Source organism: Anomaloglossus baeobatrachus, chromosome 8 (genome assembly GCF_048569485.1).
Source record: "Anomaloglossus baeobatrachus isolate aAnoBae1 chromosome 8, aAnoBae1.hap1, whole genome shotgun sequence".
Taxonomy (NCBI): domain Eukaryota; kingdom Metazoa; phylum Chordata; class Amphibia; order Anura; family Aromobatidae; genus Anomaloglossus; species Anomaloglossus baeobatrachus.
The window spans coordinates 229212422-229337909 of NC_134360.1; the positions used below are offsets into that span (position 1 = coordinate 229212422).

The 125488-nt window shown below is 52.2% G+C and overlaps 1 protein-coding gene across 1 annotated transcript; it reads right to left on the reverse strand.

Annotated features, from left to right (window-relative positions):
- Positions 1 to 2536: 2536 nt before the first annotated feature.
- Positions 2537 to 121373, reverse strand: SRSF11 (serine and arginine rich splicing factor 11). Its single transcript, XM_075320315.1, has 12 exons — positions 121042 to 121373; positions 116458 to 116591; positions 108321 to 108430; positions 50503 to 50595; positions 50262 to 50311; positions 50047 to 50174; positions 49860 to 49944; positions 48100 to 48225; positions 47921 to 48010; positions 47689 to 47784; positions 4009 to 4153; positions 2537 to 3915 (listed from the first exon to the last, which is right to left on the reverse strand). The coding sequence occupies exons 1-12, from the start codon at positions 121161 to 121163 to the stop codon at positions 3718 to 3720; spliced, it is 1377 nt and encodes a 458-aa protein (XP_075176430.1). The 5' UTR covers positions 121164 to 121373; the 3' UTR covers positions 2537 to 3717.
- Between the last annotated feature and the right edge of the window lie 4115 nt (positions 121374 to 125488).

Consider the following 125488-nt stretch of genomic DNA (forward strand, 5'->3'; position numbering starts at 1 on the left):
TGGCGGATGCTACCGCTGTACGGCTCGCAGAGTCCAGGACGGCGTTCATGGCGTAGGACGAAAAAGCCGACGCCTGAAAGGTTAAGGACACAACCTGCGGAGTAGAGGCACGTGTGACTGCATTAATCTCAGACAGACAAGCTGAGATAGCTTGGAGTGCCCATACGGCTGCGAATGCCGGAGCAAAAGATGCGCCTATGGCTTCATAGATGGATTTCATCAGGAGCTCTATTTGCCTGTCAGTGGCATCCTTGAGCGATGAACCATTTGCCACTGCTACTATGGATCTAGCCGCCAGTCTGGAGACTGGAGGATCCACCTTGGGACACTGAGCCCAACCCTTAACTACGTCAGTGGGGAAGGGGTAACGTGTGTCATTAAGGTGCTTAGTAAAGCGCTTGTCCGGAAATGCTCGGTGTTTCTGGACTGTATCTCTGAAGTTGGAGTGATCGAAAAACGCACTCCGTGTACGTTTGGGAAACCTAAATTGGAATTTCTCCTGCTGAGAAGCTGACTCCTCAATCGGTGGAGTTGGAGGAGAAAGTTCTAGCACCTGGTTGATGGACGCTATAAGGTCATTTACTATGGCGTCCCCTTCAGGTGTATCAAGATTGAGAGCAGCGTCAGGATCAGAGCCCTGATCTGCCACCTCCGCTTCATCCTCCAGAGAGTCCTCATGCTGAGACCCTGAGCAGTGTGATGAAGTCGAGGGAAGCTCCCAGCGAGCCCGCTTAGCCGGTCTGGGACTGCGGTCCGTGTCGGAGTCCTCACCGTGGGACCTAGGAGTCACCCCAGGAGCACTTTGCTGCGCCGACCGAGGGGGGCCTGGGGGCAATGATTCAACAGTGCCCGGGGCCTGTGTTACCGGTCTGGACTGCAAAGCTTCTAGTATCTTAGCAGACCATTTATCCATAGACTGAGCCATGGATTGTGAAAGTGACTCAGAAAGTTTCTCAGCCAACACTGCAAACTCTGTCCCTGCCACCTGGACAGTGGTAGCCGGTGGTTCTACCTGGGCCGAGGGTCCCACCAGTGGCTGAGGCTCCGGCTGAGTGAGTGTCACAGTGGCCGAGCATTGCACACAATGAGGGTAGGTGGAACCTGCAGGTAGCATAGCCGCACAAGAGGTACAGGTTGCAAAATAAGCCTGTGCCTTGGCACCCTTGCTTTTTGCGGACGACATGCTGTTGTCTCCTCTTAGAGCAATCAGTGAGGGTATATAGCCAAAAGCAAATAATGCGGCCGAACAGAGCAAATGTACACAATATACGGATATATATATACACTTCGGCACCCGGGGGGGGGGGGAAGCACCTGGTAACAGGTGCGGCTTACCGACCGCCCTCAGCGGTTGTGTGTCCACCAGATTCCCTGCCTGGGCCTCCCAGAGCTGTGGAGCTCGTCTGAAGTTCTCCACCGGCAGAAGTGATGATAGCAATGGCTGCCAGCGTTCTCAGAGGAGGGGGGGGCCGTGGGCGTGCCTCAGAAAGTGCGGGAATCTGGTGCCCCACAGTGCTCAGTGAGGGGGGAGGAGGATACCTAAGTATGCTCCAGCCCTCACCGCTGACGTCCAGTCTAGCGTCCCGCCCTTACCCCTGACTGGCAGGCCCGGGGGCAGGAGTATGCGGTACTAGGCCGCAGAAGCCGGGGACTAAAGTTAGTAACGCGGCCGGGAAACAGTCGGTCGGCGCGGTAGCCCCGGCGATACCAAACACACAGCAGCCGCTGCACACAGGCGCTCTATGCGCCGTCCCCAAGGGGACAGAGTACCTCAGAGAAGCAGGGCCTGTCCCTGATGATACCCGGTCTCCTGTCCGTCAGATTCCCCCAGGGGCTGCGGAGGGAGCCCGGTCCCAGTGCATGGTGACCGGTTAGGATCCCACTTCTCCCAGAGCCCCTAAGGGATGGGGAAGGATAACGGCATGTGGCTCCAGCCTTTGTACCCGCAATGGGTACCTCAACCTTAACAGCACCGCCGACCAGAGTGGGGTGAGAAGGGAGCATGCCGGGAGCCCTGTTAGGGGCCCTCTTTTCTTCCATCCGATAAAGTCAGCAGCTGCTGCTGACTAAAATGTGGAGCTTGCGTGAATGTGTGCCTCCTTCAACACAAAGCGAAAAACTGATGGGCCCGTGATGCACGGGGGGGTGTATAGGCAGAGGGGAGGGGTTACACTTTTTAAAGTGTAATACTTTGTGTGGCCTCCGGAGGCAGAAGCTATACACCCAATTGTCTGGGTCTCCCAATGGAGCGACAAAGAAAGTGCTCATTAAAAAAAAAAAAAAAAAAAACACAAGCAACTTTGCAATTTACCCCATGTTAAAAATTATCTGTTCCCAAACAGAAAGGGAGGAGACTTTATTCTATTATTTATTGCTTAGGTCACCGGCCACTTTTGCAGTTTATCAGCGGTGGCTGGTTTCCTAGGCAATAAGCGCCCAGACCTAAACAATCAATCTTCAGGAGCGGCCGCCAGCAGGGAGGCGGAGGAGCACTGAAGAGCCCACTCCCTCCAGTGACCAGATCAGGGACAAATACTTTCATTTATATATTTTATTATCAAAGTTTCTCATAAAACAAAATGTCATTAACTGTACATGGAGATGGCACAGAGTGGAACCTACGACTGCTGCTGATAATGAAGTGAAGCCTGGTCAAAAAAAAATAAAATGCACCAACTACTCAGCATATAATAGAATGGACTCACAGCACCAGGGAACGGGAGTGGGAACACAAAAATATATATATATGTGGGTTAGGAAGGTGGTCTGATGGGGAGGGGGGGGGGGAAGAAAAGTGCACATACTTCCAATTAAAATGCACAGACATCTCTCCACTCATTTACAAAAAGCAAAAACTAATTCATGTGAACATTGTAGAGCATACAATGCGACCGGAAACCTCCATTACAGAGTATGGAAACTATGGCTCCCAGCATGTCCTGACAGCTCGTGGGATGCTGGGAGTGGTGCTTTTTACAACAGCTAGTGAATGCCGCCCTATAGGAAGATCATCTAAAAAGAAAAAAACAAAACGCTGTACTGGATCAGTAAAAGTTTTTCCCATCCCAGACTATTGGTAGATTAAGTGTGAGACTGCTGGGAATTAGCCGCAGTATGTTGCACATGGACGCTGAGCACCATGAACCCGGCCAACAATGACCGGCCCGTGCATTCGATAGAACGGCAAACACTATAGTGGGAAACCTGTAACTGGTTACCACAGTCTTAAGTAAAAGTAGCAACTTCTAACTAAAGCATGAAGGCGCACAGACTGGCGCTGGAGGACGGCGAGCGAGCTAGCTACGTTAGGAGGAAGCGTTGACCTTCCCGCCGGAGGGAACAGAAGACCATTGGTTGGGAGCAGCCATGTCTCTGGGATACTGAACTATTTGCGGTCTAGCACACGAGGGAACTGGGCATCTAAACAGCAGAAAGGTACAACACATGCGAGGTGGGAGACGCATGCAACGTATTAGTTAAGTTGCGTCACGTTAAAGAACTGGGGGGGGAGGGTTTTTATTTATTTTTCTTTTTTACAGTTTTTCTTTAAAACCACACAAGACAGGTTATCCACTGTCAGACAAACCCTCCGATACAAATCTAATGACTTCTGTAGTTTTACATTCACCAATAAGCTCTGTGCTGCAGACGACCAAATCTTAAATAAAAAAAATGAAAATCACATAGTAAGGAGCAGGGGTGGGGGAGGGGAGCAGCTCAATCGCTCATATCCATGTCTTCCTCGTGGTGGTCGTCTCCGTTCACTTTGGAGTCCTTTACCGATTCTGCAACCGACCTCTCAATTACGTCCTCGTTCTCTAGCGGGGGGCTGGCTTCTGTCACCATATATTCTTCTCTCTTGTCCTTCTCGCTGTCGTAGCCCTGCTCCTCCTCATCGTAGTCCCGCGTCACCTGCTGTGAATAGAAAGAGCCGGCGAGGTAAAGCTAGTGGCCGGAGACAACAGGGCGAAGCAAATCAGTCACCAAGGTTGGCGTCAGTAAACTTACTTTCACGTCTTTTTCGCTTTCGGATCTTCGCTCTCGTTCCTTCTCCTTCTCCTTGTCTTTGCTTTTCTTCTTCTTGCTGGATGACCTTTCCCTTTCATCTCGGGCCTTCTCTCGGTCTTTATCCTTCTTCTTTTCTTTTTTATGCCTGAAATGCAAATTTACCAGTCAGTCCAGAGATTATACAGTGTGTCCACCCATATCCTGTCCACCGTCATTAACTTGAGAACTGCGGCAGCTATAGGCATAGAAGTGGTGTCTAGGTATAGTAAAGTAGCCATGCGCTACGCAATGAAACCACCTATAGCGCCACCTGGCGAAAACAAGTTAGCATTTTTATCTCAAAAACGGAACGAGATAGAAAAAAAAAAAGTGAATTAAAAAAGTTGTAGGGCATCATCAATTCAATACGAATCGACACCTTGCATACAGAAATGCTATGATATGAAACCCATGACACCCCCCCACCAAAACATTGAATGCTGGTCACGCATATGGCGCTCATTTAACTTTGATGCTCAAAGTGGCCCCCGTCAGCTGCAATGCACATCTGGACTCTGCACAGCATACTGTATCTTGCTGCACGTTGTGCAATATGGTAGGCGACACGTTTGCACAAGCATCTGTGATACGCCGTGGTAGGTACTGCAGTGTTGGTGGAGGGGTCGCATACACCTGCTGTTTGATGTGTCCTCACAGAAAGAAATCCAATGGGGTCAGGTCAGGTGAGCGTGGAGGCCTCTCCACACATCCACCATACCCAATGACTTGTAGGAAGGTCTCCATGAGGTATCGCTTCATGTCCGCAGCCTTGTGAGTTTTACACGTTCTAATCATAGCATTTCTGTATGCAAGGTGTCGATTCGTATTGAATCGATGATTCCCTACAACTAATTCACTTTTTTTCTCTATCTCGTTCCGTTTGAGATAAAAGAAGGGAATTTTGTTTACTTACCGTAAATTCCTTTTCTTCTAGCTCCAATTGGGAGACCCAGACAATTGGGTGTATAGGCTATGCCTCCGGAGGCTGCACAAAGTATTACACTAAAAGTGTAAAGCCCCTCCCCTTCTGCCTATACACCCCCCGTGCTCCCACGGGCTCCTCAGTTTTGGTGCAAAAGCAAGAAGGAGGAAAAAAATTATAAACTGGTTTAAAGTAAATTCAATCCGAAGGAATATCGGAGAACTGAAACCATTCAACATGAACAACATGTGTACACAAAAAAACAGGGGCGGGTGCTGGGTCTCCCAATTGGAGCTAGAAGAAGAAGGGAATTTTGTTACTTACCGTAAATTCCTTTTCTTCTAGCTCTTATTGGGAGACCCAGACGATTGGGTATAGCTACTGCCTCCGGAGGCCACACAAAGCACTACACTAAAAAGTGCAAGGCCCCTCCCCTTCTGGCTATACCCCCCCCGTGGTATCACGGGTTCTCCAGTTTTAGTGCCAAAGCAAGAAGGAGGAAAGCCAATAACTGGTTTAAACAAATTAACTCCGAGTAACATCGGAGAACTGAAAAACCGTTCAACATGAACAACATGTGTACCCGCAAACAACAAAAACATCCCGAAGGACAACAGGGCGGGTGCTGGGTCTCCCAATAAGAGCTAGAAGAAAAGGAATTTACGGTAAGTAACAAAATTCCCTTCTTCTTCAGCGCTCTATTGGGAGACCCAGACGATTGGGACGTCCAAAAGCTGTCCCTGGGTGGGTAAAGAAATACCTCATGTTAGGGCTGCAAAACAGCCCTCCCCTACGGGGGTGTCACTGCCGCCTGCAGGACTCTTCTACCTAAGCTGGCATCCGCCGAAGCATAGGTATGCACCTGATAATGCTTGGTGAAAGTGTGCAGACTGGACCAGGTAGCTGCCTGGTACACTTGTTGAGCCGAAGCCTGGTGTCGTAATGCCCAGGACGCACCCACGGCTCTGGTTGAGTGGGCTTTTAGCCCTGAAGGAACCGGAAGCCCCGCAGAACGGTAGGCCTCTAGAATTGGTTCTTTGATCCATCGAGCCAGGGTGGCTTTAGAAGCCTGCAACCCCTTGCGCGGACCAGCGACAAGGACAAAAAGTGCATCGGAACGGCGCATGGGCGCCGTGCGGGAAATGTAGAGTCTGAGTGCTCTCACCAGATCTAACAAACGTAAGTCCTTTTCATACCGGTGAACCGGATGAGGACAAAAGGAAGGCAAGGATATATCCTGATTAAGATGAAATGAGGATACGACCTTAGGGAGAAACTCCGGAATGGGGCGCAGCACTACCTTGTCCTGGTGGAACACCAGGAAGGGAGCCTTGGATGACAGAGCTGCCAGCTCAGACACTCGCCGAAGCGATGTGATCGCAACGAGAAACGCCACCTTCTGTGACAGGCGAGAAAGGAAACTTCCTTCAGAGGCTCGAAAGGCGGCTTCTGGAGAGCAACTAATACCCTGTTGAGATCCCATGGATCTAACGGCCGCTTGTACGGGGGTACGATATGACAGACCCCCTGTAGGAACGTGCGCACCTTAGAAAGACGTGCTAGACGCTTCTGAAAAAAACACGGATAGTGCCGAGACTTCCCCCTTAAGGAAGCCGAGCGACAAGCCCTTTTCTAACCCCGATTGCAGGAAGGAAAGAAAAGTAGGCAATGCAAATGGCCAGGGAGACACTCCCTGAGCCGAGCACCAGGTTAAGAAAATCTTCCACGTTCTGTGGTAGATCTTAGCAGAGGTGGACTTCCTAGCCTGTTTCATGGTGGCAACGACCCCTTGGGATAATCCTGAAGACGCTAGGATCCAGGACTCAATGGCCACACAGTCAGGTTCAGGGCCGCAGAATTCCGATGGAAAAACGGCCCTTGGGACAGTAAGTCTGGCCAGCCTGGTAGTGACCACGATCGGCCGACCGTGAGATGCCACAGATCCGGGTACCACGATCTCCTCGGCCAGTCTGGGGCGACGAGTATGACGCGGCTGCAATCGGATCTGATTTTTTGCGCAGTACTCTGGGCAAGAGTGCCAGAGGTGGAAACACATATGTGAGCCGGAACTGCGACCAATCTTGCACTAAGGCGTCTGCCGCCAGAGCTCTGTGATCGCGCGATCGTGCCATAAATGCCGGGACCTTGTTGTTGTGTCGAGACGCCATTAGGTCGACGTCCGGCACCCCCCAGCGGCGACAGATTTCCTGAAACACGTCCGGGTGAAGGGACCATTCCCCTGCGTCCATACCCTGGCGACTGAGGAAGTCTGCTTCCCAGTTTTCTACGCCCGGGATGTGAACTGCGGATATGGTGGATGCTGTGTCCTCCACCCACATGAGGATTCGCCGGACTTCCTGGAAGGCTTGCCGACTGCGCGTCCCTCCTTGGTGGTTGATGTATGCCACCGCTGTGGAGTTGTCCGACTGGATTCGGATCTGCTCTCTTTCTAGCCACTGCTGGAAAGCTAGTAGGGTAAGATACCCTGCCCCGATTTCCAGAACATTGATCTGAAGGGTGGACTCCTGCTGAGTCCACGTCCCCTGAGCCCTGTGGCGGAGACAAACTGCTCCCCACCCTGACAGACTCGTATCTGTCGTGACCACTGCCCAGGATGGGGGTAGGAAGGATCTTCACTGTGACAATGAGGTGGGAATAAGCCACCATTGCAGAGAGTCCTTGGCCGTCTGGGAAAGGGAGACTTTCCTGTCCAGGGAGGTTGACTGCCCGTCCCATTGGCAGAGAATGTCCCCTTGCAGTTGGCGCAGATGAAACTGCGCAAAGGGAACTGCCTCCATGGCTGCCACCATCTTCCCTAGGAAGTGCATGAGGCGCCTTAAGAGGTGCGACTGGCCTTGAAGGAGAGACTGCACCTCTGTTTGCAGTGAACGCTGCTTGTTCAGCGGAAGCTTCACTATCGCTGATAGAGTGTGAACTCCATGCCGAGATACGTTAGTGATTGAGTCGGTGACCGATTTGACCTTGCCAAATTGATGATCCACCCGAAAGTCTGGAGAGTCTCCAGCGTAACATTCAGGCTGCGTTGTCATGCCTCGAGGGAGGGTGCTTTGACGAGTAGATCGTCCAAGTAAGGGATCACCGGGTGTCCCTGAGAGTGCAAGACTGCTACCACTGCTGCCATGACCTTGGTGAACACCCGTGGGGCTGTCGCCAGACCGAATGGCAGAGCTACGAACTGAAGATGGTCGTCTCCTATCACAAAACGTAGAAAACGTTGGTGCTCCTTAGCAATTGGCACGTGGAGATAGGCATCTTTGATGTCTGTTGAGGCAAGGAAGTCTCCTCGAGACATTGAGGTAATGACGGATCGGAGGGATTCCATCCGGAACCGCCTGGCGTTCGCATGCTTATTGAGCAGTTTTAGGTCCAGAACAGGACGGAAGGAGCCGTCCTTTTTTTTGGAGCCACAAAGAGATTGGAGTACAAAGCCTCGCCCTCGTTCCTGAGGGGGGACAGGGATCACCACTCCTTCTGCTCTTAGAGCGTCCACCGCCTGCAGCAGGGCATCTGCTCGGTGGGGAGGTGGGGCCGTTCTGAAGAATGGAGTCGGAGGACGAGAACAGAACACTGTCCTGTGCACGTGTGCACAATGTCCGTCACCCACCGGTCTGTGACCTGTGGCAGCTAAATGTCGCCAAAGGCGGGGGAGTCTGCCATCAACCGCGGATGCGGAGAGAGAGAGAGAGCTGAGAGTCATGAGGAGACCGCCTTGGTAGCGGTTCCTCCGGCTGCCTTCCTTGGGCGTGATTGAGCCCGGCCGGAATCTGAGCCCGTCTGAGGTTTTGTAGCCCTTTTGCACGAGGACAATTGGGACCTGCCCGAGCTTGGGAAGGACCGAAACCTCGACTGTACTTTTAGGACAGCATTAATAGGGTAAGTCGCAGTGCAGACATTGCGGAGTTACGGACGCCTCTGCGGTACAGATGTACATGTGCTCAAGGCCAGCTGCGCAAGAACAGCTGAAAAGGTTAGGTTGCCTATACGGCTGTGAATGCCGGAGCAACCGACACGCCGATAGCCTCCTAGACAGATTTCAACCAGAGTCCATCTGTCTGTGAATGGCATCTTTAAGTGAAGCCCCATCTCCAGTGCAACTATGGCTCTAGACGCAAGCCTGGAGATTGGAGAATCCACCTTTGGACCCTGGGTCCAGCGCTTGACCACGTCAGGGGAAAAGGGATAACGTGTATCTTAAAAACGTTTTGAGAAGACGCTTATCTGGTAAGCGTGGTGTTTCTGGACTGCTTCTCTGAAGTCAGCGTGGCCAGAAAAATACTCAATATCCGTTTGAGATACTGAAAAGGGACTTCTCCTGCTGTGAAGCTGACTCCTCCACTGGGGGAGCTGAGGGAGAAAGATCCAACCTTCCATTGATGGACGCTATAGGATCATTCCGTATGGCGTTACCATCCGGTGTATCCGGATTGATATCGATGTCAGGATCAAAGTCCTGGAGAGCTGCCTTATCATACAGAGAGTCCTCCTGGGACCCCCCCGTTCCAAATGAGGTTGGTCAGGAAGATTGCCCATGGCCTGTCTGGACTGCAAGTCTCTATCTTATGACAATATATCTGTCGAAACTGCAACTCCGTCCCTGTCCTTGGACAGGGATGACAGGTGGTTTCTTTGGCCACGACTAGTAGAGACCCCGGCAGACGAAGTGCTAGAGACCCCGGCAGACGAAGTGCTACAGGGGAGCATGCACACAATGGGACGGTGTCATGAACAGCATCCCATGTAGTAAAAACAGCACTGAAAATCTGTGTTGCTTTTTTGCCGCTGCCGACTAGCCATCTAGAAGTATATAGCCAAGATTGGTGACCGTACAGTGCAATGTATAGCATACAAGCATAAAGTACAAATGAACACTGCAGCACAAGCAATACAAGCAGCATAGAAGCCTGTGCCCTGGCACCTCTGCTCTTCTGCTGCTGTAGACTAGTCATCTAGGGGAATATAGCCCAGAAGAGTGACCATACAGTGCGATGCATAGCATACAAGCACAAGTACAAATGCACACTGCAGCCCATGCAAAACAAGCAGCATAGAAAAAAAAAAAAAAAAGAAGGGAATTTTGTTACTTACCGTAAATTCCTTTTCTTCTAGCTCTTATTGGGAGACCCAGACGATTGGGGTATAGCTACTGCCCTCCGGAGGCCACACAAAGCACTACACTAAAAAGTGCAAGGCCCCTCCCCCTCTGGCTATACCCCCCCGTGGTATCACGGGTTCTCCAGTTTTAGTGCCAAAGCAAGAAGGAGGAAGCCAATTAATGGTTTAAACAAATTAACTCCGAATAACGTCGGAGAACTGAAAAACCGTTCAACATGAACAACATGTGTACCCGCAAACAACCAAGAAATCCCGAAGGACAACAGGGCGGGTGCTGGGTCTCCCAATAAGAGCTAGAAGAAAAGGAATTTACGGTAAGTAACAAAATTCCCTTCTTCTTCAGCGCTCTATTGGGAGACCCAGACGATTGGGACGTCCAAAAGCTGTCCCTGGGTGGGTAAAGAGATACCTCATGTTAGAGCTGCAAAACAGCCCTCCCCTACGGGGATGTCACTGCCGCCTGCAGGACTCTTCTACCTAAGCTGGCATCCGCCGAAGCATAGGTATGCACCTGATAATGTTTGGTGAAAGTGTGCAGACTCGACCAGGTAACTGCCTGGCACACCTGTTGAGCCGAAGCCTGGTGTCGTAGCGCCCAGGACGCACTCACGGCTCTGGTTGAATGGGCTTTCAGCCCTGAAAGAACCGGAAGCCCTGCAAAACGGTAGGCTTCCAGAATTGGTTCTTTGATCCATCGAGCCAGGGTGGCTTTAGAAGCCTGCAACCTCTTGCGCGTACCAGCGACAAGAGCATCGGAACGGCGTACGGGCGCCGTGCTTGAAATGTAGATTCTGAGTGCTCTCACCAGATCTAGCAAACGTAAATCATTCTCATACCGGTGAACCGGATGAGTGCAAAAGGACGGTAAGGAGATATCCTGATTAAGATGAAACGAGGATACTACCTTAGGGAGAAACTCCGGAATGATGCGCAGCACTACCTTGTCCTGGTGAAACACCAGGAAGGGAGCCTTGGATGACAGAGCTGCCAGCTCAGACACTCGCCGAAGCGATGTGATCGCAACGAGAAACGCCACCTTCTGTGACAGGCGAGAAAAGGAAACTTCCTTCAGAGGCTCGAAAGGCGGCTTCTGGAGAGCAACTAGAACCCTGTTCAGATCCCATGGATCCAACGGCCGCTTGTACGGGGGTACGATATGACAAACCCCCTGCGGGAACGTGCGCACCTTAGAAAGACGTGCTAGACGCTTCTGAAAAAACACGGATAGTGCTGAGACTTGCCCTTTGAGGGAGTCTAGCGACAAGCCCTTTTCTAACTCCTATTGTAGGAAGGAAAGAAAGATAGGCAATGCAAATGGCCAGGGAGACACTCCCTGAGTAGAGCACCAGATTAAGAAAACCTTCCACGTTCTGTGGTAGATCTTAGCAGACGTGGGCTTCCTAGCCTGTCTCATGGTGGCAACGACCCCTTGGGATAATCCTGAAGACGCTAGGATCCAGGACACACAAGCCACACAGTCAGGTTCAGGGCCGCAGAATTCCGATGGAGAAAACGGCCCTTGAGACAGTAAGTCTGGTCGGTCTGGTAGTGACCCCGGTCGGCCGACCGTGAGATGCCACAGATCCGGGTACCACGATCTCCTCGGCCAGTCTGGTGCGACGAGTATGACGCGGCTGCAATCGGATCTGATTTTTGCGCAGTACTCTGGGCAAGAGTGCCAGAGGTGGAAACACATATGTGAGCCGGAACTGCGACCAATCTTGCACTAAGGCGTCTGCCGCCAGAGCTCTGTGATCGCGCGATCGTGCCATAAATGCCGGGACCTTGTTGGTGTGCCGAGACGCCATTAGGTCGACGTCCGGCCCCCCCCCCCAGCGGCAACAGATTTCCTGAAACACGTCCGGGTGAAGGGACCATTCCCCCGCGTCCATGCCCTGGCGACTGAGGAAGCCTGCTTCCCAGTTTTCTACGCCCGGGATGTGAACTGCGGATATGGTGGATGCTGTGTCCTCCACCCACATGAGGATTCGCCGGACTTCCTGGAAGGCTGCTGACTGCGTGTCCCTCCTTGGTGGTTGATGTATGCCACCGCTGTGGAGATGTCCGACTGGATTCGGATCTGCTCCCTTCTAGCCACTTTTGGAAAGCTAATAGGGTAAGATACCCTGCCCCGATTTCCATGAAGGGTGGACTCCTGCTGAGTCCACGTCCCCTGAGCCATGTGGCGGAGACAAACTGCTCCCCACCCTGACAGACTCGTATCTGTCGTGACCACTGCCCAGGATGGGGGCTATGGCAATGAGGTGGGAATAAGCCACTATTGCAGAGAGTCCTCGGCCGTCAGGGAAAGGGAGACTTCCCGTCCAGGGAGGTTGACTGCCCATCCAATTGGCGGAGAATGTCCCATTGCCGTTGGCGCAGATGAAACTGCGCAAAGAGAACTGCCTCGATGGCTGCCACCATCTTCCTTAGGAAGTGCATGAGGCGCCTTAAGGGGTGCGACTGGCCTTGAAGGAGAGACTGCACCTCTGTCCGCAGTGAACGCTGCTGGTTCAGCGGAAGCTTCACTATGGCTGATAGAGTATGAAACTCCATGCCGAGATACGTTAGTGATTGAGTCGGAGACAGATTTGACCTTGCCAAATTGATGATCCACCCGAAAGTCTGGAGAGTCTCCAGCGTAACATTCAGGCTGCGTTGGCATGCCTCGAGGGAGGTTGCTTTGACGAGTAGATCGTCCAAGTACGGAATCACCGGGTGTCCGTGAGAGTGCAAGACTGCTACCACTGCTGCCATGACCTTGGTGCCCACCCGTGGGGCTGTCGCCAGACTGAATGGCAGAGCTACGAACAGAAGATGTTCGTCTCCTATCACAAAACGTAGAAAACGTTGGTGCTCCGTAGCAATTGGCACGTGGAGATAGGCATCTTTGATGTCTGTTGAGGCAAGGAAGTCTCCTCGAGACATTGAGGCAATGACGGATCGGAGGGATCCCATCCGGAACCGCCTGGCGTTCGCATGCTCGTTGAGCAGTTTCAGAACCAGAACAGGACGGAAGGAACCGTCCATTTTTGGAGCCACAAAGAGATTGGAGTACAAACCCTCGCCCTCGTTCCTGAGGGGGGACAGGGATCACCACTCCTTATGCTCTTAGAGCGTCCACCGCCTGCAGCAGGGCATCTGCTCGGTGGAGAGGTGGGCCCGTTCTGAAGAATGGAGTCGGAGGACGAGAACAGAACACTGTCCTGTGCACGTGAGCACAATGTCCGTCACCCACCGGTCTGTGACCTGTGGCAGCTAAATGTCGCCAAAGGCGGGGGAGTCTGCCATCAACCGCGGATGCGGAGAGAGAGAGAGAGAGCTGAGAGTCCTGAGGAGACCGCCTTGGTAGCGGTTCCTCCGACCGCCTTCCTTGGGCGAGATTGATCCCGGCCGGAATCTGAGCCCGTCTGAGGTTTTGTAGCCCTTTTGCACGAGGACAATTGGGACCTGCCGGAGCTTGGGAAGGACCGAAACCTCGACTGTACTTTTAGGACAGCATTAACAGGGTAAGTCGCAGTGCAGACATTGCGGGGTTACGGACGCCTCTGCGGTACAGATGTCCCTGCTCAAGGTCAGCTGCGCAAGAACAGCAGAAAAGGTTAGGTTGCCAATACGGCTGTGGATGCCGGAGCAACCGACACGCCGATAGCCTCCTAGACAGATTTCAACCAGAGTCCATCTGTCTGTGAATGGCATCTTGAAGTGAAGCCCCATCTCCAGTGCAACTATGGCTCTATATGCAAGCCTGGAGATTGGAGAATCCACCTTTGGACCCTGGGTCCAGCGCTGACCACGTCAGGGGAAAAAAGGGATAACGTGTATCCTAGAAACGTTTGGAGAAGACGCTTATCTGGTAAGCGTGGTGTTCCTGGACTGCTTCTCTGAAGTCAGCGTGGCCAGAAAAATACTCAATATCTGCGTGAGACACTGAAAAGGAACTTCTCCTGTTCGTCTCCTATCTCCACTGGGGGAGCTGAGGGAGAAAGATCCAACCTTCCGTTGGTGGACGGTATAGGATCATTCCGTATGGCGTTACCACCCGGTGTATCCGGATTGAGAGCGATGTCAGTATCAAAGCCCTGAAGAGCTGCCTTTTGTTCAAGTAGATTACCCATGGGTGCAAGTCTCTATATTATGACTACTCCGTCCCTGTCCATGGACAGGGTTGACAGGAGGTTTCTTTGGCCACAACTAGTAGAGCCCCGGCAGACGAAGTGCTAGAGACCCCGGCAGACGACGTGCTACAGGGGAGCATGCACACAATGGGACGGTGTCATGAACAGCATCCCATGTAGTAAAAACAGCACTGAAAACTGTGTTGCTTTTTTGCCGCTGCCGACTAGCTATCTAGAAGTATATAGCCAAGATTGGTGACCGTACATTGCAATGTATAGCATACAGGCATAAAGTACAAATGACCACTGCAGCACAAGCAATACAAGCAGCATAGAAGCCTGTGCCCTGGCACCCCTGCTCTTCTGCTGCTGTATACTAGTCATCTAGGGGAATATAGCCCAGAAGAGTGACCCTACAGTGCAATGTATAGCATACAAGCACAAGTACAAATGAACACTGCAGCACATGCAATCCAAACAGCATAGAAGCCTGTGCCCTGGCACCTCTGCTCTTCTGCTGCTGTAGACTGGTCATCTAGGGGAATATAGCCCAGAAGAGTGACCATACAGTGCAATGTATAGCATACAAGCACAAGTACAAATGCACACTGCAGCCCATGCAAAACAAGCAGCATAGAAAAAAACCTGTGCCCCAGCACCCTTGGTTTTCTGCTGCTGTAGTCTAGCCATTCCAGGAGAATATAGCTAAGACTAGCGACTGTACAGTGCAATGTATAGCATATCAGCATAAACACAACTGAACACCTCAGTCGTGCAAAACAAGCAGCCTAGAAAGCCTGTGCTCTAGCACACCTGCTTTCCTGCTGCTGATGTGTCGCTCCCCAAGCGGGCATATAGCGACCTATGTAGTTAAAAACAACACATGTATACACTGCAGTTATATCGTGGTCAGCACTATGTGTGCCTCTTACCGCCCGCCTATAAGCGGGTGTATGATCGCCACTGTCCTGCCTTGGTGCCCCGAGCTCTGCAGTAATGGCTGCCGGCTTCTTCCCCAGCTCGTGTGAGTAGGGGCGGGCCGTGGGCGTGCCCCCAAGGCAGAGCGGGAATCCGGCGTCCGACAGTGTGCAGTGAGAGGGCTGGAGCATGTAAAAAGGCTCCAGCCCTCGGCGCTGCTGATTGCTCAGCGCCTGTCCCCTTCCCTGAGTGACAGGGAGGGGGCGGGAACGAAGCGGCACTAGGCCGCAGAAGCCGGGGACTGGAGTTATAAGCGCCGCCGCCGTAAAAGCGCGGTCGGCGCCCAGTCCCCGGCGAACTACAAGTCCCAGCCGCGCCGCCGCTCCCGGAGCGTCCGGCGCGGTAGTTCCCAAAACACAAAGTCACTCAGCAAAGCTGCAGTGACTGTAACCCTTTACTGTCCCCGGCGCACTAGCACACCCAGCAAGTCTGGAGTGTGCTGTGCCTGTGTGTACGGGGACACAGAGTACCTGTAATGGTGCAGGGCCATGTCCCTGAACGGTACTCCAGCTCCACATCCAGCAGGTTCAAATGGGTCTGTGGATGGAGCCCGGCGTCAGAGCTTTGAGGCCGGCAGGATCCCACTTCCTCAGAGCCCCTCAGGGGGATGTGGAAGGAAAGCAGCATGTGGGCTCCAGCCTCCGTACCAGCAATAGGTACCTCAACCTTACAACACCATCCAGGGGTGAGAAGGGAGCATGCTGGGGACACTATATGTGTCCTCTTTTCTTCCATCCGAAATAGTCAGCAGCTACTGCTGACTAAAATCTGTGGAGCTATGCATGGATGTCTGACCTCCTTCGCACACAAAGCTAAAACTGGAGAACCCGTGATACCACGGGGGGGTATAGCCAGAGGGGGAGGGGCCTTGCACTTTTTAGTGTAGTGCTTTGTGTGGCCTCCGGAGGGCAGTAGCTATACCCCAATCGTCTGGGTCTCCCAATAGAGCGCTGAAGAAAAAACCTGTGCCCCAGCACCCTTGGTTTTCTGCTGCTGTAGTCTAGCCATTCCAGGAGAATATAGCTAAGACTAGCGACTGTACAGTGCAGTGTATAGCATACAAGCATAAACACAAATGAACACTTCAGTACGTGCAATACAAGCAGCCTAGAAAGCCTGTGCCTTAGCACACCTGCTTTCCTGCTGCTGATGTGTCGCTCTCCAAGCGGGCATATAGCGACCTATGCAGTTAAAATACACATGTACACACTGCAGTATATATTGGGGTCAGCACTATGTGTGCCGCTTACCGCCCGCCTATAAGCGGGTGTATGGTCGCCACCGTCCTGCCTGGTTGCCGAAAGTCCGAGCTCGGACTGCAGTAATGGCTGCCGGCGTCTTCCCCAGCTCGTGTGAGGAGGGGCGGGCCGTGGGCGTGCCCCAAGTCAGAGCGGGAATCCGGCGTCCGACAGTGTGCAGTGAGAGGGCTGGAGCATGTAAATAAGGCTCCAGCCCTCGGCGCTGCTGATTGCTCAGCGTCTGTCCCCTTCCCTGAGTGACAGGGAGGGGGCGGGAACGAAGCGGCACTAGGCCGCAGAAGCCGGGGACTGGATTTATAAGCGCCGCCGCCGTAAAAGCGCGGTCGGCGCCCAGTCCCCGGCGAACTACAAGTCCCAGCCGCGCCGCCGCTCCCGGAGCGTCCGGCGCGGTAGTTCCCAATACACAAAGTCACTCAGCAAAGCTGCAGTGACTGTAACCCTTTACTGTCCCCGGCGCACTAGCACACCCAGCAAGTCTGGAGTGTGCTGTGCCTGTGTGTACGGGGACACAGAGTACCTGTATGATGCAGGGCCATGTCCCTGAACGGTACTCCAGCTCCGTATCCAGCAGGTTCAAATGGGTCTGTGGATGGAGCCCGGCGTCAGAGCTTTGAGGCCGGCAGGATCCCACTTCCTCAGAGCCCCTCAGGGGGATGTGGAAGGAAAGCAGCATGTGGGCTCCAGCCTCCGTACCAGCAATAGGTACCTCAACCTTACAACACCATCCAGGGGTGAGAAGGGAGCATGCTGGGGACACTATATGTGTCCTCTTTTCTTCCATCCGAAATAGTCAGCAGCTACTGCTGACTAAAATCTGTGGAGCTATGCGTGGATGTCTGACCTCCTTCGCACACAAAGCTAAAACTGGAGAACCCGTGATACCACGGGGGGGTATAGCCAGAGGGGGAGGGGCCTTGCACTTTTAATGTAGTGCTTTGTGTGGCCTCCAGAGGGCAGTAGCTATACCCCAATCGTCTGGGTCTCCCAATAGAGCGCTGAAGAAAGTCTGCTTCCCAGTTTTCCACGCCTGGGATGTGAACTGCGGATATGGTGGATGCTGTGTTTTCCACCCACGTCAGAATCCGCCGGACTTCTTGAAAGGCTTGCCGACTGCGTGTTCCCCCTTGGTGGTTGATGTACGCCACCGCTGTGGAATTGTCCGACTGAATCCGGATCTGCTTGCCCTCCAGCCACTGTTGGAAGGCTCGCAGAGCCAGATAGACTGCTCTGATTTCCAGAACATTGATCTGAAGGGTGGACTCTCTCTGAGTCCACGTACCCTGAGCCCTGTGGTGAAGAAACACTGCTCCCCACCCTGATAGGCTCGCATCTGTCGTGACCACCGCCCAGGATGGGGGTAGGAACGACTTTCCTTTTGACAATGAGGTGGGAAGAAGCCACCATCGGAGAGAGTCCTTGGCTGCCTGAGAGAGGGAGACATCCCTGTCGAGGGACGTCGACTTCCCGTCCCATTGGCGGAGAATGTCCCATTGTAGAGGGCGCAGATGAAACTGCGCGAAAGGGACTGCTTCCATTGCTGCCACCATCTTCCCTAGGAAATGCATGAGGCGCCTCAAGGAGTGGGACTGGTTCTGCAGGAGAGATTGCACCCCTGTCTGCAGAGAGCACTGCTTGTCCAGTGGAAGCTTCACTATCGCTGAGAGAGTATGAAACTCCATGCCAAGATATGTTAGTGATTGGGTCGGGGTTAGATTTGACTTTGAAAAGTTGATAATCCACCCGAAACTCTGGAGAGTCTTCAGTGCCACGTCCAGACTGTGTTGGCATGCCTCTTGAGAGGGTGCCTTTATAAGTAGATCGTCCAAATACGGGATCACGGAGTGACCCTGCGAGTGCAGGACAGCTACTACTGCTGCCATGACCTTGGTGAAGACCCGAGGGGCTGTTGCCAGCCCGAAAGGTAACGCTACGAACTGCAGGTGTTCGCTTTCTATAACGAAGCGTAGAAAACGCTGATGCTCTGGCGCAATCAGCACGTGAAGATAAGCATCTTTGATGTCTATTGATGCTAAGAAATCTCCTTGAGACATTGAGGCTATGACGGAGCGTAGAGATTCCATCCGGAACCTCCTGGTTTTTACGTGTTTGTTGAGCAACTTTAGATCCAGGACGGGCCGAAAGGACCCGTCCTTCTTTGGCACCACAAACAGATTGGAGTAAAAACCGTGACCTTGTTCCTGAAGAGGAACGGAAGTCACCACTCCTTCCGCCTTTAGAGCGGCCACCGCCTGCAGCAGAGCATCGGCTCGGTCGGGCGGTGGGGAAGTTCTGAAGAAACGAGTTGGAGGACGAGAGCTGAACTCTATCCTGTACCCGTGAGACAGAATGTCCTTCACCCAACGGTCTTTGACCTGTGACAGCCAAATGTCGCCAAAGCGGGAGAGCCTGCCACCGACCGAGGATGCGGAGAGAGGAGGCTGAAAGTCATGAGGAAGCCGTCTTGGTAACGGTTCTTCCTGCTGTCTTTTTTGGGCGTGACTGAGTCCGCCAAGAATCTGAGCCTCTCTGATCCTTTTGAGTCCTTTTGGACGAGGAGAATTGGGACCTGCCTGAGCCTCGAAAGGACCGAAAACCAGACTGACCCCTCCTTTGTTGGGGCTTGTTTTGTCTGTGTTGAGGTAAGGATGAGTCCTTACCCTTGGAGTGTTTAATGATTTCATCCAAACGCTCCCCAAACAATCGGTCGCGAGAAAAAGGCAAACTGGTTAAGCACTTCTTGGAAGCAGAATCTGCCTTCCATTCTCTCAACCACAGGGCTCTGCGCAAAACCACGGAGTTGGCTGACGCCACCGCCGTACGGCTCGTAGAGTCCAGGACAGTATTAATCGCGCAAGACGCGAATGCAGACATTTGAGAGGTCAATGGTGCCACCTGCGGGGCAGATGTACGTGTGACCGAGTCGACTTGTATAAGCCCAGCTGAAATGGCTTGGAGTGCCCATACGGCTGCAAAAGCTGGCGCCAACGACGCTCCAATAGCTTCATAGATGGATTTCAGCCAGAGCTCCATCTGCCTGTCAGTGGCATCTTTAAGTGCCGCTCCATCTTCTACTGCAACTAAAGATCTAGCTGCAAGCCTGGAGATTGGAGGGTCCACCTTGGGACACTGGGTCCAACCCTTGACCACGTCAGGGGGAAAGAAGGGAATTTTGTTACTTACCGTAAATTCCTTTTCTTCTAGCTCCAATTGGGAGACCCAGACGATTGGGTGTATAGCTACTGCCTCCGGAGGCCACACAAAGTATTACACTAAAAAGTGTAAGGCCCCTCCCCTTCTGCATATACACCCCCCGTGGGATCACGGGCTGCTTCAGTTTTATGCTTTGTGCGAAGGAGGTCAGACATCCACGCATAGCTCCACTGTTTTAGTCAGCAGCAGCTGCTATGTCGGATGGAAGAAAAGAGGGCCCATACTAGGGCCCCCAGCATGCTCCCTTCTCACCCCACTTTTGTCGGGTGTTTGTTAAGGTTGAGGTACCCATTGCGGGTACGGAGGCTGGAGCCCACATGCTGTTTTCCTTCCCCATCCCCCCTCAGGGCTCTGGGTGAAGTGGGATCTTACCGGTCTCCAGGCACTGAGACCGGGCTCCATCCACAGACCCGGAGACCCTGCTGGATATGGAGCTGGGTATCGTCAGGGACAGGGCCCTGCTACATTAAGGTACTCTGTGTCCCCGTACACATCGCGCACACACACACCAGCATTGCTGGGAGTGCTAGTGCGCCGGGGACAACAGCGCGGAGCGCTTGTGCTATTATTCACTGCAGCTTAGCTGAGTGAATTTATGTGTTAGAAACTGCCGCGCCGGCCGTTGCGGGGTGTTTTACACTGTGGCGCGGCTGGGACTTGTGGTGCGCCGGGGACTTCCGCGCTGGCCGTGCACAAGGACGGCCGCGCTTATTACTCGAGTCCCCGGCTTTGCGGCCTAGTTTTCGCTTCGTTCCCGCCCCCAGCCCTGTCAGTCAGGGGAGGGGCGGGACGCTGTACAGAAAGTCAGCGCCGAGAGCTGGAGTCTGCTTTGCATTCTCCAGCCCCCTTCACTGGACACAGTGGGACGCCAGTTTCCCGCTCTTGTCTGAGGCACGCCCACGGCCCGCCCCTCTTCACAAGACGCCGGCAGCCATTCCTGCACGCAGTCTGGGCTGGAGAAGGGAGACAAGCTCTGGGCAACCAGTCACAGGATTCGGGCGACCACACACCCGCTTTTGTGCGGGCGGTAAGCGGCACCTGAAGTGCTGACCCCACTAATACCATTTGTACTTTATGCCTAGATGGCTAGACTACAGCAGCAAAAAGCAAGGGTGCTAGGGCACAGGCTTTCTAGGCTGCTTGTATTGCATGTGCTGAAGTGTTCATTTGTACTTCATGCTGGTATGCTATACACTGCACTGTACGGTCGCTATTCTTGGCTATATACTCCTAGATGGCTAGACAACAGCAGCAAAAAAGCAAGGGTGCTAAGGCACAGGTTTTCTATGCTGCTTGTACTGCATGTGCTGAAGTGTTCATTTGTACTTTCTGCTTGTATGCTATACATTGCACTGTACGGTCGCTATTCTTGGCTATATACTTCTAGATGGCTAGACAACAGCAGCAAAAAAGCAAGGGTGCCAAGGTACAGGCTTTCTATGCTGCTTGTACTGCACGTGATACTGTTCCACACGGCAGGTTCCACTGTCCCCATGGTGTGCAATGCTTCCCTGTATCACTTGGTCAGCCAGGGTCTCTGCTAGAGGTGGCCAAAGAAACCACCGGTGAACCCTGTCCAGGGACAGGGACGGAGTAGCAGTTTCGGCTGATAGATTGTCTGTGACTGTGCCTAACATCTTAGAGACTTTGCAGTCCAGACGGACCATGGGCAATGTTGATACAATGCTCCCTGGCCACCCTCATTTGGAACAAATCAGTGCTCCGGGGGGGTCCCATGCATCCCAGGGCGCAGGCTCTGACACGGACGACAGTCCCAGACAGCCTAAGCGAGCTCGCTGGGAGCGGCACTCGGCTTCATCACTGGTTAGGGTCCCAGCAGGACTCTCTGTATGATGAGGCAGACGTAGCTGATCAGGACTCTGATCCTGAGACCGCTCTCAATCCGGATACACCGGATGGTGACGCCATAGTGAATGATCTTCTAGCGTCCATCAATGGAATGTTGGATATTTCTCCCTCAGCTCCTCCGGTGGAGGAGTCAGCTTCACAGCAGGAGAAATCCCTTTTCAGTATCTCAAGCGTATATTGAGTACTTTTCTGGCCACTCTGTCTTCAGAGAAGCAATCCGGAAACACCACACTTATCCAGATAAGCGTGCTCCAATCGTATTAAGGATACACGTTATCCTTTTTCCCCCTGACGTGGTCAAGCGCTGGACCCAGTGTCAAAAGGTGGAACCCCCAATCTCCAGGCTTGCGGCTAGATCCATAGTTGCAGTGGAAGATGGGACTTCACTTAAAGATGCCATTGACAGACAGATGGTCCTCTGGTTGAATTCTGTCTATGAAGCTATCGGCGTGTCGGTTGCTCCAGCATTCGCAGCCGTATGGGCATTCCAAGCTATTTCAGCTGGTCTTGCGCACGTGGACACTGTCACATGTACATCTGTGCCGCAGATGGCGTCCTTAACCTCGCAATGTCTGCATTGCGACTTCCGCTATTTATGCTGTCCTGCACTCTACGAGCCGTACGTCAGTGGCGTCCGCCAACTCCGTGGTTTGTACGCAGAGCCTTGTGGTTGAGGGAATGGAATGCAGATTCTGCTTCCAAAAAAGTGCTTAACCAGTTTGCCATTATCTGGTGACAGACTGTTTGGTGAGCGATTGGATGAAATCATTAAACAGTCCAAGGGTAAGGACCCTTCCTTACACCAGCCCAGATCAAACAACACCCAACAGAGGAAGGGACAGTCGAGGTTTCGGTCCTTCCCAGGCTCGGGCAGGTCCCAATTGTCCTCGTCCAAAAGGACTCAAAAGGCTCAGAGAGGCGCAGATTCCTGGCGGGCTCAATCACGCCCAAGGAAGGCAGCCGGAGGAACCGCTACCAAGGCGGTTTCCTCATGACGTTCAGCCCTCTCTCTCCGCATCCGCGGTCGGTGGCAGACTCGCCCGCTTTGGCGACATTTAGCTGCCACAGGTCAAAGACCGGTGGGTGAGAGACATTTTGTCTCACGTGTACAGGATAGAGTTCTGTTCTCGTCCTCCGGCTAGATCTTCAGAAATTCCTCACCTCCCGACCGAGCCGATGCTCTTCCGCAGGCACAAGGAGTGGTAATCCCTGTTCCTCCTCAGGAACAAGATACGGTTTTTACTCCAATCTGGTTGTGGTACCAAAAAAGGACGGCTCTTTCCGTTCCGTTTTGGACCTAAAACTGCTCAACAACCACGTGAAAACCAGGCGGTTCCGGATGGAATCCCTCCGCTCCGTCATTGCCTCAATGTTTCCTAGCGTCAATGGACATCAGGATGCTTATCTCCACGTGCCGATTGCTCCAGAGCACCGGTGTTGGCTGCGATTCGTTATTGAAGACGAGCATCTTCAGTTCGTAGCCCTGCCCTTCGGTCTGGCGACAGCCCCACGGATTTTCACCAAGTTCATGGCAGCAGTGGGAGCAGTCCTGCACTCTCAGGGTCACTCTGTGATCCCTTACTTGGACGATCTACTTGTCAAGGCACCCTCTCAAGAGGCATGCCAACACAGCCTGAACGTGGCGCTGGAGACTCTCCAGAGTTTCGGGTGGATCATAAACTTTTCAAAGTTAAATCTGACACCGACCCAATCGCTGACATATCTTGGCATGGAGCTTCACACTCTCTCAGCGATAGTGCAGCTCCCGCTGGACATACGGCGTTCACTACAGACGGGGGTGCAGTCTCTCCTTCAAGGCCAGTCACACCCCTTAAGACGCCTCATGCAGAGGCAGTCCCTTTCGCGCAGTTTTCATCTGCGTCCACTTCTATAGGACATTCTTCGCCAATGGGATGGGAAGTCGACGTCCCTAGACAGGAACGTACCCCTTTCTCAGACGGGCAAGGACTCTCTTCAGAGGAGTCCACCCTTCAGATCAATGTTCAATCAATGATGAAAGGAAGATACCACCTTGGGAAGAAATTCTGGAATTGGACGCAGAACTACCTTGTCCTGGTGAAACACCAGGAATGGTGATCTGCATGATAACGCCGCCAGCTCGGACACTCTCCGAAGAGACGTGACCGCCACTAGAAAGGCCACTTTCTGTGAAAGACGAGAAAGGGAAACCTCCTTCATAGGCTCGAAAGGCGGCTTTTGGAGAGCAATTAGAACCTTGTTCAGTTCCCAGGGCTCCAATGGCCGCTTGTAAGGGGGGACGATATGACAAACCCCTTGCAGGAACGTGCGTACCTGAGGAAGTCGCGCCAGGCGTTTCTGAAAAAATACGGATAGCGCGGAGACTTGACCCTTAAGGGAGCCAAGCGACAAACCTTTTTCCAACCCAGACTGCAGGAAGGAAAGAAAAGTAGGCAATGCAAAAGGCCAGGGAGAAACTCCCTGAGCCGAGCACCAAGATAGGAATATCCTCCATGTCCTGTGGTAGATCTTGGCGGAGGATGGTTTCCTAGCCTGTCTCATGGTGGCAACCACTTCATGAGATAAACCTGAGGCCGCTAGGATCCAGGACTCAATGGCCACACAGTCAGGTTCAGGGCCGCAGAATTCAGATGGAAAAACGGCCCTTGAGACAGCAAGTCTGGACGGTCTGGTAGTGCCCACGGATGGCCTACCGTGAGGTGCCACAGATCCGGGTACCACGACCTCCTTGGCCAGTCTGGAGCGACGAGAATGGCGCGGCGGCAGTCGGACCTGATTTTGCGGAGCACTCTGGGCAACAATGCCAGAGGTGGGAACACATACGGTAGCCGGAACTGCGACCAATCTTGAACTAAGGCGTCTGCCGCCAGAGCTCGGTGATCGTGAGACCGTGCCATGAAAACCGGGACCTTGTTGTTGTGCCGTGACGCCATCAGGTCGACGTCCGGCATCCCCCAGCGGCGACAGATCTCCTGAAACACGTCCGGGTGAAGGGACCATTCCCCTGCGTCCATGCCCTGGCGACTGAGAAAGTCTGCTTCCCAGTTTTCTACGCCTGGGATGTGAACGGCGGATATAGTGGATGCCGTGTCTTCCACCCACGTCAGAATCCGCCGGACTTCCTGGAAGGCTTGCCGACTGCGTGTTCCCCCTTGGTGGTTGATGTATGCCACCGCTGTGGAGTTGTCCGACTGAATTCGGCTCTGCTTGCCTTCCAGCCACTGTTGGAAGGCTTGTAGGGCAAGATAGACTGCTCTGATCTCCAGAACATTGATCTGAAGGGTGGACTCTTTCCGAGTCCACGTACCCTGAGCCCTGTGGTGGAGAAACACTGCTCCCCACCCTGATAGGCTCGCATCTGTCGTGACCACCGCCCAGGATGGGGGTAGGAACGACTTTCCTTTTGACAATGAGGTGGGAAGAAGCCACCACCGGAGAGATTCCTTGGCTGCCTGAGAGAGGGAGACCTCCCTGTCGAGGGACGTCGACTTCCCGTCCCATTGGCGGAGAATGTCCCATTGTAGTGGACGCAGATGAAACTGCGCAAAAGGAACTGCTTCCATTGCTGCTACCATCTTCCCTAGGAAGTGCATGAGGCGCCTCAAGGGGTGCGACTGGCCCTGAAGGAGAGATTGCACCCCTATCTGTAGCGAGCACTGTTTGTCCAGTGGAAGTTTCACTATCGCTGAGAGAGTATGAAACTCCATGCCAAGATATGTTAGTGATTGGGTCGGGGTTAGATTTGACTTTGAAAAGTTGATAATCCACCCGAAACTCTGGAGAGTCTTCAGTGCCACGTTCAGGCTGTGTTGGCATGCCTCTTGAGAGGGCGCCTTGATAAGTAGATCGTCCAAATACGGGATCACGGAGTGACCTTGCGAGTGCAGGACTGCTACTACTGCTGCCATGACCTTGGTGAAGACCCGAGGGGCTGTCGCCAGCCCGAAAGGTAGAGCTACGAACTGCAGGTGTTCGCTTCCTATAACGAAGCGTAGAAAACGCTGATGCTCTGGCGCAATTGGCACGTGGAGATAAGCATCCTTGATGTCTATTGATGCTAGGAAATCTCCTTGAGACATTGAGGCGATAACGGAGCGGAGAGATTCCATCCTGAACCTCCTGGTTTTTACGTGTTTGTTGAGCAGCTTTAGATCCAGGACGGGACGGAACGACCCGTCTTTCTTTGGCACCACAAACAAATTGGAGTAAAAACCGTGACCTTGTTCCTGAAGAGGAACAGAAGTCACCACTCCTTCCGCCTTTAGAGCGGACACCGCTTGCAGCAGAGCATCGGCTCGGTCGGGCGGTGGGGAAGTTCTGAAGAAGCGAGTTGGAGGACGAGAGCAGAACTCTATCCTGTACCCGTGAGACAGAATGTCTCTCACCCAACGGTCTTTGACCTGTGACAACCAAATGTCGCCAAAGCGGGAGAGCCTGCCACCGACCGAGGATGCGGAGAGAGGAGGCTGAGAGTCATGAGGAAGCCGTCTTGGTAACGGTTCTTCCGGCTGGCTTTTTTGGGCGTGATTGAGTCCGCCACGAATCTGAGCCCCTCTGATCCTTTTGAGTCCTTTTGGACGAGTAGAATTGGGACCTGCCTGAGCCTCGAAAGGACCGAAAACCAGACTGTCCCCTCCTCTGTTGAGGTTTGTTTTGTCTGGGCTGAGGTAAGGATGAATCCTTACCCTTGGAGTGTTTAATGATTTCATCCAAACGCTCACCAAACAATCGGTCACGAGAAAAAGGCAAACTGGTTAAGCACTTCTTGGAAGAAGAATCTGCCTTCCATTCTCTCAACCACAGGGCTCTGCGTAAAACCACAGAGTTGGCTGACGCCACCGCCGTACGGCTCGTAGAGTCTAGGACAGCATTAATCGCGTAAGACGCGAATGCAGACATTTGAGAGGTCAAGGGTGCCACCTGCGGAGCAGATGTACGTGTGACCGTGTCGACCTGTGTAAGCCCAGCTGAGATAGCTTGGAGTGCCCATACGGCTGCGAATGCTGGCGCCAACGACGCTCCAATAGCTTCATAGATGGATTTTAACCAGAGCTCCATCTGTCTGTCAGTGGCATCTTTAAGTGCCGCCCCATCTTCCACTGCAACTAGAGATCTGGCTGCAAGCCTGGAGATTGGAGGGTCCACCTTGGGACACTGTGTCCAGCCCTTGACCACGTCAGGGGGAAAAGGATAGCGTGTATCTTTAAGCCGTTTGGAAAAACGCTTATCTGGATAAGCGTGGTGTTTCTGGATTGCGTCTCTAAAGTCAGAGTGGTCCAGAAACGTGCTTAATTTACGCTTGGGATACCTGAAATGGAATTTCTCCTGCTGTGAAGCTGCCTCCTCCGCAAGAGGAGCTGGTGGAGAAATGTCTAACATCCTATTGATGGACGCTATAAGATCATTCACTATGGCGTCACCATCCGGGGTATCTAGATTGAGAGCGGCCCCAGCCTCAGATTCCTGATCAGTTACATCCGCCTCATCACACAGAGTCGTCCCGCTGGGACCCTGACCAGTGTGATGAAGTTGAGGGTCGCTCATAGCGAGCCCGCTTAGGTTGTCTGGGACTGTCGTCCGAGTCAGAGCCGTCACCCTGGGGTGCATATGACACCCCCGGAGCTAGGAAGTGGTCCAGCTGAGGGGGACCAGGGGGCAATGGATCAACAGTGCCCATGGTCTGAGTTACTGGTCTAGACTGCAATGTTTCAAGAATTTTAGACATAGTCATAGACAATCTGTCAGCAAAAGCTGCAAACTCCGTCCCTGTCACCTGGACAGCATTTACAGGTGGTTCTCCCTGGGTCACCTCTAGCAGCGGCCCCGGCTGAGCAATTGCCACAGGGGCCGAGCACTGCACACAATGGGGGTCAGTGGAACCTGCCGGTAGAGTAGCCCCACATGCGGTACAAGCAGCATATAAAGTCCGTGCCTTGGCACTTTTGCTTTTTGCGGACGACATGCTGTTATCTCCTTGAGAAATCTAAGGAGGGTATATAGCAGAAAACCACCAGCGACTGTACAGTGCAAAGTATTGCCAGCACAAAATACAAAGTACACTATGGCACAAGTGGGGGAGAGCCCTTGAGGGCTGCTTACCGCCCGCTGAAAAGCGGGTGTGAGGTCGTAGAATCCCTTGTCTGGGTCTCCCAGCCTCCCCTCCGCAGTTCAGCGTGCAGGCAGGAATGGCTGCCGGCGTCCTGTGAAGAGGGGCGGACCGTGGGCGTCCCAAACAAAAGAGCGGGAAACTGCGTCCCCCTGTGCCTAGTGTGAGGGCTGGAGTATGTAAAACAGACTCCAGCTCTTAACGCTGCTGGACTGTACAGCGTCCCGCCCTCCTCCTGACTGGTAGGTCCGGGGGCGGGAACGATACGAACTAGGCCGCAAAAGCCGGGGACTGTAGTAATCTAGCGCGGCCGTCATATATGCACGGCCAGCGCGGAAGTCCCCGGCGCACCACAAATCCCAGCCGCGACCAGTAAACACTGACCCCAGCGGCCGGATCGGCCGATCGTACAAAGTCACCTCACTCAGCAGAGCTGTAGTGAGTAACGGCACCAGCGCAGCAGCGCTGTTGACCCCGGCGCACTAACACACCCAGCAATGCTGCAGTGTGCGTGCGATAAGCACGGGGACACGGAGTACCTTGATGGAGCAGGGTCCTGTCCCTGAGAAAACTCCGCTCCGTATCCAGCAGATCCTCCAGGGGCTGTGGATGGAGCACGGCCTCAGTGCCCGGTAAAGTCCCACTTCACCCAGAGCCCTAATGGGGATGGGGAAGGAATCAGCATGTGGGCTCCAGCCTCCGTACCCGCAATGGGTACCTCAACCTTAACAAACACCGCCGACAGAAAGTGGGGTGAGAAGGGAGCATGCTGGGGGCCCTAGTAAGGGCCCTCTTTTCTTCCATCCGACATAGTCAGCAGCTGCTGCTGACTAAACAGTGGAGCTATGCGTGGATGTCTGGCCTCCTTCGCACAAAGCATAAAACAACTGAGGAGCCCGTGATCCCACGGGGGGGTGTATAGCCAGAAGGGGAGGGGCCTTACACTTTCTTCAGCGCTCTATTGGGAGACCCAGACGATTGGGGTATAGCTACTGCCCTCCGGAGGCCACACAAAGCACTACACTAAAAAGTGCAAGGCCCCTCCCCTTCTGGCTATACCCCCCCGTGATATCACGGGTTCTCCAGTTTTAGCTTTGTGTGCGAAGGAGGTCAGACATCCATGCATAGCTCCACAGATTTTGGTCAGCAGCAGCTGCTGACTATGTCGGATGGAAGAAAAGAGGGCCCATATAGGGCCCCCAGCATGCTCCCTTCTCACCCGTGGATGGTGTTGTAAGGTTGAGGTACTTATTGCTAGTACAGAGGCCGGAGCCCACATGCTGTTTTCCTTCCCCATCCCCATGAGGGGCTCTGGGTGAAGTGGGATCTTACCGGTCTCCAGGCACAGAGACCGAGCTCCATCCACAGACCCAAAAGAACCTGCTGGATATGGAGCTGAGTATCGTCAGGGACAGGGCCCTGCTACATCAAGGTACTCTGTGTTCCCATGCACATCGCGCCCACACACACCAGCATTGCTGGGAGTGTTAGTGCGCCGGGGACAACAGCGCGGAGCGCTGGTGCTATTATTCACTGCAGCTTTGCTGAGTGAATTTATGTATTGAAAACGGCCGCGCCGGCCGCTGCTGGTTGTTTTTTACATTGTGGCGCGGCTGGGACTTGTGGTGCGCCGGGGGACTTCGGCGTCGGCCGTGCACATGGGACGGCCGCGCTTATTACTAGAGTCCCCGGCTTTGCGGCCTAGTTTTCGTTTCGTTCCCGCCCCAGCCCTGCCAGTCAGAGGAGGGGCGGGACGCTGTACAGAAGCTCAGCGCAGGGAGCTGGAGTCTGCTTTGCATTCTCCAGCCCCCTCTCACTGAACACAGTGAGACGCCGGGTTCCCGCTCTTGGCTGGGGCTCGCCCACGGCCCGCCCCTCTGCACAGGACGGGGAAGAGAAGCCGGCAGCCATTATGGTTTCCACTCTGGGAGAACGGAACCAGTCACAGGTTTTTGGGCGACCTCGCACCCGCTCTTGTGCGGGCGGTAAGCAACTGACACCACTAATGCTGAAGTGGGCTTTTGGGCTGTGTGCTGATATGCTATGCACTGTACTGTACTGTCGCTATTCTGGGCAACAGCAGCAAATAAGCAATGCTGCTGAGGCACAAGCTTTCAATGCTTCGTCGTTTGCATGTGCTGCAGTGTTTACTGTCAGATTGGGCAACAGCAGCAGTAGAGCAATTTGTGCTAAGGCACAAGCTTTCAATGCTGCTTCGCTTGCATGTGCTGCACGGTTTATTGTTATGATATACATTCACTGTATGTCGCTATTCTTGGCTAATGCGCCCAGATAAACAGACAAAAGCAGCAGTAGAGCAATGGTGCTACGGCACAAGTTTTCAATGCTGCTTGACTTGCATTGGCTGCAGTGTTTACTGTCATGCTTGTATGCTATACATTCACTGTATGTCGCTATCCTTGGCTAATGTTCCTGGATAAATAGACAACAGCAGCAGAAAGGCTAGGGTGCTAACGCGCAAGCTTTCAATGCTGCTTGGATTGCATGGGCTGCAGTGTTTACTGTCATGCTGTATGCTATACATTCACTGTATGTCGCTATCCTTGTCTCATGCTCCTAGATAAATAGACAACAGCAGCAGAAGAGCAAATGTGCCAAGCCACAAGTTTTCAATGCTGCGTGTACTACATGTGCTGAAGTGTTTATTTGTACTTCATGCTTGTATGACTATTCACTGTACGGTCGCTATCCTCGGCTAGGCTCTTAGATAGCTAGACAACAACAGCAGAAAAAGACAAGTTGCCAATGCACGGGCTTTCTATGCTGCTTGTACTGCATGTCATACGGTTTCAGGACCCCCAGTGCGTGCAATTGCTCAACCGGGGTCTCTGCTATATGTGGCCAAAGGAACCACCTGTGATCTCTGTCCAGAGACAGGGACGAAGTTGCAGTTTTTCCGCTGATATATTGTCTGTGACTATGACTGACATCTTACAGACTTTGCACCCCAAGCAGACCGTGGGCAATATGGTTGCAATGACCCTGGCCGCCCTGATCTGGAGCATCTCAAGGCGCCAGAGTGATTCCAGGCATCCCAGAGAGCAGGCATCCGACACGGTCGACAGTCCCAGATGGCCTCAGCGGGCTCGCTGGCATTAGCCCTCGACTACATCACTGGGCAAGGTCCCAGCTGGAGTACTCTCTGTACGATGAGGCAGAAGTAGCTGTTCAGGACTCTGTTCCTGACACCGCTCTCAATCCGGATACACCGGATGGTGACGCTATAGTGAATAATCTTATTGCGTCCATCAACGAAAGGTTGGGTATTTCTCCCTCAACTCCTCCAGTGGAGGGGTCAGCTTCACAGCAAGAGAAATCTCTATATATTGAGTACTTGTTTAGCACTCTGACTCCAGAGACGCAGTCCAGAAACGACACGCTTATCACGATAAGCGTTTCTCCGACCGTATTAATGAGACACGTGTCGCTCCCCCTGACGTGGTCAAGCGCTAGACCCAGTATCCAAATGTGGATCCCCCAATCTCCATGCTTGCAGCTAGATCTATAGTTGTAGTGGTGGATAGGACTTCACTTCAAAAGGCCATTGACAGGCAGATTGGCCTCTGGTTGCAATCTGTCTATGAAGCTATCGGCAGGTCGGCTGCTCCGGCAGTCGCAGCCGTGAAGGCACTCCAAGCTATTTCAGCTAGTATTGCGCAGAGGGTCGCTGTCACAGGTACTCTCGGTCCCAGCAGCGTCTTTAACTCGCAATGTCGGCATGGCGAATCATGCTGTTATTGCTGTCCGAGACTCTACGAGCCGGACGTCAGTGGCATCCGCCAACTCCGTGTTTTTACGCAGAGGCTAGTAGTTGAGAGATTGGAACAGAGGCTGCTTCCAACGAAGTGCTTAACCAGGTTGCCTTTATCTAGTGATAGTCTGTTGGTAAGGGTTGAATGAAATCATTCAACTATCCAAGACGACTCAAAAAGCCCAGAAGGGCATAGATTCCTAGCGGGCTCAATTCACGCCCGGGGAAGGCAGCCGGAGGATCCGCTACCAAAGCGTTTTCCTCATAATTTTCAGCCCTCTCACTCCGCAACCGCGGGGGGGCAGACTCCCCCGCTTTAGCGGCATTTACCTACCGCAGGTTGAGGGCCTGTGAGTGAGAGTCAGTTTGTTTTCAAACTACCGCACCGACCGAGCCGAGGCTCTTCTGCAGGCGGAAAGAGCCGTAATCCCTGTTCCTCTTCAGGAACCAGATACGCATTTTGCCCCGACCTGGTCGTGGTGCCAAAATAGGACGGCTCCTTCCGTCCCGTTCGGGACTTTATACTGCTTAACGAGCACGTGAAAACCAGGCGGTTCCGGATGGCATCACTCCGCTCCGTCATTGCCTCTCTGTCTCAAGGAGTTTTCCTAGCTTCAATAGACATCAGGATGCTTATCTACACGTGCCGATTGCTCCGAGGCACCGGCGTTGGCTACGATTCGTTATTAAAGACGAGAATATTTCGTTTCGTAGCCATACCCTTTGGCTGGCGACAGCCCCACGGGTGTTCACCAAGTTCGTGGCAGCAGAGGGAGCAGTCCCGCGCTCTCACGGTCACTCTGTGATCCTTTACTTGGGCAATCTACTGGTCAAGGCACTCTCCTTTACAAGCATGCCAACACAACCTGAACATGGCGCTGGACCCTTCCCAGAGTTTCGGGTGGGTCTTCAACTTGTCAAGGTTGAACCCAATCGCTGGCATCTCCTGGAGAGTTTTCACACTCTCTCAGCGATAGTGAAGCTTCCGCTGGACAAACAGCGTTCACTACAGACGAGGGGACAGTCTCTCCTTCAAGGAGGCGCCTCATCCAGAGGCGAGTTTTAGCTTTTCCAGACGGTCAAAGACCATCTTCAGAGGAGTCCACTCTTCAACTCAGTGGTCTGGAGCTCTGGGCAGTGTATCTTGCACTGCAAGCCTTCCTGCAGTGGCTGGAATGCAAATAGATCCGAATTCAGTCGGACTATCCACAGCGGTGGCATACACCAACCACCAAGGCGGACTACGCAGTCGACAAGACTCCCAAGAGGTCCGGCGGATTCTGCTATGGGTAGAAGACAGAGCATACACCATATCAGCTGTTCACATCCCGGGCGTACGACACTAGGAAGCAGACTTCCTCAGTCGCCAGGGCGTGGACGCAGGGGAATGGGCTCTGCACCCGTTTGTTTGCAAGAATTCTGTAGACGCAGGATGAAGACGGACGTCGACGTCATGGCTTCTCGGCAACAACAAGGTCCCGATTTTCATGACGCGGTCTTACGATCAAAGAGCTCTGGCGACAGGCGCCTTGGCTCAGGATTGGTCACAGTTCCAGCTACCGATTGCTGCCACACCATCCTCGTCGTCCCAGACTGGCCGGGGAGGTCGTGGTACCGTGATCTGTGGCATCTCACCGTCGGTCGACCGTGAGCACGGCGTCATTGCCACCATGAGACGGGCTAGCCAGCCGCGGTCTGCCAAGATCTACCACAACTCGTGGAAGATATTCTTATCTTAGTGTTCTGCTCAGGGAGGGTCTCCCTGGCCATCGGCATTGCCTACTTTGCCTTCCCTCCTGCAATCTGGTTGGGAAAGAGGTTGGTCGCTCGGCTCCCTTTAAGGGCAAGTCTCGGCACTATCCGTGTTCTTTTCAGAAGCGTCTAGCACGTCTTCCTAAGGTGCGCACGTTACTACAGGGGGTTTGTCATATTGTGCCCCCGTACAAGCGGCCGTTAGATCCATGGGATCTGAACAGGGTACTAGTTGCTCTCCAGAAGCCGCATTTCGAGCCTCTGAGGGAAGTTTCCCTTTCGCGCCTGTCACAGAAAGTGGCCTTTCTGGTTGCGATCACGTCGCTTCGGCGAGTGTCTAAGCTGGCGGCTCTGTCATTCAAGGCTCCCTTCCTAGTGTTCCACCAGGACAAGGTAGTGCTGCGCCCTATTCAGGAGTTTCTCCCTAAGGTTGTATCCGCGTTTCTTCTTAATCGGGATATACCCTTTCCTTCCTTTTGTTCTCATCCGGTTCTCCGGTATGAAAAGGATTTACAGTTGTTAGTTCTGGTGAGAGCACTCAGAATCTACATTTCCCGCACGGCGCCCATGCGCCGCTCTGATGCATTTTTTTGTCCTTGTCGCTGGTACGCGCAAGGGGTTGCAGGTTTCTAAAGCCACCATGGCTCGATGGATCAAAGAACCAATTCTTGAAGACTACCGTTCTGCGGGGCTTCCGGTTCCTTCAGGGCTGAAGGTCCATTCTACCAGAGCCGTAGGTGCGTTTTGGGCATTACGACACCAGGCTACGGCTCAACAGGTGTGCCAGGCAGCTACCTGGTCGAGCCTGCACATTTTTTCACCAAACATTATCAGGTGCATACCTATGCTTCGGCGGACGCCAGCCTAGGTAGAAGAGCCCTGCAGGTGGCAGTGGCTTCCCCATAGGGGAGGGCTGTCTTGCAGCTCTAACATGAGGTATTTCTTTACCCACCCAGGGACAGCTTTTGGACGTCCCAATCGTCTGGGTCTCCCAATAGAGCGCTGAAGAAGAAGGGAATTTTGTTACTTACTGTAAATTCCTTTTCTTCTAGCTCTTATTGGGAGACCCAGCACCCGCCCTGTTGTCCTTCGGGATTTTTTTGTTGTTTGCGGGTACACATGTTGTTCATGTTGAACGGTTTTTCAGTTCTCCGATGTTACTCGGAGTTAATTTGTTTAAACCAGTTATTGGCTTTCCTCCTTCTTGCTTTGGCACTAAAACTGGAGAACCCGTGATATCACGGGGGGGTATAGCCAGAAGGGGAGGGGCCTTGCACTTTTTAGTGTAGTGCTTTGTGTGGCCTCCGGAGGGCAGTAGCTATACCCCAATCGTCTGGGTCTCCCAATAAGAGCTAGAAGAAAAGGAATTTACGGTAAGTAACAAAATTCCCTTCTTTAAGTGTAGTACTTTGTGTGGCCTCCGGAGGCAGTAGCTATACACCCAATTGTCTGGGTCTCCCAATTAGGAGCGACAAAGAAAATGGCCCTTGAGAAAGCAAGTCTGGTCGGTCTGGGAGCGCCCACGGTTGCCCCACCGTGAGATGCCACAGATCGGGGTACCACGACCGCCTCGGCCAATGTGGAGCGACGAGAATGGCGCAGCGGCAGTCGGACCTGATCTTGCTCAACACTCTGGGCAGCATTGCCAGAGGAGGGAAAACATAAGGCAGTTGAAACTGCGACCAATCCTGAACTAAGGCGTCCGCCGCCAGAGCTCCGTGGTCCTGAGACCGTGCCATGAATGCCGGGACCTTGCTGTTGTGCCGAGACGCCATGAGATCGACGTCCGGCGTTCCCCAGCGGCAACAGATCTCTTGAAACACGTCCGGGTGGAGAGACCATTCCCCCGCGTCCATGCCCTGGCGACTGAGGAAGTCTGCTTCCCAGTTTTCTACGCCCGGAATGTGAACCGCGGAGATGGTGGAGGCTGTGGCCTCCGCCCACAGCAGAATCCGCCGGACTTCTTGGAAGGCTTGACGACTGCGAGTGCCGCCCTGGTGGTTGATGTACGCAACCGCCGTGGCGTTGTCCGACTGTATGCGGATCTGCCTGCCCTCGAGCCACCGATGGAACGCCTTGAGGGCTAGATACACTGCCCTTATCTCCAGAACATTGATCTGAAGGGAGGACTCTGTCAGAGTCCAGGTTCCCTGAGCCTTGTGGTGGAGAAAAACCGTTCCCCATCCTGACCGGCTCGCGTCCGTCGTGACCACAGCCCAGGATGGGGGCAGAAAGGATTTTCCTTTCGACAGAGAAGTGGGGAGAAGCCACCACTGAAGTGAGGTCTCGGCTTCCAGAGACAGAGAGACGTTCCTGTCTAAGGACGTCGGCGTCTTGTCTCATTTGCTGAGAATGTCCCATTGGAGAGGATGCGCAAATGGAACTGCCTCCATTGCTGCCACCATCTTCTCCAGGAAGTGCATGAGGCGCCTCAAGGGGTGCGACTGGGCCCGAAGAAGGGATTGCACCCCTGTCTGCAGCGACCGCTGTTTGTCCAGCGGTAGCTTGACCATCGCTGAGAGAGTATGAACCTCCATCCCGAGGTACGTCAGTGACTGGGTCGGAGACAATTTTTACTTTGGAAAATTGATGATCCACCCGAAACCTCTGGAGAGTCTCCAGAGCAACGGTCAGACTGTGTTAACAAGCCACCCAAGAGGGTGCCTTGACTAGGAGATCGTCTGGGTAAGGGATCACCGAGTGGCCCTGAGAGTGAAGGATCGCTACGACGGATGCCATGACCTTGGTGAAGACCCGTGGGGCTGTCGCCAGGCCGAAAGGCAGTGCCACAAACTGAAGGTGTTCGTCCCCGATGGCGAAACGCAGGAAGCGTTGATGCTCTCGAGCGATCGGCACATGGAGATAGGCATCTTTGATGTCGATTGATGCTAGGAAGTCTCCTTGGGACATCGAAGCGATGACAGATCGGAGGGATTCCATGCGAAACCGCCTGGTTGTCACATGTTTGTTGAGCAATTTGAGGTCCAAAACGGAACGGAATGAGCCGTCCTTTTTTGGCACCACGAACAGATTGGAGTAAAAACCGCGACCGCGTTCCTGAGGGGAACGGGGATCACTACTCCTTCTGTTGTCAGAGTGTCCACCGCCTGAAAAGCGCAACGGTCCGTTCGGGGGGCGGAGATGTTCTGAAAAAAACGGAGGACGAGAGCTGAACTCTATCCTGAAACCGTGAGACAGAATGTCTCTCACCCATCGGTCTTGGACATGTGGCCACCAGGTGTCGCAAAAGCGGGAGAGCCTGCCACCGACCGAGGATGCGGTTTGGGGCGGCCGAAAGTCATGAGGAGGCCGCCTTGGAGACGGTGCCTCCGGTGGTCTTTGGAGGACGTGACTTAGACCGCCGTGGAGAAGAGTTCCTCTGGCTCTTCTGTGGCCTGTTGGATGAGGAGGGCTGGGACGCTTGAGAAGCCAAGGACACAACCTGCGGGGCAGAGATACGTGCGACCGCATTAATCTCAGCCAGAGAAGCTGAGATAGCTTGGAGAGCCCTCGCGGCTGCGAAGGCCGGAGCAAAAGATGCGCCTATGGCTTCAAAGATGGATTTCATCATAAGCTTTATTTGCCTGTCAGTGGCATCCATGAGAGATGAACCATCTGCCACTAATACTACGGATCTAGCCGCCAGTCTGGAGACTGGAGGATCCACCCTGTGACACTGAGCCCAACCCTTAACTACGTCAGGGGGGAAAAGGGTAACGTGTGTCATTAAGGCGCTTAGTAAAGCGCTTGTCCGGAAAGTTCTGTGCTTCTGGACAGCCTCTCTGAAGTTAGAGTGATCGAAAAAAACGCACTCCTTGTACATTTGGGAAACCTAAACTGGTGTTTCTCCCGCTGTGAAGCCGACTCCTCCATAGGAGAAGATGGGGAAGAGAGGTCTAGCACCTGGTTGACGGACGCTATAAGGTCATTTACTATGGCGTCCTCTTCAGGTGTATCCAGATTGAGCGCAACGTTAGGTTCAGAGCCCTGAGCTGCGACCTCCGCTTCATCCTTAACTACGACAGTGAAGTCGTGGAAGGTTCCCAGCGAGCCCGGTTAGCCGCGGTCTGTGTCGGAGTTCTCACCGTGGGATCTGGGTGTTACCCCAGGAGCCCCTTGTTGTACCGACCCAGAGGGGCCTGGGGGCGATGAACTCACAGCACCCTGGCCCTGTGTTACCGGTCTGGACTGCAAAGCTTCCAGCTTAGCAGCCCCTCTGTTCATAGACTGGGCCATGGAATGACTCAGAGTTGCTCAGTCAAACGTGCAAACTCTGTCCCTGCCATCTGTGCCGTGGAAACCGGTGGTACCACCTGAGCCGAGGGTCCCACCCGTGCCAGAGGCTCCGGCTGAGTGAGTGCCCCAGGGGCCAAGCATTTGCAATGATAGGTGGAACCTGCCGGCAATATAGCCGCACAAGAGGTACAGGTTGCAAAGAAAGCCTGTGCCCTGGCACCATTACTGTTTGCGGACGACCTGCTGATGTCACCTCTAAGTAATCAGCGAGGGTATATAGCCAAAAACAAATAGTGCTGCCGAACAGTGAAATCATATACCATATAAATATATATTATATATATTATATATATATACACACATATACACACATATATATATACATATACATACATATATATACATATATATACACATACATACATATATATATACATACATATATACATATATACATATACACATACATACATATACATACATACATATATATATACACATACATATATATACATATATATATATATATATACACATACATACATACACACACATTATATATATACACATACATACATACACACACATATTATATATATATATATATATATATATATATACACATACATACATACATACATACATACATACATACATACATACACACACACACACACACTTCGGCACCCAAGGGGGGCCAGCACCCGATTGGGAAACTGGTGCCCCACAGTGCACAGTGAGGGGGGAGGAGGATACCAAGTATGCTCCAGCCCTCACTGCCGACGTCCCGTCGGCCGTCCCGTCGTTACCCCTGACTGGCAGGCCCGGGAACGGGAGTATATGGTACTAGGCCGCAAGAGCCGGGGACTAAAGTTAAAAACGCGGCCGGCAAACAGGCGCGGTCGGCGCGGTAGTCCCGGTCTCACAAACCACACAGCAACCGCTGCGGCGTTTGTAACCCAGGTGCTGTATGCAGCGTCCCCCCAAAGGGGACACAGAGTACCTTATGGATGCAGGGCTCTGTCCCTGATGATGTCCTGTCTCCTGTCCATCAGAATCCCCCAGGGGCTGCGGATGGAGCCCGGTCCCAGTGCATGGCGACCGGTTAGGAACCCCCTCTCCCAGAGCTGCAGTGCTGCCGAACAGTGAGCACAATCTGAGATCTCCACCGGCAGAATCATCCCATATAACAATGGCTGCCGGCGTTCCGAGGGGAGGAGGGAGCCGAGGGCAGAACCACAAAAGTGCGGGAATCTGCGCCCCATAGTGAACAGTGAGGGGGGAGGAGGACAGCGAAGTGTGCTCCAGCCCTCACCGTCGGCGTCATACCGACAGTCCCGCCCTTCCCCCTGACTGGCAGGCCCAGGGGCGGGAGTTTAACACACTAGGCCGCAAAAGCCGGGGACTAAAGTAAAAACCGCGGCCGGCAAACAGGCACGGTCGGCGCGGTAGTCCCAGTCAAAAAAAATCACACCGCAGTCGCTGCAGCGTCTGAGGCCAAGGTGCTTCATGCACCGTCCCAAGGGGGACACAGAGTACCTGTAGATGCAGGGCCATGTCCCTGACGATACTCAATCTCCTGTCCGGCAGATACCACCAGGGGCTGCGGAGGGAGCCCGGTCCCAGTGCCTGGATGACCGGTTAGGATCCCACTTCACCCAGAGCCCCTAAGGGATGGGGAAGGAAAACGGCATGTGGCTCCAGCCTGTGTACCCGCAATGGGTACCTCAACCTTAACAGCACCGCCGACTCAGTGGGGTGAGAAGGGAGCATGCCGGGGGCCCTGTTAGGGGCCCTCTTTTCTTCCATCCGATATAATCAGCAGCTGCTGCTGACTAAAATGTGGAGCATTGTGTGAGTGTCAGCCTCCTTCAACACAAAGCATAAAACTGATGGGCCCGTGATGCACGGGAGGGTGTATAGGCAGAGGGGAGGGGTTACACTTTTTAAAGTGTAATACTTTGTGTGGCCTCCGGAGGCAGTAGCTATACACCCAATTGTCTGGGTCTCCCAATGGAGCGACAAAGAAATATTCCCTAATCACTTCTAAAAGCACTGATTTTCTTACAAACTCATTGATTTGGATGGTTTAATTACTGTCTGGCGATAACCGAGAAACGCTGGAGCCTAAAGGGCCCCGAGCTTCTGTCCCGTATAGGTGTTTTCGCCTCATCAGAAATATGTACATTTGCTAAATAATTGTATAAAACACGCAACTCTGCAATTGACTTTGTATTATATCTCACCAAGAATGGAGGGATTTAATTCAGCAGATTGCAGAGGAGGCCAGGAGCCTTAGGTAACGAGCAGTAAAACGTTAAGTGGCTAATCTAGTCGTGTAGAGCAGCACAAACAGGCTCGTCTGTAAGGCTATGTGCCCACGGAAGCTTGCACCTGCATATATATCTGCAGGAATGTCCGCAGGTTTCCCACAGCTGATCCCCAGAACCTGCAGCTATTTTTAGCTGCGGGATTCCAGCGGAATAGCTGCGGTAAACCTGCGGACATTCCTGCAGATTACATGCGGAAGTCCCAGCCTCAATCTCCATAGTGGAGCGCCGGGATTTCCGCAGGTAAATCCGCAGGAATAATTGACATGCAGTTATGTGCGGCTGAGGGACATCCGCAGCATGTTCTGCAGCCACACATATCCGCAGCATGGACATAGCACTCCCCATGTCCCATAGGATAACATGGGGAGTGTCTGTACATGCTGAAACCTGCGGATTTATCTGGAAAATCCAGATAAATCCGCAGGTTTTCCGCAGCAAAATCTGCAGGAGCAAGCTCCCGTGGGCACATAGCATAACAGCTTGTAAGCGCTGCTCTGAAGTTGGCCAGATTTCCAGATGCAGCCAGTGGCAGTGCCCTCCTGTTCCTCTAGCCCTTATATAGGGGGCAGCACATTGACTCAGTTTTTAGCGCTGTTGCTTTACAGAAACCACCCACCAGCAAGTAAGAGGCAGGGGACTTCAGAGAACGCCTTTAAGGCCCTGTGCGCACTAGAAAAACAATTTTTCCTAAGAAATTTCTTGAGTCTGAAAGATTACTGCACTTGCGTTCAAAAAACGCACCAATAACGAACCGAAAAACGCATGTGTTTTTAACGCATTTTTTCCGCAGGTTGGTCCCTGCGTTTTTTTTTTACCATTATCTAATGGCAAAGAAGGGAATTTTGTTACTTACCGTAAATTCCTTTTCTTCTAGCTCTTATTGGGAGACCCAGACAATTGGGTGTATAGCTACTGCCTCCGGAGGCCACACAAAGTATTACACTAAAAAGTGTAAGGCCCCTCCCCTTCTGGCTATACACCCCCCGTGGAATCACGGGTTCTCCAGTTTTAGTGCCAAAGCAAGAAGGAGGAAAGCCAATAACTGGTTTAAACAAATTAACTCCGAATAACATCGGAGAACTGACAAACCGTTCAACATGAACAACATGTGTACCCGCAAACAAAACCAAAAATCCCGAAGGACAACAGGGCGGGTGCTGGGTCTCCCAATAAGAGCTAGAAGAAAAGGAATTTACGGTAAGTAACAAAATTCCCTTCTTCTTCAGCGCTCTATTGGGAGACCCAGACAATTGGGACGTTCAAAAGCTGTCCCTGGGTGGGTAAAGAAATACCTCTTGTCAGAGCTGCAAGACAGCGCCCCCCTACTGGGAAGCCACCGCCGCCTGCAGGACTCTTCTACCTAGGCTGGCATCCGCCGAAGCATAGGTATGCACCTGATAATGTTTGGTGAAAGTGTGCAGACTGGACCAGGTAGCTGCCTGGCACACCTGTTGAGCCGTAGCCTGGTGGCGTAATGCCCAGGACGCACCCACGGCTCTGGTTGAATGGGCCTTCAGCCCTGATGGAACCGGAAGTCCAGCCGAACGGTAGGCTTCCAGAATTGGTTCTTTGATCCATCGAGCCAGGGTGGCTTTAGAAGCCTGCAATCCCTTGCGCGGACCAGCGACAAGGACAAAAAGTGCCTCGGAGCGGCGCAAGGGCGCCGTGCGGGAGATGTAGATTCTGATTGCTCTGACCAGATCTAACAAATGCAAATCCTTTTCATACCGGTAAACCGGATGAGGACAGAAAGAAGGTAAGCAAATGTCCTGATTTAGATGGAAATCAGAAACTACTTTAGGAAGAAATTCTGGAGTGGGGCGCAAAACCACCTTGTCCTGGTGGACCACCAGGAAAGGAGCCTTGGATGACAGTGCTGCCAGCTCAGACACTCTCCGAAGAGACGTGATCGCCACTAGAAACACCACTTTCTGTGACAGGCGAGAAAAGGAAACCTCTTTCAAAGGCTCGAAAGGCGGCTTCTGTAGAGCAACTAGTACCCTATTCAGATCCCATGGATCTAACGGCCGCCTGTACGGGGGTACAATATGACAAACCCCCTGTAGAAACGTGCGCACCTTAGACAGACGTGCCAGATGCTTCTGAAAAAACACTGATAGTGCCGAGACTTGCCCTTTAAGTGAGCCAAGCGACAAGCCTTTTTCTAACCCCGATTGTAGGAAGGAAAGAAGAGTAGGCAATGCAAATGGCCAGGGAGACACTCCCTGAGCAGAGCACCATGATAAGAAAATCTTCCACGTCCTGTGGTAGATCTTGGCAGACGTGGGCTTCCTAGCCTGCCTCATGGTAGCAACAACTCCTTGAGACAATCCTGCACACGCTAGGATCCAGGATTCAATGGCCACACAGTCAGGTTCAGGGCAGCAGAATTCTGATGGAAAAACGGCCCTTGGGACAGTAAGTCTGGCCGGTCTGGAAGTGACCACGGTCGGCCGACCGTGAGATGCCACAGATCCGGGTACCACGATCTCCTCGGCCAGTCTGGGGCGACGAGTATGACGCGGGTGCAATCGGATCTGATCTTGCGCAACACTCTGGGCAAGAGTGCCAGAGGCGGGAATACATATGGGAGTCGGAACTGCGACCAATCTTGGACCAAGGCGTCTGCCGCCAGAGCCCTTTGATCGCGCGACCGCGCCATGAATGCCGGGACCTTGTGGTTGTGCCGAGACGCCATGAGGTCGACGTCCGGCACCCCCCACCGGCGACAGATTTCCTGAAACACGTCCGGGTGAAGGGACCATTCCCCTGCGTCTATCCCTTGGCGACTGAGGAAGTCTGCTTCCCAGTTTTCTACGCCCGGGATGTGTACCGCGGATATGGTGGATGCTGTGTCCTCCACCCACGTCAGAATCCGCCTGACTTCCTGGAAGGCTTGCCGACTGCGCGTCCCTCCTTGGTGGTTGATGTATGCCACCGCTGTGGAGTTGTCCGACTGGATTCGGATCTGCCTTCCTTCCAGCCACTGCTGGAAGGCTAGAAGTGCCAGATACACTGCTCTGATCTCCAGAACATTGATCTGCAGGGTGGACTCTTGCTGAGTCCACGTCCCCTGAGCCCTGTGGTGGAGAAAGACTGCTCCCCACCCTGACAGACTCGCGTCTGTCGTGACCACTGCCCAGGATGGAGGTAGGAAGGATCTTCCCTGTGACAATGAGTTGGGCAGAAGCCACCATTGCAGAGAGTCCTTGGCCGCCTGAGAAAGGAAGACTTCTCTGTCCAGGGATGTCGACTTCCCGTCCCATTGGCGAAGAATGTCCCATTGAAGAGGACGCAGATGAAACTGCGCAAAGGGAACTGCTTCCATGGCTGCCACCATCTTCCCTAGGAAGTGCATGAGGCGCCTCAAGGAGTGCGACTGGCCCTGAAGAAGCGACCGCACCCCTATCTGTAGTGACCTCTGCTTGGTCAGCGGAAGCTTCACTATCGCTGATAGAGTATGGAACTCCATGCCAAGAAACGTTAGAGACTGAGTTGGTGACAGATTTGACTTTGCAAAGTTGATGATCCACCCGAAAGACTGGAGAGTCTCCAGCGTAACATTCAGGCTGAGTTGGCATGCCTCCTGAGAGGGTGCCTTGACAAGTAGATCGTCCAGATAAGGGATCACGGAGTGTCCCTGGGAGTGCAAGACTGCTACCACTGCCGCCATGACTTTGGTGAAAACCCGTGGGGCTGTCGCCAGACCGAATGGCAGAGCTACGAACTGAAGATGTTCGTCTCCTATTACCAAACGTAGAAAACGTTGGTGCTCTGTAGCAATTGGTACGTGGAGATACGCATCCTTGATGTCTATTGATGCCAGAAAATCTCCTTGAGACATTGACGCAATGACAGACCGGAGGGATTCCATCCGGAACCTCCTGGCGTTCACATGCTTGTTGAGCCTTTTTAGGTCCAGAACAGGACGGAAGGAGCCGTCCTTTTTTGGAACCACAAAGAGATTGGAGTAAAACCCTCGCCCTCGTTCCTGAGGGGGGACAGGGATTACCACTCCTTCTGCTCTTAGTGAGCTCACCGCCTGCAGAAGGGCATCCGCTCGGTCGGGATGTGGGGAGGTTCTGAAGAACCGAGGTGGAGGACGGGAACTGAACTCGATTCTGTACCCGCGCGACAAAATGTCTGTCACCCACCGGTCTTTGACCAGTGACAGCCAAATGCCGCAAAAACGGGAAAGCCTGCCACCGACCGAGGATGCGGAGGGAGGCGGCTGAAAGTCATGAGGAAGCCGCTTTGGAAACGGTTCCTCCGTTTGCTTTCTTGGGTCGTGAGTGAGCCCGCCATGAATCAGAGCTCCTTTGTTCTTTCTGCGTCCCTTTGAATGAGGAAAATTGGGCCTTGCCTGAGCCTCGAAAGGGCCGAGACCTCGGCTGCCACTTTTTCTGCTGAGGTTTGTTTGATCTGGGCTGGGGTAAGGACGAGTCTTTACCCTTGGACTGTTTGATGATTTCAGCGAGCTGCTCGCCAAACAGTCTATCTCCAGATAATGGCAAGTTGGTTAAACATTTTTTGGAACTAGCGTCTGCTTTCCAGTCCTTTAACCACAATGCTCTGCGCAACACTACGGAGTTGGCGGACGCCAACGACGTACGGCTCGTAGATTCCAGAACCGCGTTGATAGCGTAGGTCGCAAACGCAGACATTTGTGAGGTTAGGGTCGACACCTTTGGCACTGCTGGCTGCATGACAGCCTCTACCTGTGCCAACCCAGCTGAAATAGCTTGGAGTGCCCACACGGCCGCGAATGCAGGGGCAAACGACGCGCCGATAGTTTCATAGATAGACTTCAACCAAAGGTCCATCTGTCTGTCGTTGGCGTCTTTAAGTGAAGCGCCATCCTCTACCGCGACTATAGATTTTGCCGCAAGCTTGGCAATAGGGGGATCCACTTTTGGACACTGGGTCCAGCGTTTGATCACGTCAGGGGAAAACGGATAACGTGTATCCCTAGCGCGTCTGGAAAAACGCTTGTATGGCTGAGCGTGGTGTTTCTGGATAGATTCTCTGAAGTCAGAGTGGTCTAAAAAGGCACTCAATTTACGCTTGGGATACAAGAAATGGAATTTCTCCTGCTGTGCAGCAGCTTCCTCTGCTGAGGGAGCTGGGGGAGAAATATCCAACGCACTATTGATGGCCGAAATAAGGTCATTGACCATAGCGTCACCATCAGGGGTATCCAAATTGAGAGTGGTCTCATGGTCCGAAACCTGACCACTTTCTTCAGTCTCATCATAGAGAGACTCATCCCTGTGAGACCCTGAACAATGTGATGATGTGGAGGGTCTGTCTAAGCGAGCTTGCTTGGGCTGGCTGGGGCCGTCATCTGAGTCAGAGCCATCAGCCTGTGATACATGAGAGCCCCTTGAAGTACAGACTCGCTCCAATTGAGGGGGACCAGGGGGCAAGGACACAGCCGTGTCCGGAGCCTGAGTAATTGGCCTGGTTTGCAAGGCCTCAAGGATTTTTGTCATAGTGACAGCCATCTGACCAGCCAAAACTGCAAAATCTGTCCCTGTTACTGGGGCAGGACTTACAGGCGTCTCTGCCTGGGTTACTACTGCCACCTCCGGCTGACGAAGCGTTACAGGCACGGAACATTGCACACAATGGTGGTCAGTGGAGCCTGCCGGTAGATCAGTCCCACAAACAGTACAGACAGTGTACACAGCCCGCGCCTTGGGACCCTTGCGTTTTGTGGAGGACATGTTGCTGTCTCCTCAGCGCAATATGGGGTCTATAGCCAAGAAGCGCCCTACAGTGCAAATATATATACAATATCTATATGGCACCAGAAGAAAGTACACAAATAGAATCACTGTGGCACAAGAGGGGCTTTCAGCCTGCTTACCGCCCGCCTCAGAGCGGGTGTGTGGCCGCCAGACGCCCTGTCTGAGTCTCCCAGAGCCTGCCTGCCTGTCCCCAGCCGGACCGCATGAATAATGGCTGCCGGCGTCCTGTGAGGAAGAGGGGCGGCTCTGGGCGTTCCTAAACGAAGAGCGGGAAAGCGTGCTCTCACTGTGCCTCGTGAGGGGGCTGGAGCATGTAAATCAAGCTCCAGCCCCCGGCGCTGGCCATTGCACAGCGTCTCTCCTCCGCCCTGATTGACAGGGCGGAGGCGGGAACGAAGCGGCGCTAGGCCGCAAAAGCCGGGAAGTAAAGTTAGGAGCGCCGCCGCCGTAAAAGCGCGGTCGGCGCTCTGTCCCCGGCGCCCTGCATGTCGCAGTTGCGCCCCGCCGCAGGAGCGGTCGGCGCTAGTTCCCAAACACATAACCCGTCACCCAGCCATAACTAAGGTGACACAACCCCATTGCTTATGTCCCCGGCGCACTATAACGCCCAGCAAGTCTGGAGCGTTCTGTGCCTGCCGGGGACACCGAGTACCTGACAGATGCAGGGCCATGTCCCTGACTGTACCAATGCTCGACATCCATCAGGTTCGTTCTGGGTCTGTGGATGGAGCCCGGCCTCAGGGCTTTGTGGCCGGAAGGATCCCACTTCCACAGAGCCCTCCAGGGGGATGTGGAAGGAAAAACAGCATGTGGGGCTCCAGCCTCTGTACCAGCAATAGGTACCTCAACCTTTCAAGCACCATCTGGTGAGAAGGGAGCATGCTGGGGGCGCTATATGTGCCCACTTTTCTTCCATCCGAGTAGTTAGCAGCTACTGCTGACTACACACCGTGGAGCTATGCGTGGATGTATGACCTCCTTCACACACAAAGCTAAAACTGGAGAACCCGTGATTCCACGGGGGGTGTATAGCCAGAAGGGGAGGGGCCTTACACTTTTTAGTGTAATACTTTGTGTGGCCTCCGGAGGCAGTAGCTATACACCCAATTGTCTGGGTCTCCCAATAGAGCGCTGAAGAAAAACGCAGGTACCTGCGGAAAAGAAGTCACATGCACATCCTTTTTCTTAAGAAATTCTGCAGAAAGAATGTTCTTGAGAAAAAAATGCAGTGTGCGCACAGCTATTTTTGTTTTCCATAGGTTTTGCTGGGGAATGTCTGCAGAAAGATTACAACCATCTTCTCAAGAAATTTCTGCACCAAAAGCGCAAAAAACGGCGAGTAAAAACGCAGTGTGTGAACAAGGCCTAATGATTAGGAATGGAAGCTGAACACCCAGGCTTAGGTCAGCATCACACTAGCGTATGACATCAGATGTGATATGCTAATGACCCTCGGCTCCCGCTCTACTGCGACCGTGGGCCGAGTGTCATGTGATTGATCTGATCTTACATCACAGCTGTGGATGAGAGGAAGGGATTAATCTCCATTGTCAGCTGATACGTATATCGCACTGCACTCCGGTGTCATCCGAGTGCAGTCTGTTTCTCTCGCACCTACAGACTTGTATGGGTGCGAGTTATCTGAGACTCGCAGACACACTCCACATGCTGTGATTTTTTTTCCTCAGTCCACTTAGGGCTGAGGAAAAACTCGCAGATCTCAGCTGCAGCATTCCTAAATGAGGCCAAGTGCAATGTGAGATTTTCTTGCATTATTGCACTTGTGTGAGTTATACACCATTGTGACTCTACCCTTAAAAGGGTTCCCTGACACCTCCATAGTCAGCATCAGCAGGCGAGAATTGCCGAGTACGTGGCATCAACAGGTTCCTGTTAAGACAGTGTGAAGCCTGGCACCACGCAATCGTCCTACTCCAATGAATGCCATTAATGCTGGGATCTGTCAATAGCATCCCTCACCTCCAAATGCAGACGTAAAAGGCGCTGGAGATCCCCTTTTAAATACATGAAGAGGGGGGGGAGAAAACTTCCAAACTGGTGTAAAGTAATCGACACGTGTATTTCACACCAGGCGCTCAGTGAAATCCTGAGGTTCAAACCACAAGTCAGCAAAAGCTGCTGCCTATACAGTTATACGGGAGCTGCTGATATAAGAACTCAGCTTCACTTTTTTGTGTAATACCGTCTAGGGGATGGGCTGCGAGATGGTTTCCTCTTCGGCGATCTCATTTTTTTCGGGGATCGAGACGCACTGCGACTCTTCCTGCGCCTCTTGTCCCTGAAAAGAAAAAAAAAAAAATCAAATGAGAAACAAAATATACGATTGGATGTAAGAAGAATAGAGGATCAGCGTCACAAAGCCCGAAAGATACAAGACTGGGGTGGGGATTGATGAGCTTTCACCAGCACGGTACCTGCTTGTGCTTCGGGATCGCCTGCTTGTGCTGTAGCTCTTGGGTGGCGTTTTCGATCGTTTTTTCTCCTTTTCTTCACGCTTTTTTTCTCTGGGGAAAAGAAAAAAAGTAAATTCAGGATGAGATTTTGCACTGACGACAGTTGATGGTTTTAGGTTTGGAGAAGTGTCAATCATTACCTGGATTTCGATCGAGAACGGCGGTTTCTGTCTCTGGAGTGGGAGCGCCTTCTTCTCGGGCTCTTGGATCGTCGGCGGCTCCTGGACTTTGAATGAGATCTTCTTCTTGATCTACTTCTTGAACGTCTATATGTAAAATTAAAAAAAATAAATAAAGAGCTAAAACTGCTGAAAGTTGCTCACTGGCTGCAACTACAATAAGAAAGGGACCCAGGCTAAATACAATGAGCTGTCTTTCCTACCGATTATCTAAAGACATATTCAGGGAGTGCATTTTCACTATGAGCTGAGTGGCCTTTATTACCACCTAACTTCACCCCAATATATGAGTACCCGGCATAGTGTACTAAATGCTTCACTAGTGCATAGAACAGATATGCAGGTCTCTACTAAGGAGGCCCAAACATTTATAAGTGCGCTCCTCCTGGTGCAATTTGATAGAGAGTATATGACACGGACATAATAGATGTTTAACCTCTTGCAAACATCCATATATATGTACAGCAGATGTTGAGTGCACATGTATTAAGAGTGTTCAGCTGAGCCTGCACCATAAAAGAAGGGTGACAGCTGTGCACATGCAATCTCTAAGCAGACTAAAGAAAGGAAGAAAAAAAAAAAAATAGGCAGTAAGAGACCATGCACTTATACATGCCGGGTGGGAAGGGGAAATTTGGCTCTTGAAAGGAGGGGGGAGTAAAGAAAAAAAAACCAAAAGGTGCAAAAATAAACTTCACATTACGAAGGGGTTAATAAAAGAAAGAGCTGGAGCAGAACGTTCCTATTGTCGGTACTTTTAGAATACGTGCCCACAATCCGGACATACTGCATCCGGGACGCGGCGTGTCGTCTCCTGCAGGGCTGCAAGTGCTGTCCACAGATGACCGCAGCGGCCCATGCCCACTACCGGGGTTCAGGCAGGTGCGGTCTCTCTTACGCCTGTGGAGAACATTCATGGCTCTGCAGCAATAAACTGACATGCTGCGGCTCGGGAAGCCGCACCGCATGACCGTTTTCGCTGCGGGAAAAAACAAGCACAGTGGTCATGGGATTTCTAAAAATCTTATCTGCTGTGCTTGTACTGTACATCAGTGTTTTGGACACGCTGCATCCAAATAGCTGTAAACACTGATCATGGGCACGCAGCCTCAGGCTGTGTGCACACTGTTTTTAATCACATTTTTGATGCTTTTTTTGGGGGGTGCAGTTTTGTCCCAAAACTGCCTGCAAATCCTTATACAGTGGAACCTTCGTTTAAGAGTAACTTGGCTTGAGAGCGTCTTGCAAGACAAAGCTTTTTACAAATTTGTAGCTGTAATAAGTTTCTATAAATACAGTAAATATTTTTGGGTTGTGGAACGAATTGTCTGTATTTCAAATATTTCCTATGGGAAAATTTGCTTTGATATAAGAGTAACTTGGTTTAAGAGCAGACTCCCGGAACCAATTATGCTCGTAATCCAAGGTTCCACTGTACCAGCAAAGTCAATGAGAACCCTGATGTGTTGTGCACATTTTTGCAGATAAAAATAAACTGCAGCATGTAAATTCTCTCAGCGTTTTTCCACACCAAATGCATGAAGAAAAGAAAAAAAAAAAAAAAAAAAAAAAAAAAAAAAAAGGAGAAAACCATAAATCAAAAATGCACTGAAAAAAAAAGGAAAAAAAACCAAACAGTTTTGCCTGCCAAGATATGCAGATTTGGTGCAGATATTTCTATACTTTGCGTGCGCACACAACCTTAATGTGACATTTCTCACCTGTGTCGGGATGATGAGGGTGTTCTCCTCCTCCTGGAATGGGAACGTGACCTCGAACGCTTTTTAGATTTGTCATCTTTTTTGTCTAAAAAGGAGGAAAAAAAATACAAATTAAAAACAAAAATTAATTATTGTATAGAAAAAAAAAAAAAAAGAAAAAGAAGAATATGAACACCAAGCAACATACCAGGCTCAATGGCAGCAGAAATCAAGGACTGGGCTTCCCGGACCCTCTTCATGGCTTCTTCAATGTCTTTGTTAGATGCGTCAGATTTCAGACTTGGTGACACCAGTCCGGCTGTCACATGATTCAGTCTAGGAAACAAAATGTACAGATCAGTCAGAGCGGCCCCAAACGCTGCCGGCTAGGGGGGGGGATGATACTTATGGGATAGTACTTACTTGGGATCAACCGTGCTCATAAGTTTTAATAATTGGTCGGCTGCAAGTGACTGTAGAGAAAAGACGACATGTCGTTAATAAAACCCTGAAGGAGCTTAGGTAAGCAGCCACTCAGACTGCAGGGGTGGCCAGTAACCTAGGATAGTCAACAACCCCTTTAATGAATGGGAGACCACCCCTTTTAATATGGTAGTAACAAGCCAACCTTATTTTATAGACTGTGGGGATGGATATCTGGTACCTGGGAGTTGAGGTTGGCTCCAGGAAGAGTAAGGGCTGCAAGTGTTGGATCCAACGTAGGAGCTCCCAGAGCAGCGAGCGGCACAGCACCAATCTAACATTCACAGATAAACATAGAAAATCAGTACAAAAGATTATAATATAGGGAGAAAAACACTTTTCATTATAGCTCTCCAACCTGTGGCTTTAGAGGAACTACCAACAACTCATTAGCTGTGGGCATGCTGGGAGTTGTAGTTGGGCCACAGATGGCATTGCACAGATTAAGGAACTTTTTTGTATATAAAGAGCTCAGCATATATGAGTACACCCCAACAGAATTATCAGAAAACCTGTAGTCTCCTAGTAGTCCTAACAAATTCACTCAAGATTGTTGCAAAAATGAGTACACCCCAAAGAGTCTTAGCAGCAAAGCTGAAGTTTAGACTACAAAAATCTATTTAACAAGAATTCCATTCATTACACCGTTGTCGTATAAAAGGACGATACTTAGAAAGGAAAAAAAAAACCTTCCGATTTCATGCTGTCACCAATGGCACCACGTGGAAGAGAAATGTCAAGATCTGAGAAGAAAAAATCTTTACAAAAGGAAAGGTGAAGGCTACAAGATCACAAAACTTCACTTTTCAGATACTGGCGCAAAAGTGATAAAACAAAGCTGGAGCTGCCAAATCTCACAAACGTTTGGGCGACCATGGATGTCACTAACAGGAGCGTCTTCTGGGAAGGGAAGAGAATCACATGTACATTCTCTGCAGTTATCAGAAGAAATAGAAAGCTGAACCTTGGCGAGTGTTTCCCGTGACACTCTGGTGCACACTGCAGAGGAACAGCATGTATATCATCAATGGAGGAGGCAGCTTCTGAAACCCAGACACAAAAAAGCCGCCTATAATTTGCTAAGGCCTATAGCTGATATAAATGAAGACTCCTAGGACATCTGGGACAATGAGAACAAAAGAAAGGATTTTGGAACGGATGGCTTCAAAACTGTATGGTGTCACAAAGGTGAGGGAAAGAAAAATGCCTGGTGCCTACGGCGTGACCTGGTGGTGCCGTGTTCTTATGTAGGGTACATAAAGGCTGCTGTTGGGGGGCTACATATCACTGACGGGGTCATGAAGTCACAGATGTCCTGCTCTGTAGTGACAGAAGATGCTGCCATCACTCCAGCCATCGCTAGACTTTACCTACACAATGATCCAGGACACCAATCTGTTGCAATTATGAAGAGGAGGGTGAAAGTGATTCAGTGGTAAAGTACAGTTAAGTCCAGGAATATTTGGACAGTGACCGAATCTTTGAGATTTCAGTTCTGCAAGTCTCCATTTAAATTAAAATTAACAACTGAGATGCAATTGAATTGGAGACTTTCAGGTTAAACGGGGGATGAACAAAAAGAAGGGAATTTTGTTTACTTACCGTAAATTCCTTTTCTTCTAGCTCCTATTGGGAGACCCAGACAATTGGGTGTATAGCTACTGCCTCCGGAGGCCACACAAAGTATTACACTTTAAAAAGTGTAACCCCTCCCCTCTGCCTATACACCCTCCCGTGCATCACGGGCTCTTCAGTTTTGGTGCAAAAGCAGGAAGGAGGAAACTTATAAATTGGTCTAAGGTAAATTCAATCCGAAGGATGTTCGGAGAACTGAAACCATGAACCAAAAGAGCAATTCAACATGAACAACATGTGTACACAAAGAACAACAGCCCGAAGGGAACAGGGGCGGGTGCTGGGTCTCCCAATAGGAGCTAGAAGAAAAGGAATTTACAGTAAGTAAACAAAATTCCCTTCTTCTTTGTCGCTCCATTGGGAGACCCAGACAATTGGGACGTCCAAAAGCAGTCCCTGGGTGGGTAAAATAATACCTCAATAAAAAAAGAGCCTAAAACGACCCCCTCTTACAGGTGGGCAACCGCCGCCTGAAGGACTCGCCTACCTAGGCTGGCGTCTGCCGAAGCATAGGTATGCACCTGATAGTGTTTCGTGAAAGTGTGCAGACTAGACCAGGTAGCTGCCTGACACACCTGCTGAGCCGTAGCCCGGTGCCGCAATGCCCAAGACGCACCCACGGCTCTGGTAGAATGGGCTTTCAGCCCCAAAGGAAGCGGAAGCCCAGAAGAACGGTAGGCTTCAAGAATCGGCTCCTTGATCCACCGAGCCAAGGTTGACTTGGAAGCCTGCGAACCCTTACGCTGGCCAGCGACAAGGACAAAGGGCGCATCTGAACGGCGCAGGGGCGCCGTGCGAGACACGTAGAGCCGGAGTGCTCTCACCAGATCTAACGAGAGCAAATCCTTTTCACATTGGTGAACTGGATGAGGGCAAAATGAAGGTAAGGAGATATCCTGATTGAGATGAAAAGGGGATACCACCTTAGGGAGAAATTCCGGGACCGGACGCAGAACCACCTTATCCTGGTGAAAAACCAGGAAGGGGGCTTTGCATGACAGCGCTGCCAGCTCCAATACTCTACGGAGCGATGTAACTGCCAGTAGAAATGCCACCTTCTGCGAAAGACGTGATAAAGAGATATCCCGCAGCGGCTCGAAAGGTGGTTTCTGAAGAGCCAATAGCACCCTGTTAAGATCCCAGGGTTCCAGCGGACGCTTGTAAGGTGGGACTATGTGGCAAACTCCCTGCAGGAACGTGCGGACCTGCGGAAGCCTGGCTAGGCGCTTTTGAAAAAATACGGATAGCGCCGATACTTGTCCCTTGAGAGAGCCGAGAGACAAACCCTTGTCCATTCCGGATTGAAGGAATGAAAAAAAAGTGGGTAAGGCAAAGGGCCAGGAAGTAAAAACCTTTTCAGAGCACCGGGATAAGAAGATCCTCCAAGACCTGTGATAGATCTTGGCGGACGTTGGTTTCCTGGCCTGTCTCATAGTGGCAATGACATCTTGAGATAACCCTGAGGACGCTAGGAGCCAGGACTCAATGGCCACACAGTCAGGTTGAGGGCCGCAGAATTCAGATGGAAAAACGGCCCTTGAGACAGCAAGTCTGGGCGGTCTGGGAGCGCCCACGGTTGACCCACCGTGACATGCCACAGATCCGGGTACCACGACCGCCTCGGCCAATCTGGGGCGACGAGAATGGCGCGACGACAGTCGGACCTGATTTTGCGCAGCACTCTGGGCAGCATCGCCAGAGGAGGAAATACATAGGGCAGTCAAAACTGCGACCAATCCTGGACTAATGCGTCCGCCGCCAGAGCTCTGTGATCCTGAGACCGGGCCATGAATGCCGGGACTTTGTTGTTGTGCCGTGACGCCATGAGATCGACGTCCGGCGTTCCCCAGCGGCGACAGATCTCTCGAAACACGTCTGGGTGAAGAGACCATTCCCCCGCGTCCATGCCCTGTCGACTGAAAATCTGCTTCCCAGTTTTCTACGCCCGGGATGTGAACTGCGGAGATGGTGGAAGCTGTGGCTTCCACCCACTGCAGAATCCGTCGGACTTCCTGGAAGGCCTGACGACTGCGCGTGCCGCCCTGATGGTTGATGTATGCGACGGCAGTAGCGTTGTCCGACTGTATACGGATCTGTCTGCCCTCCAGCCACCGATGAAAAGCCAATAGGGCTAGATACACTGCCCTTATCTCCAGAATATTGATCTGAAGGGATGACTATCGGAGTCCGGGTTCCCTGAGCCCTGTGGTGGAGAAAAACCGCCCCCCACCCTGACAGGATCGCGTCCGTGGTGACCACAGCCCAGGTTGGGGGTAGGAAGGATTTTCCCTGCGACAGAGAGTTGGGAAGGAGCCACCACTGAAGTGACGTCTTGGTTGCAAGGGAAAGAGAGACGTTCCTGTCGAGTGAAGTCGACCTCCTGTCCCATTTGCGGAGAATGTCCCACTGGAGTGGCCGCAGATGGAATTGCGCGAAGGGCACTGCCTCTATAGCTGCCACCATCTTCCCCAGGAAGTGCATGAGGCGCCTCAAGGGGTGTGACTGACCCCGGAGAAGAGATTGCACCCCTGCCTGCAGCGAAAGCTGTTTGTCCAGTGGTAGCATGACTACTGCTGACTGAGTATGAAACTCCATCCCAAGGTACGTCAGTGATTGGGTCGGTGTCAACTTGGATTTTGGGAAGTTGATGATCCACCCGAACTGCTGGAGAGTCGCCAGAGCGACGGAAAGGCTGTTTTGACACGCCATCCTGAACTCTATCCTGTAACCGTGAGACAGAATGTCTCTCACCCATCAGTCTTGAACATGTGGCCACCAGGCGTCGCAAAAGCGGGAGAGCCTGCCACCGACCGAGGATGCGGTTCGGGGATGCCGAGAGTCATGAGGAGGCCGCCTTGGAAGCAGTGCCTCCTGCGGCCTTGTGGGGGAGTGACTTGGACCGCCACGCATAGGAGTTCCTCTGGCCTTTCTCCGGCCTGCTGGACGAAGAGGTTTGGGGCTTGGCGGAGGGACGAAAGGACCGAAACCTCGATTGTATTTTCCGTTGCTGAGGTTTCTTTGGTTTGGACTGGGGTAAGGAGGAGTCCTTTCCCTTGGATTCCTTAATAATCTCATCCAATCGTTCACCAAACAAGCGGTCGCCAGCAAACGGCAAACCGGTTAAGAACCTCTTGGAAGCAGAGTCTGCCTTCCATTCGCGCAGCCACATGGCCCTGCGGACTGCCACAGAGTTAGCGGATGCCACCGCTGTACGGCTAGCAGAGTCTAGAACTGCGTTCATGGCGTAGGAAGAAAAAGCTGACGCCTGAGAAGTCAAGGACGCAACCTGCGGAGCAGAATTACGTGTGACCGCATTAATCTCAGCCAGACAAGCTGAAATAGCTTGGAGTGCCCACACGGCTGCAAAAGCCGGGGCAAAAGACGCGCCCGTGGCTTCATAGATGGATTTCACCAGGAGCTCTATCTGCCTGTCAGTGGCATCCTTTAGCGATGAGCCATCTGCAACCGATACCACAGATCTAGCCGCCAATCTAGAGACTGGAGGATCCACCTTGGGACACTGAGCCCAACCCTTAACTACGTCAGAGGGGAAGGGGTAACGTGTGTCAGTAAGGCGCTTAGTAAAGCGCTTGTCCGGAACCGCTCTGGGCTTCTGGACAGCATCTCTGAAGTTAGAGTGATCGAAAAACGCACTCCGTGTACGTTTAGGGAACCGAAACTGGTGTTTCTCCTGCTGAGAAGTCGACTCCTCTACAGGTGGCGGCGGGGGAGAGATATCTAACACCTGGTTGATGGACGAGATAAGGTCATTTACTATGGCATCCCCTTCAGGTGTGTCAAGATTGAGAGCAATGTCAGGGTCAGAGCCCTGAGCTGCGACGTCCGCCTCGTCCTCCAGAGAGACCTCAATCTGGGAACCCGAGCAGCGTGAAGAAGTCGGGGAAGATTCCCAGCGGGCCCGCTTAGCTGGTCTGGGACTGTGGTCCGGGCCGGAGTCCTCCACGTGAGACCTAGGGCCCCCCCTGGGAACGTGCTGCGGCGCGGCCAGAGAGGGGCCTGGAGGCGAAGATCCGACAGGGCCCGGGGCCTGTGTAAGGACCGGTCTGGACTGCAAAGCCTCAAGCAGCTTGGCAGACCATTTGTCCATAGACTGAGCCATGGATTGTGAGAGTGACTCAGTTTTTCAGCAAAAACTGCAAACTCTGTCCCTGCCGCCTGGACAGGGGGAGCAAGGGGTTCTACCTGAGCCAAGGGGCCCACTAGTGACCGAGGCTCCGGCTGAGCAAGCAAAACAGGGGTTGAGCATTGCTCACAGTGAGGGTAGGTGGACCCCGCAGGTAACTTAGCCGCACAAGAGGTACAGGTCGCAAAATAACCCTGTGCCTTGGCACCCTTGCTCCTTGTGGACGACATGCTGTTGTCTCCTAGGAGAGTGACCACTGAGGGTATATGGGGAGTGTATACAGCCCGACCGAACAGCAATATATATATATATATATATATAGTGTCTATTCCGGCACCCTGGGGGGAAACAGCACCGGGTGACCGGTGTGGCTTACCGACCGCTAAAAAGCGGAGTGTGTGTCCTCCAGATTCCCTGCCTTAGGTCTCCCAGCGTTGCAGAGCTCTTCCAGGAAATCCTCCACAGGCAGAATGCCAAAGAAATGGCTGCCAGAGCTCTCTGGGGAGGAGTGGGGCCGTGGGCGGCGTTAGAAAAGTGCGGGAATCTGGAGTCCCCAAAGTGATCAGTGAGGGGGGAGGAAACGAAGGGAATTTTGTTTACATACCGTAAATTCCTTTTCTTCTAGCTCTAATTGGGAGACCCAGACAACTGGGTGTATAGGCTATGCCTCCGGAGGCCGCACAAAGTACTACACTCAAAAGTGTTAGGCCCCTCCCCTTCTGCCTATACACCCCCCGTGCTCCCACGGGCTCCTCAGTTTTGGTGCAAAAGCAAGAAGGAGGAAAAATAATTATAAACTGGTTTAAAGTAACTTCAATCCGAAGGAAAACTCCGAGAACTGAAACCATTCAACATGAACAACATGTGTACACAAAAAAAACAGGGGCGGGTGCTGGGTCTCCCAATTAGAGCTAGAAGAAAAGGAATTTACGGTAAGTAAACAAAATTCCCTTCTTTTTCGCTCTATTGGGAGACCCAGACAATTGGGACGTCCAAAAGCAGTCCCTGGGTGGGTAAAATAATACCTCGTAAGAGAGCCGTAAAACGGCCCTTTCCTACAGGTGGGCAACCGCCGCCTGAAGGACTCGTCTACCTAGGCTGGCATCCGCCGCAGCATAGGTATGCACCTGATAGTGCTTCGTGAAAGTGTGCAGGCTCGACCAGGTAGCCGCCTGACACACCTGTTGAGCCGTAGCCTGGTGCCTCAAAGCCCAGGACGCTCCCACGGCTCTGGTAGAATGGGCCTTCAGCCCTGAGGGAACCGGAAGCCCAGCCGAACGGTAAGCTTCGATAATTGGCTCCTTGATCCACCGAGCCAGGGTTGATTTGGAAGCCTGTGACCCTTTACGCTGGCCAGCGACAAGGACAAAGAGTGCATCCGAGCGGCGCAGGGGCGCCGTACGAGAAATGTAGAGTCTGAGTGCTCTCACCAGATCTAACAAGTGCAAATCCTTTTCACATTGGTGAACTGGATGAGGATAAAAAGAGGGTAAGGAAATATCCTGATTGAGATGAAAGGGGGATACCACCTTAGGGAGAAATTCCGGAACCGGACGTAGAACCACCTTGTCCTGGTGAAAAACCAGAAAAGGGGCTTTGCACGACAACGCTGCTAGCTCAGACACTCTCCGAAGAGAAGTGACAGCTACTAGAAAAACCACTTTCTGCGAAAGTCGTGAGAGAGAGATATCTCTCATTGGCTCGAATGGTGGTTTCTGAAGAACCATCAGCACCCTGTTTAGATCCCAGGGTTCTAACGGCCGCTTGTAAGGTGGAACGATGTGACAAACTCCCTGCAGGAACGTGCGTACCTGTGGAAGTCTAGCTAGGCGCTTCTGGAAAAACACAGAGCGCTGAAACTTGTCCCTTAAGGGAACCGAGCGACAAACCCTTTTCCAGTCCAGATTGAAGGAAGGACAGAAAAGTAGGTAATGCAAATGGCCAGGGAGAAAAACCCTGAGCAGAGCACCACGACAGGAAAATTTTCCACGTCCTGTGATAAATCTTGGCGGACGTTGGTTTCCTAGCCTGTCTCATAGTGGCAATGACTTTTTGAGATAACCCTGAAGACGCTAGGATCCAGGACTCAATGGCCACACAGTCAGGTTGAGGGCCGCAGAATTCAGATGGAAAAACGGCCCTTGAGACAGCAAGTCTGGTCGGTCTGGTAGTGCCCACGGTTGGCCGACCGTGAGATGCCACAGATCCGGGTACCACGACCTCCTCGGCCAGTCTGGAGCGACGAGGATGGCGCGGCGGCAGTCGGCCCTGATCTTGCGTAACACTCTGGGCAACAGTGCCAGCGGAGGAAACACATAAGGGAGCTGAAACTGCGACCAATCTTGAACTAAGGCGTCTGCCGCCAGAGCTCTGGGATCTTGAGACCGTGCCATGAACGTTGGTACCTTGTTGTTGTGCCGGGACGCCATTAGGTCGACGTCCGGCACCCCCCAGCGGCAACAGATCTCCTGAAACACGTCCGGGTGAAGGGACCATTCCCCTGCGTCCATGCCCTGGCGACTGAGATAATCTGCTTCCCAGTTTTCCACGCCTGGGATGTGAACTGCGGATATGGTGGAGGCCGTGGCTTCCACCCACATCAAAATCCGCCGGACTTCCTGGAAGGCTTGTCGACTGCGTGTGCCGCCTTGGTGGTTGATGTATGCCACCGCTGTGGAATTGTCCGACTGAATTCGGATCTGCTTGCCTTCCAGCCACTGCTGGAACGCTTTCAGGGCAAGATACACTGCCCGAATTTCCAGAACATTGATCTGAAGCGAGGACTCTTGCTGGGTCCACGTACCCTAAGCCCTGTGGTGGAGAAAAACCGCTCCCCACCCTGACAGACTCGCGTCCGTCGTGACCACCTCCCAGGATGGGGGTAGGAAGGATTTCCCCTTCGATAATGAAGTGGGAAGAAGCCACCACCGAAGGGAAGCTTTGGTCGCCTGAGAGAGGGAGACGGTCCTGTCGAGGGACGTCGGCTTCCTGTCCCATTTGCGTAGGATGTCCCATTGAAGAGGACGCAGGTGAAACTGCGCGAAAGGGACTGCTTCCATTGCTGCCACCATCTTCCCCAGGAAGTGCATGAGGCGCCTCAAGGGGTGTGACTGGCCTTGAAGGAGAGATTGTACCCCTGTCTGTAGTGACTGCTGCTTGATCAGCGGAAGCTTCACTATCGCTGAGAGGGTATGAAACTCCATGCCAAGGTATGTGAGCGATTGGGCCGGTGTCAGATTTGACTTTGGAAAATTGATGATCCACCCGAAACTCTGGAGAGTCTCCAGGGTAGCGTCGAGGCTGTGTTGGCATGCCTCTTGAGAGGGTGCCTTGATCAACAGATCGTCCAAGTACGGGATCACCGAGTGACCCTGAGAATGGAGGACCGCTACTACAGTAGCCATAACCTTGGTGAAAACCCGTGGGGCTGTTGCCAGGCCGAATGGCAGTGCCACGAACTGCAGGTGTTCGTTTCCTATGGCGAAGCGCAAGAAGCGCTGGTGCTCTGGGGCAATCGGAACGTGGAGATAAGCATCTTTGATATCGATCGATGCAAGGAAATCTCCTTGGGACATTGAGGCGATGACGGAGCGAAGGGATTCCATCCGGAACCGCCTGGTCTTTACGTGTTTGTTGAGAAGTTTCAGGTCTAGGACAGGACGGAAAGACCCGTCCTTCTTTGGGACCACAAACAAGTTGGAGTAAAAACCGTGGCCCTGTTGATGAAGAGGAACAGGGACCACCACTCCTTCTGCCTTCAGAGTGCCCAGCGCCTGCAGAAGAGCCTCGGCTCTCTCGGGAGGCGGAGAAGACCTGAAGAATCGAGTCGGGGGACGAGAGATGAACTCTATCTTGTAACCGTGAGACAGAATGTCTCTCACCCAGCGGTCTTTTCTTCCATCCGACATAGTCAGCAGCTGCTGCTGACTAATCTGTGGAGCTGTGCTGTGTGTGTCTGACCTCCTTCGCACAAAGCAAAAAACTGGGGAGCCCGTGGGAGCACGGGGGGTGTATAGGCAGAAGGGGAGGGGCCTAACACTTTTGAGTGTAGTACTTTGTGCGGCCTCCGGAGGCATAGCCTATACACCCAATTGTCTGGGTCTCCCAATAGAGCGAAAAAGAAATACAGGATGCTCCGGCCCTCACATCCGACGTCAGGTCGGCAGTCCCGCCCTTACCCCTGATAGACAGGCCCGGGGGCGGGAGTTTTGCTACTAGGCCGCAATTGAAGCCGGGGACTAAATTTAAGACCGCGGCCGACAAACAGGTGCGGTCGGCGCGGAAGTCCGCCGGCCGTCACAAATAAGCAGCTGCTGCAGCGTCCGGGATGAAGGTGCTCCATGCACATCCCCCATGGGGATACAGAGTACCTTAGTTTTGCAGGGCCCGGTCCCTGAGGATAAATAAACTCCTGTCCGACAGATTCCCACAGGGGCTGCGTAGGGAGCACGGTCCCAGTGACTGGATGACCGCTCAGGATCCCACTTTTCGCAGAGCCGCTAAGGGATGGTGAAGGAGACAGCATGAGGCTCCGGCCTTTGTACCCACAATGGGTACCTCAACCTTAACAACACCGCCGACGTAGTGGGGTGAGAAGGGAACATGCCGGGGGCCCCGTTGGGTCCCACTTTTCTTCCAACCGATATAACTAAAATGAGAATGTGAATGGATGTGTGCCTCCTTCCACACAAAGCATAAAACTGAGGAGCCCGTGATGCACGGGAGGGTGTATAGGCAGAGGGGAGGGGTTACACTTTTTAAAGTGTAATACTTTGTGTGGCCTCCGGAGGCAGAAGCTATACACCCAATTGTCTGGGTCTCCCAATGGCGCGACAAAGAAAAATATCCTGTGAATATCCTTTAGGAATTACAACCATTTGTCTACAAAACCTCCTCATTTCAGGGGCTCAAAAGTAATTACACCAATAATCATAAATAAAATGTTCATTTTTAACCCTTTGTAGAGAATCCTTTGCAACAATGACTGAAGTCTTTCGGCCATGAATGTCTCCATCGCTGGTCTCCTCCAGTATGAGGCTTCCGGCCGTGGACGTCTCCATCGATAGTCTCCAGTGTGAGACTTTGCCGCCTTTACTACGGTCACTTCAGTTGTTTCTTGTTTGTGGCTCTTTCTCCTTGTGTTCTGTCTTAATCCTGTGACATGCGGCTCGATGGGGTGAGATCTGGTGATGACTCAGCTACTGCTAAATATGCCACTTCATTTTCACAGGAAATGTTGGGTCCTTGTCCATCTGTTCAACCATTGTTGTGTTTGGTTGAATTTTAGCAGAAAAGAAGGGAATTTTGTTACTTACCGTAAATTCCTTTTCTTCTAGCTCCTATTGGGAGACCCAGACGATTGGGTGTATAGCACTGCCTCCGGAGGCCACACAAAGCAATTACACTAAAAAGTGTAAGGCCCCTCCCCTTCTGGCTATACACCCCCAGTGGGATCACTGGCTCACCAGTTTTAGTGCAAAAGCAAGAAGGAGGAAAGCCAATAACTGGTTTAAACAAATTCCCTCCGAAATAACCTCGGAGAACTGAAAACCATTCAACATGAACAACATGTGTACCCGAAAAACAACCAAAAATCCCGAAGGACAACAGGGCGGGTGCTGGGTCTCCCAATAGGAGCTAGAAGAAAAGGAATTTACGGTAAGTAACAAAATTCCCTTCTTCTTCGGCGCTCCATTGGGAGACCCAGACGATTGGGACGTCCAAAAGCTGTCCCTGGGTGGGTAAAGAAATACCTCATGTTAGAGCTGCAAAGACAGCCCTCCCCTACGGGTAGGCAACTGCCGCCTGCAGGACTCTTCTACCTAGGCTGGCGTCCGCCGAAGCATAGGTATGCACCTGATAATGTTTGGTGAAAGTGTGCAGACTCGACCAGGTAGCTGCCTGGCACACCTGTTGAGCCGTAGCCTGGTGTCGTAATGCCCAGGACGCACCCACGGCTCTGGTAGAATGGGCCTTCAGCCCTGATGGAATCGGAAGCCCAGCAGAACGGTAGGCCTCAAGAATTGGTTCTTTGATCCATCGAGCCAGGGTGGCCTTAGAAGCCTGCGACCCCTTGCGCTTACCAGCGACAAGGACAAAGAGTGCATCCGAACGGCGCAGGGGCGCCGTGCGGGAAATGTAGATTCTGAGTGCTCGCACCAGATCTAACAAATGTAAATCCTTCTCATACCGATGAACTGCATGAGGACAAAAAGAAGGCAAAGAGATATCCTGATTAAGATGAAAAGAGGATACCACCTTCGGGAGAAACTCCTGAATGGGGCGCAGCACTACCTTGTCCTGGTGGAAGACCAGGAAGGGAGCTTTGGATGACAGCGCTGCTAGCTCAGACACTCTCCGAAGAGATGTGATCGCTACCAGAAAAGCCACTTTCTGTGACAGTCTAGAAAGTGAAACCTCCCTCAGAGGCTCGAAGGGCGGCTTCTGGAGGGCAACTAGCACCCTGTTCAGGTCCCATGGATCTAATGGTCGCTTGTACGGGGGTACGATATGACAAACCCCCTGCAGGAACGTGCGCACCTTAGAGAGTCGTGCTAGACGCTTCTGAAAAAAGACGGATAGCGCCGAGACTTGCCCCTTAAGGGAGCAGAGCGACAAACCTTTTTCTAACCCAGATTGTAGGAAAGAAAGAAAGGTAGGCAATGCAAATGGCCAGGGAGACACTCCCTGAGCAGAGCACCAGGATAAGAATATCCTCCACGTTCTGTGGTAGATCTTAGCGGACGTGGGCTTCCTAGCCTGTCTCATGGTGGCAACGACCCCTTGGGATAATCCTGAAGACGCTAGGATCCAGGACTCAATGGCCACACAGTCAGGTTCAGGGCCGCGGAATTCCGATGGAAAAACGGCCCTTGGGACAGTAAGTCTGGTCGGTCTGGTAGTGCCCACGGTTGGCCGACCGTGAGACGCCACAGATCCGGATACCACGCCCTCCTTGGCCAGTCTGGGGCGACGAGTATGACGCGGCTGCAGTCGGATCTGATCTTGCGTAGCACCCTGGGCAAGAGTGCCAGAGGTGGAAACACATAAGGGAGCCGGAACTGCGACCAATCTTGCACTAAGGCGTCTGCCGCCAGAGCTCTGTGATCGCGAGACCGTGCCATGAAGGTCGGGACCTTGTTGTTGTGCCGGGACGCCATTAGATCGACGTCCGGCCTTCCCCAGCGGCGACAGATTTCCTGAAACACTTCCGGGTGAAGGGACCATTCCCCTGCGTCCATGCCCTGGCGACTGAGGAAGTCTGCTTCCCAGTTTTCTACGCCGGGGATGTGAACTGCGGATATGGTGGAGGCCGTGGCTTCCACCCACATCAGGATCCGCCGGACTTCCTGGAAGGCTTGCCGACTGCGAGTCCCCCCTTGGTGGTTGATGTATGCCACCGCTGTGGAGTTGTCCGACTGAATTCGGATCTGCTTTCCTTCCAGCCACTGCTGGAAGGCTAGTAGGGCAAGATACACTGCTCTGATCTCCAGAACATTGATCGGAAGGGTGGACTCCTGCTGAGTCCACGTACCCTGAGCCCTGTGGTGGAGAAAAACTGCTCCCCACCCTGAGAGACTCGCGTCCGTCGTGACCACCGCCCAGGACGGAGGTAGGAAGGATCTTCCGTGTGATAATGAGGTGGGAAGAAGCCACCACTGCAGAGAGTCTTTGGCCGTCTGGGAAAGGGAGACTTTCCTGTCCAGGGATGTTGACTTCCCGTCCCATTGGCGGAGAATGTCCCATTGAAGTGGGCGCAGATGAAACTGCGCAAACGGAACCGCCTCCATTGCCGCCACCATCTTCCCGAGGAAGTGCATGAGGCGTCTTAAGGAGTGCGACTGACTTTGAAGGAGAGCCTGCACCCCAGTCTGTAGTGACCTCTGCTTGTCCAGCGGAAGCTTCACTATCGCTGAGAGAGTATGAAACTCCATGCCAAGATACGTTAGCGATTGGGTCGGTGACAGATTTGACTTTGAGAAGTTGATGATCCACCCGAACGTCTGGAGAGTCTCCAGTGCAACATTCAGGCTGAGTTGGCATGCCTCCTGAGAGGGTGCCTTGACAAGTAGATCGTCCAAGTAAGGGATCACAGAGTGTCCCTGAGAGTGCAAGACTGCTACCACTGCCGCCATGACCTTGGTGAACACCCGTGGGGCTGTCGCCAGACCAAATGGCCGAGCTACGAACTGAAGATGGTCGTCTCCTATCACGAAGCGTAGAAAACGTTGGTGCTCTGTAGCAATCGGCACGTGGAGATAAGCATCTTTGATGTCTATTGATGCTAGGAAATCTCCTTGAGACATTGAGGCAATGACTGAGCGGAGGGATTCCATCCGGAACCGCCTGGCGTTCACATGCTTGTTGAGCAGTTTTAGGTCCAGAACAGGACGGAATGAGCCGTCCTTTTTTGGCACCACAAAGAGATTGGAGTAAAAACCTTGTCCTTGTTCCTGAAGAGGAACAGGGACCACCACTCCTTCTGCTCTTAGAGAATTCACCGCCTGCAGAAGGGCATCTGCTCGGTCGGGATGTAAGGAAGTTCTGAAGAACCGAGGCGGAGGACGAGAACTGAACTCTATCCTGTACCCGTGAGACAAAATGTCTGTTACCCACCGGTCTTTGACCTGTGGCAGCCAAATGTCGCAAAAGCGGGAGAGCCTGCCACCGACCGAGGATGCGGAGGGAGGCGGCCGAAAGTCATGAGGCAGCCGCCTTGGAAGCGGTACCTCCGGCTGCTTTCTTGGGGCGTGAGTGAGCCCGCCAGGAATCAGAGCTCCTTTGCTCTTTCTGAGTCCCTTTGGACGAGGCGAACTGGGGCTTGCCCGAGCCTCGAAAGGACCGAAACTTTGACTGCCACTTCCTCTGTTGAGGTTTGCTTGATCTGGGCTGGGGTAAGGAAGAGTCCTTACCTTTGGACTGTTTAATGATTTCCGCCAATTGCTCACCAAACAGTCTGTCTCCAGATAATGGCAAGCTGGTTAAACATTTTTTAGAAACAGAATCTGCTTTCCATTCCTTTAACCACAAGGCTCTGCGCAAAACTACAGAGTTGGCGGAAGCCATTGCGGTACGGCTCGTAGAGTCCAGTACCGCATTAATAGCGTAGGTCGCAAACGCAGTCATTTGCGTAGTTAAGGACGCCACTTGCGGCACTGCTGGACGTATGAAAGAGTCCACCTGTGCCAAACCAGCTGAAATAGCTTGGGGCGCCCACACGGCCGCGAATGCTGGAGCAAACGACGCGCCAATAGCTTCATAGACAGATTTCAACCAAAGGTCCATCTGTCTGTCATTGGCATCTTTAAGTGAAGCCCCATCCTCCACTGCAACTATGGATCTAGCTGCAAGCCTGGATATTGGAGGGTCCACTTTTGGACACTGGGTCCAGCGTTTGACCACGTCAGGGGGAAAGGGATAACGTGTATCCTTAAGACGTTTGGAAAAACGCTTGTCCGGATTAGCATAGTGTTTCTGGATTGATGCTCTGAAGTCAGAGTGGTCCAGAAAGGTGCTCAATTTACGCTTGGGATACAGGAAATGGAATTTCTCCTGCTGGGCAGCTGCCTCCTCTGCTGAAGGGGCTGGGGGAGAAATATCCAACAGCCTATTGATGGCCGCTATAAGGTCATTTACCATGGCGTCACCATCTGGCGTATCCAAATTGAGTGCGGTGTCAGGGCTCGACTCCTGATCAACCATCTCTGTCTCATCATATAGAGACCCTTCTCGCTGAGACCCTGACCCGCGTGATGACGTGGAGGGTCTCTCCCCGCGAGCTCGCTTAGGCGGCCTGGGACTGTCATCGGAGTCAGAGCCCTCAGCCAGTGATGCCTGGGACCCCCGTGAAGTACGGATTAGTTCCAACTGAGGGGGACCGGAGAGCATAGACACAGCAGTGTCCATGGTCTGAGTAACTGGCCTGGACTGCAAGGTCTCCAGGATTTTTGTCATAGTCACAGACATTTTATCAGCAAAGACTGCAAATTCTGTCCCCGTCACCGGGGCAGGGTTCACAGGCGACTGCCTGGGCTACTACCACCATAGGCTCTGGCTGACGAAGTGCCACTGGGACTGAACATTGCACACAATGAGAGTCGTTGGAGCCTGCTGGTAGATTAGCCCCACATGCTGTACAAGCAGTGTATACAGCCCGTGCCTTGGCACCCTTGCGTTTTGTGGATGACATGTTGTTGTCTTCCCAGAGCAATATAGGGTATACAGCCAAGAAGCGACCGTACAGTGCAGTATATATCTATAGATATCTGGTACAGGAAAAAGTACACCAATACACACTGTGGCACAAGAGGGGCCAGCACTAAAGTGCTGCTTACCGCCCGCTAAACGCGGGTGTGTGGTCGCCAGAAATCCCTAGTCTTGGGTCTCCCAGAGCCTGTGTCCGTCCTCCAGCCAGAACTGCATGCAGGAATGGCTGCCGGCGTCCTGTGGAGGGGGGGGCGGGCCCTGGGCGTGCCAGACCAAAAGCGGGAAACCTGTGTCCCACTGTGCCAAGTGAGAGGGCTGGAGCATGTAAATAAGGCTCCAGCCCTCGGCGCTGAGTAAACGTACAGCGTCTCTCCCCTTCCCTGATTGACAGGGAGGGGGCGGGAACGAAGCGGAGCTAGGCCGCAAAAGCCGGGGACTAAAGTTATAAGCGCCGCCGCCGTAAAAGCGCGGTCGGCGCTAAGTCCCCGGCGCACTACAAGTCCCAGCCGCGCCGCCGCTCCGAGAGTGGCCGGCGCGGTAGTTCCCAGCACATGAAGTCACACAGCTAAGCTGCTGTGACTCAAACCCCAGCGTTACTGTCCCCGGCGCACTAACACACCCAGCAAGTCTGGTGTGTGCGTGCCCGCCTGAACGGGGACACAGAGTACCTGAAAGTTGCAGGGCCTTGTCCCTGAATGGTACACAGCTCCGTATCCATCAGGTTCACTGGGTCTGTGGATGGAGCCCGGCCTCAGGGCTTGGGGGCCGGTAAGATCCCACTTCCACAGAGCCCCTCAGGGGGATGGGGAAGGAAAGCAGCATGTGGGCTCCAGCCTCCGTACCCGCAATGGGTACCTCAACCTTACGAACCACAAGTGGGGTAAGAAGGGAGCATGCTGGGGGCCGTATATGGGCCCTCTTTTCTTCCATCCGACATAGTCAGCAGCTACTGCTGACTAAACAGTGGAGCTATGCGTGGATGTCTGACCTCCTTCGCACAAAGCAGAAAACTGGTGAGCCAGTGATCCCACTGGGGGTGTATAGCCAGAAGGGGAGGGGCCTTACACTTTTTAGTGTAATTGCTTTGTGTGGCCTCCGGAGGCAGTGCTATACACCCAATCGTCTGGGTCTCCCAATGGAGCGCCGAAGAAAAGGGAATTTTGTTTACTTACCGTAAATTCCTTTTCATCTAGCTCCTATTGGGAGACCCAGACAATTGGGTGTATAGCTTCTGCCTCTGGAGGCCACACAAAGTATTACACTTTTAAAAAAGTGTAACCCCTCCCCTCTGCCTATACACCCTCCCGTGGACCACGGGCTCCTCAGTTTGGTGCAAAAGCAGGAAGGAGAAAACTTATAAATTGGTCTAGGGTAAATTCAATCCGAAGGATGTTCGGAGAACTGAATACCATGAACCAAAAGAACAAATCAACATCAACAACATGTGTACACAAAAGAACAACCAGCCCGAAGGGAACAGGGGCGGGTGCTGGGTCTCCCAATAGGAGCTAGAAGAAAAGGAATTTACGGTAAGTAAACAAAATTCCCTTCTTCTTTGTCGCTCCATTGGGAGACCCAGACAATTGAGACGTCCAAGAGCAGTCCCTGGGTGGGTAAAAGAATACCTCAATAAAAAAAGCCAAAAACGGCCCCCTCTTACAGGTGGGCAACCGCCGCCTGGAGGACTCGCCTACCTAAACTAGCGTCTGCCGAAGCATAGGTATGCACTTGATAGTGCTTCGTGAAAGTGTGCAGACTAGACCACGTAGCTGCCTGACACCTGCTGAGCCGTCGCCCGGTGCCGCAATGCCCAGGACGCACCTACGGCTCTGGTAGAATGGGCTTTCAACCCTGAAGGGAGCGGAAGCCCAGAAGTACGGTAGGCCTCGAGAATCAGTTCCTTGATCCACCGAGCCAAGGTTGACTTGGAGGCCTGAGAGCCCTTACGCTGGCCAGCGACAAGGACAAAGAGCGCGTCTGAACGGCGCAGGGGCGCCGTGCGAGACACGTAGAACCGGAGTGCTCTCACTAGATCCAAAAAGTGCAAATCCTTTTCACACTGGTGAATTGGATTAGGGCAAAAGGAAGGCAAGGAGATATCCTGATTGAGATGAAAAGGGGATACCACCTTAGGGAGAAATTCCGGGACAGGACGCAGAACCACCTTATCCTGGTGGAAAACCAGGAAGGGAGCTTTACATGACAGCGCTGCAAGCTCAGACACTCTCCGAAGTGATGTGACTGCCACCAGGAAGACCACCTTCTGAGAAAGACGGGAGAGCGACATCCCGCAGCGGCTCAAAAGGCGGCTTTTGAAGAGCCGTCAGGACCCTGTTAAGATCCCAAGGTTCCAACGGACGTTTGTAAGGTGGGACCATGTGGCAAACCCCCTGCAGGAACGTGCGGACCTGCGGAAGCCTGGCTAGACGCGTTTGAAAAGAAGGGAATTTTGTTTACTTACCGTAAATTCCTTTTCTTCTAGCTCCTATTGGGAGACCCAGACAATTGGGTGTATAGCTTCTGCCTCCGGAGGCCACACAAAGTATTACACTTTAAAAAGTGTAACCCCTCCCCTCTGCCTATACACCCTCCCGTGCATCACGGGCTCCTCAGTTTTGGTGCAAAAGCAGGAAGGAGGAAAAAACTTATAAATTGGTCTAAGGTAAATTCAATCCGAAGGATGTTCGGAGAACTGAACCATGAACCAAAAGAATAATTCAACATGAACAACATGTGTACACAAAAGAACAACCAGCCCGAAGGGCACAGGGGCGGGTGCTGGGTCTCCCAATAGGAGCTAGAAGAAAAGGAATTTACGGTAAGTAAACAAAATTCCCTTCTTCTTTGTCGCTCCATTGGGAGACCCAGACAATTGGGACGTCCAAAAGCAGTCCCTGGGTGGGTAAAGAAGGGAATTTTGTTACTTACCGTAAATTCCTTTTCTTCTAGCTCTTATTGGGAGACCCAGACGATTGGGTGTATAGCACTGCCTCCGGAGGCCACACAAAGCAATTACACTAAAAAGTGTAAGGCCCCTCCCCTTCTGGCTATACACCCCCAGTGGGATCACTGGCTCACCAGTTTTAGTGCAAAAGCAAGAAGGAGGAAAGCCAATAACTGGTTTAAACAAATTCTCTCCGAGTAACATCGGAGAACTGAAAACCGTTCAACATGAACAACATGTGTACCCGCAAACAAACCAAAAATCCCGAAGGACAACAGGGCGGGTGCTGGGTCTCCCAATAAGAGCTAGAAGAAAAGGAATTTACGGTAAGTAACAAAATTCCCTTCTTCTTCGGCGCTCTATTGGGAGACCCAGACGATTGGGACGTCCAAAAGCTGTCCCTGGGTGGGTAAAGAAATACCTCATGTTAGAGCTGCAAGACAGCCCTCCCCTACGGGGAGGCAACTGCCGCCTGCAGGACTCTTCTACCTAGGCTGGCGTCCGCCGAAGCATAGGTATGCACCTGATAATGTTTGGTGAAAGTGTGCAGACTCGACCAGGTAGCTGCCTGGCACACCTGTTGAGCCGTAGCCTGGTGTCGTAATGCCCAGGATGCACCCACGGCTCTGGTAGAATGGGCCTTCAGCCCTGATGGAACCGGAAGCCCAGCAGAACGGTAGGCTTCAAGAATTGGTTCTTTGATCCATCGAGCCAGGGTGGCCTTAGAAGCCTGCGACCCTTTGCGCTTACCAGCGACAAGGACAAAGAGTGCATCCGAACGGCGCAAGGGCGCCGTGCGGGAAATGTAGATTCTGAGTGCTCTCACCAGATCTAACAAATGTAAATCCTTCTCATACCGATGAACTGCATGAGGACAAAACGAAGGCAAAGAGATATCCTGATTAAGATGAAAAGAGGATACCACCTTCGGGAGAAACTCCTGAATAGGGCGCAGCACAACCTTGTCCTGGTGGAAGACCAGGAAGGGAGCCTTGGATGATAGTGCTGCCAGCTCAGACACTCTCCGAAGAGATGTGATCGCTACCAGAAAAGCCACTTTCTGTGATAGTCTAGAAAGTGAAACCTCCTTCAGAGGCTCGAAGGGCGGCTTCTGGAGGGCAACTAGTACCCTGTTCAGATCCCATGGATCTAACGGCCGCTTGTACGGGGGTACGATATGGCAAACCCCCTGTAGGAACGTGCGCACCTTAGGAAGGCGTGCCAAACGCCTCTGAAAAAAGACGGATAGCGCCGAGACCTGACCTTTAAGGGAGCCGAGCGACAAACCTTTTTCTAACCCAGATTGCAGGAAAGAAAGAAAGGTAGGCAATGCAAATGGCCAGGGAGACACTCCCTGAGCAGAGGACCAGGATAAGAATATCCTCCACGTTCTGTGGTAGATCTTAGCGGACGTGGGCTTCCTAGCCTGTCTCATGGTGGCAACGACCCCTTGGGACAATCCTGAAGACGCTAGGATCCAGGACTCAATGGCCACACAGTCAGGTTCAGGGCCGCAGAATTCCGATGGAGAAACGGCCCTTGGGACAGTAAGTCTGGTCGGTCTGGGAGTGCCCACGGTTGGCCGACCGTGAGCTGCCACAGATCCGGATACCACGCCCTCCTCGGCCAGTCTGGGGCGACAAGTATGACGCGGCTGCAATCGGATCTGATCTTGCGTAGCACTCTGGGCAAGAGTGCCAGAGGTGGAAACACATAAGGGAGCCGGAACTGCGACCAATCTTGCACTAGGGCGTCTGCCGCCAGCGCTCTTTGATCGCGAGACCGTGCCATGAAGGTTGGGACCTTGTTGTTGTGCCGTGACGCCATTAGGTCGACGTCCGGCACCCCCCAGCGGCGACAGATTTCCTGAAACACGTCTGGGTGAAGGGACCATTCCCCTGCGTCCATGCCCTGGCGACTGAGGAAGTCTGCTTCCCAGTTTTCTACGCCGGGGATGTGAACTGCGGATATGGTGGAGGCTGTGGCTTCCACCCACATCAGAATCCGCCGGACTTCCTGGAAGGCTTGCCGACTGCGTGTCCCCCCTTGGTGGTTGATGTATGCCACCGCTGTGGAGTTGTCCGACTGAATTCGGATCTGCCTTCCTTCCAGCCACTGCTGGAAGGCTAGTAGGGCAAGATACACTGCTCTGATTTCCAGAACATTGATCTGAAGGGTGGACTCCTGCTGAGACCACGTACCCTGAGCCCTGTGGTGGAGAAAGACTGCTCCCCACCCTGACAGACTCGCGTCTGTCGTGACCACCGCCCAAGACGGTGGTAGGAAGGATCTTCCCTGTGATAATGAGGTGGGAAGAAGCCACCACTGCAGAGAGTCTTTGGCCGTCTGGTAAAGGGAGACTTTCCTGTCCAGGGATGTTGACTTCCCGTCCCATTGGCGGAGAATGTCCCATTGAAGTGGACGCAGATGAAACTGCGCAAACGGAACCGCCTCTATTGCCGCCACCATCTTCCCGAGGAAGTGCATGAGGCGTCTTAAGGAGTGCGACTGACTTTGAAGGAGAGCCTGCACCCCAGTCTGTAGAGACCGCTGCTTGTCCAGCGGAAGCTTCACTATCGCTGAGAGAGTATGAAACTCCATGCCAAGATACGTTAGTGATTGGGTCGGTGATAGATTTGACTTTGGGAAGTTGATGATCCACCCGAACGCCTGGAGAGTCTCCAGTGCAACATTCAGGCTGAGTTGGCATGCCTCTTGAGAGGGTGCCTTGACCAGTAGATCGTCCAAGTAAGGGATCACAGAGTGTCCGTGAGAGTGCAAGACTGCTACCACTGCCGCCATGATCTTGGTGAACACCCGAGGGGCTGTCGCCAGACCAAATGGCAGAGCTACGAACTGAAGATGGTCGTCTCCTATCACGAAGCGTAGAAAGCATTGGTGCTCTGTAGCAATCGGCACGTGGAGATAAGCATCTTTGATGTCTATTGATGCTAGGAAATCTCCTTGAGACATTGAGGCAATGACTGAGCGGAGGGATTCCATCCGGAACCGCCTGGCGTTCACATGCTTGTTGAGCAGTTTTAGGTCCAGAACAGGACGGAAGGAGCCGTCCTTTTTTGGAACCACAAAGAGATTGGAGTAAAATCCTCACCCCCGTTCCTGAGGGGGGACAGGGATCACGACTCCTTCTGCTCTTAGAGAGTCCACCGCCTGCAGCAGGGCATCTGCTCGGTTGGGGTGTGGGGAGGTTCTGAAGAACCGAAGTGGAGGCCGAGAACTGAACTCGATTCTGTACCCGCGAGACAGAATGTCTGTTACCCACCGGTCTTTGACCTGTGACAGCCAAATGTCGCAAAAGCGGGAGAGCCTGCCACCGACCGAGGATGCGGAGGGAGGAGGCCGAAAGTCATGAGGTAGCCGCTTTGGAAGCGGTTCCTCCATTTGCTTTCCTGGGGCGTGAGTGAGCCCGCCAGGAATCTGAGCTCCCTTGTTCTTTCTGAGTCCTTTTGGACGAGGAGAATTGGGCCTTGCCCGAGCCTCGAAAGGACCGAAACCTCGACCGCCACTTTTTCTGTTGAGGTTTACTTGCTCTGGGCTGTGGTAAGGAAGAGTCCTTACCCTTGGACTGTTTTATGATTTCAGCCAATGGCTCACCAAACAGTCTGTCTCTAGATAATGGCAAGCTGGTTAAGCATTTTTTTTGGAACCAGCATCTGCTTTCCAGTCCTTTAACCACAAGGCTCTGCGCAAAACCACAGAATTGGCGGACGCCATAGCGGTACGGCTCGTAGATTCTAGGACAGCATTGATAGCATAGGTCGCAAACGCAGACATTTGCGAAGTTAGGGACGCCACTTGCGGCACTGCTGGATGTATGAAAGCATCCACCTGTGCTAAACCAGCTGAAATAGCTTGGAGTGCCCACACGGCCGCGAATGCTGGAGCAAACGACGCGCCGATAGCTTCATAGACAGATTTCAACCAAAGGTCCATCTGTCTGTCGTTGGCATCTTTAAGTGAAGCGCCATCCTCTACTGCGACTATGGATCTAGCCGCAAGCTTGGAAATTGGGGGATCCACCTTTGGACACTGGGTCCAGCGTTTGGCCACCTCAGAGGGAAAAGGATAACGGGTATCCTTAGAACGTTTAGAGAAACGCTTGTCTGGATGAGCGTCGTGTTTCTGGATCGATTCTCTGAAGTCAGAGTGGTCCAAAAAAGCACTTAATTTACGCTTGGGATATAGGAAATGGAACTTCTCCTGCTGTGCAGCTGCCTCCTCTGCAGAAGGGGCTGGGGGAGAAATATCCAACAGTCTATTAATTGCCGATATAAGGTCATTAACCATGGCGTCACCATCAGGGGCATCCAGATTGAGAGGGGCCTCAGGATTAGAATCCTGATCACCGTCCTCAGTCTCATCACAGAGAGACTCTTCTCGCTGAGACCCTGAGCAGTGTGATGACGTGGAGGGTCTTTCCCAGCGAGCTCGCTTAGGCTGCCTGGGACTGTCATCTGAGTCAGAGACTTCAGCCTGTGATGCTTGAGACCCCCTTGAAGTACGGATTAGTTCCAACTGAGGGGGACCGGAGAGCATAGACACAGCAGTGTCCATGGTCTGAGTAACTGGCCTGGACTGCAAGGTCTCCAGGATTTTTGTCATAGTCACAGACATTTTATCAGCAAAAACTGCAAAGTCTGTCCCCGTCACCGGGGCAGGGTTCACAGGCGTCTCTGCCTGGGCCACTACCACCATAGGCTCTGGCTGACGAAGTGCCACTGGGACTGAACATTGCACACAATGAGAGCCTGCTGGTAGATTAGCCCCACATGCAGTACAAACAGTGTACACAGCCTGTGCCTTGGCACCCTTGCGTTTTGCGGATGACATGTTGCTGCCTCCTCAGAGCAGTACAGGGTGTCCAGCCAAGAAGCGACCTTACAGTGCAACTATATATATATATATATGGTACCAAGAAAAAAGTACACTAATATAACACTGAGGCACTAGTGGGGCCAGCACTAAAGTGCAGCTTACCGCCCGCTTAGGAGCGGGTGTGTGGTCGCCGAAATCCCTTTAGTCTGGGTCTCCCAGAGCCTGCTGCCTTTCCCCAGCCAGACCGCATGTGTAATGGCTGCCGGCGTCCTTGTGGAGAGGGGGGGCGGGCCCTGGGCGTATACAGACGAAGAGCGGGAAGCCTGCTTCCCACTGTGCCTAGTGAGAGGGCTGGAGCATGTAAATAAGGCTCCAGCCCTCGGCGCTGCCAATTGAGCAGCGTCTCTCCCCTACCCTGATTGACAGGGTGGGGGCGGGAACGAAGCGGCGCTAGGCCGCAGAAGCCGGGGGCTAAAGTTAGAAGCGCCGCCGCCGTAAAAGCGCGGTCGGCGCAAAGTCCCCGGCGCACCACAAGTCGCAGCTGCGCCGCCGCTCCAGTAGCGGTCGGCGCAGTAGTTCCCAACATGTAACGTCACTCAGCAAAGCTGCAGTGACCTAACCCCAGCGCACAGCGCTACTGTCCCCGGCGCACTATAACGCTCAGCAAGCCTTGAGAGTGTCCGTGCCTGCCGGGGACACAGAGTACCTGAAAGTTGCAGGGCCTTGTCCCTGAACGGCACTCCCGCTCCAAATCCAGCAGGTTCTCTGGGTCTGTGGATGGAGCCCGGCCCCAGGGCTTGGGGGCCGGCAAGATCCCACTTCCACAGAGCCCTCCAGGGGATGTGGAAGGAAAACAGCATGTGGGCTCCAGCCTCTGTACCAGCAATAGGTACCTCAACCTTACAAGCACCACCGCGGGTGAGAAGGGAGCATGCTGGGGGCCCCATATGGGCCCTCTTTTCTTCCATCCGATATAGCCAGCAGCTACTGCTGACTACAAACAGTGGAGCTATGCGTGGATGTCTGACCTCCTTCGCACAAAGCAGAAAACTGGTGAGCCAGTGATCCCACTGGGGGTGTATAGCCAGAAGGGGAGGGGCCTTACACTTTTTAGTGTAATTGCTTTGTGTGGCCTCCGGAGGCAGTGCTATACACCCAATCGTCTGGGTCTCCCAATAGAGCGCCGAAGAAATAATACCTCGATAAAAAAGAGCCGAAACGGCCCCCTCTTACAGGTGGGCAACCGCCGCCTGAAGGACTCGCCTACCTAGACTGGCGTCTGCCGATGCATAGGTATGCACCTGATAGTGTTTCGTGAAAGTGTGCAGACTAGACCAGGTAGCTGCCTGATACACCTGCTGAGCCGTAGCCCGGTGCCGCAATGCCCAGGACGCACCCACGGCTCTGGTAGAATGGGCTTTTAGCCCTCAAGGAAGCGGAAGCCCAGAAGAACGGTAGGCTTCAAGAATCGGTTCCTTGATCCACCGAGCCAAGGTTGACTTGGAAGCCTGCGAACTCTTACGCTGGCCAGCGACAAGGACAAGAGCGCAACTGAACGACGCAGGGGCGCCGTGCGAGACACGTAGAACCGGAGTGCTCTCACCAGATCCAAAGAGTAGAAATCCTTTTCACATTGGTGAATTGGATTAGGGCAAAATGAAGGTAAGGAGATATCCTGATTGAGATGAAAAGGGGATACCACCTTAGGGAGAAATTCCGGGACAGGACGCAGAACCACCTTATCCTGGTGAAAAACCAGGAAGGGGGCTTTGCCTGACAGCGCTGCAAGCTCCGACACTCTTCGGAGTGATGTAATCCTGAAGACGCTAGGAGCCAGGACTCCATGGCCACACAGTCAGGTTGAGGGCCTCAGAATTCAGATGGAAAAACGGCCCTTGTGACAGCAAGTCTGGGCGGTCTGGAAGCGCCCACGGTTGACCCACCGTGAGATGCCACAGATCCGGGTACCACGATCGCCTCGGCCAATCTGGAGCGACGAGAATGGCGCGACGACAGTCGGACCTGATCTTGCGTAACACTCTGGGCAGCATCGCCAGAGGAGGAAATACATAAGGCAGTTGAAACTGCGACCAATCCTGAACTAATGCGTCCGCCGCCAGAGCTCTGTGATCCTCAGACCGTGCCATGAAGGCCGGGACCTTGTTGTTGTGTCGTGACGCCATGAGATTGACGTCCGGCGTTCCCCAGCGGCGACAGATCTCTCGAAACACGTCTGGGTGCACAGACCATTCCCCCGCGTCCATGCCCTGACGACTGAGAAAATCTGCTTCCCAGTTTTCTACGCCCGGGATGTAAACTGTGGAGATCGTGGAGGCTGTGGCTTCCACCCACTGCAGAATCCGCCTGACTTCCTGGAAGGCATGACGACTGCGCGTGCCGCCCTGATTGTTGATGTATGCGACGGCAGTGGCGTTGTCAGACTGTATACGAGTCTGTCTGCCCTCCAGCCACCGAAGGAAGGCCAATAGGGCTAGATACACTGCCCTTATCTCCAGAACATTGATCTGAAGGGAAGACTCTACCGGAGTCCAGGTTCCCTGAGCCCTGTGGTGGAGGAAAACCGCTCCCCACCCTGACAGGCTCGCGTCCGTGGTGACCACAGCCCAGGTTGGGGGTAGGAAGGATTTTCCTTGCGATAGAGAATTGGGAAGGAGGCGTGGCCTGGACGGCAATGTGAAGAGACGTGTTTGTGGAGCTCTCCTGCAAACTCCCTTGATAAATCCCTTAATACCGCTGTTATCACTGCCTCAGCCGGCTGTCAGGAAGATAAGGTGGTGAGGACTTGTCTGGGGTGAGTCTGGTGGATGCAGAGTGCCATGGTCCGTCACAGGCAAAAAGATAATGGAGGCGGGAAAGTCCCCAGCTCTCAAGATGGTGCCATGATAAGGCAGGAAGCTGAGAAAGTTAATGCAGCCTGTCAGGAGAGGATGCAGGTCGCTGCAAGGCTGGAGAAATTTGCCTGGACTTCAGAGAAATCACTTCAGCATACAGATAACAGAGGTGAGATAGAGGAGGGAGAAGACCATGCCAGCTCTGATGAGATGGGGGATGGTGAAAAGCAGCAAGATAAGACAGGAGAAGTGGAGAAAGCACAGTGCACAGGAGGCTCCAGAAAACCCCACTTTAAAGGACATTTTTGCAGTGGTGTCTTTTTGTAAAACAGCTCTGACTACCCTGACGAAGCAAGTTAAGGGATTACAGGCAGAGGTTGCTGACATCAAGAAAGACCTCAAGAAAGCCGATCTGAGAACAACGGCTGTAGAGGAGAGAGTGGGGATAACAGAGGATCATATTACAAAACTACAAAAGTCTGAAAAAACATTTGCACAGCAGATAGCTGAAATCATGGCAAAAAAATGATGATTTAGAGAACCGCTCTAGAAGAAATAACATCCGAATTGTCGGCATCCCTGAGAAAGCGGAAGGAAGAAACCCCACTGAATATGTAGAAGACTGGCTCAGGGGGAAAATGGGTGCTAATGTCTTATCCAAGCTCTATGCCGTGGAACGTGCACACAGAGTCCCGATGCAGCCACAACCAGAAGGCAGGGGCCCTCGCACTATGCTAGCCAAGCTCCTCAACTACAGGGACAGGGACACTATACTGCGAAAGGCAAGAGACATGGAGGATCTTATGATTGACGGCCAGAGAATTTCCATATACCCGGACTACTCCATTTCTGTTCAAAAGCTACGTATGACTTTTACAGGAGTAAAGAGGCGCCTGCGAGAGATGGGGGTGGAATACTCAATGATGTTCCCGGCAAAGCTAAGAGTGACGGCGTTGGAGCGGGTGCACTTTTTTACAACTCCAGAGGAAGCCATGCAGTGGTTGGACGCAAACGAAAAGCGGATCCGTTTGAAGGAATGAGCTGACTGTCTGACTCTGCAGTGTGTTGGAGAAGGCCGGCTGAGGCTCTACAACATCCTTAGGAGCTTACAGGGGACCCTTCTTGTTTTTTCTCCTTCCCTTTGGGATTGAGGTAGTATGCAGGGGGAATGTGAAGGGTTTGATGTGAGCTTCGCAGGACATGGGGACTGCCTAATTAGGCGCGGTGGTGGTATTTACAATTTGAGATTCCAGTTTAATTACTGTTCGCCATTTTACTGTTATATTGGTTGAGTGGAATATGATTATACATAGAAAGGGGGGGAGTGGAGAACTGTTGGAAAAGGGACGAGTTTTAAAATGTGTCTAAGAGGGGAAGGCGAGGGAGGTAGGGGGGAATTTAGTAGGGATTATGGACCAGGTTTGGAAAACCCGATGCTTCACGGGAGTACTCGAAAACACGAAGTGGTGGGGAGTAGGAGGGGAGGGGAGCAGGGGGGGGAGGGGGGAAAGGGGTAGGGTAGAGGCAGCATGGGGAGATACTACAAGGTTTGATGGTTTTACTGGGTGGGATAGTGGGGGATAGAATTAAGGTGTTGAGTTGGAATATTAGAGGGTTATCAGATAGGTCTAGGAGAGCGGCAATAATTAAATATGTTCAAGACCAGAACCCGTCAGTAATATGTCTACTAGAAACGCATCTAACAAAGGAGACAACACATGTTTTAAATAGGAGATGGGTGCAGAAGGCCTATCACTCCACCTTTTCCAACTATGCAAGGGGTGTATCACTGCTGATCCATAACTCTGTGCAATATGAAGAGATAGAAGTGTATGTGGATAAAGAGGGACAGTGTGTGGCCGTCAAGTGTAAAATATTTGGCAGACTCATGTGTATAGCTGCAATATATATACCACCTCCATATAAGTGCACCAAACTAAGGGAGATAAGGGAGTTCTCTGAGAAGGGGGGAGTAATCCCTTTTTTACTGGTGGGGGACTTCAATAATGTGATAGACCTGTACTGGGATAGGAGTAGTAGACCTCCAGGTATCCAGGATAGTTGTATGACTTCGTTTGGCACTCTTATTGGGGAACTTGGAATGGTGGATGCCTGGCGAGTGAGGAATGGGAGGGTATCCTGCTTCTCTTGTTATTCGGCTTCACATAACACTCTGTCCTGCATTGACATGGCTCTAGCTAGTGATCTGATGGATGCAATGATAAGCGACGTGCAATATCTGACAAGAGTGATTTCAGATCATAGCCCAATTCTAGTATCCATACGACGGGGGACCCTGACAGGGGGAAGGAGGGGAGAGTGGAAGCTTCATCCAGCATGGATCCGTCATATTAATATGGGGAATATAGAACGGGATCTTGGGGATTTCTTTATCCACAACGAGCGTAGCACTGGTCCGCTGGTGGTATGGGATGCGATGAAGGCATACCTCAGGGGGCTCCTGTTCAGGGATATCTGTAAACGTAAAACACAGACGAGGCAGGATGAGAAAGATAGCCTGGAGGCCTTAGATAAGGCAGAGCTGGAAGCAATCCGGTGTACTACTACGGACGCAAAGCAAAATCTTAGGCAGGCGCATGAACAGGTTAATAAGATGCTTTTGGAGAAGGCGGTAAGGAAGCAGGCATTCCAAAAATTGCATTTTTATGAGGAGGGGGAAAAAGTTGGTCATCTATTATCGGTCATAGCTGCAGCTCAAAGGAGTAGTTCATTTGTGCATGGTATGGACACGGTGGAGGGGACACAGGTCACTGAGGTTGAGGAGATCCTTGGGGTCTTTAAAGATTTCTATCGCACGCTATATTCTTCTATTGGAGAGATGAGGGTGGAAGAGGTGGACTCGTTTCTTGAGCGAGGTGAGCTTCCGGTGTTGTCTGTGGCGGATAGAGATAAACTGGAGTCACCTATTACTATTGATGAACTGGAGGGCGCTCTGCATGGCATGAGCAATGACAAGGCACCGGGAGCAGACGGGCTACCAGTTGAAATTTATAAACAGTTAGAAGAAATCCTATTACCCAAACTATTGAAAGTCTTTGAGGTGGCGGAGGGGGAGGGTGTATTGCCTGAATCTATGAGAGAAGCAATAATAGTAGTAATTCCTAAGGAGGATAAAAATCCGAGGCTTCCAGACTCATAGACCCATCTCGTTATTAACAGCGGACGTGAAGCTTCTGGCTAAGGTGTTGTCAAACCGGCTGACTGGAGTTATATCTAACCTAATCCATATGGACCAATCAGGGTTCATGGCCAATAGGTCGACAGCTGCTAATATCAGGAGATTGTACCTTAATCTACAGTTGCCGCCTGACAACCCTGGCCGGAGGGTGATCGCTTCGCTAGATGCCCAGAAAGCGTTCGATAGTGTTGAGTGGGGGTATCTGTGGAAAGTGTTGCAGCATATGGGTTTTGGCCCAAGGTTTGTAAAGTGGGTGCAGCTGTTGTATAATAGGCCTACTGCTAAAGTTAGAGTTAACGGTATGACCTCCTCAGCGTTTGAGTTGCACCGGGGAACGAGGCAGGGCTGCCCACTATCGCCGCTCCTATTTGCTATTGCAATAGAGCCTCTGGCGGCGGCCATTAGGAAAACAAAGGAGATCCATGGATTTAAGTATGGGCATTTAGAGGAGAAAATAGCTCTTTATGCTGACGATTTATTACTTTTCTTGGGGGATCCATCAGCCTCATTGGATCATGCCATGCAGATAATAGAGAAATTTGGAGAAGTTTCGGGACTGACCATTAACCCCTTAACGACCTTGGACGTACTGAGTACGTCATGGTGACATGGTGCTAAACGACCCATGACGTACTCAGTACGTCCTGGCGAAATCGCGGTCCCGGAGCCCCGGGGAGTGAAATTTATTTACTTAAACGGTGGATTCGGGAAGGAGGGGACCTCTGCCTGACGTCAGGAGGGGTGGTGCCTCCTCCCCGAACCTACAGAGGCTGTGATTGGCTGACGAACGCCGCTCAGCCAATTACAGCCACTGTAATGTTCCAGCCATTGAAAATGGCTGGAACATTGATATCCAGCCCTGATCAGTGCTGCTGTAGCACTGGCCATTGGCTGGGGCTGGGTGATCGATGCTTCACCCGCCCCCAGCTCTGATTGGAGAGACCGGTCTTGTGACCGCTCTCTCCAATCAATGTGGATCTGCGGCCTGTGATCGTCCCTAGAAGCCGAGGAGAGCGGTAAGTTGTTGTCCCCGCCGCCCGCCCCTGTCCCCGATCGCCCCGCCGCTCGCCCCTGTCCCCGATCGCCCCGCCGCTGCCCCCGCCGCTGCTCCCGCTTCACCGCCGCTGTCTCCGATCGCCCCGCCGCTGCTCCCGCTTCACCGCCGCTGTCTCCGATCGCCCCGCCGCTGCTGCCGCTTCACCGCTGTCCCCGCCGCCATGCTCCCGATGCACCGCTGTCCCCGCCGCCATGCTCCCGCTGCACCGCTGTCCCCGCCGCCATGCTCCCGATCGACCGCCGTCCCCGCCGCCATGCTCCCGCTGCACCGCTGTCTCCGCCGCCATTCTCCCGCTCCACCGCTGTCCCCGTCGCCGCTCCCGATCCACCGCCGTCCCCACCGCCATGCTCCCGCTGTCTCCGCCGCCATGCTCCCGCTGCACCGCTGTCCCCGCCGCCGCTCCCGATCCACCGCCGTCCCCGCCGCCATGCTCCCGCTGCACCGCTGTCTCCGCCGCCATGCTCCCGCTGCACCGCTGTCCCCGCCGCCGCTCCCGATCCACCGCCGTCCCCGCCGCCATGCTCCCGCTGCACCGCTGTCTCCGCCGCCATGCTCCCGCTCCACCGCTGTCCCCGCCGCCGCTCCCGATCCACCGCCGTCCCCGCCGCCATGCTCCCGCTGCACCGCTGTCTCCGCCGCCATGCTCCCGCTGCACCGCTGTCCCCGCCGCCGCTCCCGATCCACCGCCGTCCCCGCCGCCGCTCCCGATCCACCGCCGTCCCCGCCGCCATGCTCCCGCTGCACCGCTGTCTCCGCCGCCATGCTCCCGCTGCACCGCTGTCCCCGCCGCCGCTCCCGATCCACCGCCGTCCCCGCCGCCATGCTCCCGCTGCACCGCTGTCTCCGCCGCCATGCTCCCGCTCCACCGCTGTCCCCGCCGCCGCTCCCGATCCACCGCCGTCCCCGCCGCCATGCTCCCGCTGCACCGCCGTCTCCGCCGCCATGCTCCCGCTGCACCGCTGTCCCCGCCGCCGCTCCCGATCCACCGCCGTCCCCGCCGCCATGCTCCCGCTGCACCGCTGTCTCCGCCGCCGCTCCCGATCCACCGCCGTCCCCGCCGCCATGCTCCCGCTGCACCGCTGTCTCCGCCGCCGCTCCCGATCCACCGCCGTCCCCGCCGCCATGCTCCCGCTGCACCGCTGTCTCCGCCGCCATGCTCCCGCTCCACCGCTGTCCCCGCCGCCGCTCCCGATCCACCGCCGTCCCCGCCGCCATGCTCCCGCTCCACCGCTGTCCCCGCCGCCGCTCCCGATCCACCGCCGTCCCCGCCGCCATGCTCGCCACTGTCCCCGCCGTCGTCGCACCCACCTTTTTCAGCCGCTGCTGCCCCCGATCGGCGGCGGCCGCCGCCGCCATTGGCTGCCCCTTCTCCATCGCCACACCACCTATCCCTCCATGTGCTGCAAGCCACCCTCCCCCCACGTGGGGGGAGGGTGGCTGGCTTGCAGCACATGTGGGGGGAGGGTGGCTGGCTTGCAGCACATGTGGGGGGAGGGTGGCTGGCTTGCAGCACATGTGGGGGGAGGGTGGCTGGCTTGCAGCACATGTGCTGCAAGCCACCCTCCCCCTACATGTGCTGCAAGCCAGCCACCCTCCCCCTACATGTGCTGCAAGCCCCCCTCCCTCCCCCTACATGTGCTGCAAGCCCCCCTCCCTCCCCCTACATGTGCTGCAAGCCCCCCTCCCTCCCCCTACATGTGCTGCAAGCCCCCCTCCCTCCCCCTACATGTGCTGCAAGCCCCCCTCCCTCCCCCTACATGTGCTGCAAGCCCCCCTCCCTCCCCCTACATGTGCTGCAAGCCCCCCTCCCTCCCCCTACATGTGCTGCAAGCCCCTCTCCCTTCCCCTACATGTGCCATCTCTCTCTCGCATCAGACTCTGCCCCCCTCCCCGATCTGCTGCCTGCTCTCTCTCATTTTCCATCTACTGCCCCCTCTCACCCTCCTCGATCTGTTGCCTCCTTCATCTGCTGCCTCTTCTGTCTGCTGTGATCCTGCTGCCTAGATCCATCCTGTAAGGTAGGTATCCCCATCTCGCCTTCCCCCCCCATCCTCTGCCGCTTCTCCATCCGCTGCGCCATTTCCCATCCATCCACTGCGCCATTTCCCATCCATCCGCTGCGCCATTTCCCATCATCCATCCGCTGCGCCCTTTCCCATCCTCTGCCGCTCCTCCACCCGCTGCGCCCTTTCCCATCTTCCATCCGCTGCGCCCTTTCTCATCTGCCGCCCCGCCCTCTCGCATCGCATTATCCAGCGCAGTTGCTCGCTTCCAGACTGCAGTGGATGATGCGATGCGAGACTCGTGCATTGCTCTCACGTTTGGCACTGGTCTTAGTGGCAGGCGCCCTTTTTTTTTTTTTTTTTTTTTTTACTGATGTCTGTATTTTTTATTTCGCCAAACTAATTTTTTTTGTATGGGGGGGGGGTGTCTAGTTTCCAAAATGGGATCACATGTGGGGGAGCTCCATTGTTTAGGCACCTCAGGGGGGTCTCCAAATGAAACATGGCGTCTGCTAATAATTCCAATCAATTTTACTGTGAAATGGCGCTCCTTCTCTTCTGAGCCCCGCCGTACGCCCAAACAATTGATTCCACCACATATGAGGTATCGTCGTACTCAGGAGAAATTGCACAATACATTTTATGGTGCATTTTTTCCTGATACCCTTGTGGAAAAAAAAGCTACCTGTTTGAAAAGAAGGGAATTTTGTTTACTTACCGTAAATTCCTTTTCTTCTAGCTCCAATTGGGAGACCCAGACAATTGGGTGTATAGCTACTGCCTCCGGAGGCCACACAAAGTATTACAAATTATTAAAAGTGTAAGGCCCCTCCCCTTCTGGCTATACACCCCCCCGTGGGATCACGGGCTCCTCAGTTTTAGTGCAAAAGCAAGAAGGAGGAAAGCCAATAACTGTTTTAAATACAAATTCAACCCGAGAAACAGCCTCGGAGAACTGAACTGTTCAACATGAACAACATGTGCACCCGAAAAAAACAAACTTCCTAAGAAAACAGGGCGGGTGCTGGGTCTCCCAATTGGAGCTAGAAGAAAAGGAATTTACGGTAAGTAAACAAAATTCCCTTCTTCTTTGTCGCTCCTAATTGGGAGACCCAGACAATTGGGACGTCCAAAAGCAGTCCCTGGGTGGGTAAAAGAATACCTCGTGATAGGGCCGTCAAACAGCCCTTTCCTACAGGTGAGCCACCGCCGCCTGAAGGACTTGTCTACCTAGGCCGGCATCCGCCGAAGCGTAGGTATGCACCTGATAATGCTTGGTAAAAGTGTGCAGACTCGACCAGGTAGCCGCCTGGCACACCTGCTGAGCCGTAGCCTGGTGCCGTAATGCCCAGGACGCACCCACGGCTCTGGTAGAATGGGCCTTCAGCCCTGATGGAATCGGAAGCCCAGCCGAACGGTAGGTGTGAAGAATTGGTTCCTTGATCCACCGCGCAAGGGTGGATTTGGAAGCTTGCGACCCTTTACGCTGACCAGCGACAAGGACAAAGAGTGCATCCGAGCGGCGCAGAGACGCCGTGCGGGAAATGTAGATCCTGAGTGCTCTCACCAGATCCAATAAATGCAAACCCTTTTCAAATTGGTGAACTGGATGCGGACACAAAGACGGTAAAGTGATATCTTGATTGAGATGAAAGGAAGATACCACCTTGGGAAGAAATTCTGGAATTGGACGCAGAACTACCTTGTCCTGGTGAAACACCAGGAATGGAGATCTGCATGATAACGCCGCCAGCTCGGACACTCTCCGAAGAGACGTGACCGCCACTAGAAAGGCCACTTTCTGTGAAAGACGAGAAAGGGAAACCTCCTTCATAGGCTCGAAAGGCGGCTTCTGGAGAGCAATTAGAACCTTGTTCAGGTCCCAGGGCTCCAACGGCCGCTTGTAAGGGGGGACGATATGACAAACCCCTTGCAGGAACGTGCGTACCTGAGGAAGTCGCGCCAGGCGTTTCTGAAAAAATACGGATAGCGCGGAGACTTGACCTTTAAGGGAGCCAAGCGACAAACCTTTTTCCAACCCAGACTGCAGGAAGGAAAGAAAAGTAGGCAATGCAAAAGGCCAGGGAGAAACTCCCTGAGCAGAGCTCCAAGATAGGAATATCCTCCACGTCCTGTGGTAGATCTTGGCGGAGGATGGCTTCCTAGCCTGTCTCATGGTGGCAACCACTTCATGAGATAAACCTGAGGCCGCTAGGATCCAGGACTCAATGGCCACACAGTCAGGTTCAGGGCCGCAGAATTCAGATGGAAAAACGGCCCTTGAGACAGCAAGTCTGGACGGTCTGGTAGTGCCCACGGATGGCCTACCGTGAGGTGCCACAGATCCGGGTACCACGACCTCCTTGGCCAGTCTGGAGCGACGAGAATGGCGCGGCGGCCGTCGGACCTGATTTTGCGGAGCACTCTGGGCAACAATGCCAGAGGTGGGAACACATACGGTAGCCGGAACTGCGACCAATCTTGAACTAAGGCGTCTGCCGCCAGAGCTCGGTGATCGTGAGACCGTGCCATGAAAACCGGGACCTTGTTGTTGTGCCGTGACGCCATCAGGTCGACGTCCGGCATCCCCCAGCGGCGACAGATCTCCTGAAACACGTCCGGGTGAAGGGACCATTCCCCTGCGTCCATGCCCTGGCGACTGAGAAAGTCTGCTTCCCAGTTTTCTACGCCTGGGATGTGGACTGCGGATATGGTGGATGCCGTGTCTTCCACCCACGTCAGAATCCGCCGGACTTCCTGGAAGGCTTGCCGACTGCGTGTTCCCCCTTGGTGGTTGATGTATGCCACCGCTGTGGAGTTGTCCGACTGAATTCGGATCTGCTTGCCTTCCAGCCACTGTTGGAAGGCTTGTAGGGCAAGATAGACTGCTCTGATTTCCAGAACATTGATCTGAAGGGTGGACTCTTTCCGAGTCCACGTACCTTGAGCCCTGTGGTGGAGAAACACTGCTCCCCACCCTGATAGACTCGCATCTGTCGTGACCACCGCCCAGGATGGGGGTAGGAACGACTTTCCTTTTGACAATGAGGTGGGAAGAAGCCACCACCGGAGAGATTCCTTGGCTGCCTGAGAGAGGGAGACCTCCCTGTCGAGGGACGTCGACTTCCCGTCCCATTGGCGGAGAATGTCCCATTGTAATGGATGCAGATGAAACTGCGCAAAAGGAACTGCTTCCATTGCTGCTACCATCTTCCCTAGGAAGTGCATGAGGCGCCTCAAGGGGTGCGACTGGCCCTGCAGGAGAGATTGCACCCCTGTCTGTAGCGAGCACTGTTTGTCCAGTGGAAGTTTCACTATCGCTGAGAGAGTATGAAACTCCATGCCAAGATATATTAGTGATTGGGTCGGGGTTAGATTTGACTTTGAAAAGTTGATGATCCACCCGAAACTCTGGAGAGTCTTCAGTGCCACGTTCAGGCTGTGTTGGCATGCCTCTTGAGAGGGTGCCTTGATAAGTAGATCGTCTAAATACGGGATCACAGAGTGACCTTGCGAGTGCAGGACTGCTACTACTGCTGCCATGACCTTGGTGAAGACCCGAGGGGCTGTCGCCAGCCCGAAAGGTAGAGCTACGAACTGCAGGTGTTCGCTTCCTATAACGAAGCGTAGAAAACGCTGATGCTCTGGTGCAATCGGCACGTGGAGATAAGCATCCTTGATGTCTATTGATGCTAGGAAATCTCCTTGAGACATTGAGGCGATAACGGAGCGGAGAGATTCCATCCGGAACCTCCTGGTTTTTACATGTTTGTTGAGCAGCTTTAGATCCAGGACGGGACGGAACGACCCGTCTTTCTTTGGCACCACAAACAAATTGGAGTAAAAACCGTGGCCTTGTTCCTGAAGAGGAACGGAAGTCACCACTCCTTCCGCCTTTAGAGCGGACACCGCTTGCAGCAGAGCATCGGCTCGGTCGGGCGGTGGAGAAGTTCTGAAGAAACGAGTTGGAGGACGAGAGCTGAACTCTATCCTGTACCCGTGAGACAGAATGTCTCTCACCCAACGGTCTTTGACCTGTGACAGCCAAATGTCGCCAAAGCGGGAGAGCCTGCCACCGACCGAGGATGCGGAGAGAGGAGACTGAAAGTCATGAGGAAGCCGTCTTGGTAACGGTTCTTCCGGCTGGCTTTTTTGGGCGTGATTGAGTCCGCCAAGAATCTGAGCGCCTCTGATCCTTTTGAGTCCTTTTGGACGAGTAGAATTGGGACCTGCCTGAGCCTCGAAAGGACCGAAAACCAGACTGTCCCCTCCTCTGTTGGGGTTTGTTTTGTCTGGGTTGCGGTAAGGCTGAATCCTTACCCTTGGAGTGTTTAATGATTTCATCCAAACGCTCACCAAACAATCGGTCACGAGAAAAAGGCAAACTGGTTAAGCACTTCTTGGAAGAAGAATCTGCCTTCCATTCTCTCAACCACAGGGCTCTGCGTAAAACCACGGAGTTGGCTGACGCTACCGCCGTACGGCTCGTAGAGTCTAGGACAGCATTAATCGCGTAAGACGCGAATGCAGACATTTGAGAGGTCAATGGTGCCACCTGCGGAGCAGATGTACGTGTGACCGTGTCGACCTGTGTAAGGCCAGCTGAAATAGATTGGAGTGCCCATACGGCTGCGAATGCTGGCGCCAACGACGCTCCAATAGCTTCATAGATGGATTTTAACCAGAGCTCCATCTGTCTGTCAGTGGCATCTTTAAGTGCCGCCCCATCTTCCACTGCAACTAGAGATCTGGCTGCAAGCCTGGAGCTTGGAGGGTCCACCTTGGGACACTGTGTCCAGCCCTTGACCACGTCAGGGGGAAAAGGATAGCGCGTATCTTTAAGCCGTTTGGAGAAACGCTTATCTGGATAAGCGTGGTGTTTCTGGATTGCGTCTCTAAAGTCAGAGTGGTCCAGAAAAGTGCTTAATTTACGCTTGGGATACCTGAAATGGAATTTCTCCTGCTGTGAAGCTGCCTCCTCCGCAGGAGGAGCTTGTGGAGAAATATCTAACATCTTATTGATGGACGCTATAAGATCATTCACTATGGCGTCACCATCCGGGGTATCTAGATTGAGAGCGGCCCCAGTATCAGAATCCTGATCAGTTACATCCGCCTCATCACACAGAGAGTCGTCCCGCTGGGACCCTGACCAGTGTGATGAAGTTGAGGGTCGCTCATAGCGAGCCCGCTTAGGTTGTCTGGGACTGTCGTCCGAGTCAGAGCCGTCACCCTGGGGTGCATGTGACACCCTCGGAGCAAGGAAGTGTTCCAGCTGAGGGGGACCAGGGGGCAATGAACCAACAGTGCCCATGGTCTGAGTTACTGGTCTAGACTGCAATGTTTCAAGAATTTTAGACATAGTCATAGACAATCTGTCAGCAAAAGCTGCAAACTCCGTCCCTGTCACCTGGACAGCATTCACAGGTGGTTCTCCCTGGGTCACCTCTAGCAGAGGCCCCGGCTGAGCAATTGCCACAGGGGCCGAGCACTGCACACAATGGGGGTCAGTGGAACCTGCCGGTAGAGCAGCCCCACATGCGGTACAGGCAGCATATAAAGTCCGTGCCTTGGCACTTTTGCTTTTTGCGGACGACATGCTGTTGTCTCCTTGAGAAATCTAAGGAGGGTATATAGCAGAAAATCACCAGCGACCGTACAGTGTAAAGTATTGCCAGCACAAAATACAAAGTACACTATGGCACAAGTGGGGGAGAGCCCTTGAGGGCTGCTTACCGCCCGCTGAAAAGCGGGTGTGAGGTCGTAGAATCCCTTGTCTGGGTCTCCCAGCCTCCCCTCTGCAGCTCAGCGTGCAGGCAGGAATGGCTGCCGGCGTCCTGTGAAGAGGGGCGGACCGTGGGCGTGCCACAAACAAAAGTGCGGGAAACTGCGTCCCACTGTGCCTAGTGTGAGGGCTGGAGTATGTAAAACAGACTCCAGCTCTTAGCGCTGCTGGTCTGTACAGCGTCCCGCCCTCCTCCTGACTGGCAGGTCTGGGGGCGGGAACGATACGAACTAGGCCGCAAAAGCCGGGGACTGTAGTAATCTAGCGCGGCCGTCATATATGCACGGCCAGCGCGGAAGTCCCCGGCGCACCACAAATCCCAGCCGCGACGCAGTAAACACTGACCCCAGCGGCCGGATCGGCCGATCGTACTAAGTCTCCTCACTCAGCAGAGCTGTAGTGAGTAACGGCACAAGCGCAGCAGCGCTGTTTACCCCGGCGCACTAACACACCCAGCAATGCTGCAGTGTGCGTGCGGTAAGCACGGGGACACGGAGTACCTTAATGAAGCAGGGTCCTGTCCCTGAGGAAACTCCGCTCCGTATCCAGCAGATCCTCCAGGGGCTGTGGATGGAGCACGGTCTCAGTGCCCGGAGACCGGTCAAGTCCCACTTCACCCAGAGCCCTAATGGGGATGGGGAAGGAATCAGCATGTGGGCTCCAGCCTCCGTACCCGCAATGGGTACCTCAACCTTAACAAACACCGCCGACCGCAAGTGGGGTGAGAAGGGAGCATGCTGGGGGCCCCCGTATGGGCCCTCTTTTCTTCCATCCGACATAGTCAGCAGCTGCTGCTGACTAAACAGTGGAGCTATGCGTGCATGTCTGACCTCCTTCGCACAAAGCATAAAACTGAGGAGCCCGTGATCCCACGGGGGGGTGTATAGCCAGAAGGGGAGGGGCCTTACACTTTTAAGTGTAATACTTTGTGTGGCCTCCGGAGGCAGTAGCTATACACCCAATTGTCTGGGTCTCCCAATTAGGAGCGACAAAGAAAACAATTTTGTGGTAAAAAAAAGAATAAAATATTTTCACGGCTGAACATTACAAACGTTTGTGAAGCCTCCAGGGGTTCAAAGTGCTCACTAAACAGCTAGATAAATTCCATGAGGGGTCTAGTTTCCAAAATGGGGTCAATTGTGGGGGAGCTCCATTGTTTAGGCACTTCAGGGGGGTCTCCAAATGAAACATGGCGTCCGCTAATAATTCCAACCAATTTTGCTGTGAAATGGCGCTCCTTGCCTTCCGAGTCCTGCCGTGCGCCCAAACATTTGATTTCCACCACATATGGGGTATCTGCGTACTCAGGAGAAAATGCACCATAAATTTTATGGTGCATTTTTTCCTGATACCCTTGTGATAAAAAAAGCTACCTGGTTGAAGCAACAGTTTTGTGGTAAAAAATTTTTTTTTTCTTTTCACGGCTCAACGTTATAAACTTCTGTGAAGCCCCCAGGGGTTCAAAGTGCACATCAAACATCTAGAAAAAATATTTGAGGGCTCTAGTTTCCAAAATGGGGTCATTTGTGGGGGAGCTCCATTGTTTAGGCACCTCAGGGGGTCTTCAAACCCGACATGGCGTCCGCTAATGAGTGCAGCTAATTTTGCACTCAAAAATTCAAATGGCGCTCCTTGCCTTCCGAGTCCTGCTGTGTGCCCAAACATTTGATTACCACCACTTATGGGCTATCTGCGTACTCAGGAGAAAATGCACGATACATTTTATGATGCATTTTTCCTGATACCCTTGTGAAAATACTAATTTTTATGGCTAAAGTAACATTTTTGTGTTAAAAAAGTAAAATTTTCATTTTTTCGTCTACATTGCTTTGGTTGCTGTGAAGCTCCTAAAGGGTTAATAAACTTCTTGGATGTGGTTTTGAGCAGAGTGAGGGGTGCAGATTTTAGAATTGGGTCACTTTTGGGTATTTTCTGTCGCCTAGGTTTCTCAAATCACTCCAAATGTGATGTGGTACCTAAACAATTTTTTTTTGTAAATTTTGTTGGAAAAATGAGAAATTGGTGATGAACTTTGAACCCTTCTAACTTCCTAACGGAATTTTTTTTTTTTTCAAAAATTGCGCTGGTGTAAAGTAGACATGTGGGAAATGTTATTTAGTAACTTTTTTGTGTGACATATCTCTCAGATTTATGGGCATAAAATTTCAAATTTTGAAAATTGCAAAATTTTCGCTAAATTTCCGAAATTTTCACAAATAAACGCAAAACATATCGGCCTAAATTTACCACTGACATGAAGTACAATATGTCACGAAAAAACAATCTCAGAATCGCCAGGATCCGTTGAAGTGTTCCAGAGTTATAACCTGTCAAAGTGACACTGGTCAAAATTGCAAAAAATGGCCGGGTCTTTAAGGTGAAAACAGGCTGGGGGCTGAAGGGGTTAATTGGTCTAAATCGAGCCTCTTTAAAGTAGATGGGGAAGTAGCCTGGACAAATGAGGATACTGGGGCTAACAAATTGAAGAATGTGGACGAATTTAAATATCTAGGTATCCAGATATCTCTGCCAGTAGAAAAATACATACAGGTGAACTTATGGCCTCTCCTTAAAAAATTGAGAGCCAAGGTGGATGCCTGGAACAAGCTACATTTGTCAGTTGTTGGAAGGGTTAATTTGCTAAAGATGGTAGTAATGCCTAAACTCCTATACATACTGCACAATGCCCCTGTTTGTATTTCAAGGAAAAGATTTAAAGGGATAAACTCGCTGTTTAGGGACCTGGTGTGGGGTAAAAAGCAGCCTAGGGTGCGATTAGAGACTTTACAAAGGCCGAAGGATGAGGGGGGTCTAGCAATCCCAAATCCGGAATTGTATTATATAGCGGCGCAATGTCAACACCTCAGGGGTTGGTCTGATCGAGAGAAAGATGGGGGTATTAAAGAAGTACTGGAATACATAGTGGGTAGAAGTCCATTGGTAATGGGACTAGAGGATGGTGCGGTGGGGCTCCTGGGTAGAACATCTCCTACAATGGCACTTATAAATAAGACCTGGGATAGGCTGAAAAGGGTGAGAGGGGTGACCCGGTTAACCAAGTTTACACCTATCTGGGTAATCTCCCGGAGATTCAGAAAGAAGGGAATTTTGTTACTTACCGTAAATTCCTTTTCTTCTAGCTCTTATTGGGAGACCCAGACGATTGGGTGTATAGCTACTGCCTCCGGAGGCCACACAAAGCAATTACACTAAAAAGTGTAAGGCCCCTCCCCTTCTGGCTATACACCCCCCGTGGGATCACGGGCTGCTCAGTTTTAGTGCTAAAGCAAGAAGGAGGAAAGCCAATAACTGGTTTAAACAAATTCACTCCGAGTAACATCGGAGAACTGAAAACCGTTCAACATGAACAACATGTGTACCCGCAAACAAACCAAAAATCCCGAAGGACAACAGGGCGGGTGCTGGGTCTCCCAATAAGAGCTAGAAGAAAAGGAATTTACGGTAAGTAACAAAATTCCCTTCTTCTTCGGCGCTCTATTGGGAGACCCAGACGATTGGGACGTCCAAAAGCTGTCCCTGGGTGGGTAAAGAAATACCTCAAGTTAGAGCTGCAAGACAGCCCTCCTCTACGAGGAGGCCACTGCCGCCTGCAGGACTCTTCTACCTAGGCTGGCGTCCGCCGAAGCATAGGTATGCACCTGATAATGTTTGGTGAAAGTGTGCAAACTCGACCAGGTAGCTGCCTGGCACACTTGTTGAGCCGAAGCCTGGTGTCGTAATGCCCAGGACGCACCCACGGCTCTGGTTGAATGGGCCTTCAGCCCTGAAGGAACCGGAAGCCCCGCAGAACGGTAGGCTTCCAGAATTGGTTCTTTGATCCATCGAGCCAGGGTGGCTTTAGAAGCCTGCGACCCCTTGCGCTGGCCAGCGACAAGGACAAAGAGTGCATCAGAGCGGCGCAGGGGCGCCGTGCGGGAAATGTAGATTCTGAGTGCTCTCACCAGATCTAACAAATGTAAATCCTTTTCATACCGGTGAACCGGATGAGGACAAAAGGAGGGTAAGGAGATATCCTGATTAATATGAAACGAGGATACTACCTTAGGGAGAAACTCCTGAATGGGGCGCAGCACTACCTTGTCCTGGTGGACCACCAGGAAGGGAGCCTTGGATGACAGCGCTGCTAGCTCAGACACTCTCCGAAGAGACGTGATCGCTACCAGAAAGGCCACTTTCCGTGATAGTCGAGAGAGTGAAACATCCGTCAGAGACTCGAAAGGCGGCTTCTGGAGAGCAACTAGTACCCTGTTCAGATCCCATGGATCTAACGGCCGCTCGTACGGGGGGACGATATGACAAACCCCCTGCAGGAACGTGCGTACCTGCGGACGTCGTGCTAGACGCTTCTGAAAAAACACCAATAGCGCCGAGACTTGCCCTTTAAGGGAGCCGAGCGACAAGCCCTTTTCCAACCCAGATTGCAGGAAGGAAAGAAAAGTAGGCAATGCCAATGGCCAGGGGGACACTCCTTGTACAGAGCACCAGTAAAAGAAAATCTTCCACTTCCGTGGTAGATCTTAGCAGACGTGGGCTTCATAGCCTGTCTCATGGTGGCAACGACCCCTTGGGATAATCCTGAGGACACTAGGATCTAGGACGCAATGGCCACACAGTAGGTTCAGGGCCGTAGAATTCAGATGGAAAAACGGCCCTTGGGACAGTAAGTCTGGCCGGTCTGGTAGTGCCCACGGTTGACCGACCGTGAGATGCCTGTCGCCAGAGCTCTTTGATCGTCATGAAAACCGGGACCTTGCTGTTGTGCCGATTCGTGAAACCCGTCCGGGTGCAGAGACCATTCTCCTGCGTCCACGCCCTGGTGACTGAGGAAGTCTGCTTCCCAGTTTTCTACGCCCGGGATGTGAACTGCGGATATGGTGTATGCTCTGTCTTCCACCCCTAGCAGAATCCGGCGGACTTCCTGGGAGGCTCGCCGACTGCGTAGTCCGCCTTGGTGGTTGATGTATGCCACCGCTGTGGATTGTCCGACTGAATTCGGATCTGTTTGCCTTCCAGCCACTGCAGGAAGTCTTGCAGGGCAATATACACTGCCCAGAGCTCCAGACAATTGATCTGAAGAGTGGACTCCTCTGAAGAGAGTCCTTGATCGTCTGAGAAAGGGGGACGTTCCTGTGTAGGGACATCGACTTCCCCTCCCATTAGCGAAGAATGTTCTATTGAAGTGGACGCAGATGAAACTGCGTGAAAGGGACTGCCTCTGGATGAGGTGTCTCCTTGAAGGAGAGACTGCACCCCCGTCTGTAGTGACCGCTGTTTGTCCAGTGGAAGCTTCACCATCGCTGAGAGAGTGTGAAACCCCAAGCTAAGATATGCCAGCGATTGGGTTTAACTTTGAAAAGTTGAGGACCCACCCGAAACTCTGGGAAGTCTCCAGCGCCATGTTCAGGCTGTGTTGGCATGCCTCTTAAAAGAGTGCCTTGACAAGTAGATGGTCTAAGTAAGGGATCACAGGGTGACCCTGAGAGTGCGGGAGTGGTCCCACTGCTGCCATGAACTTGGTGAAAACCCGTGGGGCTGTCGCCAGACCGAAGGGTAGGGCTACGAACCGAAGATGCTCGTCTTCAATAACGAATCGTAGCAAACGCCGGTGCTCTGGAGCAATCGGCACGTGGAGATAAGCATCCTGATGTCTATTGATGCTAGGAAATCTCCTTGAGACATTGAGGCAATGACGGAGCGGAGGGATTCCATCCGGAACCGCCTGGTTTTCACGTGCTTGTTGAGCAGTTTAAGGTCCAGAACGGAACGGAAGGAGTCGTCCTATTTTGTCACCCCGACCAGATCGGAGTAAAAAGTGTCTCTTGTTCCTGAGGAGGAACCAGGATTACGACTCCTACTGCCTGCAGAAGAGCCTCGGCTCGGCCGGTGAGGAAGTTTTTGCGACAAACTGTCTCTCACCCACCGGCCATTGACCTGTGGCAGTTAAATGTCGCTAAAGCGGGGGAGTCTGCCACCGACCGCGGACGCGGAGAGAGAGGGCTGAAAGTCATGAGGAAACCGCCTTGGTAGCGGTTCCTCCGGCTGCCTTCTCCGGCCGTGATTGAGCCCGCCAGGAACCTGCGCCCCTCTGAGCCTTTTGAGTCCTGTTGGACGAGGGCAATTGGGACGTGCCCGAGCCTGGGAAGGACCGAAACCTCGACTGTCCCTTCTCCTGATGGGTCTTGTTTGATAGCTGGGGTAAGGAAGAATCCGTACCCTTGGACAGTTGAATGATTTAATCCAACCGCTCACGAAACAGTCTGTCACCAGATAAAGGCAATCTGGTTAAGCACTTTTGTGGAAGCAGCATCTGCTCCAATCCCTTAACACTAGGAGCGTAACAACACGGAGTTGGCGGACGCCACTGACGTACGGCTCGTAGAGTCCAGGACAGCATAAACAGCTTGAGTCGCAATGCCGACATTGCGAGGTGAAGGACGCTACTGCGGCCAAGATGTACATGTGACCGCGTCCCTCTGCGCAATACTAGCTGAAATAGCTTGGAGTGCCTCTATGGCTGCGAATGCCGGGGCAACCGACCCGCCGATAGCTTCATAGACAGATTGCAACCAGAGGGCTATCTGTCTGTCAATGGCATCTTTAAGTGAAGTCCCATCTTCCACTGCAACTATAGATCTAGCCGCAAGCCTGGAGATTGGGGGATCCACCCTTGGAGCGCTTGAGCACGTCAGGGGGGAAGAGACAACGCGTATCCTCAATACGGTTGGAGAAACGCTTATCGGGATAAGCGTGGTGTTCCTGGACTGCTTCTCTGGAGTCAGAGTGACCAGAAAAGTACTCAATATACGCTTGAGATACCGAAATAGGGATTTCTTCTGCTGTGAAGCTGACCCCTCCACTGGAGGAGTTGAGGGAGAAATACCCAACCTTCCATTGATGGACGCTATAAAGATTATTCACTATAGCGTCACCATCCGGTGTATCCGGATTGAGAGCGGTCTCAGGATCAGAGTCCTGAACAGCTACGTCTGCATCATCATACAGAGAGTACTGTGATGAAGTCGAGGGCCGTTCTTAGGGAGCTCGCTTAGGCCGTCTGGGACTGTCGTCCGTGTCAGAGCCTGCACCCTGGGATGCATGGGACCCTCCTGGAGCCATGATTTGTTTCGAAATCAGGGTGGCCAGGGGCATTGAATCAACATTGCCCAAGGTCTGTCTGGACTGCAAAGTCTGTAAGATGTTAGTCATAGTCACAGACAATATATCAGCGGAAACTGCAACTCCGTCCCTGTCCCTGGACAGGGATCACAGGTGGTTCTTTTGGCCACCTGTAGCAGAGACCCCGTTGAGTAATTGCACACACTGGGGGTCCTGGAACAGTATCGCATGCAGTACAAGCAGCATAGAAAGCCTGTGCCTTGGCACCCATGCTTTTTTTTTTTTTTTTTTTTTTTTTGCTGTTGCTGTCTAGCCATCTAGGAGCATTAGCCAAGAATAGCGACCGTACAGTGCAATGTATAGCATACAAGCATGAAGTACAATAAACACTTCAGCACATGCAGTACAAGGAGCATAGAAAGCCTGTGCCTTGGCACCTTTGCTTTTCTGCTGCCGTTGTCTAGTTATTCAGGAGCATTAGCCAAGAAAAGCGACATACAGTGAATGTATAGCATACAAGCATGAAAATAACCACTGCAGCACATGCAATCCAAGCAGCATTGAAAGCTTGTGCCTTAGCACCCTTGCTTTTCTGCTGCTGTTGTCTAGTCATCAAGGAGCATTAGCCAAGAATAGCGACATGCAGTGAATGTACAAGCATGAAAATAACCACTGCAGTACATGCAATCCAAGCAGCATTGAAAGCTTGTGCCTTAGCACCATTGCTGTTTGCTGCCGCTGTCTAGCCATCTATGCGGGTAGACAGCCAAGAATAGCCCTTACAGTGCAATGTAAAGCATACAAGCATAAAGGACACATGACACTGCAGCACATGCAAGACAAGCAGCATATAGAGTCTGTGCTTTAGCACCCCTGATCTTTTGCTGCTGTTTCTAGGTCTGCATCCTGAATAGCGACCGTACAAAAGTACAACAGGACACTTCGGCATTAGTGGGTCAGCACTTTAGTTGCCGCTTACCGCCCGCACAAAAGCGGGTGTGTGGCGCCGGAATCCTGTGCTGGTAGCTCAGCGCTTGCCTCCGTTTTCCCGCTCTGCGTGCCGGAATGGCTGCCGGCGTCCAGAGGAGAGGGGCGGGCCGAGGGCGTGCCCGAGACAAGAGCGGGAACCCGGCGCCCACTGTGTCTAGTGAAGGGGGCTGGAGAATGCAAATAAGGCTCCAGCCCTCGGCGCTGCTATAGAACAGCGTCTCTCCCTTTCCCTGAGTGACAGGGTGGGGGCGGGAACGAAGCGGCGCTAGGCCGCAAAAGCCGGGGACTAAAGTTAGAAGCGCCGCCGCCGTAAAAGCGCGGTCGGCGCGTCCCCGGCGCACTACAAGTCGCAGCTGCGCCGCCGCTCCAGGGGCGGTCGGCGCGGCGGTCCCCACACGTAAAGTCCCCCAGTAATCTGCAGGGACTATAAGCCCAGCGCACAGCGCTACAGTCCCCGGCGCACTAGCACACCCAGCAAGCCTGGAGTGTGCGTGGCCTGCCATACGGGGACACAGAGTACCTGAAAGTTGCAGGGCCTTGTCCCTGAACGGCACTCCCGCTCCACATCCAGCAGGTTCTATGGGTCTGTAGATGGAGCCCGGCCTCAGGGCTTGGTGGCCGGAAAGATCCCACTTCCTCAGAGCCCCTCAGGGGGATGGGGAAGGAAAACAGCATGTGGGCTCCAGCCTCCGTACCAGCAATAGGTACCTCAACCTTACAAACCGCAAGTGGGGTGAGAAGGGAGCATGCTGGGGGCCCTAGTATGGGCCCTCTTTTCTTCCATCCGATAAAGTCAGCAGCTACTGCTGACTAAACAGTGGAGCTTATGCATGGATGTGTGCCTCCTTCGCACAAAGCTTGAAAACTGAGCAGCCCGTGATCCCACGGGGGGTGTATAGCCAGAAGGGGAGGGGCCTTACACTTTTTAGTGTAATTGCTTTGTGTGGCCTCCGGAGGCAGTAGCTATACACCCAATCGTCTGGGTCTCCCAATAGAGCGCCGAAGAAATGGGGAATATTGAGGAGTGGAGACGCAAGGGTGTGATATACATGCATCAGATATTGGACGGAGGAATTGTGAAGTCGTTCCCGCAGTTACAGAGTGAGTTTCAGTTACCGGCGTCCGGCTGGCTTCACTACAGCCAATTAAAACATGCGATTGCAGCCCAAGCGGCTAAACAAAATGTGGCCATACAGACTGACCTGGTACTGGAGTATGTGTGTAAGGGCGGAGGAAGCACTAAAGGGATCATTTCTGGCACGTATAAAGATATACTACATACCTTTCTTTTAGACTACCCAATTAAAACTAAATCTAAATGGGAGGAGGAAGTTGGGCCGATAACGGAGGAGGTGTGGGAGAGTATCCTGGAGTATGTCCCTAAACTTTCCATGAGCGAACCGGCCAGACTGTCTCACCTATACGTGATTCACCGGGTATATAGGTCTCCTTTACTGATGTTTAAAATGGGGTTGAAAAGGAATTCGGAGTGTCCAAGGTGTCAGGGATCTGACGCAGGTATTTTTCACATGATGTGGTCTTGTCCGAGACTGGTCTCCTTTTGGACTAAGGTTATCCACAAGATAGGAAGAACATATGGGTGTGTCCTCCCCAGGGAACCAGTGCTATGCCTATTGGGATATGTTGAGGAGCTTGGAGTGGAAAATACTATGAAAATTGTCATTGCTAGGCTGCTGTATGCGGCAAGAAAGCTAATCGCCAGGTCCTGGATTAAAAAAGACCCCCCCGACCAGGGGAGAGTACATTAAAAGGGTGAAGTGTATTCTTCAGCTGGAACGGGGAGTGTATGAAAGAAGGGGGAATGTTAAAATGTTTGAGAAGCTATGGTCTCCTTGGCTGCAATGCGAATAAGACGAGTGATGGACCAATAAACTGGTCTGGGACCGGGATAGCCGTCTGAGACCTCTGATGTGTATGTTTTGTTTTATTTGTGTTACTAGTTGTTCCTCTTGCACAACGGGATGGTTGCTATACTACAGTTGAAGGGTATCCTAAGTGTGTACTAAATGGGATGTAGTATCAGGGAGAAGTGTTGCTGCCGGGGTGGGGGAGGGGGGCGGGAGGGGGAGTTAAAGGGGTAATAGATGTGATAAATTTAATTTGGATGCCGATTTGTTATTCTGTTGTATGTATTCTGTTTTAATAAAAAAGTATCTGATTTAAAAAAAAAAAAAAGAGAATTGGAAAGGAGCCACCACTGAAGAGACGTCTTGGTTGCAAGGGACAGAGAGACGTTCCTGTCGGGGGAAGTCGACCTCCTGTCCCATTTGCGAAGAATGTCCCATTGGAGTGGCCGCAGATGGAATTGCGCAAACAGCACTGCCTCCATCGCTGCCACCATCTTCCCCAGGAAGTGCATGAGGCGCCTCAAGGGGTATGACTGACCCCGAAGAAGAGATTGCACCCCTGCCTGCAGGGAAAGCTGTTTGTCCAGCGGTAGCTTGACTACCGCTGACTGTGTATGAAACTCCATCCCGAGGTAAGTCAGTGATTGGGTCGGTGTCAACTGGGATTTTGGGAAGTTGATTATCCACCCGAACTGCTGGAGAGTCGCCAGAGCGACTGTAAGGCTGTGTTGACACGCCACCCGAGAAGGTGCCCTGACTAGGATATCGTCTAAGTAGGGAATCATCAAGTGGCCCTGAGAGTGTAGGACCGCCACAACGGATGCCATGACTTTGGTGAACACCCGTGGGGCTGTCGCCAGGCCGAAAGGCAATGCCACGAACTGAAGGTGTTCGTCCCCGATGGCGAAACACAAGAAGCGGTGATGTTCGGGTGCGATCGGCACATGGAGATAAGCATCCTTGATGTCGATCGATGCTAGGAAGTCTCCTTGTGACATCGAGGCGATGACCGAGCGGAGAGATTCCATCCGAAACCGTCTTGTTCTCACATGTCTGTTGAGCAGTTTGAGGTCCAGAACGGGACGGAATGATCCGTCCTTCTTAGGCAACACGAACAAGTTGGAGTAAAAGCCGCGACCATGTTCCTGAGGGGGAACAGGGATCACAACTCCCTCTGTCTTCAGAGTGACCACTGCCTGAAAAAGTGCGTCGGCCCGAACGGGGGGCGGAGAGGTTCTGAAGAAACGAGTCTGAGGACGAGAGCTGAACTCTATCCTGTAACCGTGAGACAGAATGTCTCTCACCCATCGGTCTTGAACATGTGGCCACCAGGCGTTGCAAAAGCGGGAGAGCCTGCCACCGACCGAGGATGCGGTTCGGGGATGCAGAGAGTCATGAGGAGGCCGCCTTGGAGGCAGCGCCTCCGGCGGCCTTTTGGGGGCGTGACGTAGACCGCCACGCATAGGAGTTCCTCTGGCCTTTCTCCGGCCTGCTGGACGAAGCGGATTGGGACTTGGCGGAGGGACGAAAGGACCGAAACCTCGATTGAATTTTCCGTTGCTGAGGTTTCTTAGGTTTGGACTGGGGTAAGGAGGAGTCCTTTCCCTTGGATTCCTTAATAATCTCATCCAATCGTTCGGCAAACAATCGGTCGCCAGAAAACGGCAAACCGGTCAAGAACCTCTTGGAGGCCGAGTCTGCCTTCCATTCGCGCAGCCACATGGCCCTGCGGACTGCCACAGAATTAGCGGATGCCACCGCTGTACGGCTAGCAGAATCTAGGACTGCGTTCATGGCGTAGGAAGAAAAAGCTGACGCCTGGGAGGTCAAAGACGCAACCTGCGGAGCAGAATTACGTGTAACGGCATTAATCTCCGCCAGACAAGCTGAGATAGCTTGTAGTGCCCACACGGCTGCAAAGGCCGGGGCAAAAGACGCGCCCGTGGCTTCATAGATGGATTTCACCAGGAGCTCTATCTGCCTGTCAGTGGCATCCTTTAGCGATGAGCCATCTGCCACCGATACCACAGATCTAGCCGCCAATCTAGAGACTGGAGGATCCACCTTGGGACACTGAGCCCAACCCTTAACTACGTCAGAGGGGAAGGGGTAATGTGTGTCAGTAAGGCGCTTAGTAAAGCGCTTGTCCGGAACCGCTCTGGGCTTCTGGACAGCATCTCTGAAGTTAGAGTGATCGAAAAACGCACTCCGTGTACGTTTGGGGAACCGAAACTGGTGTTTCTCCTGCTGAGAAGCCGACTCCTCTACAGGTGGAGGCGGGGGAGACAGATCTAACACCTGGTTGATGGACGAGATAAGATCATTTACTAAGGCGTCCCCTTCAGGTGTATCAAGATTGAGGGCAACGTCAGGTTCAGAACCCTGAGCTGCGACGTCCGCCTCGTCCTCCAGAGAGTCCTCGAGCTGGGAACCCGAGCAGCGTGAAGAAGTCGGGGAAGATTCCCAGCGAGCCCGCTTAGCCTGTCTAGGACTGTGGTCCGGGCAGGAGTCCTCCGCGTGGGACCTAGGGCCCAACCTGGGAGCGCGCTGCGGCGCGGACCGAGAGGGGCCTGGAGGCGACGAGCTAACGGGGACCGGGGCCTGTGTAAGGACCGGTCTGGACTGCAAAGCTTCTAGCAGCTTGGCAGACCATTTGTCCATAGACTGAGCCATGGATTGTGAAAGTGACTCAGAGTTTCTCAGCAAACGCAGCAAACTCTTTCCCTGCCGCCTGGACAGGGGGAGCAGGGGGGTCTACATGAGCCGAGGGGCCCACTAGTGACCGAGGCTCCGGCTGAGCAAGCGAAACAGGGGTCGAGCATTGCTCACAGTGAGGGTAGGTGGAACCCGCAGGTAACATAGCCGCACAAGAGGTACAGGTCGCAAAAAAACCCTGTGCCTTAGCACCTTTGCTCCTTGTGGACGACATGCTGTTGTCTCCTAGGAGAGTGATCACTGAGGGTATATGGGAAGGGGTATACAGCCCGACCGAACAGAAATATGTATATAAATACGTATCTATTCCGTTACCCTGGGGGGGACCAGCACCGGGTTACCGGTGTGGCTGACCGACCGCTAAAAAGCGGAGTGTGTGTCCTCCAGATTCCCTGCCTTAGGTCTCCCAGAGCTGCAGAGCTCTTCTCTGATAATCCTCCACCGGCAGAATGCCAAAAACATGGCTGCCGGAGCTCTCAGGGGAGGAGTGGAGCCGTGGGCGGTGCTAGAAAAGTGCGGGAATCTGGGGTCCCCACAGTGATCAGTGAGGGGGGAGGAAACATACAGGATGCTCCGGCCCTCATAGCCGACGTCAGGCCGGCCGTCCCGCCCTTACCCCTGACAGGCAGGCCCGGGGGCGGGATTTTTGCTACTAGGCCGCGATGAAGCCGGGGACTAAATTTAAGACCGCGGCCGACAAGCAGGCGCGGAAGTCCGCCGGTCTTCACAAATCAGCAGCTGCTGCAGCGTCCGGGAAGAAGGCGCTCCATGCACAATCCCCATGGGGACACAGAGTACCTTATAGATGCAGGGCCCGGTCCCTGAGGATGAATAGACTCCTGTCCAGCAGATTCCCACAGGGGCTGCGGAGGGAGCCCGGTCCCAGTGAATGGATGACCGGTCAGGATCCCACTTCTCCCAGAGCCACTAAGGGATGGTGAAGGAAAACGGCATGAGGCTCCGGCCTTTGTACCCGCAATGGGTACCTCAACCTTAACAACACCGCCGACATAGTGGGGTGAGAAGGGAACATGCCGGGGGCCCCGTGGGGGCCCTCTTTTCTTCCAACCGACATAACTAATATGAGAATGCATGAGTGGATGTGTGCCTCCTTCCACACAAAGCATAAAACTGAGGAGCCCGTGATGCACGGGAGGGTGTATAGGCAGAGGGGAGGGGTTACACTTTTAAAGTGTAATACTTTGTGTGGCCTCCGGAGGCAGAAGCTATACACCCAATTGTCTGGGTCTCCCAATGGAGCGACAAAGAAAACACGGAGAGCGCCGACAATTGGCCCTTGAGAGAGCCGAGGGACAAACCCTTGTCCATTCCAGATTGTAGGAATGAAAGAAATGTGGGTAAGGCAAACGGCCATGGAGGAAAACCGTTATCAGAGCACCAGGATAAGAAGATTTGCCAAGACCTGTAATAGATCTTGGCGGACGTTGGCTTCCTGGCTTGTCTCATGGTGGCAATTACATCCTGAGATAGCCCTGAAGACGCTAGGAGCCAGGACTCAATGGCCACACAGTCAGGTTGAGGGCCACAGAATTCAGATGGAAAAACGGCCCTTGTGACAGCAAGTCTGGGCAGTCTGGAAGTGCCCACGGTTGACCCACCGTGAGATGCCACAGATCCGGATACCACGACCGCCTCGGCCAGTCTGGAGCGACGAGAATGGCGCGACGGCAGTCGGAACGGATCTTGCGTAGTACCCTGGGCAGCATCGCCAGAGGGGGAAACACATATGGCAGTCGAAACTGCGACCAATCCTGGACCAAAGCGTCCGCTGCCAGAGCTCTGTGATCCTGAGACCGGGCCATGAAGGCCGGGACCTTGTTGTTGTGTCGTGACGCCATGAGATCGACATCCGGCGTTCCCCAGCGGCGACAGATCTCTCGAAACACGTCTGGGTGAAGAGACCATTCCCCCGCGTCCATGCCCTGACGACTGAGAAAATCTGCTTCCCAGTTTTCTACGCCCGGGATGTGAACTGCCGAGATGGTGGAGTCTGTGACTTCCACCCACTGCAGAATCCGCCGGGCTTCCTGGAAGGCTTGACGACTGAGAGTGCCGCCTTGGTGGTTGATGTAGGCGACGGCAGTGGCGTTGTCCGACTGGATTCGGATCTGCCTGCCCTCCAGCCACCGACGGAAAGCCAATAGGGCTAGATATACTGCCCTTATCTCCAGGATATTGATCTGAAGGGACGATTCTATTGGAGTCCAGGTTCCTTGAGCCCTGTGGTGGAGAAAAACCGCTCCCCAACCTGACAGGCTCGCGTCCGTGGTGACCACGGCTCAGGTTGGGGGTAGGAAGGATTTTCCCCGGGACAGAGATGTGGGTAGGAGCCACCACTGAAGTGATGTTTTGGTTGCGAGGGAAAGATGTTCTTGTCGAGGGAAGCCGAACTCTTGTCCCATTTGCGAAGAATGTCCCATTGGAGTGGCCGTAGATGGAATTGCGCGAACGGCACTGCCTCCATAGCTGCAACCATCTTCCCCAGGAAGTGCATGAGGCGCCTTAAGGGGTGTGACTGACTCCGAAGAAGTGACTGCACCCCCGCCTGCAGAGAAAGCTGTTTGTCCCGCGGTAGCTTGACTAACGCTGGAAGGGTATGAAACTCCATCCCGAGGTAAGTCAGTGATTGGGTCAGCGTCAACTTGGATTTCGGGAAATTGATGATCCACCCGAACTGCTGGAGAGTCGCCAGAGTGACGGTAAGACTTCGTTGACACGCCACCCGAGAAGGGGCCCTGACTAGGAGATCGTCCAAGTAAGGGATCACCGAGTGGCCCTGAGAGTGCAGGACCGCCACGACGGATGCCATGACTTTGGTGAAAACCCGTAGGGCTGTCGCCAGGCCGAAAGGCAATGCCACGAACTGGAGGTGTTCGTCCACGATGGCGAAACGCAGGAAACGTTGATGTTCGGGTGCGATCGGCACATGGAGATAAGCATCTTTGATGTCGATCGATGCTAGGAAGTCTCCTTGTGACATCGAGGCGATGACCGAGCGGAGAGATTCCATCCGAAATCGTCTGGTTCTCACATGTCTGTTGAGCAGCTTGAGGTCCAGAATGGGACGGAATGACCCGTCCTTTTTTGGCACCACGAACAAGTTGGAGTAAAATCCGCGACCACGTTCCTGAAGGGGAACGGGAATCACAACTCCTATCTTTAGAGCGTCCACTGCCTGAAAAAGTGCATCGGCCTGTGCGGGGGGTGGGGAGGTTCTGAAGAAACGAGCCGTAGGTCGAGAGCTGAACTCTATCCTGTAACCATGAGACAGAATGTCTCTCACCCATCGGTCTTGAACGTGTGGCCACCAGGCGTCGCCAAAGCGGGAGAGCCTGCCACCGACCGAGGATGTGGCTAGATGAGGCCGAGAGTCATGAGGAGGCCGTCTTGGAGGCAGTGCCTCCTGCGGCCTTTTGGGGGCGTGACTTGGACCGCTACGCATAGGAGTTCCTCTGGCCTTTCTCCGGCTGGTTGGTCGAAGAGGATTGGGACTTGGCGGAGGGACGAAAGGACCGAAACCTCGATTGGATTTTTCTCTGCTGAGGTCTCTTAGGTTTGGACTGCGGTAAGGAGGAGTCCTTTCCCGAGGATTCCTTAATAATCTCATCCAACCGTTCGCCAAACAAACGGTCGCCAGAAAAAGGCAAACCAGTTAAGAACCTTTTGGAAGCAGAGTCTGCTTTCCATTCGCGCAGCCACATGGCCCTGCGGACTGCCACGGAGTTAGCGGATGCCACAGCCGTACAGCTAGCGGAGTCCAGGACGGCGTTCATGGCGTAGGACGAAAATGCTGATGCCTGAGAGGTCAAGGAAGAAACATGCGGAGCAGAATTCCGCGTGACGGCATTAATCTCAGTCAGACATGCCGAGATTGCTTGGAGAGCCCACACGGCCGCAAAGGCCGGGGCGAAAGACGCGCCCGTGGCCTCATAAATAGACTTCACCAAGAGCTCTGTCTGTCAGTGGCATCCTTCAGGGATGAGCCATCGGCAACAGACAACGGACCTAGCAGCCAATCTAGAGACTGGAGGATCCACCTTGGGGGAGTGTGCCCAGCCGTTAACGACTTCAGGTGGAAAGGGATAACGCGTGTCAGTGAGCCGTTTAGCAAAGCGCTTGTCCGGAACCGCTCTGGGCTTCTGGACAGCGTCCCTGAAGTTAGAGTGGTCAAAAAACGTATTGCGCGTATGTTTGGGGAATCGAAATTGATGTTTCTCCTGCTGTGAAGCCGGCTCCTCTGCAGGAGGAGGTGGGGGTGAGAGATCCAACACCTGGTTGATGGACGAGATAAGATCATTTACTAAGGCGTCCCCCTCAGGGGTATCAAGGTTAAGGGTGAAGTCAGGGTCAGAGCCCTGAGCTCCCGCGTCCGCCTCGTCATCCTGAGAGTCCTCAAGCTAGGATCCAGAGCAGCGTGAGGAGGCCGGGGAAGAGTCCCAGCGAGGCCGCTTAGCCGGCCTGGGACTGCGATCCGGGCAGGAGTCCTCCGCCTGGGACCTAGGGGCTATCCTGGGAGCGCGCTGCGGCGCGGACCGAGAAGGACCTGGAGGAGACAAACTAACAGGGGCCGGGGCCTGTGAAGGGCCCGGTCTGGACTGCAATGCCTCAAGGAGCTTAGATGACCATTTGTCCATAGACTGTGCAATGGATTGAGAAAGTGACTGGGAGAGTTTCTCAGTGAAAGAGGCCAACGACGGTGACTCTGTCCCTGCAGACTGCTCAGGGGGAGCAGGGGGATCTACATGAGCCGAGGGGCTCACAAGTGTCCGAGGCTCCGGCTGAGCAAGCGTGGCAGGAGTCGAGCATTGATCACAGTGAGGGTAGGTGGATCCCGCAGGCAACATAGCCCCACAAGAGGTACAGGCCGCGAAAAAAAAATCTGTGCTTTAGTAGCTTTGCTCCTTGTGGACGACATGCTGTTGTCTGTTAGGAGAGTGACCACTGAGGGTATATGGGAAAAGGGTATACAGCCTTTCCGAACAGAGATATATATATATATCCCGGCACCCTAGGGGGACCAGCACCGGGTGACCGGTGTGGCTTACCAACCGCTAACGAGCGGAGTGTGTCCTCCAGATTCCCTGTCGTGGATCCCCCGGAGCTGCAGAGCTTTGCCGCTGAGTAGCATCCACCGGCAGAATGCTAAAAATGGCCGCCGGAGCTCTCAGGGGGGGTGTGGAGCCGAGGGCGGCGCTAGCAAAGAGCGGGAATCTGGAGTCCCCAAAGTGGTCAATGGGGACATGCAAAGGTGCCCCAGCCCTCAAAGCCCACGTCATGTCGGCAATCCCGCCCTTACCCCTGACAGGCAGGCTCGGGGGCGGGATTTTTCGCGACTAGGCCGCGGCGAAGCCGGGGACTAAATTTAAGGCCGCGCCCGACAAGCAGGCACGGTCGGCGCGGAAGTCCGCCGAAAAAACAACGGATGGAACTACCGCGGCTTCCGGGGATAAGGTGCGACCTCCCTCCCTGTACAGTCCCCACATGGGGACACAGAGTACCTTCAAGTTGCAGGGCCCGGTCCCTGGGGGTGAAGAAGCTCCGGTCCGGCAGGTTCCACCAGGGGCTGCGGATGGAGCACGGTCCCAGCACATGGATGACCACTTAGGATCCCACTTCTCCCAGAGCCGCATAAGGGATGGTGAAGGAGACGGCATGTGGCTCCAGCCTCCGTACCCGCAATGGGTACCTCAACCTTAACAACACCGCCGACATAGTGGGGTGAGAAGGGAACATGCCGGGGACCCCATCGGGGTCCTCTTTTCTTCCATCCGTCATAACTATGTATGAGAATGCATGAGTGGATGTGTGCCTCCTTCCACACAAAGCATAAAACTGAGGAGCCCGTGGTCCACGGGAGGGTGTATAGGCAGAGGGGAGGGGTTACACTTTTTAAAGTGTAATACTTTGTGTGGCCTCCAGAGGCAGAAGCTATACACCCAATTGTCTGGGTCTCCCAATGGAGCGACAAATCTCATCTTGTACACTTCAGAAATCATCCGGCTGCTTCTGTCTTCAGTCACATCATCAATAACCACTAGTGCCCCAGGGCCATTGTTAGCCCTGCATATCCAGCCAGCATACCACCTCTGCCATGTGTTACAGAGGATGTGCTGTGCTCTGAATCAGCAAGCGCTCCAAGCCTTCTTCAGACTTTCTTCTTCCATCATTCTGGTACAAGTTGATCTTGGTCTTATCTATCCTCTGCTGCTTTTCTAGAACTCGGTGGCTTCTTTAGATATTTATTTGGTAAAACATCATCATAAACCGATCGGTGCCCCACGATCACATCAAGGGCCACTGATCGGAGCAAGGAATGGCGCACTCCCTGCTGGAAAGCGTTAAATCCTACTGTCCAAGATCGACATTGAGATTTAATTAGTTAACAGTGGTAGGGAGGAGATCTCCGAATTTGCCTACCGCTGTTCAAGGCACATGTTGGGTGATCAGATCAGCCGACTTGTGCAGGAAAACATGCAAATGTTCTATGACACTCAATCTTTTCAAAAATTCCGGAAATCAATCGTGTTCAGAAACGGGGTGTACTCATTTATGCCGACAAAAGAAAAACCATACACACCCAGTAAATCACAACTTCTCTCGCCCTTACCTGACCCAAGGGGTTTGGAGTAGGCAGAAGTCCTCCGCCGGGAAGCAAACTTGTGACTGCATTAGCCGGGGCCACAAGTGATAGGGCCTTAGACTCATCAGGAATTATTCCTGTAGAAAAACCACATCTGCATTAGACACAGATCAGAGAATAAGAAAAAAAAATAAAAATAAAAACAATATACAAAAATAATAAAATGCAGAAAATAAAAGGAACACCCAGATAATCTGCCACTGCTCCACCACTTATCTGACTGCCATCTACCATTACAGACATCATTGCACTTGCAGATTTGCTTTCTACACATGGTTAAGAGATTCTAGATTAAGAATAAAGATACTGCACAATACACACTACTTTTTCTTTTTTTTATTTTATTTTTTTTGTGTTAACACTGCCAAGATTTCATCACCTGTACTCGATTTTTAATTCATGAACCAAACGTAAGCAAGCACAGTCGGCTCTCCGGGGGTGTGCTCTCTGATTAATGAACAACGACTTGTGTCGGCCGCTTCACTATAAAGCACACAGAAAAATCAAGATACACAAGACAAAAAAAAAGGTTGGTTTAGGAGTTAATCATATGGAACAGTTCACTAGCTGTTTTAGCATACCTACCATAGAGTGGTGTACAGATAAAGAGGTTGTGCGGAGGTGTGGAGGGAGTGTGTGAGCTTTAGATCAGGCCTTTTCCTTACCTGTACAGCAGCAGCGCTCAGAGCAAAGACTGGAGGGTGCGATCTGGGATCGGACACCGGGTACCACAGCCGAGGAACGTTCACAAGCGGAAGGCGGCCATTTCTGCTGGCTGAACTGCAATATTGTCTTTCCAGCCACTAGTCCCTGAAGACATGAGGAGATTCCCCATCTTGTAAAGTGATGGCACATAACTAAGGACAGGCCACTTTATGGGGGGGGTTCAACCTTCAGGAGAATTAGTGAACCCAAGAATGAGGAGCGCAGATTATGTGCTGCTTCCACTTCATGCATAGGTCAACCCGCCTGTGCAGGGAATCTGCAGCACGGCCTCATTTAGGTGACTGCCAACTGCAGTTTCCCTGCGCAGCTTAGATCCGAGAGCGCTGCTGTGAAGGGAAAAGCAAATCGGCAATTGCAAGCCCCTCATTCTCCGGATCAGTGAGGGTCGTGGAGGTCACATCCCCGCTGATTATTAAGTGACAGCAAATCACTTCACAAGGTGGGAAACACCTTTTAAAGTGTACCTTCAATTTTACAGAATAGTGAAGGTGCGTGCATATTAAAGGGGATGATCCGACCAAGTCCAGGCGCTCGGTGCACTGTGGTGTGGCCACATATATAAGTGCACCTTTCCATAGATCCAGAGAAGGGAGGAGATAAATGGAAAACAAGCAGGAATGTGCGCGGTGTATGGCCTCGCAGGTAAGCACTGAGCGTCTGGACTTTCTGGGCTCACATATCCCTCTAATGCTTTCCCAAGTCACATTCAGACTTCACAGTGAACTGCAGCACGTCCCGGCCGTGGCGTCTGTTTAAAGCAATGCTCCTGCACAGGAGACCACACAGACTATGGCCGGTATTTGCTGCAGTTCAGAGCAAAATACGTAAACCAAAAAAATAAATTTGGTGCACGCTCCTGCACTGATCTTATTTTTTGTGTAATTAAAGTTCCACCTTATAATCTAGTGAAATAAAAAAATGTTTTCTATAGTTGGATGTAAATGGGGTGAAAACTGAGCGTGTCCAGAGCTCTAACTTTCCGAGGGAATGCCTTGCCCGAACCTGAACCAACATGCGGCTTTGTATCTATCAGCCACGATGGGCTGCAGCAAAACATGGCACTTTATGTATCCAAGCTTCATGCCTCTCCAATAATGTCTGCAAGAACGCTCAACTATTCTAAAAAAGTCCACTGTACGGTCCATCTCAATAAAACCCATTTCACCGGGGTCTCATCTCATCACAACCCACTTCACCGGGGTCACATCCGGATGATTTGCAAATGCTGGTGATGGTAATAAATGGATGGCCCGAGTCCAATAGAATCGCTGCTTATTACTAGATTAACACATTGGTCCAGGGAGTATGGACGCAGGTTGTGTGGGGGCTGATGATCACTAATGATCTACACTAAGGAGCTGCAAGGAAATAATGCACCAACAGTGCGTGCACATTACAGGGCAGGTCAGGGAGGTCGGCCGGCAAACTGCAGCTCAGCACTAATGGCAGGAGATGGGGCCTGCTAAAAAAAGAAAATACTGTGAAGGTCAAGGCCCAGGGAGGTTCTGCACGTAGACCCTGTGCACATACGCGTGAGCTGCAGACAAGTAGCCAGCGTTGTACAGGCCCACAAAGGCCACAAAGCTCCCTCATTAGCAGCACTCGAGGCTTGTAACACCCATGTTAGAACTGTAGAAACACTCAGTCCTTTCAGCCGCATTTCACAAAAAAAAAAAAAAAAAAACCTAGAGAACTTCATGTTACGGGAAGAATTAAAGGTCGCCCAGGATTAAGGTACTGATGTGCACGGAATACGACCCAGGACAGCACAGCTCTATCACTGTGGAATTGGTCGTTCTCAGTACTGCAGCTCAGCTCACATTCACTTCCATCGGAGCCAAGTGCAGCCATTACCCAGGTCCTGCGCCGTACAAGGTGTAACCTGGTCATAGTTAATTGCTGGGGACTTCAGACCTGTAAATTCATCAATATCTTTAGTTCAGACAACAGAATGGTTGCCTTCCCTTTGTGAAGAAAACGGCTTTTTTTCCTTCCCTTTTTTAGGCTATGTGCACACAGTGCGTTTTTCGGGTGCGTTTTTGGCCTCAAAAACTGCATGACTTTGCTTCCCCAGCAAAGTCTATGAGTTTTCATTTTTGATGTCCGCACACAACTTTTTTTTTAAGCTGCGTTTTTGAGCTTAAAAAAAAAAAAAAAGGGACGTCAATTCTTTCCTGCGTTTTCCCCCCATGAAATGCATTTGAAAAACGCAAAGATCAAAAATGCAGCCAAAAATGCACCAAATCGCGGTAAAAACGCATGCGTTTGCCGCTTTTTTTTCCGCGGGTGCGTTTTTAGCGGCCAAAAACGCAAAGAAAAAAACGCAGCGTGTGCACATAGCCTTACCAGGACGTCAGTATAAAAGCTACGCTACTCTGGAGGAAAAAAAGATTTGTCCCCACCCAAAGAGAAAAATAAAAGAAATAAATCAGATCGTGAGCAAAGCAATGAAAGAAAACAAAGAGTAAACCAAAAAGAAAAAAAAAAAATGTAACTAGAGATTTGCAAATACCAGTAATATGTCTTGGCTTAACAAAATGCATGTCAGCATAAAACATACAACATGTACAGGGCACTTAAGAGAAACTGGACAAGCTGGAGAAGAAAACGGTTGAGTGGTATTTTCAGCAGGGCCTGGTATATAGTTCAGGCTGAACCAGGGAAAAGAACTGTAAAACACAACAACAAAAAAGAAAAACCACTGTTAAATAAAGGTCATGGTTCCTTCCACCTAAGCTGCGAGCTGTAGACTTTAAGCAAATAGATATTACACCGCGTGCGGCTAAGAGCCGATTTTCGGAGGAAGGGGGGAGGGAGTCGGAGGACCCTGTGGTCTTTAGGTGTCTCACCAAACATTGCCTATTTCTAGAATATACCTCACAGGGGCGGTCATGCATATGTCCGGGATAAACCAAATTGGTCAATAAGTAATAGATATATATATATAAAAAAAATAAAATAAAAATATAGGATTTCTATGGAGACAGCATCTAACAAATCATGCACTGGATTTTCCAGTTAGAACATTTGTAAAGCGCAATTTATATATATTAAAAAAGAGAAAATACAAAGTAAAAAAAAAAATCAAAAAGCAATGAGGACCCTCACCAGGTATTTTTCATGCGTCATGGTTTATTTTTTTTACACTGCCGCTTTGTTAGAACCATGAAATACTGCGTGGATATGTAGAAATGAAAAGAAACAAAAAAGAAACAGACAAAAGAAACAAACATTAACCAGTGCGCCTGCAAAATCCAGCCCCAATCTGATCATCCCACCCCTCCCAGGTGACACCCCCAATGACACAAAACAGCCCGGCTGTGAGGTTTGCCATCATCGGCGCTCTTCAACCGGTAGCAACACTACAAATCTCAGGGTGCTCCCATAAGTTATCTAGGCACAGAAGAGAGGGTCTAAGTGCCGAGACCCCCGCAAATGACCAGAACAAGGGATAGTGAGCAGAGCGACTACTCCAATCATCCTCTAATCTAGTTCTGGTGATTGGTGGGGGTCTCAGTGGTCAGAGCAACCCCAATATAGGAGCTATCACTTATCCCATAGATAGGTCATAGATTCTTGCCTGAAACCACTACTCCATTAAGGCACAGACTGGAGACCATTAGGCACACCAAACCTTATAGGGAGTGTCGGCACCAAACATTTATATAGAGGATTTAGCCCCTATCAAAATCAAACCGGCAGTATGCAATTTAGTATTTTAAGTGGCAGAGACATTACTTTTATATTATATGCAAATGAGGGCGCTTCAGTGCACCCCCGACATAGCCAAGGGCTCAGTGCACCAACAGGACAATCCCTTTAAATAAGATGAGTAAACCTGGATGAGTCAATTCGTCATTCTGATCTGAGGTTCACGCAGCGCTGCTTCCCTTTACACCTCCGGTCTCATCGCTACACATACAACGTATTTTCTCGGCTTGTATTGGCCTGAAGTCAGCACTGAACACACCTGGGCTGAAATTATTTAGGCTACTTTCACACATCAGTTTTTTTTCCATCAGTCACAATCCGTTTTGTGACTGATGCGACGGATCTTTCGCAGATTGTGGTACAACTGATGGGGACGGATCCCTGAAAAAAAAACAGACCCGTCGTACCAGCTTTGGAGCCTTGCAATGTGATTGTGTACATACTGGGCATGCTCAGTAGAAGATAACGGAATCCAGCACTGGATTCCGTCATGTGACGGATTACGGCGGCATCCTGCGACAGACAACCATTATACCTCTTGACGGATTGCAACGGAATCCTGCGCAGTGCGTCGTTTCGCCACTTGGAAAAATGTTACATTGTGCGTTGCTTCCACCAGAGGGTCAGTCATTCCACGACTGATCAGTAGCGTGACTGATGCAACGCAAGGCCATCATTTGCAATCCGTCGTTAATACAAGTCTATGGGAAAAAACGGAATCCTGCAAATTATTTGACAGGATTCAGTTTTTTCTCAAGGCGACGGATTGTGACTCAGGGGAAATGACGGAAATGTGGAAGTAGCCTAAGATCTCAGTGGAGCGCCAGGCACCGAGCTTCCAAACCAGTGATCGCACTGCACGCCGGGAGGTCGCATCTGGGCGGTAAGGAAGGGACAACAATTAGGAAGTTTCCATAAGGCTAGGTTCACATTTCCGTCAATTTGTATCAGTCACAATCCGTGGCTCTGGTAAACAATGGAATCCGTTTGGCGGATTCTGTTGATTTCCATAGACTTGTATTAGTGGCGGATTGCAACTGATGACCTTGCTTTGCATCCACTGCACAGCGCATCAGTCATTTTTGGACAGACCGCCGGGCGGAAACAACGCAAAATGTAACGTTTTTTGGGTCGTCAAAATTAACGCACTGCGCAGGAATCCGTCGCAATCCGTCAAGCTTGTATTGTCTATGGTGCTGGATTCGGTCGTAATCCTTCTTACGACGGAATCCAGCGCTGGATTCCGTCATGCTCTACTGAGCATGCCCAGCATGTTTGTCACACCCACTGGGCTGTCCCAAACAAACACGGATCATGACTGAACCGTCAAAAAACGGATGCGCAGTGGATGTAACTGATGCTGCGGATCAGTTTTGCACAGGATTCCTGTGAACGGAATCCTGTGACACAGCCGTTGTGTCAGTTGACATCTAAAAAACGACGGATCTGTCGCTCACTCACAATGACGGACCAGACGGATTTAAAACGGAAATGTGAACCTAGCCTAACTGATGAACACATCACGTCTGGGACAGAAAACTGAACAAAAAGCATAGGGGAAGCCTTGGTGTATGTGGATATACGGATAATGAAGGGAACCCACTGGTATACGTTCTGTAAAAGTGATGTAAAACACAGAGTTTCACCAACCTCTAAACCTAAGATGCGGAGAGAACAGACAGCATTAAATATTTTTCTTTCCTATAACATGCTATGGGCTATAAATGCTCGGACCTGGTCCAGCATAACCCGTAAAATATTCTGGAAAACCACACTGTAGGGTACAGTCACACAATGCGTTTTCACTGCAAGGACACAGCAAAAGCGCCGTATGTGAGCCCACCCAAACCGTGCGGACGCGGCCCTGGAATGTCAGGTTTCAAGCGCTCATCCTGCAGCAAAAGAGGAGCCGACGTACGTTTTTCTTTATTAGAAGATTTAAGATTAGGAAAAGATGACCGCTTCCTTGCAAAACCAGGATCCTGACTGCCAATAGGTTACATGTGCTCACCCCATGCACAACCATTGAGAGAAGCTGTCAAAGTAGCCAAAGTCCGTAGACTGTGGTGTGCCGCTGTTTTTGGAAGGAAACAGCCATGTTTTTCTAATCCTGATCATTTGCTTTAAGTATTGTGCACATCACAGGTATAACATTGTGCTGCACCATCTGGCCGTAGCCTTAATGATAACATTGTATTTGTACTTCGTCTGCAATGAGGCCACAACTCCAGACCTCAACAGGGGTCTCCTGCCAGGAACTAACAGCCGTGACGTTACGTCAGGTCCTAAGGGGGCGGGAAATTGTGACACTAACTCAGACATGCGGATTTTTACATAAAGTCTATGGTGCTGTTCACATGGCCGTGATTTTTTGCAGACCATTTTTTCATATGTGAAAAATCATTTACCAAACTGATAGTAAAATCCGACAACTAACCAAACATTGGTGACACTCGGACCATTTTTTTTTGTTTGCATAAATGAAAAAAAATCAGTGACATCTGAATGGGGCCTAATACAGACATGCGATTCTGCCCTTATACACCGTATACAATTTAATGGTAATTGTACGGAGGGTCTGGCACAGATTTCTCAGACAGATGTCCATTACCTGCATACAGGCAGCATTCATTCACATAGCTGCATTTATCCGTACTTCCGCAGAGGCAATGTCCTATTTTAGGAGCCATAAATATGACTGTGTGAATGAGTTAGTGCCCAAGATCTAATCCATGAGAGCAGACCCCAGGCATCTAAGCCACAAAGATGGGGAGGGGAGGATCCATAGACCTCCATGTATGCGCCCCTCACCCATACATATACTTTGCAATCAATACATGATTGGCAGAAGTCAATACCAATCACAACTAATAGGATAAGAGTCCGTATAACAGCAGCAATACCTATTGAGGCCATTGTCCATGTGATCAATATGGCTGTAAAGGAAACTGGATAAGTCAGTGGCGAACAATCCCCCAAAGTCATGTAAAATACAAAGAAAAGCATCTAAAACTAACATGCCCATTGGAAAAAAAAAGAAAAAAACAACAACAGATAAAGCCATACATGTAAAGAAAGAGCACGTCAGTAACCAGTAGTTACACCGTGAAAAACACTTGAGGACGCGAGTGCTTGCTGGCGTCTAGTTTATGTCTACATTCCCCTGAAGCAGAAGAGGACCCACTTTTTTCTGCCATCAGGAAGGGCTTTGCAATTGCCTTCTCCACTACAAAAATCACACACACAAATAACAGAGAAGAGAGTTTATTATATGGCAAATACTGTGAGGCATTGAAGGATGCAAAACTTGAGCGGGAGAGAGGAGAATTAAACGCCCTGAATGCCAATTCTGCACCGTGAGAAGTTACAGACTTACGAAACACACCACAAATGATCCGTGGTACACCCCCGCCTCTCGTCATTGCACGACGTGCATTAATATCCACATGATGGACAGCAAAAATAGCATTAAAATCTAGAATTTGACTAATGGGAGGTACGTATTAGACCACGTCTCCTGCAGAGGTGGATGTGAAGGCTCATAGTCTACCAGGGATCATCAGTAAAAAACAGATAGAAGCATGCAGACTGTGTTCACTCAGAGCCTACAAGACGCCCTTCTACCTCTCCGTGTGCGGCAACGTGAATAAGCAAGCGGGGTACAAACCTTCTGCGTAGGGCACGACGATCAGCGCTCGGTCCACGAACACCGTGTTGGTCAAGTGCTGAGCGACCACGGTGGCGTCTGCATCATTGAACTTTACAAAACAGACACGAGATGTTACAGGCATAGGAGAATCACTAAAAAAGGAAAAGGAGAAACCAAGGTGAATGCATGATCACAGCCGGGTGACGTGGGAGGCGATAAGCACTTTGTATGTAACAAGCGAGGCGTCCGCCCCCAATCACAGGGGGACACGTGGACGGTACTCACCTTCCAGCACAGATTCGTATCTTACACTATCAGAGACAACAGCACTTCAGGAGTGATGACAGGATACATTCATACAAAGCAATGACTGCACCACATCCACAGACGAGGTGTGCAATAAATCTGTCACTAACGACTACTGGAATAATTAATAGTTTTCTATTTGTGGCTAAAAAATTACATGGCTGCTAAAAAAGGCAAACTTTCCGATAAAAAAGGTCTGGGAAACACAAGCCCATCCTGTACGCAATATTACACCCCCATTGTGTTACAATCAGATATCCTCTGAAAAACGTTTTCCCCTAATCCCTCCTAAACATGTAAGGTAGTGCAAGTATTAAAATACGTATTGATTGCTGTCTTCCCTGGTTTCCAGCGATGCTCCAGTCATTTCCAGGCCTACAGGACCAGAAATCGGAGTCTGTGGCTTACAAAGTGGGCTTACAAGAGGACCGGAAATCTACGGGGGCATCTTTTTCAGTTTAATAAATTTACATTAGAAAAGCAATTTGGTCCCCTACGGGGAGAAGAGGTAAAGCTAAGCAGCAGTCGTGTGGCCAGAAGAGGACCAGAGGGGTGCTGGAAACCAGGGAGGACCGCAATCGGCACGTAAGAGTTAAACTCTTAATAGTCTTACATATATAATTAGGAGAAATTGCCAAGACATTGTAAATTACTGCAATTAACTCTAAGTGTGGACGGTTCAGCAGCAGGATTATGACCACGACTTGTTCCAACATATAATAAACTGGAATTAGGCAAAAAAAAAAATAATGGATGTTTAGCTTCTGTAATGGACGCCACACTATATATTGCAATGTGTCATTTCTGCAGAATGAACCGACATGCTGCAAATTTAAGAAAGAAAAAAATAACAAAAAACGCCACCGACGGGCAGTGCTTGCTCGTGGATAAGTATATATTTTAATGTAAAATCTTATCTGTTTTACTGATGTGAAACATAGGCAGCTGAAAATCCAGAATAGACGGCAGCATTTGGGCCAAATATGAACGTTGCTGTGAGAAGACAAAGCACAAGACTGTGACAATCCACGGGGGGAGGTGCGGACGGTGTATGAGGGGTTAGCTGTCAGCACCAGATCAGTATAAAGCTGCTTTCATATAATAAAATGAGAAGTTTGGCAGCGGTGACCAGTGGGCAGCATTGCTGGATCAAACGTCCCGACTGGCACGGCCGCCCTCCACTCTAACACCGTGTACCTTGGCTTATACTGAGCCTCTATTGTGACCAAAATAACCCGGCAGGTTCAGGCCTAGCGTATAGGAACAGAATACTGGCTCCCTACATTTACACCAGTCCTTACACAGGACTGCAAGCACAACCATCACAATTAACAAAACCCCTTTCTGACCAGAACGGTTTTTAGATTGTTCTTTTTCAAATCTGTGAATATTATAGCCTTCTCATTTTTGGTTTGACCCAGTGGTCAGGCTTTTTTATTTTTTTGCAGAAGTTGTATATGTATATGATACGTATCGTACAGATACATATTTTTTCATTTTTAGAACACAAAAGAAAAAAAAACCAAAAAAAAAACCAACACATTCCAGTTCTCAGAATGTGCTTTTTTTAATTTATTCATTTATATAGCGCTATTAATTCCACAGCACTTTACATACATTAACACTGTCCCCATTGGAGCTCACAATCTAGAGTCCCTATCTGTATGTTTTTGGAGTGTGGGAGGAAACCGGAGACCCTGGAGGAAACCCACGCAAACAAGGGGAGAACATACAAACTCCTTGCAGATGGTGTCCTTGGTGGGAATTGAACCCAGGACCCCAGCGCTGCAAGACTGCAGTGCTAACCACTGAGCCACTGTGCTGCCCGAATTTTTTAAAATTCTAACACAAAATAAGGAACTAATTTTGTCTAATTTGAGGAATCCAATCAGTTTCTGGTTTGTGTGTAATAATTTAACAATTTATTATAACTAGGAAACCCACAAAATGCCACATGGAAGCCAAATTTCCACTACCGACAACTTGGTCTTTTCCAGAGTAGGAATTTCAATAAATCTCTTACTAATCACATATTGTAAAGCCATCTCAGTTTGATGAATGAAGCGCCCTTCCTGCACGTCACACGGGACGGCGCCTGGCCAGTGCCTGCAGATGTATTGCCAATGCTGCCAAAATAACAGGGTGCAATGGCCGTTCTTCACAGCCGGGGCCTTTCTGGCACAATGGACACGATTTCCAGCAAATGTATTAAATGGCCAATTACACCTTTTGTGCAGTCCTATCCAGATCTTCGTGTACGAAGCATTTGCTGCCAAAAATATGCAAACTGAAGGGGCAAAGTGACCACATAAACCATCATTTCTCTCTGCTCATGTAGAAGGAAATTCCTGCCCCAACCCCCCATTTTATAAATATGCCCATGGTGGTCTCTCACACAGGACCCCACTATAGCGCCGTACAGCCACCTTTGTCCTCACTGATCATTGCTTCCTCTCCCAATAAACCCCAAGTGGCCTCAGCGGTCATGTGTCAGTCAAGCCAAAAACAGTCTCCTTATCTTCACATGCAGACCAGACTGCTGCAGCCACATATGGTTCCCACAAGAAGAGAAAAGCAAATAGGAGACTGGTAGGACACAAGCAGTGGTGAGAGCCAAATGGAGGGGGAAGAAAAAAAGAAAACAGAAAAAAAAGGGAGGTAGATGAACTACCAGCTAATGTGGGTGATCTGACTCCCCCAAACAGTGGATGTCCACAAAGAATAAGGACCACGTTCTTGAGGGGAGATGAGTCATCACCGCAGTGGTTGAACTGGTAAAGACTCCAAAAGTGGCCAATTAGTAATCACGAATTTATGGTAATATAATACTGACACTCTGAGATCACTTTCTTCTTTATAAATCGAGGCCTTAAATGATACATTGGACTTCACAGCAGGCAGAATAACCGACAATCAATATCACCATTAACAGCACTGCACACGAGACTCTGCATCGCCTGATGGGAGCAGAACGGAGGGGACCCCAGACGTGGAGGAAATAATCATCCATCAGCCATAGGATCAAACAAACACCTACTGACAAATCACCACAAGGGGTCCAAACTACAGAACCACCACTATGCAGAGACTTCAGGGGGAGACAGGTAGGAGACCAACCTTTGGAACAACCACCTATTCTGTGGACTAAGGGGCACAAGATAAGGACTGCCATTGGGGACCACCATCTTGAGAATGACAGCGACACAGAGGTAGTTTAGCGCTGTAGCCTTTTCACCATAGCACCCTGGTTACTCCAGGTCTGCGCCCCTTCATTTTCAGGATCTAAGGTGGTACGAAAAGTGTCAGAAGGCTGCTGTCTCTTCTGTACTCTCAGAGGGAGACATGCAGCTTTTCTCAAATAGAAAAGAATCTGCAGTCTGACATACCGGACCCTTATCTCCACGACATGTTGAGAGCTGCTCCTGCCTCGTACCCAGACTGTCAGATGAACTCTTCAATATCAGTGGATATATAACATATATGGGGTGCATTTAGAATCAGAGACCCCACGCTTAGTATGTCGGCGGTCCCCGAGGTCTGCCCCCTCCCTCCCTCTGCATGTCGGCGGTCCCCGAGGTCTGCCCCCTCCCTCCCTCTGCATGTCGGCGGTCCCCGAGGTCTGCCCCCTCCCTCCCTCTGCATGTCGGCGGTCCCCGAGGTCTGCCCCCTCCCTCCCTCTGCATGTCGGCGGTCCCCGAGGTCTGCCCCCTCCCTCCCTCTACATGTCGGCGGTCCCCGAGGTCTGCCACCCCACCCCCTACATGTCGGCGGTCCCTGATGTCTGGCCCCCCACCCCCTACATGTCGGCGGTCCCCGAGGTCTGACCTCCCACCCCTCCACTCAGGATGTCGGCGGTCCCCACTGATTCACTGTTCAATACTCTCTAACCCCCACACACTTCGTTTCTCTATTCTTCACCATTTCCAGGATCTCTAGCTGCAGTCAGTGAATATTATTTACATCCTGGAGATGAAGACATCCGCTCCTGCACGAGCCAGACGCATCATTAGCCTCTCCTGCCCAGATGGTTCGTTACAATGTATCAGTGCAGGGAAAGCATCTAACTGGGGATAAGCGTGGACTCAGGACGGCGCCTGATGTGACCCGGGGAGGAGGCGACGCTATTCACTGACAGCAGCAGAGACCTCAGAATCAGGAAACAACATCAACATTAGAGGGAAAATACTCATTCAACACACACAGAGGGGAAAAAAAGGAGCAAAAACCACAAGGGCCTAGGACTGTGAGCCGCCGCCGCCATCTTGCCCCTGTCCGCAGCCTCCTCCGGTCACTTACTCTGGCGGGAAGAGTTTCAGCTCTTCGATTTTCCCCAGAAACCCGAAGAGGGTTTTCATCTGCTCGGTGCTGGCGCTGGGGGACACGTTCGTCACCTGGATCACGTCTGTTGTAGAAGCCATTTTCCGAGCCTCCTGCTTTAACACATTAAATACGGAAACAAAAAAAAAACAAGAGTAACACACAGGATTAGTAATCTGAGGACGACTGTGGCGGGAGTCCCCGGCGAGAATGGCGGGAGAGCGGCCGGTCACAGCGACAACAACCGAGCCGCCGCCATTACAACTACGACAAGGAGCTGACTGGGCCGCACCGTCCCCACAATGCAGCGCGCGCGCCTGCGCACTGCCGAGCTCTCCCAAGACACGCCCCCTAGTGCTTCCCGCGCACCGCCCTGGACACGCCCCCTCTTGCCTAATAAAGGGGTGGGGCTTGTTGTCCTGCTGGGAGTTGTAGTCCTCCCACAGCTGTAGAGACTATGGAAACCAGTGTAAAATCCACACATAGAAAAGGGAATCATAAATCAGAAAGAATCCAAAAGTCAAAACGATACAAACGCCTCAAAATCCACATCTGCGTCTGTCTGTGAGGAAAAAAGGCTCCAGATTTCACCACAGAACCGATAGACAGCTCCGTGCACGAAAACGCACAAAAAAAACATTTATTTTGAGCATTTTTGTGCTTATTTTTTATTATTTTAGCCAGAAAAAAATGTAAAAAAATGCATAAAGCCCAAATTTGTAAAAAAATGAATAAATATTGCATGTGTCGCCATTATCCGAGACCCATAACGTTCTTATGTCCTGGGATGTGGGTCACGGCTTGTTGTTTTTGCCCTCAGCTGATATCATTTTGGGGCAGATGCGATGTGTTGATCGCCTTTTATTACGATGTTGCTGCGGCCAACAAAAACATAATGGTGTCGTTTGATTTATTTCTCATTATGTTTACCGATAGGATCAATTTATTTTAATAGCTCGGACTTTTATGAACACAGCAATACCAAATACACTACAAGTCCCGGACTGGCCCACAGGAGAGCCGGAGAATCCTCCGGGGGGCCCCTCTGCAGTATTACGTCACTTACCACCAGCATGATCAGTAGTTGGCATAGTAAATCTTTATTTTTATATAGCGCTAACATATTCCGCAGCGCTTTACATACATTGGCAACACTGTCCCCATTGGGGCTCACAATCTAAATTCCCTATCTGTATGTCTTTGGAGTGTGGGAGGAAACCGGAGTACCCGGAGGAAACCCACGCAAACAAAGGGAGAACATACAAACTCCTTGCAGGTGTTGTCTTTGGTGGGATTCCAACCCAGGACCCCAGCGCTGCAAGACTGCAGTGCTAACCACTGAGCTACCATGCCGCCCTACAGTACTCTTGTTCCACTATGTAAAGATATGGGAGCATCCCATCACCTATCCCTCCGCTACTCCCCGACCTCTCCTCTCTGCCAATCCTTCACTGGCTTCCCATTGCCCAACGACTCCAGTTCAAAACCCTAATCAAGACATACAAAGCCATCCACAACCTGTCTCCTCCATACATCTGTGACCTAGCCTCCCGGTACTCACCTGCATGTAACCTCCGATCATCACAAGATCTCCTTCTCTACTCCTCTCATCTCCTCTTCCCACCATCGCATCCAAGATTTCTCCCGTGCCTCCCCCATACTCTGGAATGCTCTGCCACAACAACCAGACTCTCGCCTACCTTGACAAGCTTCAAAAGGAACCTGAGCACCCACCTCTTCCAACAAGACTACAACCTGCCATAACCCTCAGACCGCTATAAGCACCACACGACCAGCTCTGTCCTCATCTACTGTATCCTCACCTATCTCTTGTAGACTGTGAGCCCTCGCGGGCAGGGTCCTCTCTCCTCCTGGAAACTGTGAGCCCTCACGGGCAGGGACCTCTCTCCTCCTGTAGACTGTGAGCCCTTGGGGGCAGGGTCCTCTCTCCTCCTATAGACTGTGAGCCCTCGTGGGCAGGGTCCTCTCTCCTCCTATAGACTGTGAGCCCTCGCGGGCAGGGTCCTCTCTCCTCCTGTAGACTGTGAGCCCTCGCGGGCAGGGTCCTCTCTCCTCCTGTAGACTGTGAGCCCTCGTAGGCAGGGTCCTCTCTCCTCCTGTAGACTGTGAGCCCTCGCGGGCAGGGTCCTCTCTCCTCCTGTAGACTGTGAGCACTCGCGGGCAGGGTCCTCTCTCCTCCTGCAGACCGTGAGCAGGGTTCTCTCTCCTCCTGTAGACTGTGAGCCCTCGTGAGCAGGGTCCTGCCTCCTCCTACAGACTGTGAGCCCTCGTGGGCAGGGTCCTCTCTCCTCCTATAGACTGTGAGCCCTCTTGGGCAGGGTCCTCTCTCCTCCTGTAGACTGTGAGCCCTCGTAGGCAGGGTCCTCTCTCCTCCTGTAGACTGTGAGCCCTCTTGGGCAGGGTCCTCTCTCCTCCTGTAGACCGTGAGCCCTCGTAGGCAGGATACTCTCACCTCCTGTAGACTGTGAGCCCTCTTGGGCAGGGTCCCCTCTCCTCCTGTAGACTGTGAGCCCTCGTGAGCAGGGTCCTCTCTCCTCCTGTAGAATGTGATCCCTCGCGGGCAGGGTCCTCTGTCCTCCTGTAGACTGTGAGCCCTCGCGGGCAGGGTCCTCTCTCCTCCTATAGACTGTGAGCCCTCGTGGGCAGGGTCCTCTCTCCTCCTGTAGACTGTGAGCCCTCGTGAGCAGGGTCCTCTCTCCTCCTGTAGACTGTGATCCCTCGCGGGCAGGGTCCTCTCTCCTCCTGTAGACTGTGAGCCCTCGCGGGCAGGATCCTCTCTCCTCCTATAGACTGTGAGCCCTCGTGGGCAGGGTCCTCTCTCCTCCTGTAGACTATGAGCCCTCGTGAGCAGGGTCCTCTCTCCTCCTGTAGACTGTGAGCCCTCGTGAGCAGGATCCTCTCTCCTCCTGTACCAGTCTGTGCCTTGCATTGTTTATGATTATTGTACTTGTCACTATTATCTATATCCCTTTGACATGTAAAGCGCCATGGAATAAATGGCGCTATAATAATAAATAATAATAATTTTACACACTACCCCATGTATTATATAGAAACATAGGTAAATTTGTAAGTTGAATATTTATCTAGTTGATCCAGTGGGCCCCCAGAGTCTCCGGTGGGCCCCCGCCACCCCAGTCTGAAAAGTTAGAGATATTTGGCTTTTGGGTGAAATTTCATAATGATCCTAAAATGCCCTCTAATGTGCCATTGCGAGGCTTTAAGCAGGAGTTTTTCAGACAGAAGTGGCCACTGAGCTTAGAGCATCACAGAGTGTCACCAGCAGGTTGTACAGAGATACAGAGAGACTGGAAGAGTCACAGAAAGGCAGAGAAGTGGACGTCCTTTGTCCATATCCCACACTGATGACCGCTTCATTGTGAACAATGCCCTTCAGAACTGGATGATGAATGCCAAACAACTCCAGGCACATGTAATGGAGGTGAGAGGCCCCCAAATGTCAGACCATTCAAAACTGTTTATATCATCGTGGTCTGCATGCTAGATGACCTGCAGGGAACGTGACCACACCACCTGCACAGGAGTCATCTACATTGGACGAGGGGCCAGTGGCCTCAGTGCTGGTGACTGATGAAACTTGATTCACGCTGAGCAGAAATGATGGCCGCCAACAATACTGAAGACATCAAGGAGAGCACTATGCATCAGCCACTGATGTCACCAGACGAGCCTTTGGTGGTGGTGGTGTTACAGTGGGGGCTGGTGTCTAGTCAGTATAGTACGGCCCTACACTGTGTGAATGGTGCAGTTTCAGCCCCTACTACTGGAATAACATCATTACTCCAGTCATTGTGCCTCTGCATGAAGAACACCGGCCTAATGTCATCTTCATGGAGGACAATGCTCCAGCTCATTGAGGTCACATCATTAGGGAACGGCTGCTGGAGACTGGGGAAACTCAAATTGAGCAGCTGCACTTTCTCCAGACCTGAATCCCATAGAAAACCTATGTGATCAGCTGAGTCACTGTGTAGAGACCATAGCTCTGTACCCCAGAACCTCAATGACGTGAGGGCTGCCCTTCAAGAAGAGTGGGATGCCGCCTCTGCAGAGAATAACTCCACTTGTGACCAGCAGGAGGCGTCGTTGTCAGCTGTGATTGATGCTCAAGGCCACATGACAAGTTATTGATACCCTGATATTTTGGGGGGTATACCCACCACTGGGGTTGGATTTTTTTCCCATAAATTGTTTGAGATGAGAAAATCACCATTGCTCATTCTACTTAATGTCCGACTGACATGATAGAATATCACTGTACTGTGAATTTTTTACGTTTCACATAAATAAATTTCACCCGAAACTCAAATATCCCGAACTTTTTGTGTGTAAACTATGTGTATTCTTTTTTTAAATGGCTTTATTTTTAATGAAGCAAAAGGAG

What these genes read in the sequence shown, in the direction of transcription:
- SRSF11 (XM_075320315.1), bottom strand. Translation starts at nt 121,163, where the DNA reads ATGGCTTCTACAACAGACGTGATCCAGGTGACGAACGTGTCCCCCAGC. An exon ending in CGTCGTGCCCTACGCAGAAG is followed by an intron (nt 108,431 to 116,457) that starts GTTTGTACCCCG and finishes GTTTTTCTACAG; the next exon opens with GAATAATTCCTGATGAGTCT. An exon ending in CGCAGCCCATCCCCTAGACG is followed by an intron (nt 4,154 to 47,688) that starts GTATTACACAAA and finishes TTTGCATTTCAG; the next exon opens with GCATAAAAAAGAAAAGAAGA.